Source organism: Chelon labrosus (genome assembly GCF_963514085.1).
Source record: "Chelon labrosus genome assembly, chromosome: 19".
NCBI classification, from domain to species: Eukaryota; Metazoa; Chordata; class Actinopteri; order Mugiliformes; family Mugilidae; genus Chelon; species Chelon labrosus.
The window spans coordinates 17842518-17950277 of record NC_140352.1 but is presented as its reverse complement, the minus strand read 5'-3'; the positions used below and the strand labels follow the sequence as shown (position 1 = coordinate 17950277).

At 42.8% G+C, this 107760-nt stretch overlaps 3 protein-coding genes across 15 annotated transcripts; 1 reads left to right on the top strand and 2 right to left on the bottom strand.

The window, feature by feature from the left end:
* Positions 1-5212: 5212 nt before the first annotated feature.
* On the bottom strand, positions 5213-36583 carry arhgap17a (Rho GTPase activating protein 17a). Of its 3 annotated transcripts, XM_084567367.1 has the most exons (22): positions 36054-36583; positions 27577-27616; positions 22026-22130; positions 21799-21831; positions 21284-21360; positions 20483-20594; positions 19427-19503; positions 19160-19277; positions 18346-18414; positions 18064-18145; positions 16943-17070; positions 14541-14652; positions 14299-14380; positions 14057-14137; positions 13855-13968; positions 13608-13699; positions 12052-12199; positions 11459-11743; positions 10508-10656; positions 9755-10297; positions 9625-9646; positions 7377-7480 (listed from the first exon to the last, which is right to left on the bottom strand). In XM_084567367.1, exons 1-21 carry the CDS (start codon positions 36104-36106, stop codon positions 9642-9644), a joined length of 2505 nt encoding a protein of 834 aa, XP_084423493.1. In that variant the 5' UTR covers positions 36107-36583; the 3' UTR covers positions 7377-7480; positions 9625-9641. The 3 variants fall into 3 exon arrangements, with proteins under 3 accessions (XP_084423492.1, XP_084423494.1, XP_084423493.1); XM_084567366.1 differs by lacking the exon at positions 9625-9646 and having other exon boundaries at positions 5213-7480; XM_084567368.1 differs by lacking the exons at positions 9625-9646; positions 11459-11743 and having other exon boundaries at positions 5213-7480; positions 36054-36581.
* A 4344-nt stretch (positions 36584-40927) lies between these two features.
* Positions 40928-42582, bottom strand: LOC311504294 (SUN domain-containing protein 3-like; the record flags this gene model as incomplete). Its single annotated transcript, XM_084567313.1, has 6 exons — positions 40928-41378; positions 41569-41658; positions 41765-41938; positions 42057-42178; positions 42294-42416; positions 42540-42582. The coding sequence occupies 6 exons, from the start codon at positions 42580-42582 to the stop codon at positions 41256-41258; spliced, it is 675 nt and encodes a 224-aa protein (XP_084423439.1). The 3' UTR covers positions 40928-41255.
* A 3216-nt stretch (positions 42583-45798) lies between these two features.
* On the top strand, positions 45799-84483 carry mrtfab (myocardin related transcription factor Ab). 11 transcript variants are annotated; one of them, XM_084567483.1, is made up of 20 exons: positions 45799-45963; positions 46592-46653; positions 50064-50249; positions 69156-69221; positions 73631-73686; positions 74183-74258; positions 74799-74960; positions 75866-76029; positions 76182-76325; positions 76538-76606; positions 77138-77322; positions 77845-78016; positions 78728-79123; positions 79224-80255; positions 80367-80573; positions 80661-80753; positions 81089-81229; positions 81363-81455; positions 82290-82350; positions 82923-84483. In XM_084567483.1, the coding sequence occupies exons 3-20, from the start codon at positions 50078-50080 to the stop codon at positions 83501-83503; spliced, it is 3870 nt and encodes a 1289-aa protein (XP_084423609.1). In that variant the 5' UTR covers positions 45799-45963; positions 46592-46653; positions 50064-50077; the 3' UTR covers positions 83504-84483. The 11 variants fall into 11 exon arrangements, with proteins under 11 accessions (XP_084423609.1, XP_084423606.1, XP_084423614.1 ...); XM_084567480.1 differs by having other exon boundaries at positions 82287-82350; XM_084567488.1 differs by lacking the exon at positions 81363-81455.
* Positions 84484-107760: the final 23277 nt, after the last annotated feature.

Below are 107760 nucleotides of genomic sequence, written 5' to 3'. Positions count from 1 at the left end.
CACATTCAAGATGCCATCCAAAAAAAAAAAAATAAATAAAAAAATAAACTCATTGCTCCCGTCCATCCTGATGCTGCATTGAGGTGAGCTTTAAGCGGTGACAACAACTGGTCTGGATACTTACAGAGTACTTAATATGTTTATTACATGACTATATAAAGTTTATATTTTGTATCAGATCATATTTGACAAATGTAAAGATTAAGTGTAGATGTAGACAGCTATCCGGGATCAGAATGATTCACGAGGGTAGTTTAGCTTAGTGTTCGATGGTGCGTTCACTGCCTCCCATACAGCAGGAAACATGTAGGAATAGCAGATAGTGGAGTTTTTACAACAACATGTGCCCCCGTTTCTCTCTTATCTAGCTTAGTGTGAATTTAAAGGACACCTCTTAAAGTTTCTTCTCATCATAGAAGGAGCAAAAATCATCCACGTCCAGCGATGGCTCACTTTGGTTCTGCATACTGCATTGCTAGATTGCTAATGAGGAACAGTCAGTCGTTGCTATGAAAGTAAAGCAACATCGGTGTTTGAATTTTATAAACAGCTAAAAACCCAAATGTGTTAATTCCCAATATTAAAATGGACGTTTATAGCATTAAAATACTGTATATCGATGTGAATTCAAACAGTCTTTCCAGATGTTTTTTGGTAAGCATTTTCATTTAATGCAGTTGCTCAAATTAGAAATTCAAAATTTAGACATTGTGATTTAAGATTGATCTATTTTAACCTGAGCCAAAGAGCTTGAATGGAACCGTTCAGCCTTTACCTACTGTATGTACAGCTGTGTAATGCGTTCACTTGAGAATTTTTGTTTCAAATTTCTGAGAAAAATGTTCATGAAAGTAGAAAAGTCAGTTCTGTTTTTCAAAATTAACCACATCCCAGAGAAACATCTCAATATCCAGCAGATGGGCAACATAGAACTGGAAGAACTGGATTATTTTTAACAGGTGGGACATTTGTTTGCTCTCAGAAATACAACTGAATGAGTAATTCTCTTGGGTTTTTTGGGTTAATTCCTTGAAAGAAAATGTTTTGCCGTGAAAACTTTCCTTAAAATTCTGAGATGACAGTTTTTTAACAGATAAAATATTATTTTTTCTGAAGTGAATTCATCACGCTTCTGCAGTTAGGTTGTCCAAGAAATAAAAGTAAATAGAAGCACGGCCAGATCTTTTGAATCCGATTTGTGAATGTAAAAATCTACACAAAATACAATCAAGTACAATAATTACAATATTCAATCAGGTATTCAGTGCAAAAACATCAAATAGTTTTTAGGCTTCCCCCCAACATTTTAAACACAGTTAGCTTTTAGACACATTAGCCACAGAGCTGCTAATAAATCCACCAGGGTTTATGGTGTCTTCACACTATCAGTGATGTTTACTAAAGATGTTGACACAAAGTTAGTTTGAGTGGCTAAGACATGTGGCTCCACACCTTTCCTTGTCTCAACCATCACATCCTAACTGAACTCAGCCCCCGTCCAGCTCAGTTACTGGTCTCTGTCCACTCAGTTGGCAGCAGCACATGAGCTGAATGCTCCGAACAGCAGCCATTTCTCGTCATCCATTCAGCAGCTCTATTTATTCTCTCTGTAAATCAGCTCTGAATTCATTAGCGGCGAGCTAACGCTGCAGACATCAGCGCACTGTGGCTCATAAATGATCAAACTGAGGACGTGTGGGTGGAATAGTAAATCTTTTTTTCAGTAATTATTGTCATTTCTTTTTGGCAGCGCAGAAAGATAAACTGCAGCTTTTAATGTGAGGAGACTGAGCTGTGTGCTGCCGGCCGGTAGATCTGCACTTTCCTGCTTAAGTAAGTGGGCGGCTGCTGAATGAATGAACGTCAAGCTCGGGAGAAAAAAACATGTTCATCTAAATGGCTGTTTCCTGCTTCTCCGGTTGCCATGGTGACCTCATGACTCATCCACAGTACAGTGCACCTGTAGCTGTGTTGTATTTATGTCGAGGAACTATTGTTGAGGTTGTTTTTGCTATGCACTGCTCGTCATTGTCATTTGTACTGTATGCCTGTGCGTCCTTCAGGTCCCGGTTTATTTCCCTATTCAAAAGTCCCATCAGAAAATCACTGTTTTATTTATTTATGCACAGCTTCAGTCGAGCTAACGGGGCGAACTTGTAAAAAAAAAAAAAGAGAAAAAAAAAAGGCAATCCTAGCTGCTACGAGTGTAGTAACAGTGTTTCTCGTCTCAGTCAGTTGCATGTTGGTGCAGTTACTGTATTAAGATGTGCAGCTGGTAGCATTTCCCCTCCCCCGGATATATTTAGGTTGAAAATAAAATACACTTCTGTTAGTCTGGTTAGGCTGATTTATCGCCTCCTTTTTTTGTAACTGTTTTGTATGTTTTCATGGACGTATGCTCATGTTTTGTGATCATTTGACTCTTTGCTTTCAAATGACGGATATGTTTTTGATCTATAAAAATATCGTGCTTGAAAAGAGAACTGTCTGATTTATCTGTGCCTAAAAATGCAGAACTACGTCCAATACTCCTGGTAGAAGTGGGCTCTCCCCTGTGCAACATCGACAAAATGTCAAATAATTCCAACCTATATCAAATAAAGTATTTCTTCGTATGAACAATCACAAACAAAGACAATAGAAAGACTATATTGAAAATAAAGGCCCAGCAACAATGAATACACATTAAGTTATTGTATATACTATACGAATTTAAATGGTTTGAATTTCTTTTGTTTGATGCTCTGAATTGCTTTGTGTATTTTATTTTGTGTGTGCGTACTTGTATAGCTGTCTTTGTGAGAACCAGTTTCAGAGGACGATTTGGCTGGTCCTCACTTTCTAACATCCTCAGGTTTAGACTTGGTTTAGACTTTATCGTTAAGCTTAGAATTAGGTTAGGGTCAGGGTTAGGCACTTGATGGTTGAGGTAAGAGTCAGGGGTTCAATGTCCTCACAAAGAACGCAAACGTGTGTGTATGTGTTTGTGTGTGTGTGTGTCCTTTTACAGGTATCTTTCTGAGGACCAGTTTTAGTTCATCGGAGTGAGGACATTTGTCCAAAGTGAGGACATTTTGGTTGGTCCCCATTTCTTCACAAGGCTGTTTAGTCCTATTGGTTTCCTATTGGGAACCAGAGGGTTGTCGGTTCCATCCCTGGCACATGAACCATATTCCTTGAGCAAGACACTGAACCTCAAGTTGCTCCCATTGCTTGACACTGTAAAAGACGCCTTGAGTACCAATAGGTAGAAAAGCGTTAAGGCCATTTACCTTTCAAGTAATGTTGCTGGTTATGTACGGAAGCGTAATACCATTTTTTAAGGGAAAAAAACTACCTGAACATATGAACTTTCTCAGTGTCTGATCATTGGACAGTGTCTATCGGCATCAGTGTTCCACAAGGAGATAAGATAGGTGACCACTGGTGTGGTATTAGTAGCAGCTATGTGTGCTAACTCTGCTAAAGAACGCAAAAAGTAACCCTGATGAATCTTGTGAGCACATGCTTTCATCTAATGATGCCAAGATACATTTGCTTGGCTCGGATGGGGTCCGGGATGTTTGCCATGTACCTAGCCAGGACTACCGCAGTGAAAGCAAAGTCCTGCAATGAAGCATGGAGGTGGGAGTGTGGTGATATGGGGCTGTATGAGTGTGAAAGGTGTTGGAGATGATCTGTACAGATGGCACCATGAATGGCTGTGGATAAATCAAAATAAAATACTGGCTGACAACATGACTCCCTGTCTCCAGAAGGTTGGCCGAAGAGGAATTAGCCTCAGATGACTCACAGCTCTCCTACAGTAAAACTCCTTCTGGGTATTTTAAAGAGAAAGGTAGAGCAACGCAAACCCTCCGGCAAGACGCAGGTAAAAACAAATATCCCTGAACAACCGGAGACAATCAATCCAGAAATGAGAAGAACATGTGTATCCTTCACGTTGAAGATTTTTCGGTATGTCCTGAAAAATTAAGCTAAAACAAACGATTCGAATCCAAAAGTGAAATTCGACTTTGTTGCCTCGTCTTCTTAGTATGATGACTGTATTTTTAATACAGTATCTCTAAAATGTTTAATTTTACATAAGAGCAAATACCCTCTTGTTTAGTTTAAGGGTGATGTGAAGTGATTCTGAATCATCTGACATTTAAATGATGTTGCTCAGCGGTGCACTCACTTATAATTCATGTTACTTGAGTTACAGTTACAGACATCAGTGAACGTGGCTTTTTATTGCTCTGCTGAGGATAATCCTAAATATTCCCTTTATAATGAATATATCAGACTAGTCTGGGATCTGACAGCTTCAAGTTCAGTTTTTTTTTTCCCTTCCATCAAACGCTAAATCATTTATACGCGTGTAGCAACGTTTTCTCCGGCTCTTTATAAATCAGTCCGATGATATTTGTTATGATTTAAACAGATATCCGCTGTCAGAAATGGGTCGCCGGCTTGAGAAACCCCGGGGGCGTCTTTAATCTGGTTCAGAAATAAATAATAACACCACATCAAAATTGCAGTCTCCCATCAGCTTTTACAAACCTTTTTCATCTGAAATGTCTCTGTATTTTTTTTATTTTTTTATTTTTTTTATATCAACAGGGCTTGGATGCATTTCTCCTAAGAAAAACACTCCCTTTTAACAGGAAGAACCCTTGAGGCCAGCCAGGTAGAGACAGAGAAAAGAGAGAGGAGAGTGGAGGAGGACAGAGCAGCAGTAGGAGCAAGAGCACCACCAATCAGACAAAACATTATGACCACCTTCCTAATATTGTGTAGATCTCCTTTGTGCCTCCAAAACAGTCATCAGAGAATGGACATGGCCTTCTGATGGTGTCCTGTGGTGTTTGGCAACAGGATATTGTTAATGGGGGCCTTTGGGTCCTATGGATTAAGGGGAGGGGCCTCTGTGGATCATCCCACAGATACTTGATCAGTTTGGGATCTAGTGAATTTGGAGGCCAGGTCGACACCTTGTGCTGTTTTTCATGTTTTTTGAGTATGGGGTGGGGGTGCCTGGTCTGGTCTAGGTGGGTGGTACATGTCTAAGTAACATCCACACGAATGCCAGGTCCAAAAGTTTCCCAGCAGAACATTGTAGTGTCACAAGATGATCATTTACTTCTCCTGTCCCTGAATGAGTATTTTGACTTTTTACCAGTTTTAATAATCAGAGGCGTGAGTTAATAAATCAGACTTGAGACTTGAATAGTTTCTTCATATACTTTATTTTCTTTGGAAATGGGGTATAACCAAGCATTCATATTACATGTTCCATATTTAAGCACACCGGACAGCATACATACAAAACTGTGGAGCTCAAAAAAAAAAATGCAGCATTATCATGTCTAGTTTAATGGCATTTGTTTGTCTGGAAGAGACACCACGTTCTCTTGTTGCGCAGGGATAAGGCAGCGAGGTACAGGAGCAAAGAGAGAAAGGAGGGGATTAGACCTGCTTCGATTGTCTCTGAAAAACACAACTAGACTGGTTTTCAGGGCAACCCACAGCATTCGAGACTTTCTCCACTGGTACCATGTAAGGTCAGTTCTCTAGAAACAAACATCTGAGGCCAAAAAAACAAAGCTAAAAGAAAGAATACCTATTTTTTTTTTTTTATCTAACTCCACATCACTACTGAGATGTCACAGCGCCGTGTGGCTCTCAGCTCAGTGGGAAAGATCGAAAACCTCAAAAACCAGCTCACCAAGACACCCCTCACTGAGCCCTGGCCTGCGCTCAAGTGCAACGTCAGCCGTTTCCGCGCCGTTCTGTTCGGGATGACGAGGCTTCACTACATTCACTCGCGCAGGAAACACAGAGGCAGGTTCAGAAACAGAAAGACAAAATACTGACTGTGTGTTTGGGCTCGGGGTGGGGGGTGGGGGACGGGGGCCAGGGCCAGGGCAGGGAGGGGGGTGGTTAACCCTGCTACTTCCGCTTATAAAACCCAAAAACATCAACCGGAACACGTTTAAATACACAGCTTTAGCGGAACAACACAGAACCATACGCGACTTCTATTGGATCGAACCGCCTTCCTCACGTCCCTGAAGCGTCTCTGAAACACCGTAACACTAGGAGCAGAGTATATCCTCCGTACAGTAAATAAGGCATGAATTACATTTAAAGACTGCATTAATTATGTCAAGCCACAGGGAATGTGTTTTTATTAAACTGGTAAATAAATACAAGAGTGGGGGGGAAGGGGGCGAGGGAAAGGAGGGTGGTTACCATACCAAAAAAAAAAAAAACAAGTGTCGAGACGACTGGAAACCTGCAGTCACCAGCTACACTTTGAGCAACTGTTTTGGTTTCTACTTCACCTGCTGACTTTTTCCCTTCCCCACCTGTGCTGCAGAAATAGCTTTATTTCTTGTTCTAAGGCCATTTTTCAACAATAAAAAAAAAAAAAAGAAAAGAAAGAAAATCACAATAATAATACAAAACACCTCACACCAAATTTCAAAGAGTCTCACCAGTCCGTGTATTTGGCAAACCCCTCACGCTTTGACCGCTCTGTTCTGTTCGTATTGCCGTGACAACACGGTCCGTCCTCGGTCCCTCCTCTCCCGCTCTTTGCTGTTGATTGTCTGGAGCTTCTTCTGCAGGGGCCGCAGTGTAAAGACAGAGGTGGCGGTGGGTGTGTGGGTGTGTGGGTGTGTGGGTGTGTGGCGTTGCAGCGTCAAGGCTTTGCGTCTCTTCGCAGAGCACGTCTGGCAGCATCGTGGAGGTCAAGGAGACTCTGTCGGGATGCCGTTTGTGGAAATGAGACCTGAAGAGGGACGACTTATGTGTCAACTGACATCAGGTGCTGAACCTCATGAATATTTTCATAGTCCGGAGTCTAAAATAGTGAAAAATGTCCGTCACATACTGAGGTTGAAATGAGCTAAAATCCAAAACCTGCATTTGAGAAGCTGGAAAAGTAGAAATGTGTTGCTTTAATTCCTCACTGACCAATGAATTGAATTTAAAGTCTAATATGATGTGTTTTAAGGTATAAAACGTATTTATTATACAGCTTAAGCCGTGAATTTCTAATTTAGATGCTAAAATCAAACTGGGTCAGAACTTAGCCAGAGAGGCAAGGAGATAAATTGCAGCCGATCAGATATCTTGATCGACCTCCAGGACGGCTGCCAGAGGGCGCACTGCGTCACATTATTGTCCTCCGTGCAAGGAGAAGAAGAGGGCTGCAGACATGGGCTGAGGTGAAACAAGAGGAGGATAAAAGAGGCGCGCGTATGATGAGAGGAGGAGGAGGAGGTGCGTCCGGACCGGAGCGGGTCACCGTCTCCTCCTTATAGGACGGTGCTCTCGGTGTCCAGGTCACAGTCTCTGGGAGGAGGCAGGTAGGAGGAGGAGGTGGAGGTGGAGGTGGAGGTGGAAGTGGAGGTGGAAGAGGAAGGCTGCTGGTCTACAGCAAGCTCAGGGACCAAAGCTCGACCCAGGCCCTTGAAAGACATCGGCAGGTCTAGACGGCGAGAGAGACACCAGTCACAGTGAGTTTTTTTTTTCTTTGTAAATAAAGCTGCAACAAAACACAACCTTTGAATAAAAAGACACAAATATGATGAAAGAAAAATATTTCTGAGTTAGCAGGGAACTGGAAAAATGTTCAACAGAAAACACCACATAAACATCCCAAAAAGATCCCATGCCCACATTACATGAACAATGGCCATAATCAGAAACATGTGCAGCTACATCCTGTCCTGCTGTATGTACACAGTTCCAGCTGTTATACCAGCCACAGTCACACTGTGTAATATTTTCCAAACAGCAGCAGAGGTTTAGCAGTGAGGGAGGGAGGGGGTTGTAAGGCTGCGTCTGACCAGCAGGTGGCGGTGTTCAGTCAGAGACCGACCGTGAGCAGCGAGCGGTGAAAGCAGATGGAAAATGTGAAGTGGGGTTAGGGTGAAGTATCAGTTCTTGATTGAGAAAGCAGGTTTAGACTAGAATGTGGTTTAAAATAAATAAATAAAAGGGTTTAAACTCTGATCATGTCCTCATGTACTACTATTAGATGGTGCCAACGGGCTGATTGCACGTTCTGACTAAGTCCATCAGCGACCAGACGGGAACATACAAGTTATAATGTATATAACAAATGTGCTTGTCATGCTTGATGAAGGCTTTGAAACTCCATAATAATACGTCGGGAACAATACACTTCACATTTCAGAAAACCAGAACAAAGTCCAAGAGACAGTGAAGGGTTTGAAAACGTTTAAATGCAGTTGCTGACTTGGTAAGAAAGAAATCAATGCATTTCAAACGCTTCCACTGCCGACTGATGATATTACAGTCCGGTGAAGATGAATGACTCATGAAAAATGATAGCTGTGATGCTAGACTGCCGTATAATCACCTTCAGTGCGGTGACGTTTTGTGACTGAAACAACCATTTCTGGAGTTTAATACACCCACAGCTCCTGCACTGGACGACTGCACCAAATTTCCTAAACTCAATTAGAACCCATTTGATTACAGATTCCATCTTAACCGTTTCCATGGACACTAAATAAAGTGATCTGATAAGATATACGCTTTTGCATGCCCTCAAACCTCAATCAGATTAAGATATATCCAGAGTGGTTCCGCATCTAACACTGAATTCATTCTTTATTCTTCTTTTTCTGTCCGAGCGCTCGTTTGAACAAACCCGTTCTTCTGCCACCGCCACGGCCCTGTCTCTCCCTGAAACGCGTCACCTGATGTTTTTCCACCGCCGCGGGCAAACAGTTCACGGAAAGACTGGATTCTTTCCAGCCAGAGGGAAACAAATAGATCAAGCGTATACACGGGTATTAGGTGTAAACCATTTCCCACAGAACGGATTATCAAGGATTTACAAACCTCTCATCTCGATTGTCTGTGAATTTGAGTCGGTTCCAATTGAGGCGTTCACACGAGGCGTTTATTTAGTGGAATACTAGTGTCTGTGTAAACGAAGCCACTGTTGGAAATACAGACTAATTTATGTCAATGGTATGTAAAGCAACAATATGAATTACAATAAAGAAATCAATTTCATTAGACTCAATCTGTCTGTGTATAAATGGGGGTTTGACTATAAATATAGCCCCAAAAAAAGTTGTGCTTATTGTTTTTGTGCTTGGCTGAGTTAGAAAAATTGCTCTGATCTGTGTGGACTGATTAAAAGACTATAATCTTCCTCAGATTACTACAAGATATTAATGGAGATGCCCCGGTTCCCTCATGTCCTCTACAGCGAGTAACCTGCTCTCTGCGTTTCAGGAAACGCAGTGATTTTAATGGTTTACGGGCACGGGACTGGAAAATTAGCCTCACCAGCCGTTTATAAACTGGAAGAATCTGTTGAACTGGTTGCGCACTTGTTTATTCGGTTATTTTTCTTCCTTTGTCACCTGCCTGAGATATTAATGAGATGATAAATTCCTTGCTCCCTGACCGAGTGCAGAGGGTGTATTAAATATCAGAAATGGCTCCCAAGACATACAGCGTGACAGTCCAGCATCAGGGCTCAAATAAGAAGGCAGCAGGCAAACAAAATGACTGTGGTGATGAATAAGATTCCCAGAGGCAAACAAAAAGTGCAGGTGCTCCTAGTAAAGGTGTCAATTATCAACAAACCTCTCACAAGTGCCTCTTTAACCTGTGGAGGTATTACAATGCAGGACTGTTAGAAATAGTAGGTATTAGTGTTCTGTAGTTAATAAATGGTGACGTACAGCGTTATGCATTCAGGAGAAATTGAGCTCACCTATCATCTTATAAGTGGTGGAGCAGATCCCGTTGGTCTCACTGGCCAGCGTGGTGGGTTGCGGTGGTGGAGGGATGTTGGGTCTGTTCCGGGGTTTGGGGACGGGACGGGGCCGGGGAAGGGAGCCTGTCTGGTAGGGGGACGGGGACTGAGGAGCGGCCACGTCCTGGCCGGAGGTGGAGGGAGGAGGCGTGTCCGGAGGGGTCGGTGTGCTCGGAGGCGAGTTGTCCGCGCTCTGCTGCTGCTGCTCCCCGCCGGGATGGGCGGACTGCGGCGGCGGGGGGCTTGCCTGCGTCGGAGGCTCTGGAGGTGGATGGCTGGGCGCCTGGATTGGGGTCTGGTTGCTGGAGTGGCGTCTGGGCGTGGCGCACGGCTGCGGGGAGGGAGAGGTGGGCGAGGTGGGGGAGTGGCTGGACAGGGGTCTGGGCGTGGGGCTGAGGGACTGGGAGGAGCCGGAGGAGGAGGCGTGGTTCACTGAGTTACAGGGCTGGCTGGGGGGAGGGTTCGTTGGTTTGGGAGGAGCAGGAGCCTGCTTTTTGGTACCTGGATGAGAAAAGGTAAATCTTATGATTATTGGTGGGGAAAGAAATATTACAAAGACAAGTAATCCCTAGTTTTGCAGCTTTGTCAACTATCAAAAGCTACAAGTGTGTCTATAATACATTTGAAATATTTTGTTTTTGAGATATTATAACCTAAGGCGGCTTGAAACCTTTATGAAGCTGTTTGGACCCCATTAGAACAGAGTCTTACCTCTTCGCATCATATGTGGACTCGGCCCCATGGATCCAGCACCGGAGGATCCAGTAGCCAGCTGCCCTGCAGCCTGGCCGCCTCCTCCAGAACCATTCCTCTGGAGCACAGGGGTAGGGGCGGGTGTAGAATCCCGCAGCTTCGGGTTGCTTTAAAGAAGATAAAGAAAACAAACTGATATCCTGGGTCATGTTCAGGCTGCAGCATCCAGCACTGAGTGTTTTTAAAGAGGGTTAAAGCTATTAAAGTAGATACCGAATTATTTTCAACAACAAACTCCTCGGCAACATCATGCGCTGCAAAAACAGACGTCACAGATCCGCGTCCCTCGTCTAAATTTACCTTCCAAGCGGAGTCTGTAGGACCGAAAGAATGCTGAGCTGAATAGTGTTATCTGTCTGAAAATGAATGTTGTCCTTTCAGCAACTTAATCAAAGACACCCTTCAGTCTCTGCATAACAGGCACCAATGTTCAGGCTTTTCAGAGCAGTTTGAGCCAGTTAGTGTGAAGTTCCTGCTGATTCCAGTGATTTGGGGAGGAAGGCAGAGGGATGGGAAGTCGAGAGGCCCTGAGAACGACTGTTAGCAGAATGACAGGGGCCATTGTTGTGCTGTTTCTGTAGGCTTAGTTCAGACAAGTCTGCATAGCTGCAACTGGTGGTGGCGTAAAGCAAACTTGCGGTTTAGCTGGAGAAACAACAAGCCGAACCAAAGTGACCAAGAGGAAAAACTGTCTGAGAGTTGGCAGTGAGTCATGCATTAATAATCCACTGAACCTGAAACTAATCAGACTGACGTCATGTGTTTACAGAGAAGGCACTAATGTCTTCCCACAATACCAAGACTGAAAACATAAAAGCATGCAGGTCTGTCTGTCTGTCTGTCTGTCTGTCTGTTGGACATGCTGTGTCATCCCCACCAGCAGCAGGGATGCTGGGAAGCAGCTCTTACCTGAGCTCCTCTGTGTGCTGGGCTAGAAGCTGCTGAGCTGCAGCGAGAGCAGCCAGACCCTGTGCCAAGCTATGCTGGGAGGAGTCAGACCCTGAACCCCCTGACTGAGCTTGTGGCTGGGGCTGGGGCTCAGCCGAGGGCTGGGGGACCTGCCCGGCCCCATGTCCCTGCCCCTGAGCTTCCACAGGGGGTAAAGGAGGCTGGAAGGCAGGTGAAGTGTGCTGCTTTCTACCTAAGGTGTTACTGCCTCTACGAAGGGTGTGGTCCGAGTGCTTGTTAGGGGTGCTACACAGGGAAAGCAGGGAGACGGTGAAGGAGAAAAAAAACAAAAAAAACAGAGAACAACAAAGCTTTGATCAAAAAGTCAATGATTAGACCCGAATCACCAAACCCCAGAGACACAGGAGAGAAGTAAGCAGACAGTGAATCACATCATAATGATGATTAAGGCCAACATTTACTAGAAGCAAAAGATAGGGATCAGAAAAAGCAACTGGATTAAAGGCTAAATTAGGCTGTGAACGTTGTGGTCCTGGGAACTTCAGAAAGTAAGAACTTTCCAAGAAGGTACTAAGCAATCTCTGGTTGATTACTTGTCTTTGCGCGTTGTGTCGTTCTCTGGTCCCACCATGCTGCCAGGCCTCTTCCTCTCAATGGTGCTGCAGTCATAGTCTAGGTGATTGTTGTGGTTGGATGCAGGCGTGGGCATCACAAACATGCCGGACACATTGAACTCCACATCTGTAGGAGGAAAGAGTAGAGCATTAGAGCACACCTCTGTTCCTGCAATGGGTATCTCTCACAGAAACTGGGGAAGGGGGTGGTTATATGGTGGTTATATTGCTTTTTTAAATGAAACAGCATATCAATAATCCTTGACGGCAGCAGCCATCCCCAGCAGGATGCAGCCTGCCGGGAATGGGTGGCTTAGGAACAACTAAAAAAAACATGAAGAACAGCACAAGGTGTTGACCTGGCCTCCAAATCCACTAGATCCCAAACTGATCAAGTATCTGTGGGATGATCCACAGAGGCCCCTCCCCTCAACCCACAGGACCCAAAGGCCCCCAGTAACAACATTATGTTACCAGACACCACAGGACACCCTCAGAAGGCCCATGTCCATTCTCTGATGAGTCACAACTGCTCATCTATTTGTTTTCCCTTCACATTTCCTAAGTTGCCTGGCCTTAACTGTAGATGCCAACAAATGCCTCGCAGCAGTGTTCTCACAAGTTACAGCTGATGTTACCACTTGAAAAGCAGTTCTTTTGTACACAGATCTTCCAGCGACGTAGCTTGGAGACAAGCTTGGACAGTGGAGACACCTGACTGGCCATGACCACATGGGCCCTGGTCTCCATCCAAGTGAGCCATGGTGCTTCTTGTTAGGCTATTTATAATTCAAACCAAATACAGGAAACAATGTTGAAACACGAGGTTTTATAGGTCAAAGGCAGCAGACCTCAAACTCTGCAACCCATCGCAGAACAGATGCTTAGATTCACCCCAGTGGGCAATTTAGAGTCGCAAATATGCCTGAAAATGTGTGTCTAGAGACCATGAGAGGAGTTTCCCTCAGAAACAGTCAGCAATTAACCAAGGTCCTAATTACTGTGAGGCAGTTCTCATTGTCCCATCATCTCTACAGCAACAATCTAGTGAGTCTGTCATCATCTTTGCCTAAGCTACTGGGATTTTAGGGAGACAAAAGGAGAGCTGCTCTGACTAACCCGACTGACAAATGCGTTTTTGCATTTTGAAGCCCAAGATACAAGTACGAGAAGTTATGAACACAGTAAAGTACAAAGACTTTGGTTTAAGCATTATAACAACCTGTTTCCTCTAACACCGGTTACAAACAAATTTAATTTGTGGGAGATATCTGTCGTGGGAAACAGCTAAGTACCGTGTTTTTCTGTCCTAGCCTTCAAGCCGACCTTAAAAGCACAGTTTGACCCTGGAAAGCCGCGGTGATATTTATCTTGACCAGAGGAAGCTTTATTACTGTTGATTTTCTGTCTTTTTAGGCGGCTATTATCAGTTGCCTCCACCGCGCGTCCCTCGTGTACGATAGGGCCGTTGGCAACAAAGAGGGGAGAGAAGGTCAAACTGAAAACAGCAGCTGTGGAGGAAGCCCAGGACCTACCCTCAGGAAAGAACCAGTCAGCATGCTGGATGATGGGCTCCACGATGGCCACCACGTGCACAGAGGTAGCTGCAGCCATCTCAGCCAGACTCCTGAGGGGGCAAATGTATCAGAGCAAAGATTAGGTGCTTACCGTCCCAATGAGGGACGGACTGAAATAAGCATCTGTGGACATTCACGTCACAAGGATGTGAGATTCTCCCTTGTTTTAAACATGACATGTAAGCCGTCGATACATTCTTCATACCCTTCAGTCTTGGCCCAGAGCAGATTGGGTCCCAGGACGATGGCGATGTTGCTCGGAGTCATTTTGTTCACTTCGCTGTCTTGAGCCAGTTTGGCTAAAAACTTCACCAGATACCTGCACGGAAACAAGAAGAGCTGTAGGAACACTCTCATCTGATGGAAACTACAACAAGAACTTTCTCTTTTACGTCTGAGCGTCTAACCTCAGGTTGGTTTTGTTGTTCTTTGGTAGTTGATCGCATACGACCCAGAGTGCCTGCAGCCTTTTGTCTGGGTCCGACACACTAGAATGATAAAAAAAAACAATAGATAATTGAAAGCAGAGCAGATTGTTAGCTTCCAGATGGTGAAACTGCCTAAATGTGTTATCCGGTCATTTTTCAGCGCCGTACAGTGATAGATTCATTTAGTGTTTAATTTCCAGCGATAATATTATGAGTCTTGCCTGGAGGCCTGGATCCATTCATCATAAAGCTGGTAGCTCATTAGAGGTTCAGGTAGCTCCCTCAGGTAGGACTTCAGTGCCCCTGAAATCACACAGATATCTGTTATTCAAGACACTTTATAGGCAAAAATGAAGCAGTAGTTTTAAAGTAGATTTCAAACTGACAACTAACTCACGTTAAGAAGGACAGCTACAATCTAAGTTTTACACCAAAAAACACATTATTCTCGTTTGGGACATACCAGCGACGGCATGGGGGTCAGAGTAGAACTCCTCCAGTTGTGAGGTGGAACAGTCCAGCGCTGCCTTCAGCTTCTTTAGCTTCGACGCCCCCGCTGCGATCCTGAACAGACCCTGACGAGCACAAAGACAAATAAACCACGTTAACGAAGACTCTCTACTGCGTAAACTCTCTCTGCCAGCTGCACATAATGAAACCTTAAAGCAGGCACACAAACCACCAGTCACAGCACGAAGAGCTATTTACTCTGACACGTAAACAAAGGCCGTCTTCACGCCGCAATGACACGGAATGGACGCACCAGGGGATGAATGGGGGCGACAAATAATGTGATTTGCTGTCAACACTCCCTCTTCCTCTTTTTCTCACACAAACATGGAGGCGCACAAAGAGATCTGATTTATGAACAGGAGACGCTTTCTATTGTATTCTAAATTTGTTTCAGGGAGGAGACATCGCAAACGTTTCATAAATCATCGCTGTGCTGTAATGGCTGAAGATTTCCCTGCAACAGCATTACGTAAGATTGGAAGTTTTCCTGTTTACTCTTCGTCTATCTGCCCATCTCGGTGAATCTCAAGATGTTTACAGCTTGGTTTCAATTATGTCAATGGTGAGACGAGCTGCTAATTGCGGCTCCAGCTCCATGCGACTTCTAGTAAGACACGTCAGTGCTGCTTCTACTGAAATGGTTAAGATAAGGAAAACGAAAGTGCAGTGAGATCAAACAACAGAGGAAACGAGATGAGAAGAGATCTCCAAAGCACATCCTGATAAGGATTTGAAGCTGGATGTCAGCTTTTAGATCCTCAAGCTTACAGTAAATATTCATATGTAAAGCTACATTTGTCAGGTTTTGGCTACTAGGGGCCAAAAAAAAAATAAATAAATAATAAAAGACACAAAGCACTGACTTAAAATATGCTGTGTTATAGCAGTCACTGGTCTAGTGCTGGATTGTCTGTTTCTCAGTTTGTACAGTTTGCTTTGTAACAGTCTCAACAGTCTTTTGGCCCGGCCAGGCAATTTTCAGGATTAAAGTGTAAAAATACTCCTGTGAATTCAGGTGTTGTCGGAATTCACAGGAGTAACACCTCTTCCTGTTAACAGGTTGATGTGTGTTAGTGGGACTGCCAGCGTTACCTCCCTCTACAGATCAAACACCATCAGCTCCGGTGGTGAGTGGGTGGAATAAAGTAACGCAGAATCTGTACCGCTCACGACTATGGCGGACTGTAAACCCGACGCCAGGAGGGCCGGCCGTGCTACCAATGGTCTGTGCACTTCAGTGCGTGGCACTCCCCACCATGTTCCTTTTAAAACCCATTCAGTCCTGCGTCAGGAGTGTGAGTGCGTAGGGCGGGCGCATCCTTTTAGTGCCGTCGCTGTAGTGCTGAATCCAAAACTCACTTTGATGTGAGCTTGGTTTGGTCTCCACTACCCACTAGAGTTCCTATTCCTTCAGTTTCCTCTCATCTTAAATTTTGGTAGTGGCCACAAAATGTACAGTGGGTTTAAAATACTTGGGTGTATCAAAATGTCATAAAACTGATAATGCTAGTCACATTGTTCCACTTTTGTCTGATAACTTCTGAAAGTTGAATGTTTTTTATGAGAAAAAAAAATAATAAGTACAATGGAAACTGTAGATATCTGTGGTAAAAAAAAATAGAATGACAGAATAAATAGAATAACTGATCTGTAAGCATAAAAAGACTGGATATAAATACAACCTTATCTCGAAAGATCCGCTATCAATTCATAAAATCCTCAGTGCGTTTCTTTAAATACGCGGCGCTTCCCGCATCTTCTCGTCAGAAATCTCGCTGCAATCTTGTGAGAACAAGATTAGTCCACGTGTGACTGAGATCCAAAACACCGTGGAAACACCACAGATCTCTTGACCCAGTGACAACACTAGATTTGTGAAAATCTCTTTCGTAACTAAGTAGCATTGTTTCAAAACTGAAACATCTCAAAATGAATTGAATCGAACTGAACTGGGACCATTCAAGAAATCAGTCGAAATACCCCCCCCCCCCCCAGAATAATTTATATTAAGTCAACAGAGTTACTCTTAAAAGATCTATTTGTGCGAAAGAATCAAAGGCAGCCCTTAGAAGTCATGCTGCTCTCAGCAGCCATGTGACAGCAACGTGAAGCAACCCAAGCCCTTTTAGATTCCATTGTTTTCTTTCATTTGGTTTGCGCTTCTGCATCACAGCTATGCAGAGCCTTGCAGCACACATCTTATCTGTGATCCATGCCAATTCAGTTTCCCTGAAGTAATTCAGCGCTCCCACTCTTCTATCAGTGCTTCAGAATATTACGTGGGATGCTGCCATCGGGGCGCGTATCCCGATGTGTCTGGTTTCTTTATCTCTCCCGTCTTAACTTGCTCACCTCTTCCTTCATGCCAGTCTCTAGGAGCATCATGACACAGGCCTCTATCGGCAGGGCGATCTCCCTTCCACTCCTTTTCAGGTGTTCATCCAGACCGGTGCCAAACGCAGGCTTTTCCATCCATGAATCTAAATGCAAAGGGGAAATTCATTGAGAACAGAACGGAGGAGAAAGTGTAAACCAGGAGCGCAGTTTCATTCGCACTGTGTCAAACCTGAAGAGACGTAAAACAAGCCATGTAGCGGAGCTGTTGAAGATCATTTTCTAAGACCTGTCTGTCACAGTGGTATGCAATAAAAAAGGACTCAGTGCGATCGAGGCCTGTTGCTCGTTTGGATGGCAGATTTCTGGGTCAACAACTCTCCCTCGGGGGAGTTTTTTTTCTTTCCCCCCTGTAGGGTGCTGCCAAATAATAACCACATGCTCGCAAGCCAGAAGAAGAGACTGTTTTGGCCATCTCTCTGAGTTTACGAGTACGTGTGTGTGTGCGTGTGCGTAGGGAAGAGGGAGCCAGAGAAGTGTGGGGAAAAGGCAGAGGGGGGGGCTGCAAAACCCAGGTGGGTGTGATGTGAGAGAGGGTAGGGGAGCGTGTGGAGCTGGTGAGTCATCGCCACATGCTGGGAGACCAGGCTCGGTCTGGTTTAGACCACATGTGTTTAGCGCAGAAAAAAACAAGCTCCTTCGAGAAGGCTGCAAAAGAGTGCGAAGCCAGACAAAGACCTCGAGGAGCTGGTGTGTTTGTGAAACTAGAAAGATCGATTATTTTTAGAGAGCAAAGCGGTGAAAACAAAAGACTTTTTTTTTTTTTTTTTAATATCTGGGCCCCAATTTTGGCTTTTAACTGTGGTAAGTGTAGTCCAAAAATAAGAAAAATAAACCAGAGGAAAGCACAGCAGTTGGTTTCTTAAGCCAGATGGTGAAGTGTATATAAAACTGCTTCCCCTCTTAGCAACTACGTGTCAGGACACCTTGAGAAAACTTCTCCGGGGTGTAAAATGCTTCTTTTAAAGGGACGCTCAAAAAACACAGACACCAGAGCAAAACAGAGGCTGTCACGTGTTCTCCAGGAAAAACACGACGAGATGTTCAACCGGTGTGTGGCATGTTTGCATGCATTGTACCTTGCTGAGACTGGATGGTCGGCAGGACACTCTCCAGGACAGTGAGAGACTTCCTGTGGTAATCAGCCTGAGCTTCTAAGAGCTACAGAGACGGAGAGACAAGAGATGAAAATAAAGAAACGAGACGAGCCGTAAAGAACACGAGAGCAAAGTAAATAGAACGGACGGCCAAGTCTCTGTTCCCCAGTTACTGCTGCAGCTGTGATCATTCCCACAGAAACTCGTGCAAAAACATTATTTATTTATTTTTTTCCCCCCAACCTGCGGACACGCAGCACTCACCATTATGAAGTAGTGGGCATAGTCGCCTTCTTTAGAGAAAAAACTGTACATGTCTGCGGCGAGTTGATCCTGGTAGAGAAAGACAGGAAATTAACTGAAAGGTAATCTTTCCCGTAACTTAGCCGTAGTCATAATGTACCTTACAGAGCAGTCCATAAAAAACAAGAGGAATGGTAGATTTACTGGTATAACATCCTCATTAAAAGTCTCCATCTTTACCACAGTGTCTCTGAACAAATCAAAGGATATTTCAGGTGGCATGAGGAAAGGTAGTTAATGGTCAGCTTAGGTTTAGGTGAGTCACAAATCCTCCTGCTGTTGGCGGGACTGAAGGAGAACTTGTGAAAAGGAAGCATGAGGCTGGCTGTGCGCTTCCTGCAAGGAAGAATCTATCAAACTAAAGCAGCAGTGACTCAGTTCGGGGAGATGCAATCAGACGCGCAGGGCTGACAGGGCAGATTCAGCCACTTGTGTGCGTCAGCAAACTTGGCTCAGACGACCCAGGGGTCTTGGAATGTCCAGTCACTGCTGCGTTCCCAGTTTACTGGTCTGGTCTATTTCCAGGTTGTTTTGCCAAGATCACAGAGGTCATAAATTATCTTTAGCCTGCCCATCCGCTGACAGGCCATGAGCCCAGATCTGAGCATAAAATGGATTAAACGATGTCTTCACTTATTCAGAACTGGTCATCTGCATGTAACGGCGGCTTTTATTAGCCCTGGCCTCAGAAAGGTTCTTCTATGAAACTGCTGTAATATAATCCTGGCGTGTGTTTCCATGTAAAGTGTGTATTAGTTGTAGTGATGCTAGTTACCTTGCAGAGCTCCACTTTGTTCATAGCCTCATCCATCTCCTCCTTGAGTAGGTCAGCCTTGGCCGTCAGTGCTTGGGTATTTGTTCCTGAGATTATTGACTTGGTTGCCTGCAACCATCTGAATTCAGGGAAAACACGAGAAATGGCACAAAATGTCACAAAAACACACTTTGGAAAATCAGGAGCGAGTCGCCCAAAGAGAATTACTACTGCATCCGGTGGTTTCGGGGTCCGAGCAGGACAAATTCAACCGAGCTGCGGACAAACCTTGCTCTGGCAGAATCATAGTCCAGCACCAGTTTGGCCAGCTGTTTCCTCTGCTTCAGGATGTTGGGGATGTCCACCTACAAGCATGATCAAAAAAAAGGTGAGCAGACCTATGAGGGTAATATCAATGCAACAGACCAGACAGGAATTACTACTGCCTCCCTGAATGACTATCAAAGGCTCTTTCCATTGATTAGTCTTTTATTCCCACATGTTAAATAAACTCATACTGGAGTAATTTAACAGCACAAAATGTAAATAGAGATTGAGGTCTCTTCTAAACCATGCTAATTGACAGGAAGCAACTCAACATGCAGGATTTATAAATGAAATAAAAGGATCATTGTGCCTGAACGTAGTGACTGTAATATAATGAATATATAAAAGTCCATCATGCTTAGCGATGTTATGAAAACTCCCTCAGGTTCATCTGCAACTGGGCGACATAAACCCAGATCTCGAATCTCATTTCTAATCTGTTAAATTAGTTGTCTATCGCCAAATGAGGTAACCATGATGACCGAGCCCGAGCGCTGATGAAAAATACCGTAACATTCATGTATTTTCATTATTATGAACTCATTGTCTGTGGTGACATAATTAAGTTACTGCTAATGTAATCTCTATAAACGTATATCTGGATGCAGAACGCTAGACCGTCACCAGAGGAGAGGAGACAAACTGGCATTTATTATGAGGTAGCCTCAGAAAATGCAATGTGTTTTGTCAGTGAGCTTAGCCCATTCATCAAAATGAGTCTGCAAAACAAGACAATGGTAAGGGTTAGGGTTAAGGAGCAGCCACGGTGGGCTATTACATGAAGAGGTGCAGGCGACAGGCTGGCAGAATAAAATCTGATCACAGCTGCTCACGGAACGATAGAAATGCCCAGAATTCAGTGATTTGTTGTATTCAACTACATCTGAAGTTATCACCAGCAAATACAGATGAGTATGACTGATATTTTAAACATGCAAACAGCTGTATATATATATACAGTATATATAGCTGTTGTTCAGCTGCTAGGCCCTGGACAGAGGGTGTGAGGTTGCTGACCTCTGCTAACTGGCTGAGAGGATCCAGGACCTCCTTCTCTATCTGCAACTCATGCTGCATCAGTTCTGATGCCAGGCGGTTCTCTGCCTCCCCGCACACTTCCATCATCTTCCTGTTGACACACACATCAGCACAAAGAGAGAGAGAGCACGGTGTTAAAATCAAAACACAGTCAGGCGTAAGCCTCATTAACGCGTCGGCACAACTATATGAGGATGTGAAGTCTTCTGGAACCAGTGTAATCACACCTATTCTTGGCAAAATATCATTTACATAACAACACAGAAGGACGTCAATCTGTGCTACCAGCTCTGTATCTGTCCCCGATAAATAGCTGAATGTATGACAGGGTCAATGTAATGTCATCTTCTCTAGCTGCCCATATCTAGGGCCAAACACTGGCCCGGTGTTTCCAGGAATAAAACCACTATGCTTTGAAACACAAACACAACATGTTTACGTGAATGCAAGCTGGCCAACTGCCGTACTTTCCCTTCCTTATAATTTCCAGACAGACACGTGGCTGCAGTGTCATTCTGGAGACATTCACTTTCTAGATCCTCAACTGAAAACCGACAAGTCCTGTTTTGTGTGTTTCTCTCGGTCAGAATGGATGATGTGATGCTCATGAAAGGGAATTGCTCCCTGACACACAGAAAAAAAAAAAATACCGCGCAGACTGCTTGCCCTAAATGCATGGCCTCATATTTCACACTCTCTGGGGTGCATCTGCTCCAGATAGCAACAGTTGTCAAGGACGAGCCATTGGACGTCTGGTGTGTCAATCAATCACAAACTCACCCAATCAAGGAGTCCTCTCCCAACTGGTTTCCGCCTTCCACCATCGCCTGGGACAGTGCTGTGAGCGGAAGCTTTTTCTGTGGTGCGAATGTGGCGGGGGAACAGATGCAGACAGTGATTAGACTTAAAATACTTTGATCAAAGCAGGAGAACAACAAGTACTCATATTGATACAGAAACTTCAAGCCAATGGAAAATTCATCAAGGACTTTCCATTGAACAGTCTAAAGAGGAAGAGAGCCTTCGCAGCAAAGGAGGAAAATACAGATGTTAAATGGGACTTAAGATGCGAACAAGGGAAGTGAGACATCTATCAACTGACAATGCTGGAAGTTATTTTTACAGCTACATGGTTTACATTTACAAAAACACTGATGTGCGCTGAACATCCTGTTTTCACCCCGAGACTCCCAAAGGCGCAAGTGTCATGCATAGTGAATAAAGATGACAGATGATGGAATGGGAAATGGAGCAAGTGGTGCTGAGGACCAGAGAGGCGGAATAAGGGTTTTTACCTGACCATTTCCTGTATAGAGTCGTGGTACGGACTGTGGTGCAATTTTGTGGGTGGTGTGGGGTAGAAAAAAAAACAAACAAAAGAGAAATCATGGAGTGTACTTTCTACCGTGGATATTTTTCAGCCGTACATACTGAGAACTCTTTGGGGGATGATTCCAAAGATGAAGTTATTACACATCATTTGTTTTAAAGATAAATTCTTGTAGCAAACTTGATGCCTCACATGTCTCTTCTCCGCGTCTGCGCCGATGTGCCCCTGTAGACAGGACACCATCCTTTTGTGTGTGTTGTGGGACACGACACGCACCAACTCCATGCGCCGCTCAATCTGTGTGCCAGACAAGACATCAAGAAAAGATTTTTAGCAAGTGTTAAGAATATGTTCATTCTGTTAAAAGTCTTGAATTTGGTTGTAGAGATGCAGCATAAATGAAAAACGTTCACTTGAGGATACAAGAAAACAAACCCCATTACATGTTATCACAATTATATAATGAGCTTCTCATCAAAAACAAACCAACTCGACAGTGTGTCTGCACTGCTGATGTCTAACATGGTCCGGTTTTCATGCCGACATTTGATTTGTAGCGCCCTTCTGGGAGTCTGTGGTCAAAGTTCAAGCATGATTGATAAGACGTGTCCCTGCGGAACAACGCTGGTATGTTATCTTTGAAACACATGACTCATCGGAAGTGTCTTCATAGCAACGGCCTCTGAGCTGTGACCAAAGGCGAGGGTGTCTTTGGCTTTAAAAAAGGCCTTTTTGATTACACAGGCTTTCTCCTGTCTACGAGCCCGAGTGCACAGATCCACTCTGTGCTTTTAGGCTGACAAGATATAATACAGTCATTGACTGAAGTCACAGCTATTCAGGCTTAAAAACAAGAGGCCAACTGAAGCTCTGCGGGGCGACTATTCACCGGCCTCGTCATGCCAGGTGTCTCCCCGGGACAGTCAGTGTCAACATTAAGCCGACCGTCACTAACCCGTGAATAGAACTGATGATTGCAAGTCACTGTTCAAACCTTCTCAAAAGTTCGTCCTGCATGACATGATGATGCAACGAACTGGTTAAACTTGGCAACGCTTGTGGGAAAGTGAAAAGCAAGAGTGCCTGTAATGTTTTGTACCATTTCCAAACAGAACAATTAAGTTTTCTGTTTAAAAAAAAAAAAATAATGCAACCGAAGTAAAGTTAGAGTCTCTCAAGGTCTCCGATGTATCAACATGTACTTATGAGTTGGGACAAACAATGTTCCAATTATAAATAGGAACACTGAGGTCTGGAGGGAAACTTGAGCAAAAATACATGGAGACAAATGCAGAGGGAGGATCAACCAAATACCAGGCAATTGTGTTCCAAAAACAGAACGGAGTCGCTCGGAACTCAGGAATTCCACAGCAGATATCCGCCTCCCCTCGCAGCCGCCCCCCGCTATCCTTTCCCTCACTCTGTTCTCGCGCTCTTACGTCATTCCCGACCCATGCTGCACCCCGGCATTCCCAAAACAGCTGGGTTAAATACAAAGTTACCAGAACACACTTTTGCACATGTATACACACACACTACATCCCTAGGCTTGGGAGTGCTGCTTAGACTCAGCCCACTGAGTACCTGGCACAAAACCATTCAGGGGATTCCCGTCCGCCCCCCCCCAACCCCTCCCCCTGTGCTCGGAGAAGGACCGGAGACTGCATGGGAAATGTTTGGATTACATGGCAGTATTCGTCTTCCTTCCATTGTCACAAAGTTGGATCTGACACACAACACTAATAAGCAGAGGAGCGTGCAAATCAAAAAGAACTGAAAGGCAGCAGGGTGTGTTTTTCCTCCTGCTATGTGATGAGGTCAATACTTGGTCAATCCCGTGACGTGTCAGGCCAGGGAATCCCAATAACAAGTAGGACAGACGGGGTGAAAAAAAAGACAAGGGGGTGGCTGTGTTTGTTTATTGGTTCCTAAGAGAGAGGATGTTAACATGTCTGGACTAGTCCTGAGAGAACTAAAATAACACAACGTGACGCATTAAGGGTAAAATTATTCAATGAGCCACGGATGGCAAACAAGATATTCTTTGTCAGAATTAGGAAAATATGGGAGAAGTGTCCAAACACATGGCTGCCAAATGCCTTCAGTTATTACACTCAACTATAAGCGAGTGTGCAAGTAGACAATATGTTATTTCTGACTGTTTCTGTGGTACCCCTTATAGACAGGCTGCTACTGTATGCAGAGGAGCAGTCAGGAATGGACAGCTGGCACAGGAATGCCGGGTGGGTCGTCCCCGCCCTTGAAGACGATGCACAAAAAGGTCTTCAGATGAACGGGCTAAGAATAAACCAAATACAGGCCGCATGTAAACTAAAGACATAGTGACAAGACAACCAATAAACATAGACATATATACATAGATGCCTCATTGAGCTCGTTGGCCCGTTGTTGCGATACGTCAACGTCGCCGCCATATTGGAGGAGGCAACTCTTCTACAAAGTACTATAAGTTAATGCCTGTCATTTACACATTCACACACGAACGTATATATTCAGGAAACCGATATGAACCAAAAACAACGTCTGTAATGTTCTGAGTAGTAAATATTACAGACATTGTTTTTGGTTCCTTTCGGTTTCCTGAATATATACATTTGTGTGTGAATGTGTAAATGACAGGCATTAACTTATAGTACTTTGTAGAAGACGGTTAATGAAGTTCACTCCATTGCCTCGTATTGGTTCGCTGGACAGAGCTGCCTCCTCCAATATGGCGGCGACGTTGACGTATGGTCCAGCGCTCAATGAAGCGTCTATGTATATATGTCTATGCCAATAAAGACCCACTGGTTGACTTTGATCAAAATCTAAATTTACAGAATAACTAACAGAGTTGTAAAACTCATTCTGAAGCTCCCAACTGGAGTGACATGCATCACCATGCCTGGTTTGAAATCTGGGCACCACTAGCTGACCAGTCCCCGTGGAGACCTACCAGGTTTAGCACTGGACAAACATATCTCGGATACATTTTGGTCCCAGACCGCTGAGTGAATTGGAGTTCATGTGAGGAAACCCACCACCATCTTACAACTGAAGCGGTTCTGTGCTGAAGAACAGGCTAAAATCCCTCCAAGCCGCTGCAGACGAAGTTACTGGAGACGTTTAGTTGCTGGTCACACCCAGCACTGAAAACAAGGGTTCACATCGTTTTGCAACTCACAGATAAGTAAAAAAAAATAATTTTCTCGAATAAATGAACGCAGAAGTATAATTTGATTTAGTTTGAATGGGTTGTGAGAAAAACAGATGATCTTTTGAGCAAATTTAGGGTTCAAAAACTTTTAACCTAGAGATTCACTATCGTTGAAGGATGTTTTGTTGCATCCAGTTGCTTCCAGATCCCTTCCCAATTCTAATACTTGATATTTTTGATGGAAAAATGTGTAAAATCCTTACCTGTATTATCTGACAGGAAGGATAATAAGGCATAAGTGTTATTAATATGTCCATCAATGAGAAATGGAAGTGCACTGCTCCGTCAAAACTAAAGCAACAGTTGTAGCACAAGTTATAAAACCTGATAAAACCTGACGCCGAACCAAAGTATGTACAATACAAATTAAGTTGAAAGTCTTAAAAATAGCTCTTACGTCATCGCTGCGCAAATGTTTCTCCTTATGAAGGGGCAAACTGAGAACTGGAGGAGAAGAAGGAAAGCAGCCATCTTGGGAATCGGGAGGTCGAGGGAGTTCAAGCTCCCTGTGACTCACTCCCTTTTCCTCCATCAGAGAGTGAGAAACGGAGCATGAGAGGGAAACAACGGCTGAACAGAGTCAGAACAATTGTGTCTTTGAGGAACGGTCAAAGTCAACTGTCAGTGAAAATAAGACATCCTCTCTTCAGTGAAAAGCACCCGGAGCGCTTAGTCACCACTGTCCACTTGGATTACGATAAAGACAGCCGACTCTGAATCTAACCCTCATGCTCTAGCCGTCACTCAAATGTCCATATAAAGGCTTATTTTCATTTTTACACCTTTCATCTCAGAGGGGAATGTACCAGGAGCTCTGTCAGATCTGTTTATTTAAGAACTGACTGCAAAAATGGGCGTGGAGCAGAATTATAAGAATAGAGGGCGTCTGACATTGTGTCTGTTCTGAAGGAGCAACGCGGCGGCAACCGAGTTCGTCTGAACATTTATGACGCCTCCCTTTCATACAGATAGACTATCTTTATTGCTGGAATGTCTTTGTTGAGCAGCCAGAATTTTGCCCCAATCCCACCTGCTATCTGAATCAGAAGGAGGATTGGAGATAATTTTCACCAGGGAAATCCCGACATGAGCAGCTTTCACATATAAAGACGGAGTTATTTAGAGGAGATGCATCCACGCCTATGCTGATCTCTGCACAGCTACAGAATAGCTTCGGAACTGTTTGTCAGCAACTGCACCATGAGCTAGCAGTCATCTCAATCGAGGACTATTCCGACTGAACGCACAGATTAACAATCTTCCGTCAGAGAGGAGGATCCAATAAGTGAGCTTGCTTAATTGGCATGAAAACACACACACACAAACACACACTCTTTCTGGCTCTATCTCTCCACAGTAGCTGCTGTTTATAAGTCGGCACTGCTTCGGTTTGTTCTGCATCCAGCGCTGGCCTGTCTCACTGTAGCACTCAGACAAATCAATGGAGAGGAGCAGCCGATGAGTTTCTTCACAGAGCAGCAGTAAACTAAGTAAAAGGCTTTCATGCGTGTAGGTGGAATAGTTACTGCAAAAACAAGTAAGAGAGGAGTCATTTAATAAGGACAATAATGTGCAGAGGCTGCAGAATGAAAGCGCGATTACTACAAGTGAAAGGGCTGACTATGAAGTGAAACACCTGATTTTGCTGTCATTTTGGAACTTGAATGCATGTATACACTGATCAGCCACAACATTAAAACCACTGACAGGAGAAGTAAATAACACTGATCAATCATCTTGTGACAATTCAAAGTTCTGAACTGAAGGTGCTGACCTGGCCTCCAAATTCACTAGATCTCAAACTGATCAAGTATCTGTGGGATGATTCACAGAGGCCCCTCCCCTCAACCCATAGGACCCAAAGGCCCCCACTAATAACATTGTGTTGCCAGACACCACGGAACCATGTTCCAACTGGTTTGGAGGCACAAGGGAGACCTGTACAATATTAGGAATAATGTTATGCACAACCAGTGCATTAGTTTTACCTAATGATGCATCACAAAAGTTAAGATTCACTTACATTACTGCATCACTGCAGCCCTGTATTTGTACTTACAACGAAATATAAAATGATTTCACTCAGGAGAGGTGTCATTACAGACATTGACCAATATCGATCTATTCCACTTCGCACGCGCTTCTGTGATACTGGATCAATACATTTCTGCAAGCACAACATACTGCCAGCCAATAATCTGAGGTTTAGCTAAAGCATACACAGGACTGAAATCTAGGGCACTGATTATCAAATCATGTCTGTCTTAAACTGTAAAAGTTGAATAACACAGTTCCCATGCACTACCTCTTTTACTGTGTTTGTGGTGTTTTCTATCCATGTGCAAATGTTCCACCAGGCCAGAGCTCCCCCCCTCCTCCCACCCACACCATCCCTCAATGATGAGTGCAACCAGACCATTATCCAGTGCTGACACAGCACTGTGGAGTTAGGCCTCCCAACGCGAGACTACTGCCTGACAGATGCAGCCATGTTGAGAGCCGCTCACGGTCTGATCAATGATTTACCTGCAGGAGGTCATCGCTGAGGACTTCTGTTTTCTCCGCTCTGTGGGTGAGAAAAGACAACAGAGATTAGCACTGACATACATCAGATAAGAAGTTCAACACGCTGTGCAGTCACTGTAAAAATACCTGCCCCAACAAATGACAATACTCCTGAAAGACTGGTTTCCGAGCTTAGAAACCATCTTGGGCGTCCGTGGGAATGCTTAGGGAGAGGGTGGATCTCTATAGTGTGTAGCCAAGGACCGGCGGGTGTGCTAAAGCAAAAACATGTTTCCATTCACAACTGTATCTGCATGAAACCCTATATGTCATGTTCTTTTAAAGAGCGATGAACTGTAAAAAGCTTGCGTTACACAGGTGTGTCACAAGCTACAGCTAGCTGGGCTCATGGTGTCTCGCACAGACTAGCCATACAGCCCTGCTACGCGCGAGCCTATTAATAGTAAGCTAATGGCTGGACTTGAAGAGGTCAGACAGATTAGATTCACTTAAAGGGAGAAGGCTGGGAAACGGAGTCTGGGCTCAGGCCGCTTATCAACACCTACACAAATGCTGGTGGCATCTGTCGGAGGGTCAATGGCTGAAGTCACGCTGAGTCCTGAGATTTTACTGGGGGGTCATTTGGCACATTACCAATGCCTTCGTGCAGGTTGCTGGTGTTATGTTATCGAGGACATCCAACCATACTACACCAATATTATGGTTCTCTACTTTAGCGAGCTGTTAATCAGAGAATGTCTAGGGATCAATGCTACATTGCTCTGTAACACATTATGCGATATAATACAGTATTATTACGTTCCAAAGTAATGAGCAGTGTAAGAGATCACAATTTCCAAAACAGACCGTTATTAGTCTAAATGACGCTGCGGTACTAGACAGCAATTGGTCTTTTGCCAAGTAAGATATCTTACATGTATATGCGCCAAGTCATGATGGCTACTAAAGAAGGATGTACCAAGGATGGCAAGAAGTATATACAACAATTCCGAGTGTGTCTCAGTCAAACATGCAGAAATCTTTCATTGTAAACTTTCTGTCAGTCCTTTAGAGCCCCAGTTACCCAAAAGGCAGGGAAGCAACCGTCTACTGGTCCCTTCAGTTAGAGGAATGACTTGGAAAGGTTTGCACTTTGTGGAGACACAACAACACCTGCACAGTCTTCATTCTGTGTAGCTGCAGAGAGACAGAAAATTGGCGTGACAGTGGAGCAAGAGGAGAGAAAGGAGGAAATCGAGGACTGTTCGCAAGCTGAATTCACCAAGACGGCACTGTGCAGTTCCCGTTCGACCAGTTGGGTGCCGTGCCAACTTGAAAATCGTGTATTGGTGCATCCCATGCGGTGTTTGACAGGTTATTACAAGTTGAGATTAGATTTGACTTTACTGTCATTGTGCAGTTTACAGGTATTGAGTCAATGGATATAACCAGACGTCAAAGGAGGTATTGTTTACAGAAAGCGCAGGTATATACAGACGTGACAGTAGTGGAGGTAAATGGTGCTTTGTCCTACAGTATCTACGCCGTATCAACAGTGTCAAATGTAAAAGGACGTTGAGTAGAAATAATTTGAAGGAGTTCAGTGCTGGGTATATTGTAGAGGAGCTGATTCACTCTCTAGAATTGGCTCACATCATTGGTGCATTAGAGAGAAAATGCCCATGCATAGCAAAGTCAAGCTGCCTCAGAGAAAGACATTTTCTGAGTAGCTTGGAGGACTTAGAGAGGTAGACTTTGTTTCTGTCTGCAGTCATCTTGTGGAGTCATCTCTTTTGTTGCCCCTTCCCTGATGCAGTGACCTTAATGAACTCTACATCCCACCACTAATTTACTCAGCCACCATTTATAAAACGTATACACTGCTCTCTGCAATCAACAATGTACATACTGTTCATAATCTGGGTATTACACATAACCTATTCCAATGTCAATGATGCGCAGGCATAACATTACGACATCACCTTCCTAATATTGTGTAGGTCTCCCTTGTGCCTCCAAAACAGTTGTGACTCATCAGAAAATGGACATGGGCCTTCTGAGGGTGTCCTGTGCTGTCTGGCAACAGAATGTTGTTAGTTGGGTCTTATGGGTTGAGGGGAAGGGCCTCTGTGGATAACATGTCAAACCCTGCATGGGATGCATCAACACGACTGCCGTGTAGGCATGATGCCCAACTGGTCGGACAGGAACTGCACAGTACCATCTTGGAAATACAGCCAATTAACAGTGCTTCTTTCCCTCTAAGTGCCCCACTGTCACATTACACTTTCTGTCTCTGTACAGCTACACAGAATGAAGACTGTGCAGGTATCGCTGTGCCTCCATAATGTGCAACCTTTTCCAAGTCATTCCTCTAATTGAAGGGACCAGCAGACAGTCGCTTGCCTGCATTTTGGGTAACTGGAGCTCTAAATGAATGCTGGGCCCTCCTCCAAAGACTGCTCTCCATGAACTATAGTTACCTCCTCACAGCTGCTTTCAATTACAACACAGAGGCAGGGAGCAGGGAGAAACAGAGAAGGAACCATAGTTTGGGGGTCAGGAGGAAAGAAATACAAATAGTGAGATATGAGGGGGGGCTTGGGGGGTTTAAAGACTCCAAAAAGTGGCAAACCAGAATAATCTAGAGGCTCGACATGAATGGAAAGATTTTCTCTGGAGGAGGGCCATAACCAAGTTGGTGAGGTCACACATCTTATAGGCCACAAGAACCTACAGACAAGACTTCCAAATAGCTGCGGGGGAAAAAAACGTGAACCACACACACATTATGATGCACACACACACATATACGAGCGAATCCTAAAGCCACAGCATGGAATCCATGTTCTGGTGTAGCTTACAAGCTGCACAGCTCTTGGTGTGGTCTTAAAAACCAGCGTATTCATCAAGTGCACTTATCCTTTCACGAATACACACTTATAAATCATACACTTTGATCATTCTGTATACGTATGCACACAGATACCCTTTTCCAGTCGACTGAATGGCTAGAGGGATTGTAATACGATAAATGCAATTGGGAACACTGCAAAGAACATAGAAAATGGAGGTAATAATGTGCAAAACTGATAATTTAGCACAGGACCTCAACAAACCGCTGTCAATCCAAAAAAAAAAAAAAAAAACACTTGTACCCATGTCTTTGAACACACCACTTTGCGTCTGTTCTACTTAATGACCTCTGCAGCTCATGAGATGAATCAAATCAAAACAACCAAAGGAAACCAGACTAAACTGCAGCTGAGCCAAGAGTAATAGAAAAGCTTGACTCGTAGCCCGGCCTTAATTGAGCCCTGCTCACGAATGTTAACGTGAACGAGGAAACCTGCTGAGGTGTTTAAACGGCACGTGCAAATATTGCCCTAACCTGTTCGCAACCGAACTGAATGATCACGCGCAGGCCGTCGCACTTGTGCAACCAACCTTAAAAAAAGCACCGTGTTACAGAGGCAAAAAAAAAAAAAAAAGGCCGTGAACTGCCTAGTCAGAGGACAAACAACAAACAAAACAACAATTGTTTTGCCGGCATCAGCTGACCCGGGGCGAAAAGAGCTGACCCCATCGCGCCTCACTGAAGCAGCACCCTTTGGAGAAAGTGTGTCACTGTGCGCTGCATGTGACTTCTTAACAACAAGAGATCCTCGCTGCACAGCCGTGGCTACTAGTTCAGAATGGTAACCATGGCGATCCACTATGAGAGCGGGAAGGGAGTAAGTGAATACTGAGGCCGGGAGCAACAATAGAGCCGCTGTTACCAGCCACTCAACACAATCAAGCGAGCCGAGGGCTAGGGAGGGTCTGCCTCTTACGGCTGCAACAGTTGGCAGCTTAAGGCGCAAGGTAATGGATACTGGACCTGGATGAAAGGAGCTGGGAGAATAATTGAGTGACTCAGTCCATACAACCTACCTAATGTGGCTGATTACGTGAGCGGTTAAGCTAACACTAGATCTGGGCGAGAGACATCACAACACTTGGATGGATCAAGATTAAGCTAACCTGTGCATCATGACAACACAGGATGCTTTCCTCTTGGTACTCACACACACACACAAGCTGTGACCACTTTTTACCTGAGCATAATTTGGTTTAGAACTAATTTATGTCAAACAAGTTAAGATGACCCTTCAGTATATTATTTGAGACAAATCAGGATGCAGAAATCCCCATGCTGTCGTGCCACTTCCTTATTATAGGTCACAACCTATAATTTGAAACAACCTTACAGTTCATCACAGGCACAAAGGCCGCCCAGCTGACACACCTCATTGTTCCTGCAGCACTGGCCTAGTGAGAATCAGGGGGAACGCCCGGAGTCACCTATCCCTGTTAATTCAACAGTGACATTTTGTTGATCCCCGCGGGGGGAAGTGTCTTTTCAATTCGAGCCCCTCTCGAGCCAATCGGGGACTTTCAAATACAATGGATCTGCATGAAATTGCATAACGCTCCGCCGTGTTGTTACGGCATCAAAGGGGATTAAACAATACGGCGGTTTATAATCCCAGTGAATTATTAACAATGAGGGACGGGAAAAAGCTCAGATGAAAACGGTATACATTGTGCCGCTGAAGCGCAGCGTGTGAGATCGAAAGCATCTGCGGTTGTGTTGACTCACACAAGCATTTGTGATAAGCTCATCGCTCGGGTGAGGCAAACCACCAACCTCAGCAGCCCAGACAATGTACTTTTAGGAACAGGAAATTTTTCATAGTTACTATAACTCTACTATTACGCACTTTTTTATAAAAAGGAACTGAGAATAATTCATGTTTACAGTACTTAGTTTTTAGGGTATTTTTTTAGCTCCTACGTCAGGCTAACTGGCTTTGATTACACAACAAGCTACTATACATTTTCAAAAGAAGCCAGTGATATGAAGCGCCAGGCTGCCTGACACTTCAAGAAGACTGTACACATCAAAGTTGAGAGGACTTTTTTCGATGCTCCAATGACAAGCTGGCGAGTCAACCAATTTTATAAGTTGGTTTCACTAGTTGAGGCCACCAACAATGTCAAGAAGCACTTGGGAAGTGTCTAGATGGTCGACGGCAGACCCCTACCCTAGCCACGTTAACATAGTTAGAGTTTTGTGCAGATCATAGCTCTTAATGTTAGCTATAAGTATATTACACAGACCTGTCTGACGCGGCCATACCAACCACCAGCCGGCTAATACCGGAAATCAGCTTCGCAAACAAATAATAAAGCTTTACAGCTCTTGGAAGAACTCTCCAGTGGTTGTTTAGTTTTTTTGGTGTGAAAGTGGCCACTGCTCAGCTGAGGTCTGGGACGGTTGTGTCTACTCCCTTGAAGCTGAAAAACTCCAACCATAAGTGAGCTCACGTGCGCCCTGAGATACGCGCTTTATTGGCTGATCTGCGTACGTCCCAGGCCTAGGGAAGATGAGGTCTTGTTCTGGAATTTGCCTTTGAACTGCACCTTATAGGAAGCATGCACGCCCCTCGAGCGGTGCATACCATGCGAGTTGATAATCAAATTCCTTCCTCGGCCGCTGAAAAGCTTATCTAAAAGCGATAGCCCGACAATCACAATTGATGTCATTATCTCAAAAATAACAGAGAAAACCACTGAAACACCAACAGGGTAAAATTCGGATTTCGTTGCAAGTCTGTGGAGTCTGATAGTTTATTTTAGTTTAAAACCACGTTCGTATGTTATCTATTTAAAGGTGTTACAATCTGACCACATTAACGTGCTGCAAACGTGGGTACAGTGTCAGAGGGTTCACAGACATCAAACCAGAGTAGCCTTCCACGGAGAGATAAATATCCTTGCCGTGTTCCCCGGCGTGGATCACATGCTGTTTTTCCACGCACTTCAGTTTCACTCTCGATCTACATCAATTTTCCCAGCCCGCTCTCCCTCTGTCCTGTCCTCTAGAAAGCACTAGCATGTCTCTGGGAGGCAGTTTCCTGTTTGTAGAAGAAGAAGGAGAGATTTCCTCGGAGCGGCTGCTTGCCGGACACAGTGTTCTGCCTTCGCACAATCACAGGAACCCAGGGGGCAGCGGAGAGGGCCTTTTGGACTCCAAAAACTTTTTGCAGATACGCAAGCAGCCGCAAGCTTAATGCACAAAGCAGAGTATGCTTGTTTGTCCTAAATCCAACCGCTGACAGATCCTTCATTCAAGAAGTGCATGTATATGATGGCACGGGGATTAACCCTACTTGTGCATGCAAAAGAGCGAGCAACTGGTGCACACACACACACACACACATACATATATAAACGTCTGTTTTGTGCATTACGCTCTCTCCACTTCTAATTTACTGCTGGTACAGTGCAGAGAGGAAATTATGAGTATTCCAGCTGCCCTGTTTCTCCTGCTCTCAAGTTTTTGGCTGTAACGAACATTACTGAAGCGGATTCTCTCTGTAAACCTCGACGATAGCGTTTCCATCAGATAAACACCGAACGGACAGCAACACGGCAATTACTCCGTCTAGTCAGTGCACGCTGCCAACCACCTACTTTCTATCGGCCTAGTAACAACTACCAACGCCGTGTCTGCTGCTTATGTGTGATTATTTTCATTTTCAGGTTACTTACGCCTGATTAATTAGCCATTTTATTATGTGGTTAATAACAGATTTAATAACTAACCCTCTGCACTTAAAGAATAAAAACAGTTAATTCCTCTCAAAATGACGTGACATGGCCAAAGCACTATTTTAATAAAAAAAATTGTGGACAGACTTTATTGTATTTTTCACTTAATTTTAAATCCTGTGTTTCTTCTGGGTGATATAAAGGGCAGGAAACATTTGTGCATTAGAATACAATAGCTAATTATTTAATGAATTATTAAAATAGTAAATATTTCTAACCCAAGTAACATGTTTGATACTGATCTGTTAGCCTAGATGTAAAGATCATCTTTGTATAAAACTTGAGAGAAATGACAGAAATTAAAATAGTTTGGGTTTTTGGATTGTTGGTTGTGGAGCTGTTGCATCCCCAGACTTGATCTTTACCTGTACACTCCCATTTAAAACGATACATATTCCATGATCTTTACACAAGGAGAATAAACCTGTGCAAGTCAATTCTCCTTCTGCGTATTTGCAGATAAACAATAAAGAATCGTTGGCCCCCGTCAGTGTGTTTGTCCGGTGCCATCCATTACTAGATGCGTCAGACATCCTCCTGTGACTCCAAACACTGCTGACCACCATATAAGCCACGTATAATGCCATGAGTCACGAGGACAACCATGATGAAAAGGACCTGCCATCCTGACTCCATCACTACATTAGATATCAGATTACACAGTGTGTCATCACATAATAGCACTAGCTGACATGTCTATACCTAGAAAAATACCCTCACTTGCCAGTTGCTTTTTCGCACTAGTGAAAAAAAATGCATTCTAATAAAACAGCCCTGCCTTAAATCTTAGCGCGTGAAGGTTATGTTAATTGGCATTGTTTAAAATTGTTTATTTTGACAGCCCTGTTTTAGAAATAATAGAAACACTTTAGTGTTGTATTCGATTCAGTTTAACGGCACCACAAACTACATCCCCCACAATGACCACACACTTAAATCACCACCTTTCTAACATAAACTGAACATTATATCACTAAATCCACATCCATGACATAACAGTCTGTCAGTGAGTGTATATGTTCTCCATTCGCTTATCAGCTCACCGCTGTGTGATTCAAGTTGAGAGGGAGATGATTGTAAAACTAGACGTCCATCACTGTAACACACTGATCTAGTTCATAAGCTGGGTGTTTGGTTGAAGCTGCATGTCTAATGTTTCATAAATGGACAGTCTCTTACTGCTACTAAAATCTGAACCTTGTTACAGTATAGAACAGCTCATTCACCGCTTCGGGACATTAGTCCTGTCTCACTGTCATCTTGTACCATCTTGATGCCTGACCTCATCCTGCACAGGTAAGATCAGAAACGGACCAGGCAGCGGAGGTTTGACCCCTGACCAGGCAGGGACGCACTGACAGGTATCACTTACTCGCCTTGAAGCTGACTTGTTGTCATTTCTTCCTCTATATACCCGAAAATCACTGTCAGATTTGGACATTTCAGATTGAACACTCTGTTACCACACAGCAGACATGTCTGAAACCACTTTCTGCATCAGTTTTTACAACAAGACTCCTGCAAATCTGTCCATTCAGCTCTCACTACGTGTCTTCACAGCCTCCTGTCCTACAGCTCGGTTGTCAGCCATTAAAGGCAAATGATTCATTCATGAAAGACTTGTCCTCCTTGACAACACAGCCTCCACTGATTAGATTTTCTTTTGCTTTAGCTCATGTGATTCCTTGTTTCAACTCCCAGTCCGCTGCTAGACAGCGAGTTAACGGAGCTTAACGGTGGCTGGGATGGTTTAAAAGTTAAACTACATCCACGAGCATTGAACCGTGTGCTGGATTGCCTCAGATCAGTAAACAGAGCAGACTTTTAATTTTAATACTTGCCTGCCAACTGTTTGATTGGCGAGCTGTTTCATCCGATTGAACTGCTTCTTCATTGTCGCTCCTTTGCCAGTCTTCCGAAGTCGGGCTTCAAAACCTTTGGTTTGTCATGAAGTTTCTCAGGGCCTCTTCCAATTTCCCAAGCTGTCGCTATGACAGGGAGAAACAAGCGAGAGCCATTGAGCCCAAAGCCAATTAAAAATAGTTTGTAGCCTCGCTAGCCTCTGAAAGCTAGCCTTTCCCAAGTGGAAATCCTAGAGAAAAGTTTCCACTGGGGGCGACGGCATGACCCGCGAACCTCCTTTTCTGTGTATCTGCGTGCATTAAAGTCCCGAAGTGAGCCGTGACTAACTTTCACTGCGGCTTTTCATGGCTCTCCCGGGTTGCTGTGTTGACCGTTAGCCGACGAGCTAATGTTACCGAGCTGGATAATCCGTCGGCCGCTTGTTCCCAGAGCGGAGCGGGTAGTGCTCTCAGCAGCGGGAGCAGATCACCTCTGACTGCACTGGCAGCAAACACAGGGCTGCAGGAAGTAACGTTAGTGCTGCTGAGCAACATCTGGCAGGCAGCACCACCTCCTCCTGGACACTGACAGGACAAAACAGACTTACTTTTTCATATAGTCTATGGGACAGTCCCACTCACATACTGAAATCATCAAAACCTTATTAAAATAATGCTCAGTGAAGCCATTCTTTTACTTCACACAGAAGGGATCACTTTCAGAGTAACCTTTTAGTGCACAAACCACCAATTTATATGATGCAGATCCTCTAAATTGGCTATGCCAGCTGTGGTAAAGTATATAAAACCTACTATAAGCTCTTATTTTGAAAATCGCCCACCATATAACCTGGGTGCTTACGTCGTGGCATTTGCACAGTGTCTGCTGAATAATAATGATATGTATAAATATTAATTTTGGTCAACTTTTAATGTGACAACAGCCCTCCAAGCGTATTAAAGATGACTGCTTGTGATTTATACACCGATCAGGCATAACATTATGACCACCTGCCTAATTTTGTGTAGTTCTTCCTTGTGCCCTTGTGCCCTTGTGTCAGAGAATGGACATGGGTCTTCTGAGGGTGTCCTGTTATGTCTGGCAACACCGTGTTGTTAGTGGGTTAAGTTGTCCCTTAACCATTTTTGTGTGTGTCTGTGTCAGGCTGCATCCTGCCGGGGATGGCTGCTGCCATCAAGGAGTGTCATTGCTATGGGGTGGGGGTGCCTGGTCTGGTCTAGGTGGGTGCTACATGTGTAAGTAACATCCACATGAATGCCAGGTCCAAAAGTTTCCCAAAAGAACATTGTATTGTCACCAGATGGTCAATGTTATTCACTTCACTTGTCAGTGGTCATAATGTTATGCCTGACTGGCATATAAAATCTACACTAAGCTCTTTTTTTTTTGAAAATCAACCACCATATAATAACTTGGGTGCTTATGTTGTGGCATTTGCACAGTGTTTGCTGCATAATGACATGTATAAATACATGATAGAGAGGAGATGCACAAGTGTATTAATGATGGCTGCATTTGATTTAAAAGTCCTGCACTAAATCCCCTTCATGACTGTTATAATGTTCAGTTTATGTTGAATCATGTTAGAAAGGTGGTAATTGAAATGTATGATCATTTCGGAGGATGTAGTTTGTGGTGCTGTTAAACTGGATTGAATTAAATACAAAAGTGGTTCTGTTGTTTAGCCTAGCCCACAAAATAAAATGTGTTGGTACAACGCAATACAGATTTCTTTAGATTAGATTAATATAATTTGCTTTTTGTAGAGTTTGCTTTATATGAATAAAATAATCAGATTTCCATTTGAATTATGCCTGATTTTCATAATGAAATGTTTGAAATGCATTTAAAATTACAAAGATAATAAATAAAAAGTATTTGAGGGGTTGTTATTGCTTGGATTAGATGAATGTGATTGCAGTACTCAGGAAGATGGACATTTTACTGGAAGTTTTAGCCACTTCACATCTGGTAATGAAACCCACATCCTTTTAGCTATAAACAATAGTAGTGACTATGCATTCACCCTTAATGGCATCCAAGTCAAGCAACTGACACCAGTAAAATGGATGAGAAAGGTTTTGGTCGTGATCCAAATGCATTACGGTTCTGGAAGATCGAAGCTATAGATCTGAAGTAAAGACATGCAGTTCAGTTGGATCGCTTGGAAAGTAGGCAAGTTTGATGAAAAAGCCACACCACATTTTTTCCTTTGCATGCTCTCCAAAGTGTAAATCTAGGTCATTGAAAAAATAAATTCTCAGTCCTTGCAGCCATACATCTTGTCGAGAAAAACATGTTCCTGAAGGTACTTTTTCTGTGATAAATTAACATTTATTAGATTATCAGAGCTTCTCTGAGCTGAGACCTTATTTTTTACAACAGAGTGATTAGTCTCCCATGTTGACCCATGTGACCTCCTGTTCTTTTCAACAGTTATTAAAAGTATTTCTTTTAAAAATGTAATTTTCTAATAATGGTCAATTTTTGGAAGACTTCAGATAACTTAATAGATTCACAGACGAAGTGAAGTGTCCTCAGCTAGGCTGACTTTGCAGGAATGATGAATTGCACAGAAATATGCCAGAGTGGTTTTGAATTCTTTATTTCAAGTGGCCCTCTTCCTCCTTCTAAAATAAGCAGAAAGGGTTGATTTAATTTAGATGATCCTAATGAGAACTAGATGGTAAAGACACACACACCAGCAACACACTAAGACTGTGTTGCGCCTCGCATTTGACTGAAGGTTTGGTTTGTTTACGTGTAAACTAAGAACATCTTTGATACTTTTAATCTGAAAGTCACATGATCCGGAAGTAATTTCTTTGAGTTTCCGGTCAGTGGTGTCCATCTGTCCCCGGCTCCGTGGAGTTTCTTTTTATCCAGCGTAATATTATTCCTTGGTTATGTAGTCATCTTTGGCATGTGATTCGTACTGTGTTAGAATTCAGACTTCACAAGCAACTCGACTAAGCTTTCAGTTTTAGTGTTCCGTTATTTTGTCGAAATAAAGCCATCTGTCACGGTAGCCAGCTAATTAGCTTGTGTTAGCTAACCAAAGTAAAGCAGCTAAACAGATAGAAACTGACATTTAAACACATTAATGGATATTTTGGGTCTGTTTATTATACTCTCGGGATATAGACTCACAAGACACTGATGCTCCACTAAAGTAAAGTTATAATATCGTTTATCATGTGTCATCTGACGTCAGGTAGAAATACAAGTCAATTACACCCAATTAATAGTACATTTAATCCCACTTATCAAATGGCCAGTTTCTCTGTTCTGTACTCCTTGGAATACCCATTCTGCAAGAAATACATTGTAAGGTATTAGAGAAAAGAACACAAAGTACATCATCCAAACTGTGCAAGAATAGTTAATATCACTTCACAGAACAGCCTACTTCTTTGTTGTCTCAGATCATATTCCTGGGAGAGCAGACTGTGGTGTAGAATAAGACTGATCAAGAAGCATGTAGTTCCTAGCCTGGCATGTTTAATTTATTTCCAACTGCACATCCCGTACAACATGTAAATCAGCTTAACTGACCAAGTATACATGCACATACAAGGAGTTTGTCCTCTGTTCTCTTAACCCATCCATTTGTACGGAGAGGAGTGAGTTCACTTGGAGCAGTGGGCAGCCATACAGGGCGTCTGGGGTCATCCAAGTTAATCCATTCCAACTTCACAGGATGCCATATACATCCACAGTTATATTCTCAGTTTATGACTACTAAAATTGCCAAAGTTACCACTGCTATTTATGACATTAAGTAGCACAAGTGGCTCTTGTTTTGACTGGCTTTGTTATTGTGATGTAGGGCAGAGATCTGTAGGGGGAGCCAGAGCCTCTTGTGAAACAACTTTTCAGCTTTTACAGCTGTTGAACTGGAGCAACATTGTCAGTATAGTGTTTTATATTATGTTGTCTCTATGCTCTATGAATGTAACGGTTTACATATGATACATAATTATAGATCTGATCAAATGTCCTTATTGTAGCATGAAGTATTTGTTAAAGAATGAGTCATCTAAAAATTCGTTATCCTGTACCTCCTTCATATGTTGCATCTTTTCATACTTAACCATAAATAATCTGCATGGACATCAGAAGTGCACTTTGTGATATAAAACTAAACCTTGTGTTCTGAACATGAAATGATGAACAGATAATAGTTTCTAATCACTCCATACTGTAGAGATAGTCGCTGGATTGTCACGAGACTAGTATGTGCATTTGTGAGATGGATGGATACACTCAGTAGTAAAAAGAAAAGAGAGCAAATAGTTCCAGTTTTATATTATTTTTTTATTTACTCAGTTAATGTAGCAAAGTTATTGTTATTATAGATTAAAGGATACCTCCTGGGCCTTATTTATAATTTGATTCAGCTATGTACATTTAAGTTAAATTCAGTTATTTACATTAAAGTTAAATACAGTTAAGTACAGTTAAGTTAAATATAGTTAAGTTAAATACAGTTAAGTACATTAGAGTTAAATACAGTTATTTACATTAAAGTTAAATACAGTTAAGTACAGTTAAGGTGAATACAGTTAAAGTTAAATACAGTTAAGTACATTAAAGTTAAATGCAGTTATTTACATTAAAGATGCAGTTAAGTACAGTTAAATTGAATACAGTTAAATACAGTTAAGTACAGTAAAGTTACATACAGCTAAGTACAGTTAAGTTAAATACAGCTAAGTACAGTTAAGTTAAATACAGTTAAGTGAAATTCAATTGGGTTCAGTTAATTTCAGTTAAAATCTTAATGTAAAATTACATTAAGATCAGTTAAATTAATTTTAGTTCAGTTAAATTAAATTTAGTTGAAGTTAAATTAAGTTCCATCCAATATACTATATTGCCTAAAATGCATCTTAACTGTCTGAAGACACTTTAAAGAGCCTGAAACCCCCAGAGCAAGCACTAAGGCGACGGTGGCAAGGAAAAACTCCCTTTTAACAGGAAGAAACCTTGAGCAGAACCAGGCTCATTTGGGGGGAGCCATCTGCTTGAGGCCGGCCCTAGACAGACAGAAATAAGATGCATTGGGAATAGACAACTGCCTATGTACTTGAGCGTTAATTATTAATCAATAATTGTTCCAAGAGTTTTATCCCTATCAATTGTTTGCACTCAAATACATGAAAGGAAAAGGCCCAGGCTTAACAGTGAAAGTTAGGAAGTTTTCCATGAACCCTGAAGCTGTAGAGGCAGGTGTAGTCCATGTTTCCCCAGTTGTTCTCAGTCTGTAGCTTCACATATCTGAAAACACTGTTGTCTGGATTCTGGAGAAAGAGAGAAGCAGACATCAGAGATGTGGCTGACATTGTGATGCACCTGGTATCTGTGTGGACTAATAGCAGCTCCACTTCCATGATGTAGTTAGTTCAATTAAAGAAGTTTGCAGTCATTCCAATGGCAAAATGAAAAATGCATTTTAACAAAGAAGTACTGTATCACTGACATCATACGTACAGAAAGATTAAATGTCTGAAACGTAGCTCCATCCAGATCATAGACCAGTGTTCCCAGATAGGTGCCTGCCTCTTCTTTGGTCCTCACTCCCTGAAAGTTAAGAGACAGAGAAGATCAGCTCAACGGCTCATTGTGCACGGCAGAATCAATACTAGTGAGATATCTTCAGGATAACAACGGACAAGGTGTGACTTACGTATATAGAAAACTCCCTCGGAGCACTTTCAATGTTTCCATGGGGGGACTGGCTTTTGGAAATGTGGCCCAGGGTCACATGAGTGACAGAGACCGGGTGAGACAGGCAGATGAATAAATGTCCCTGTTCACCTGCAAAGCACCAACACTGACCCGGTAGTAATGCTGAGTGACCCTGGAAGAGAAGATTACATACTTTAGTCTCCACAGATGCTAAACTACAACTTTGGTCCATGTTGTTTCAGTGGAACTATAATCTGCTGTAATAGTAATAGTGGCTGTGTAATCTCTACCTGAATCACTCTTCTCTGGGCTTTTGATGAGTACCACCAGTTGAACATCCATCTCCATATTAAGCCTGGATCTTCTCGAGGCCAATATGTGTGAGAGGATAAATGTTGAATCACTCTGGCACCTGCTCACACAATCAAGAGGACACACGAGAAGTTAGAAATCAACCTGTAAACAAGTTCCACAGTAAAACACGGAATGAATCATAGTGACTCAGATGAAGACTGTGGATCACCTACCTTGAGATTCCAACGCAAAGTTTGGTATGGTGTCTGCCAGAGGAACAAACATGTCCATCGACTGTCTGAGGGACAGCAGCTCCTGGTGGACCGCTCTTAAGTTTACATGTATTAATATAAATCCTGAGGAAGACAACAAATGAAACTTTTACTAACAAGGAACATCTCAAAGACCTGACTCATGAACTAATATCAAACCATGCATTAGAAATGATTGTTAATAGCAGGAAGAGTAGAGTCACTCACCAAAAGCCAGTAGAAACATGAGGAGGAGGAAGCTGATGTTCATTTTTGGAACTGCAGAGAGACACAAACAGGATGTTTAGAACATGTTGAGAAAATACAAATACATCTGAAACTGATCTTTCTCTCATGAAGAGTCCTTACCTCTGGTTCTCTTGACCCCAGTCCTCTGTGTCCCATTTGTTGTTGGTTGATGGCTCCAGTTATAAGGGACACATGGCTGGGAGACCTGAGCCCCAACAGTCAAACAATCAGCTGTGTGACTGTTAATGTCCACATTGTCCTCCACATCCTGATAGTCCTCTAAAACATTTTCATTGTATGGACCATGATGTGTCCTCCTGTAAAATATCCTGAAAAACACAACAGAGGTTAAAAAAGGCAAAGTGTTGGTGTAGATTGTAGTGAGGAAATGACACAGCATGTGCACACAAACACTGCACATCATCTTACCTGTTTAATCTCTCCTTGTAGGAGATAACTGGAGTTCCGTCTCCAGTGTAATACCCTGCTTCTTGCAGGCGGAGACTTCTTTGTGACATGACTGGAAAATGGTAGAAAGAGAGAGGAGGCGATCATCAGTGACACATGTGGATACAATCGAATGCTTTTTACAGACGCTGTTGCAGACAAACGTCAGAAATAGAAACTGTTGTGCTGCGTTCACTTGACTGAACTATTACAAGTAAAAAACACAAACACAGCGCACAACTAGAGGATACACAATCTCAGAAATACTGACCTAGTGAGTTAGACTGTGTCAAATCTGAACACATGAACTTATTGCAGGTGCAAGGTGTGTTGCAGACACTACTGCTGCCACTTACCTCTTAATTTGATGGTGCAGGTGTGAATTAGTCACAAAGAATTAGTGGAAAACCTGAAAAGTCAAAGAGGTTAATTACCTGAAACCCTGAAAAAGAAAAGAGGTTAATGAAATGTCCTGGAACACCTGAAAAACGAAAGCAGAAGAGATTATTTCCCTGAAAACCTGGAAAACAAAAGCTAAACTCTGAGGTTATTGCTCGTGGCTGGATCCGAGGTCCTTCTGAACTGATGAAAGCTGCAAACAAAGTGACGTTAAGGCTGAAATGTGACTCTCTGAGGTGTAGCTGTGCATCTGTGACCAAAGATTCTAATCACGTCACAGAAGCTTCAAAGAACCTCTTAACATTCTATATGGAAATGAGGGAACACAGCTGATTTCTACCACCTGACACGAACAAGTCTGTTATTCTCATGTAATCATTTATGAGATTACTATAAATTGTTCCATTATTATACTATAATGAAGCCATGTTAGACATCGTCAATCCTTATTTCGAAGAGAAATGTATTTCATCCAAATGACACAATGACATCTGATTCTACTTTTGTTCTTTGTGTTCAAAATAGTAACTTTGCAGTAATAACACGCAAATAAAATATTAGTCAGTAGACAAACATCAAACTGTTATCCTTTTACATGCTTTTACGTGGTTCTTCTTTTACTGAAATCAACGACAGTACAGAGGTTGGAAGTGTTCATATACTGTACTTTACCCAAGCAACATCAACACAAATCTCACATTTTAAAGGTTACTGCAGCTAACTGGTTCATGCAGGAAGTAAGGAAATTATTGATCAGTGTCACTATGCATCCATTTTACTCTTTCCACCAGTATTTCATTTATAGCTTTATCTGTAAAATAAGTTTCACTTTAATCTCTACATGGTCTGTGTAAAAATGTTAGGCTTCTAAGGTGGAGGGTGGAGCAGATGTCTAAAGCATGAAATGGAAACCCTCGAGTGAGATAGGCTACTATCAGTTCATAGGTAATGAAACTGAACTGGGAACACATAAAATTTGTCTATCACAGAGCAGTAATAAAAAGGTATTGCATTACTTATTAACAAGTTACATTGGTACTGCAGAGTGATATTACAAATGATGTTGAAAATATATATGCAAGTGATACAGAGGAAAAGAAAAAAATAATGTTTACAGTCATTGTTGTTAGATTCAGCTCTTGTGCCCGCTGAAAGGGAAGGAGTTATATACTGTAACACAGATCAATAGGAAAGATCTCTGGTGTTCTGCGGTGATCCAATGCAGTCTCAGCGTGATGGGCAGGGGGTGAGACGCATCCATGTACCCAAAAGACTCCCGCTCCACTCCCAGGACAGAGCCAGCTTTCTGTATGAAACTGTATTTAGCTTGTTGAGTCTGTTGGCGTCGGCTGTCTTCACCCTGCTGCCCCGGCACACTGTAGTGAAGGAGATGACAGAAATTCTGCAGACACTGAAGGCTTTAAGTCTCCTGAGAATATGTCTCCTTTCTTATACAGAGTGTCAGTGTATTTAGTCCAGCCAAGTTTAATATATCAATCAGTCAATACCTTAACACTGAAAAGCACAAAACCACTGGCCACAATGCAGAATATTGTCCATACCAGTGGAGTATGCAGGCACCTATTTGGAATCAATCTATCTACCTATCTATCTATTTGTATGGAACTTTTAAAACACAACAAAATTTGCCAAAGTAGCATAGCATCAGTCAAATTAAACCATTGGGGAAAAAAAATAATAAAAACAAGAAGACTCTGCAGTCCACCTGAAGGACAAGGGACACTCTTTCCAGGACAACAACATCCACATTTTAGGCCGAGAAGACAGACGGTTTGACAGAGGTGTCAAGGGAAGCATCCATGCAGCCTCTTACGACGTAATATTTAACATCTGTCCTGCAATAGTTGTCATTTGGTGGGGGAAAACAAGATCCTCCTCCAATTTCAGGTGAATATCTGGTTGTTAACAGACCCTATGTGAGTTTCAGGTCTGCACCATCCACAGATGTTCCCAAATGAAAACCCAAACTCTGTCTTCAAGGAAACTCAAACAGTTGCATCTGGTGCAGTCGCTTTGTTTTTTATTTTACCACAATATTTATTATTATTATCTATTTTTTTTTATTTAAATACTGAGTGACCAACTTCTTAGATTGTGCAGGAATCATATTCCTCGTTTTATTTTATGGCTGAATGAATATACGCAGTGATCATCACAAACCTGTAGCTCCCATTGACTCCTGCAGTACATGCAGTTAGACACTAGAGGGAGACAGAGACTATGCGGGGAGATGTGGCTCCAATTTTAAGAAGTGCGTACCATTAAATTCACTTTCTGTGTTTCATCGAGTTAAATTTTATTTTATTGATGTTTGTTTGACGGTGTTTGTGTGTGACTTTTTACTAAAAGGCTCCGTCGAGCTCCCTGAAGAGTAGTAGCAAACCTGTGGGAACGGCGCTGTGAAGGAAGTGGGTCTCTGCGTCCCACGCTGAGGAGGGTTTTCCGGTTAAAGTTTCCTTTGTGATTCGGAAGTGGTGGTGTGATGCCAAAGCCGTTTATCCTCACAGACACAACACACAAGTGGCGAACATGATAAGTAAGCGATGATATATGAATCAGCCGAGCGGTGATGGCTTCCTTTCTAGTGAGCGACAGCGGCAGCGTGACAGACAGTCGCAACATTTAGCTCGCCGTTAGCGCGTCCGACTGTAGTAGACAGTAGTGATATGCTAACGGTTGCTAAGCTAACTTGGGGTGTCTGACTCTGTGCAGTTAGCAGGGGGGGGGGGGGGGGGCAGGAAAGGTTTTAGACGTAGCCGGCGCTGGCAGTGAGTTATGTTATTATTGTAGTTGTTATCTTCTCACGTTTAATGTGTCGTACGTGTGTGTGTGTCCATGTAGTAGCTTTACTTTGGCTAGCGTTGAGAATGTTATGTCAACTCCCACCCAGACAAGCTAACAATAGCTTAGCATGTCTGTCTGTTTTGGACAGTGACAGCTGTAGGCTGCGGCCCCATGACATCTGTGGAGAGGCCTCTGAAATTAGTCCAGCTCATATTATCAGTTGTCATTTTTCTTTTTTTAGTCTATTTCGATGCACATGGGTGCTTTAGCGCATCCACTGATTACACATATTCAGATTCTCAACATCATAAAGCGCAGAGAATAGGAGCGTGGATTCGGCTGGTAAAGAGATAACATTACTTTGTTGTTTTCTTCAACAGAACTGCTCAGAGCTCTGTCCTGCTGAAATGGGAAAACGCCCCTTCAGGATTTAGTAACACAGGTAAGCAAGGAGCCTGGTTTCCATCTGGCCTTGTTTATGACAGCTCAGGTAGGAACCACATCCTTTACCTGGCTGCTAGGAACTGAAAGGCAGCAGTAATTCTTCGTAGTGGTTTTCCTGTGCCTGCTCACGAAACAACTATTGCTGACAAGACGTGTGTGTGCACCACTGCAATTGATTCATATCTGAATGACTAGTGTGGACGTGTAGAGAGGAATTCTGAGCACCCAGTAAATGTCTTCAGTGCATTGCACCAGAACAGCACACCCTGCGTGTTCGAACAGCAAAGCTCGGATGATGAGGCAACCCATATTGCAGTGAGCATCTCTGGCCTTGCGAATGAAATAGGTCGTTTAAATGTGTAACAACAGGTAGGTCTAGTCCTTAGTTGTGCTAGGTTGATAAAAGTGATGCCTTGCCCTAAACTTCAGAGATATAAAGATAAACACATGTTCTCACTTCTCTTTGAGAGGAGATACAGATCTGTACTGAGATCACATGTTGTCCTGAGAAAACACACCACACACATTATCTCAGTGGCTTATCGTGGTGGCTTACCGTTCTTGCACATACACTGTGTCGCAGATGGTGGCCACATATTCAGCGAGGTGCTGAAGAATATCGTCGGAGAAATACGATTTACTTTCGCTGCCAGGTTGTTTCATTGCAGTTATAAAACTGTTTCCTTGTTTGTTTTACCTCAGTCTGAGCGGAGAGGCTGGCGCGTGACTAGTTGGACTAGTTTTGCCGTCTATAACATGCGATTTTAAATACTTTTCCAAAATGAACGTGCAAAACTCACACATGTTGAGTTGGAGCTCTTGTTGGCAGCACATTAGTTTGATTAGCAGATACTCAAGGAGTGGTAGCTCCATGCTGTAATGATAAGGGAGTAATAAAGTCTTTCACTGCAAGATATCACACAGCCTGATATGTCAACATGATGATGAGAGAATGCTTATAAAGTGGCTGATAGTTTAATTCATTTCATCATATCTGCGCAATCTGTCAAGACTCTCTTTGTCCCATTCAAAACTCCATATGACACCTCTGTGATTAGAGCTTTCAGGGTGATTTAGCTGAGATTTGAATTGTGGCACTTTTTCTATTATTTTTTTTTCAATTCGGTTTTATTTATACAGCATCAATAACAATCCAAATTGTCTCAAGGCGCTTTACAAAACCCAGAGCCTGAAACCCCCACAGTCAAAACTCCCTTTTGACAGGAAGAAACCTTGAGAGGATTCAAGCTTATATGATGAAGCGACAGAAAAAAGGGTGAAAGTGTGATAGACGAGAAGAATGGTGCAGACACAACAGCAAAACAAATGGCTGAAGTCATACACACATCTAAATAAAGCATACATGCAGCAAATGTGTATGTTACTGTACATGAGCACAGACCTTTTAGATGATGTTGTACGGGAGGTTGATACTGGAGGAAGTGTAAAGATAGAGCAAGCGTTCGCATGTATTCGTTGTAGAAAAGCTACAGGATGAGGACTGAGCTCTTAAAGTGAGAATAAATAAGAGCACAGGCAGAAAACTATATTAGTGACAATAGCAGTTCTGTTACATGTGAGTTGGCTGGCACAATTTACAAATATATAAAATATCACAAGCTGGATCAGAGATTTTGCCCGGCCAGCAAGACAGAGTGAAAATGGAGTGTTTTACATGGTTAGTGTGTTACGGTTTAGTGCGCGCAGCAGCATTTGGTTGTGACAGAGAGGAGTGACATCTCAGACAACACTGCCTCATTGTTTTGAGGCTCGCTGTGCAGTAACGACAGAATCCCCATCAGAACCCCACAGCCACAAAACACATATTTGCAGAGCGAGATCAACGCACAACACAGCACAACACAGCACAACACAGCACAACACAGCACAGCAGCCGCTCCTGCCTTTGTAAACAACCATTTCTTATGATTAGCCGACTGAGTTACTGGACCTGTTCAGTCCAGAGGAGTGTTTCATAAAGGAACATAACCCGATACGCCGAATTTACTCCAGTAAATCAGGAGAACTGGTTTCTATAAGTGGCGTATCGATGACAAAAACTCTCATCTCAGGCTACAGCCATTCAGGCTGCATCTCAAGCTGGACCAGTTAGTCTTACAAATGTGCCTGCCACTCTGAAACACAATGTTTTTTTTTTTTTGTCAGCACTGCTCTACTGTGAACGTGAGTGTGAGTCACACTGACTTCGTGTCTGAGTTTTCTTTTTGTTTATTTATTTATTTTTTTGACACAGTAGCGCATGCTGACACACTGCCACGGTTCACATGGACACCTTTTTTAAACGGATCAGTGACACCTCTGCTTTTCCCACAATGATACATCTCCGATTTGCATGTACGGGACCTAACTTGAACAAGCTATCATGTAAAACTAATAAAACCGATCATTTAAATTTTAGGGCGGCGCGGTGGTGCAAGGATTAGCGCTGTCGCCGCAGTGCAAGACTATGCAGGGTTAAAACTTTCCCGCTTGGGTCTTATTCCCACAGTCCAGTGACATGCATGTTAGTTTAATTGGTGATTCTAAATGGGCTGCAGCTATGCATGTGAGTGCTTATGTTTGTTTGTCTCTGTTTGTTAGCCCTGTGATGGACAGGCTCGGCTCCAGTTAGTCTGAATTGACTGTATGCAACCATTTAACTCAAGCTTTTTACTGTAAGCTTCCCCTTTCAGCTTGCAGCTAGATGCAACACGGAACACACACACACACGCACACTTTTTATCGCTTCCTTTATGAGATACCTCTGGCTCTGTCTGTGAATTATTAGATGTGTTAAGTGCATGAAAATCGCACTGAGGCTGTTAAGAAGTCGAGAAAAAAAACAAAAACAATCCCTAACTGGCCTTTCCAAAAACAGCGGCCACAGCAACAGTTGTAAAAGCTCAAACATGCAAATTGTACCCTTATGGCTGATTTAATCCCTAGCCTACAGCCCTTGCATTCTTCCTCTCTGCCCAGGTCCTCCCTCTTTGTGTGTGAGGGAGACAGGGAGTGCAAGAAAGGTGCTCAGTTACTAGCTTTTTTGACTTGTTAGAGCCTGTAAATGTTCTTTGGGCACCGTTTGTTATTTTTTCTTTTTTTTATAACACAGTGGTGATAGTAGTAAAAGCTCTCTTTCATTCCTTTATCAGTTTATCTAATTACTGTGACCTGCCAAGTGGCTATAAAGACACTACAAAATAGGAAAAAAATGATGAAGATGTTATTAAATGTTATTATGTTGGCACCGAAAACCAGTACTGAAGTTTTCCCACTTGTATTTCCTGCGCTGAGGTTTAAATGTAACATGTTTTATTTGAAAAATAACCAGTAGTATCACTGACTGCACCTGTAAATGCAAAACTTCTTCAAACACTAAACTTTTTATTTCATATTTTCTTATTGTAGGTCTCTCCGTCACCATGGCAACAATAGACTCACACAAAGGGGAGGAGACAGGTCCAGGCAGCATTGAAGTCGCCGGTGCACCAGGCTTGGTCCTGAGCCCTCAGAGCGAGGCAGTGACCACCGAGCTTCAGGAGCTGTCTCTACAGCCGGCTCCCAATCTGCTGCCTCTGCAGGAGCGCAAGAACGGTGAGACAGCGATGCATGCAGGCCGTTTGTTTTTTTCAGTCACAGGTAGCTGTGCAACACATTCGGCTGTTTGGTTTTCCAAGGATGTCGAAATGTCTGTGAAGGTTCTCAGTTGCCCAAGTCACAGCCTGTCCAAATAACCTAGTTGAAACAAAGGCAATGGACTTGTTGGAGTTTTCATGAAGACATTTCACCACATTTCCAAGTAGATTCTTCAGTTGTAAATGACTGGTGGGAAGTTTTTCTCAGGAACGTCTGTGGGAGGGACCTGTCTCACCCCCACAGACAGCAAAAAAAAAAAAAAAAAAAAAAAAGACTGCAGAACACAGTCCAGCCTCATGTGACATAAATTGTAATGTCCTTAGATCTACTGTATGTACAAGCACGCCTTGTAAAATGTCAGTGCTACAGTTAACATCACAAGGGAGACAAATTATTTCTGGGATGAGTTGTATCAAAGGCTTTACGGCCTTATGGATTTCAGAATGACCTCTTTGCATGTTTTGAATGCAAAGCTATTTTTGACTTGAACACGGCCTTAGGCAGAGGATTATGGAAAATATGAAAACGGCACATCCACAGTAGTGTTTGCAGGTCATTTTTCATCAAGTTTTGACTGTGATATTGTGCAGCGTCCGACTAAGGACTCTGCCTGGTTACTCTGCTTCTCGGTATCATCTAGCCTTTGTTTTGATTTGGTTCAGTGGTAGTCTCTGCACAGTATCCCCTGCAGCATTACTCGCCTGGAGCTCCCCAATGTGACTTTTCATGTGTATACGTTCTGCTCAAAGGATTTGTAATCAGGTGGTGTGCTAATGCACTTTTGTAGGCATGTGGGGCCCATTGTGCATATGTTGACATGTTGCTGTTTGCCTTGTTGCCTGACTCTTGCCTCCCACCACAACGGATTTTGAAAGCAAATCCCGTCAAAATATACGCACTCCCTATCACCCTCTTGCAACTACACACTGTTCTCTGTAGAATGTCTAAAAAGAAAAGACTGAGCCTCTGTCAACCTACACACTATGATGTATACTATTTCTCAACATAGTGAGGATGATTAATCCAGTGTTTACAGATTTACATTCTGGCTTTAGGGACATGTTTTTTGTCTGAGCCGCTAGATAAATGTACAGACCAACATTCTTGCTTCTCCCATAAGCGAATAGTTTGGCTCATCCTTCACAGAAGCTGCGTATTTCCAACATAAATTCCTGCACGCTGAAAACGGGTGCTCAGAGAATATGTTACATAAGTTGAGGCTAAGTAGAATCTGGCAATAAACACTCATCTCAGAGGCCGAAGTTAAATGTCAGATGTGCCTGAACATCTTGTTCATTGTCAGTAGAGAGATTGCCTCACCACAGAGGATGTCTGAAGGCAAGAGAGACCGATAGGTTTAAGCGCTGAGGTGAAACTGTGTCTGTGTGCATAAAAGATCTTCAGAAAGAAGGGAGTGAAGCTTCTGAACCTATTTGGCTTGCTCCTAAGGGTTAGTCCTAATACTACAGTAGCTAAGAGCTTGGAGTACTTGTGTAGATATGTACAGCAACTACAACAGAATGTTGTTAGTGGGGCCTTTGGGTGCTATGGGTTGAGGGGAGGATCCTCTGTCATCATCCCACAGATACTTGATCAGTTTGGGAATTCGGAGGCCAGGTCAACACCTTGTGCTGTTTTTCATGTTTCCTGCTGCCATCAAGGAGTGTCATTGCTATGGGATGGAGGTGCCTGGTCTGGTCTAGGTCGGTGCTACATGTCTAAATGCCAGGTCCAAAAGTTTCCCAGCAGAACATTGTGTTGTCATAAGATGGTCAATGTTATTTACTTCTTCTGTCAGTGGTCATAATATTGTGCCTGATCGGTTTATCTTTGTTTTGGTGAAGCTATTCGTTGCTACTCCACATAACATGACATCTTTGTCAGCAAGTTCATTTGTGTCATAAATGCAACTCTCCATTTAAATGTTAGTTATGCCAAAAATAATGCACTCTCATGTGGGTGCACTTTGGCATGACATTGGAAACTCAGTGTCTTCACTACAACACAGCTTCTGAAAGCCTTGGCCACAACAACACAATCAGGCACCGTCCAGGAGATAAGCAGAGATATCAGACAGGTTAGTCAGACCTGGGGTAGTGCTGCTGTTAATCAAACATACTCACACACATATTTTGCCTTATCGGAAGAATCCGTCTTAGTGGTCATTGTTTCTAACTGGGTGTTGGCTGCCCGCCTTGGCAAGGTTGAAGCAGTAAATGATTTACCGTCTGCGGGGTGGTAAATCAACACAGGAAATAATGCCCATACAATAACAAAAAACAAATAGACATTAGTAAAAGAAGTTGAGAAACAGTTCAGCTAACTTTAAGAGTAATAATACAGAAGAAATAATGCTTCTGTTACGTGAACAATATTTCAAGTGATGTTTAGATAATGCTTCTCGTCATTTGACCATGTTTACCTCAGAAAAAGACACACATACTCTGTCACAGCCTCAGGCTACCACTCCCAAATTTAAACAACCCCTGCTCTTGTTGGCCTATTCCTTACACTTCATTCTGCTAGCTAGAAGTAGACATGTAGCTGCAGGCACTCCTGCACCTAATCTAGCATGAAGATACTTTCAGAGCTCTGGAGAAATGCATTCCATGTGACTGCATGTGCATTTCTGTATGCATGCATGTGTGGCAGCACAACAGAACAGAGCACCCGCATAGTAAAAGGTTATCGAAGCTTTATCTCTGGCAGCAGCTTATGCAATGTGTTTACAGCACAAGGTTCCTTCCTCCATAAGGAATGAGTGCAGGGAGATTTATTACTAAACACACGTGCGTGTATATATAGAGAGAGGTGACATGTTTTTCAGGATGAAGATTAGAGACAGATGTTTAGGTCCGTGTGCATGTAAAGAGAGAGAGAGAGAGACGGCTTTAGTCCAAGCCGTTAAGGCTGATAGAGACAGAAACAGAAATTTACATTTCTTGTCTCCCCAGTCAAAACGTTGCCACTCAAGTGTTTCTTTTAGCAAACAAATGCCGTCACATCACTGTAGTGCGCTTGAGACTAATCCAAAACTTTGTGCCGGAGAAGCTAGTTTGAGTGTGGTTGAGTGGGCTGTAGCTGCAGCAGCAGAAGAAGGAGGATGGGGAAGTAGAGAGGAGGGGGAGGTCTCGTCTGAAATGGCAGTATTGCATAACTTGTCAGAGAAGGAACAGAAGGAAAGCGAGGGAAAATGGAAAGCAAGAATAGAGGAGGTGTGTTACTTGTTCTTGAGAGGAGGTGAGGCTTGGCACCAGAGTTTTTTGTTGTTTTTTGTTTTTTTTTTCTAAACTGGCCAAGAGTGCAGAGGAGTGACCAAAAGTTTTCGTCTTTTTTTTTTTTTCTTTAAGAAGAGCTTAAAAAAAAAAAAAGTACATTGGAGCAGGAAAGAACAAACTGTAACTGGAACCAATGGGTGGACCTTATTGGAGCAATAAGACACAGACACACAGACCTGCGAACGCCCTTTCTGTCGGGGCATGCACACACTTGTAGACAGACAGACCAAAGAAAGGGAATGTGAGGTGTGCTGCTACCTGTGGAGTACTAGCTGCCGGTGAGAGGAAAACGTCTTTAACGTAGCTTTTCTGTTGCTGGACTTTTCTTCAACCTTCTTCGGCTGTTGTGTTTTGTCACCCTGTTTGCTGTGCTTGTGTCTGGAGTATGAATTGCTAATCTTGCCAGGAAGGTGAAGCTTCCCTTCAGCATGGTACAGAGGGATATGACTATCCAGTCAGGTAAAGTCCGTTTCAGTGCGCTGTCCACTGCTTTCTTGTCTTTGTTTTGTCTTTGAAAAAAATAAAGGAAATGATTGACACAGCTGAAGGTGAACTTTGCAAAGTTCAGGTGTGTGAGCGCAAGTATTGGTAAATGTTAGGTATATTGACACTGCTGACTTAAGTTGTTGAACTTGTTGACGGAGGAGTAATACTGTAAACCGCAAACTTACAGCTGTTACAAAATTGCTTCATTATGGGAACATTCTAGTTCTTTCAGGAGTCTAAGTCAGTTTTCAGGGTCTCCACAGGGCCCCCGAGGCAAACAAAACAGGCAGGGCTGTCAAGACAGGTTTGCATGGTCTCTGTGGAGCAGGACTGGGCAGATGAGGGTAGGTTGATAGCTGTAGCTAGGAGGAGGAGGTGGAATTGGACTTTTTTTTGTCAGAAAGCTTCCCTTCCCTCACAGCAGCTGTCAACTGTCCAGTCAAGGCACCGCTACTCCTTCAGGATTGACTGTCATTCGGGCAGGATCCACGAGGAGCTGGAGAGTTGGAGGTTAACTGAGAGCGGAGGCATAGAGATGTAGCCCGGGCTCACTGACGAAGCGCTGGGGGGAAACTAGGTTAGAGACGTCACAGGCTCTGCTCCAGATTTAAGTTGAAATGACCCACTCATTTCAGTCAGAACAGATTGTCCCAGTTCATGACATCTAATATCGCTGAAACTAGAAAGTAGGTTTTAAATGATAAATGCAATGAGACACTGTGGCAGATTCGTGCTGAAATTCCATCTGTGAGCATTTGGATGTGGGAATCTACATGATCCAGACTTGTAAACAAAAACAGATAAAGATCACACATCCCTCCGTCCCCACCCTTGTATAATGACAAATGATGGGCTATAACTAACTCTGTTATGTTGAGTCATTAGTGCTGGGTCTAGTCTGCAGGAGACAGAAGTGATCAGTTAGCTTTCAGAAATTAAAAATGCTATTGTAATCTGAACCCACACAGTCAGACACTCTTGCTCTTGGGCAGCATTTAAGATGCCGTAGCTAGATATGTAGCCTGGTCGTGGCTAGCCTGTCCCAGCAGTGATTCAGGGAGGCTGATGGTACTGTTATGTAACACGTTGGATGGCTGCCAGCACCAGAGGCCCCAGAGCGGAGAGTAGGAGGGAGGAGGAGAGAAAAGAAAGAGATAGAAAGCCTAATGGATGGCAAGAAAGAAGAAGAACAAGCATGCAGAGAAAGAACGACAATGAAGAAATGTAGAAAGAATTGAAAATAATAAATTGACCAATAAATGGTCAAAAAACTACTTTAAAGACTGACGCAGGGAAAGAAGGAAGGAAGGAAGGAAGGAAGGAAGGAAGGAAGGAAGGACTGACTTGTTTAAATCTTATCCAAGCAAACAGCTGGAGCAGACATAGTCCAGCTGCATGTCTCCTTTATTTTGCGCCAGCGGCCTTTTCATGACATTAGATCATCTCTATATTCCTAAAAAGCCCCAAAACACATGAAGACACACACAAAGAATAGGACATTATGCATTAAATTTAGAGGCCGCCTCGTGTTAACTGTAGTTGGAGTACGTAAAATATCTTGTATTTACTTGCATCATATTTGTCTTCATGTATTCATGCTGGAGCATTTAAAGCAGCAGCACTAATGTCAGCTTTCCAGCAAAAACAAGACCAAAAAAATGAGACCAAATGTCACAATTTGTGGTGCATGTAAACAGTTTGCAGTCTAGCAAACATTAGGGCTGAAACATATGCATTTAGGCTACTGAGGCAAGTTCAGCAAGACGCTGAAATGTGTCCAGCACACACCCACAAACTGCGCACGACTCACCAGTACACATGCGCGCACTCAGGCACACACATGCACACATTTCACAAGTTGCGTCGCTGTCAGGACCTGGACATGCACTTACAGGACTTGGTAGCCGTCCATTTTTCGCAGTGTACCCTGACAGCACCTCTGCAAGCACTAACACACTCACATCTTTGATTTGTGATCCAGTAAATTCCTGTTAGATAATGAGAAGTCTACCTCACTCTGATACGTTGCCTAAAGCCAAAGAAAAGCGCTTTATCAGCTCCGTAGGTCTTCTCGTAGCAACAGGAACATGATGCCTGCACACCCACAGGTACAAGCCCACTCACGCGGCTTGGCCCTCTTTAAAGACACACAAGCGAATACACCGACTGCATCTTAAACGGCATTTGAAGACTGTGCAGTGCTTGGCAGTTGAGTGTGGACACACGTTCGCCTCGGTAGACGTCTGTACGCACCATACACAGGACTGCATTAACATCAGCATTAACCGATATACTAAAAACAGAATAAGGTCTATAAACATGTCGACACTCATTTTACCACTTACAATGTGTGTGTGGGGCGCACACCACATTATGCACATTTATATTATATGCACATTTATATTAAGTGTTGTGGGTTGCATAACTGAAAGATGCACAAAACGTGCCCGGTAGTAACAAAACTGGCATACCGTTTTGAAAAATCACTGCAGTAGTCATACGTTGTAGTCTGCGGCTTATACCCTGCTAGGTAACTAAACGTTCTTAACCCCACATTATCTTCTTCAAACCCTTTACTTTCAGAATGTGTCAATGAGGCTTTCATGAGCACACGCGCAGTCTTAAGTTCCCACAGTGTAAACCCGCCGCTACAGGAAGACAGCCACACAAGCAGAAGACGGGGAGCGTCGACTTGATTGTCTCCAACTCTACATGCTCTGCTGTTTCTGAATAATAGAACAGCCATTAGCCTGTGACTCACCTGCTAACAGCAAATGTGGCACACTTAGCGTTAGCAGATTAATGTAGCAGACTCTGAACTGACGGGACTCTTGTTTCGTCGGGATGACTCAGACACAAGCTGTGAGATTCTGTGTGGATGACTTCAACAGTAAAAGTGAAGGCTGTAGGCTATGCTTTGCCAAACGTACAATGTTTGGTCTGTATGTGAAACTTATATGTGTGTAGTAGAAGCAAGTAGTAGGGAGTCTTATCTCCCTAACATGTCTAACAAGTTTTTTGAATTTGACCCAGAAAGGCCTCGAAATTGATTGTGAAGTGGTTGCATTTAAAAGCTTATAGAACTTTCGTCTTGTCTTTAGACCAGTGTCTCACTAGGGTGTGCCTGCTAGTGCTGCATGGATAAATTCTGAAGCCATTCAAAATAATAAAAACATGTGTTGGTATAGCACAACACAATTCAATAGTACTACAAACCACAGCCTCTAAAAAGAAACATTGTTATTTTTTTGTAAAATAAAAATGGGAACAGACATTTGTCACATTTTTAAGAACTGAATTAGGTGTTATTATCCTTATTAATAATCTTTATTTCACCCACCTGCAGTATTAATCACATTGTTCATTTTTATGACTAAACCGCACATACAGCTGCTGTCCTTGCATTACTAGTACAGGGTGTTAGACGATACTAACAAAAACAACTTTGTGCTACGCTGATGTGATCACTGGTCTCCTCTGGGTTGCCCCATTTACCTACTTTTTCCCTTGAGGTTTTGAATGGTTCTTTTTTTGGTCTCTGTGTTTTTAGCTTCACTATCGCGGTAGCTTGAATATGAATATGAGCATCAACAAGAAAAGACAGGTTATGAGTCGGCACATGAAAGATCTTTAACCAATAAACCAGATCTGCAAACACTTTGCTGGACTGATAAGAATTTTCTTGGAAGCAGAGTGAGAGAACAAAAGTACGTACAGTACCTTGGAAAAGGTCAAACTGGCCTGACATTGAAGTTTTGTGAATATAGCAAAGAAACGGTCATAATGGTCATAAAAACAAAAAATGCATTCCACAGTGTTGACCATTTTGCACCTGCATGTCACTTAAACTCCGGTAAAGAAATAGAAACCTGTGTCCCCGTTAAAGGTCTGTCTAATAAAAACCCTGACGCTGAAGCAAATTAGCAGCCAGGCTTTTATTAGAAGTTATATACAGTAACAGAAAGATGAGAGGAGAGGAGGAAGAAGAAGAGGCTCATAAAACCCCAAAGAGCAGCTTGAAGGAAAACACTTGCAAGACCACAGACTACTAGTATCGTTAGGCTTTCTCACATACAGGCCAGAAACATTTCCTCTGACAGATAGTCGTATGCTGTAACGTTATTTCTGTCTGACTGTGACTGTATTTCTTTGCTGCTGCTGTTGGGTCTAAAGTGAAACCAGTCAGAAAGAAGAAAAGAAAGCGGTTTTTACCATTCAAGTCAGGCAGGAGGTTAGGGGGTTCGTTACAATAAAAATTATTTTCAGATGTTATAAGTTATGTAACAGTCTGTTACAAAGCCGTCATCGCTGCACAGGGAACACCCCTCTCCAGCTCTGGTTGTCTGTTTTTTTCCCCCTTTCTGAAAAACCTCGTTTGCCCGAGCACAGCCTCGACTTCGCCTCCTCCATCAGTCCTTTCTGTTTCACATCATCGGTTCATAGTACCATATGCTAACCGCTGCCGGCTGGCCTGAGGTTGTACTTTTCATTCAGCACTTGTTTTCCTATAGACGCTTCTCTCCATCAACAGTATACAATTAGACCTCTGTTGAACTGCTTTTTACTGACATGATGTGACATAAAGAAGGGTGCCACTGCAGGTGGTCAACAAAGAACCCTTTGCTACGTTTAACAAGAGACTTTCAGTGAACACTTAATTACTGCACCATCTAAGGGCACATATTGGCTTTAATTTGGAGTGAGTTGCTCTGTTCATTAAATCACTTGTTGTTAACATGTCAGACAATATGAAGTAAATAATGTTATCAATAATAGTAAAATAAAATCTGTTGAGAACATAATTAACATTTCAGCTTATTTGGAAAATGTGGAAGGTGAAAGTATACCTAGGTTGTGACTTTGTGTACTAGCTAAGGCCAGTGTTATCTGTGCATTGTAGGTAAGAGTGCTTTAACTTTCATGTCCAAATAGGGTGACATTCAGTCTGGTTTTCCTCTTATTTTTCACATTCAGAGATTACCAGTTACTCTGGTGTAAATCTTGACTGACAAAAAGTTGTAATAAACTGTAGTTTTCGTTGAACGCTACCATAAGTCTCCATAACCCTAGATTAGTCATGTGTGGACTGCAGTTAGGTCCACATAATGAGTAATGGTGTAGGTGGGTGGAATAATAGCCGTCATCCTTAATAAGGAAAATATGAGCTAATTGCATTCTTCTAAATGTGTTCTGAAAAAAATGGGCTGTTGGAGGATGTACCCAAAGTTGTGTTTAAAGACTGACTCAAAGGGTACTTAAAAGCAGCGTGGAAGCAAAGTAATGTATAACACAGCAGGGGAAGGGTATATAAATCTGGAACAGCAAAGCACGGGGGTCCGTGCTAGGCTTGAAACAAACCCTAGCTAGTCGACTCTCCTCTCCATAATGCTCTTCAACAGTTTCTTGCAGAATGCTTTAGCAATCATTGCGGTTACTGTTTCATTCTTTAACTACTTTTCCCTCAACATGACTGAAGTGCTCTCTTCATGTTGCCTGAGGGTGGGCTTCCTTTCTCTATCCTGTCTTGTTGTATTAAATGGTAACAGTATTACAAGATATTAACTTAAGTAGACATCCTGTCAGATTTTACAAATCCCTCATATTTCCTTCATCTGTGTTGTTTTTGTGAAAGCTCTTGCAGGCTTCTAAGTTTTGTTACCCGTGGTACCTGAAGACCAAAACTTTATTCCTATTGGGAACAAAGCTGAAGTTCATCATTAGGTCAACTATGCATCTGGCATCCCAGAAAGATTTGTTTATCAGCTTCTTTTGCAAACACATGAGGGTTGAGCTTGCAAAACTATGTCGGTGAGTTTAACTCTTTTAGGACAAACAGTGACTGCTGTAAGTGATTAGGTGGAGCCTTGCTACAGAACCGTTTACATTTGGGTTTTGTGCCAAATTCCACATCCTTACCTTGTGATTACTCACATGGATGCCATTGAACTAGATTGCAGGTTTCCTCAGTGAGATCACCTTGGTCCGTATATCATTGGCTGCGTTCCTCAGATTGTGCCTCCAAATGTGTTGAACTCTTTGCAGTTCAAAAATGCCAGTGGATTGATTTGATGCTACTAAATCCCAGGCCTGATGTCAGTATTGAAACAAAATGCTGGTAAATTCCACAGCAGAGCGGTGGGGGGAGGGGGGGGGGGCAGGAAGTAAAACAGGATAAAAACACCTTCTGTTTTTCCTTCCTGGAATGTTAATGGCTGGTCCGACCTGTGGTAGATTGACGCTGGGCCTGGTAAGTTTCTTGGCAGGTCTGTCTTTGTCTCGTGGGTAAACAACTATTTCTAAACCCAAGACATGATTGGGAAATAACATATTGGTTAAGTGCCAATATGTTACCCATGTTTAGTGCATATAACACAACTGTATGTTTATCATACTTTAGAATTGGTACAGTGAACTTAAACCCTTTTGAACATAACACATTAAGTTTGATGCTGTAGAGAACGTGTTCTCTTAACAAAATAATAAAGTTATAGTTAGCCTGGTCTAAATTCCAACCAGTTATTTGATGCAACTTATTCACACTTGGCACTAGTACGACCGTTGTTATGTGCTGCTTGCATATTGTGAGGGAGGGAGGTTTCCCAAGTATGCACTGACTCAATCAAATAGATGTCACTCGATAGATTTGTTAAGTCAAAACATTCTGACCATGAGACAGAAATCTAATCCAGTAATATAATAAAGGTAATTTTCTTGCACTTCCCTTGCAATGAAGACAAATCTTATGAGATCTTACTTCTAACTGAAAAGTGACAGGCAAAAGTTTCCTGATATAAAAATCTGAGCAGAATTATGCAGGATGGTGCCACAGACCTAATCGCAGACATTCACTGTTGTACATAAACATGTAGGCCTCAGTTTTTGTCAACTAAGTCCAAGATGGAGATGGATGGCGTTCCAGTACCAACATACTTATCTGATCTTGTTTTTTTAGAAATGATTTGGGCAAAGTTAGTGGAAACAAATGACTGTTATGGGAACGTTCGTGCCAAAAGGTCAAGTTGTCCCACAGCCAGGAGGAAAAATTATAAATATTAGTTAAGGCTGCAGTACCTTGCAGTCAGGAAGACCTTCATACTGTAATATATCCTGCGCGGTTGCACAAAAGTTGTTGTGTTTAATTCACAGAGATGTTTTTCAGACGTCCAAGGCCAAACATTAATGGGATGTTCCTAAAGTTATGACTGTAACACCCAGTTTCTCCTGCTAAAGGTTTGTTTCACCACTCAGTCAAATAGTGGAGAAACTTTCTATAGTAGTACTGTTACACATTTTAAACAGCAGTATCTTTTTTGGCGTTAGACCTGTTGTAGTTCATAGTTATCAGGTTAGTGCTGGTTGTCAGTATCAGCAAGTTGTTCCATCACTTGGGAAATATCTCACCAATAATTTTATGGATTAGCACAGCAGTTAAATAAATAAATCTCTTGACTAGATGGATTGTCGTAAAACTCGCTACCTGCCCAGGATAAATCGCTTTAATCGTCATTAAGCTGTTTGCCCAGCTGTACGGATGGTAGAGAAGATCTGGTCTTCTTATCCTAGCTTTCCATTTCTATAAACAAATGTGTGTTACTATTCAAGCTTTTACAGTAGTATTCTATTAACCTTCTAACTATGCCCCTGTTTGAACTTGGTCAGACATGTGGGTTGGGTTTTACTGTTTAACCCAAAGTATATTCTTTATTGCTAATTCAAGGTGAGTCCAGTGATGAGAAACACTAAACTGTACTTCCTACACTCTATGGCCATTAAGCCATAAAACCATAAAGATTCCCCTTCAGATTGCCGCATGACTGTTTTGATCAAGGTAACAATGGCAGTTATCAAACAAAACAAGCTGTGATTTCAAGTAAACCGTGTAAATGTCAAAGGGGTTGTCATTTTGTGCCGTGGGGATTAAAATAAACAGACATGTTTGGCATGCGGTGTGCCAGTGTGTGTCCGCTGCCTAGATTGGTTGAGACCACACAGCGACGTCCCACCGTAATCCCAGCGTGTGTTGTCATTTCTGTGTTTCCTGCCCAGACTGTGAATCATAACAGTGGCTGGTCTTTAATCTCTCACTCATAACAGTAATTGTAGTCACCAGACACCGTTTGTCCAAGGTGTTTTCAGGTGCAGTGCTGTCGCGTGTGTCACCATTCCAGTCCGACTGTAAAGTCCAGTGTTTCCATGTCTGATATTTATACTCAGGTTACTGTTTTATTAATAACTCCGCTCCTCTCTGTGCTGTATATATGATGAAATATATAAAAAGGCAGGAAAGCCATTTGTTTTCTTTTGTTTCACATTTCGTAAATCATTGATACAGTCTAAGGAAACGGGCCTTAACGTTTTCTTGTGTGTGTATGCGTGATATGTGTTCCTCAAAGTAACCTTACCCTGCGAGTGCACAGGTGATACCAAGCTCAATATAGCTCCCTTATGGCCAGCTGGCCTTGCTATTTAAAACAGAGTGGAGGGGGTGGGGGGGGTTGCGGCCTTGAACGGCGTTTACCATCAGCATTCTGCAGGATCTACAGTTTGGTGGTAGGACTGAACTGCAAAACAATCAGATTTTTTTTTAGACAGGATTAAGATTCATCATATTTTTTAATCTCGTCGCATCAGTCAAATAAGATTTAAATCCTTTCCTAAAAAAATGCACTCGTAAGCTACCTTTCCTCAAGACCAGGCTTTTAAAAAAAAACATTTCAGTATTTATTTCATGATTGGGTATCAATCAATTGCTAAAAGTCAGGGTGTGTGATTCATCTCCGTATCATATTTACCCAGGCATGTTTGACAAAGGTCGATTATGTTGGATGAGGTCATCGCTGAAAACCGCTACCGCCGTTTCCACTTGTCCAATAAAAACTGCTCATAGGTTGGCTGAGTCACCAGTTTTAGAGCAAGCCTGTGTGGCCAGAGAAAGTGTTTAGATGCAGTTTGTTTCATCGGTGTTGAAGTGATTTTGTACTGTATGCTGTGTTTGAGTGCATGTGTTTAACAGGGAGGAGGTTTGCATGTGGCAGCCCCCCGTGCTTGTAACTGTGAATGAATGGCAACAGCTGAGCAGGAGAACTTTATCGGCAGCACTCCTCGCTGCTTGTGTGTGTGTGTGTGGTGTGTGTGTGCGCGCGCTTGTGTGAGATTCAGGAGGAGCTGCAACCAGAGCGGTCTCAGTGGGGACTCTCTCTGCCGAGCTCACTGCTGTCCTCTCTTGCTCAGCCACTGGCCTCTTTTCAGTTTTACTCTCCCCTCAGCTCCCTCATTCTTTTCGTCCACGACTCGCCCTGCGGGTTTCTTTAGCCCGGCTCTCTCGGATACTGCGGAACAGCACTGTCGTGACTCGCCGGTCGCCACTGCAAGGAAAGGAGTGAGCCAGGAGGCAGGAGGGAACGAGAGAGAGAAGCTGAGACAGACCAATCGATTACTCTGATACAGAGGAGAGTCACCGGGAGAGCAGAGGCAGTTGCAGTATTTTTCCTTGCCGTTGTGGTTTAATAGGAGATATTCTTTGACTTGTATTGGAGTGTACGGAAGCATTTGTTTCATATTTTTTCCTTGGAAACAAAGGACCGCTGTTAGTAGGAACAAATTTTGACGAATCGAGGACTCTTCTTCTCTTTCTTCTTCATATCAAGACTCTGGAAGAGGACCCCTTTTAAACGAGAAGTTCAATGTTAGCCGAATAGTTGATCTCCATTCTGAATGATAATGCTGGACACCAACCATTGCCTGTCCTTTGAACCCTCCCCCATGGGCTCTCCTCCAATGCCAGATGACATTGATAAGGAGGAACTGAAGATGGATCATGACAGGCTTGTCTATCACAGCCTGAAAGAAGGTGGGCGATCTCGAGTCGCACACACACAGTAGAGACACAAGATACCTGATATGATTTGATTGATTTTATGTGCCTCAGTCTCAGCACTTTATGGCTTCATATGAATAGTTAATGGGGCATCGCTAAAGATAAGCGTTTGAATTCGCTGGCTCGTCTAAGACGGAAGGAAGTCAAAGTGGTTAAATGTTTTCTCTGATAAAGTCTTTCAAAAGAGCGACTTGCAAGTGTTAGCGGTTTCAGTTGTAAATGACTCTTAGTTAAAACTATCAGGTTACTCTCCAAATTGCATTGCACATACCTTAAAGTTCACCAAATGTGTTGAATTAATGTATTTCTTCACAACACATTTGCAAAGACAGTTTATTTTTTTGAATATCATACTTCCTCAGTGTTTCTCTTACTTCATTTCTGCATTTCTTGGTGCATTATCACCATCGGTGGATTAGTGGAATTGAACGAAACTCATTAGTGGGTTTATCATGTCACCTACCTGTACACGTGTGTGTCAGAAACAAAACAGTGACCCAGTCATAAAAACGCTACTCCTTAGCACTACTAGTGGACGAAGTCTCCACAGAGGACCTTTAAGTAATAATTCAAACAGAGCTACCGGCAAACATTTAATACTAATAAAATTTAATTGTCAGGCACATTGGACGTTTCTGCTTTTAACTTTATCTTGTTTTTTTTTATAGTGTTGTCTTGCACTGAGTGTTTCAGGATGTATTAAATTCGACTTACTGACACTGTACAGCTCACAAAAACACTGTCCCACAAAATGAAGGCAGCCAACAGCGACATTATATCATAAATTGGGGTTGCACCCTTATTTGGTGTGGTCTGTGGTCAGCGCAGCAGTAAAATAAGCTTTGGTTTGTTTATAACCAGCGTTAAAAGCATGGGCCAGAGTCACAGATGACTAAGTACTGATGAAACAAAACATTCCTGTGAGGTTAGAATGACTGAAGATGGAGGGGGTCCAAGTAAAGGGAAAGAACTTCATAAAAAGGGAGCAGGCGTTTCTACTCTACCATAACAACAGCAGACATGTTTGACTGTTAACGTACATGTATGAGCTATAGCTGTCCAATAAACCGCATTATTATCGTTGCTAAATGCCGCAATCTAGGCACACATCACATCTAGAGAGAGAGTGTGTGTGAGTGTGAGTGGCAAGAACTGCATAAAGCCATTAGCTGTGGGAATTTGACTCATGCCCATTGAACTTTAAGATAATTAGTATTCACTACACCTCTTCTTGTCGTCATCTGGCTTCTCGGCACATTGCGGCAGTGCGAAGGCAGTGGGAGTGATTCCGAGGAGTGAATGGCCTTAACCTTGTATTGTTCCTGCCCTCTAGCTTCTTTGCATTCTCACTGATGTGTGAAACACTTGCTGTGGTCTCTGTGTTCAACAGATGCAATCAAACTGTGCTACTGTGCGAATGATGAGCTCATGCAGGAGAACATTTCCAATGCCGATGCCAAACCGTTTGCTCAAAGGCTTTTGTTAGGTGGGCATGTGGCAGGTGTCATGTACGCTTCTGTCTTCGTGTGCCCACTTCCATACCTCACTGTGGACATTAATTTATATTTCTATGGTTGGTCAGTGTAGGCTTAGCTGTGGGGTCTTTGGGGACAGTGACGAACTCAGACATGTTTAATCAGATCTTCTGACACATGAGCGCAGCAGGATTAGCCCAGTTGGCCACCAGCATCTTGGCTCTACTTCACCTACCTCCTCCTTTACCCCTCTCTAACCCTGCACCTTAATCTTTGGTTCCTTCTTTCCTTTCTTTAAACTTTTTCTGATTTTCTGTAGAAATTCAGTCTTCCAGTTTGTTACTGTGAGATGCTAAGCTTGTCTGGAATGATTAGCTTCATCATTTAAACAAATGAAGCTTTAGAAGTTGCAGTTGAAGATCTGATCATTGTGCTTTTGTTTTATTCATCAAGCTTCAAGTACATCCAAGGTTTAAAGAAAGTTTTTGTTGCTGGGCAGACAAATAAACTAGTTAATGTTCACATTACTTGACTATTAAAGTCATTTCAAGATCTACATCCAGAAAAAAAAAAAATAAATTGGTTGCCGGTCTCTGACATAAGAAATTTAGGTTTTAGAAGAAGATGTGATTTTAAACCTGAAGCCGCATTAGAACCATGTCTTTTTCCTCCCATGCTGTCCTTTATATTCTTCATAACTTCATAATCATACTGTGATTTTCTCTGTGACTCTCAGGTCGACATAGTGGTGAAAAGGGGCGATCTTATAACCAAGAGACCACAGGTTTGACTGACTGAACAAATTGTCCTTGAGCAAGCCAGCCGCCTGTGGTGTACTGTTGTCTCCTCTGCTTTGTTTAAACTCTGTAAACATAGTCAACCCTGCTTTCCTTTCTCGCTTTGTGTTCCTCCTCTCTAACTTTTCATTACTGCAGAGGCAAGCTTTGGCTGTGGCCTAGTATCCCAATAAAATTGCCCTGGCGCTTCATCCTTTTCTTAGATTAACCAAAATGGCCTTAAAACCTGATTTAAGTCCCAGAGTGAGTCCTAGTCTCCAAAGGACAAAGGCACACTCCTCTTTTTTTCCCAAACACTAATCCCCTAACAATAAAAATGATCAGTAGCTCTACTGACTTGGCTTAAATCCACCAATGATGCCATGACTCTGTTGTGACTGCATCTGTTTGTTCTTGTGCTAGTCTGACCTTAGCTGTATTGTCTTGTATGCTGACAGATTCATGTTGTCATCACCATCTTGGAAAACGGTGTGAAACTGTGATTAATAAAATAGAAAATAAATAGAATGATGTAAGATTTCAAATGTTACACACTAACTTAAAGATAACCATATCCAAGTTACTGAAGTGTGTAATTATCATTGCAAAAGCTGTCACTTGCACATAACGCTTCTTCAGAGTTTACTTTATAGTATTTCCCACATGCATTTTGTCTTTCACTCCTATTCTTTCTATTTTACTGTTTATTGAAAGCTTAGTTGTTATTTCTGCAGTATCCCCGCATGAACCTGTGATTTCAACAGCACTGCAGTTTTTCACACTGGGCAACATCGCTAGAATGTAGGTGTCACTGTCAGACTTCTGCAATCTTTTTCAAGTCGATGAAAAAGTGTGTTTTTTATTAGTTGACACTTTACCGTCATAGGGAGCCATGACAACCGAAAATTGCAGCTGCAGTAAAGAACCCTGTCACTGTTTTGATGTTGAGAAATAAAGACAGCAATGAGATCAGAGAATGCAGGAGAGAATAGATAAGTGAACTTGAGTGTCCTGGCTGTGTGGTAGAAGATGAGGAGGGGGGCACGGGGATGTGAGGCTAGGGCAGGGAGAAAGTGTAAGATTCTCTTTCCCAGAATAAACCTCTTCCCTGGAAAAGCCAAGTGGCGTTGCATCTTATCCTGCATGGCACGATCTGTGTGTGTGTGTGCGCGCGCGCGTTCAGGCAACACATGAATGTTTGCTTGTGCATTTGGCACCGAGGGGATATTAATCTCTGCTATCTGCTGCACGGGTCAAACATATACATGAGCTCATCTGGTTGTGTTTAGGTCTCTGTGTTTATGCCGCTGAAGGTGAATTGACATGTTATTGCTTCCAGAGAGCAGTCTCTATGTTAAGTGCAGAGCATATGCACTTGTGAAAATAACAGAGGGGAGCTGGGATCGCCAGCAAGGATTCAGAGCCAAAGAATGACATTTAGTAGCGCAGGCTCTGACAATAATTCACGGGACTTGCAGTGTTGCTGTCCAGGCCTGGATTGTTTGTCATAACAGAGGGGTCGGCGCAGCGGCAGCTAACTGGTTAGCTAGCCTGTGAGCACCAATGATGTCACTTTGTTAGTGGGAAGGAACAGGTGCTGCTTGTCCTCAAAGTAGCAGACACAGCCCAGCCAGAAATGCTTGGGAGTCTTCAGTGGTGTGTTCCACTTCATGCACACAAACATACACACCCATACATACACACACCTTCAGCGGGGACAGCTGGCACATATGAAACAAGAGGCTCATCTATGTGGAGCTGAACTGAATGTTTATGTCAGTGAAATTAGTGTTCGGTGTAACAACATACTTGTTCCTCTTCTGATTTTATTTAATCCCGTGAACTGGAAACCAAGATGAACACTAAGTATATGTCACATCTATATCACATCTATCTAAAATGGAAACAGGCCGCTGCCAAGAAATACAGTGGAAGTATAAAGCCGTATCGGTTACCTAACAGCTTTGACAAAACTGTCATACCACAAGCAAGAGTGTGAGATGAAACCCCGTAGCCTCTCCGTTCGTTTCTGTCACTGTCGCTGATGTGTTTGTCGTCTGCACGGCTGATTGAAGAGTCCAGATCACTTCCTTAAAGTAATGTGTTGCAATGAAACTCATGCTGTAGCTAATGAAGAAGTACACTGCGCTTGGATTACCATGCAGATAGTTACTCTACAAAATTACTTTCTTGGTTCAACTGCTTTTGATTCATTGCTAAATGATTTCTCATTTAACACAATTTTATTTGTGTCGCAGAGGCCAGAATTAAAACTAATAAGCTCACAGGTTTGATTTGTTAGGTTAGTTTGACTTTTACAGGCACCACAGTGAGAATGAGAGGCCTAGACAGTACTGAACAAATGAAAGTTTATATGTGCAGAAAGGTCAGACATGGTCCAACTTCTTTTGTCCAGCGCTGTGTTCCTTAAAACACTTGTTATGTAACATGCGCTTCCTGTTTTGAACTGACGCCGCAATCGGCCCATATTTTTTTCTCATAGAACCGAAGCGGGTTCTTGTTTCGGTCTGTGTCGTTTGTTCCGTGGCGTTTTCAATCTTGATGGCTGCATTTGCTTTATCTGTCTCTCTGACTCTTTGATTAATGATTCCTTTTTTCACATCTGTTCTCGCAGAAATGAAAAAAAAAAAAAAACACCCAGAAACAGGAAGTGTGTAGTAGTTTGTGCACACCCTTCTTGTACCCGCCTCTTGTACCTTAAAAAAAAAAGACCGAAAGAAGGGGGAAACGGGAGGATGAACTGGTTTCCAGTGAGTGAAGTTCTTCTTCATGTTAGTCTAAACCCATCTGTGTTCCTTCGGGTGCTTATTTACCTCAATCGGGTGGATGGAATTCTGATCACAAGGCTTTAATAGCTCAAAGCTCCATCGCTGCAGTTTCGTATTCTCACCGGCCGCCACTGACTCTGTCTTCTCTTCTTTCTTCCCCTCACCTCCTCTGCCTCCATGCAGTCCTCCAACTCAAGCTTCAGCAGAGACGCACACGAGAGGAGCTGGTCAGCCAAGGGATCATGCCACGTAAGTCTCTAATTTAAATCTGAAGCCGAGTAGATGTTTTTATTTCTGAATTCCAATGTGTTCCATTCTGCACACTTGGACAGTGTATTGTCAGAACAATAGTTTTACAGGCACACACACAGATAGTGTATTGCTACATCTACTGCCAGTGATGCAGATATTATAGTACACTACAGAAAAGGCTCAACTGACTCATTCCCATCTGAAGATGGAAGAGTCTGTGGGAAGATTTTAGTATTATGGCAGCCACGAAGACAACCGTCTGTCCCTTTGAGCTGAGGTCAGAGTGTTAACCATTTCCTGCCTCAGCATTAGACGGCACATTGAACCTGCTCACCGATTGATCGGGTTGTCGGGAACATAATACTAGCGCTGATCTTCATGTGCATGCTCGTATGATTCACGTACTAAGTGGGCCTGCAGGATGACAGGAATTCGAGACATTTGGGTTAAACGTATCTGTGTTTCAAATTTATTGTATCATACGATGCAGTATGGTGAAGCTTGAGGTTAGTTTTTTTCCATTTAGTTCTCTGCTGAAAGCGTCAGCACTTATCTGTATTATCGATATGACTGTGAATTCTGCATGTGTCATATTTAGTCCCTGCACCAGTTTGCACTATCAAACACAGCAGCTTCCTCTTCTTCAAAATCGACTTCCTCTTTCAGAGTTCCGCACATCACAAGAGTCAAAGATATATATATATATATAAATATATATATATATATCTACACGTGTGTGTGTGTGTGTGTGTGTGTGTGTGTGTATATATATATATAATTATTTTTCCTGCATGTTGGAGAAGAAAAGTGGCCAAGTGGTTATAGAATAGAAACACATCTCCACATTGAATAGACATACCTGGATTCATACGATACTAGTTGCATCTCAAGGAAGTGAAGTAAGTAGGTATGTGGGCAGGTTTGTCCCGGAAAACGGAACAACCTGCAACTTGCTGCTTGTCTTTTAAGTATGTGACAAAAGCAGCATCCCAGTAAAAGTTTGTTTTTTCCACCACACTCTGTGCTGTTGGGTAGCCCAAGTTTCCAACCATGAGTGAATTAGTTAGTCCACTAAAAATGCCCCTGGTGTCACTAAGCTGGTTCAGTTTGCATAACAGTTAGTGGTAAACTACAGTTATGTATAAAAGAATACTCCCCTGGGAGAATACCTAGGGCAGCATGATGTGTCTCATTCATTTAATAGCTACACTACATTTTTATGTGTCCTTCTCCTGCAGCGGTCTTAATGCCAGACCGTAGCTGCTTTGGGATAGTATGTTTCACTGTCAAGAAACTTCTTAAAAAATAAATAATAGTAAATAAATAATAAACTTCACAGAAGGCATGGGTTTAAATGCGATTCTCAGAAAATTGCTCTAAAGGTGACAAATGCAGGATTGCACAAAATCCACTGTAGGACTCATCACTCACATCATCTTTTATTGACTTTCAGATGAATTGTGCCATGATGGCATAAATGAACAAAAATAGCTGTCGTCCAAATGAATTCTTTTAAATAAATCTTAACTGAAAACGAACAGTGAGATTTATTGATTTGTTGAGGCTTTTGTTTTACACTTCGGAGTTAATTTTTATGCAGTGGCTATCATATCTGTACGGCTGCGATATTGTTATCGTTTCATCTCCGGATTATATTTCTGTGTTTATATTCATTTAGTTTATAAAACCAAAAATGCTCCTTCACAGTGCCACCACACGGCTCATTTTGCCTGAAAAACATTCAACTCAATCAGCAGTTTATCATATTTGAGAAGGTAGAACAATCATATATTTGTCTTTTGTTCTAAAAATGGCCTGTTTTAATGAGTCATTTTATATCCTATCGACTGACTGATCATTGAAACTCACACATTCTTAAAAACATGACGTGTCTTCAAGCATGCTGACCAGCAGTAGAGAAAACAGTTAACTAACATAAGGTCAGTTCCTGTTGTGGTATCCAGTCCTCACATTGGTTTTACAACTGTAGGTGGTGTGAATGGGTGAAGTTTCCACCCCTCCTCAGTAAACACTGTCTAAGTGCTCTTGAGAAAGTTGCTTTACCTTCCACCTGCTGCAGTGAAGCTCCTAAGTTGCCACTGGTAACCTGATAGAAAAAAAATGTATAGCTTTGCTGGATTGAGAGCAAGCAACAGAAGTACAAAAACATCACTGTGTGCTTTCGCTGCTGGCTGATGAACCTGAACAAGAATGAGATCAACTGTAAAGATCATAGAGTCAGTGTCACAGTAGAAGGAGTTAAAGTTCTTAGTATTCTTAGTATTAGTTCATACTAATGAAAATAGATTTGAAAATGCTGTGTAGGTTACCGAATGTTTTCAGTTCCCCTTTATATGTTAAGATAATTGGCAGGGGTTTTTCTTTCCTATTTGTTTAATTTGTTTGAAGTTGTCTCTAATTTAGAGAAACTTGGTGTGTTGGCTGCTTTACAGCCAGATGTGTGTTGCAGGTCAAAAAGGCCAATTGACACGGTCAATAATAGAGACATTATTAGACGGATTGAAATAATAAACCAGCCACAGTAGAAAGTGGCATCAAACCATTGTTGTGAAAATTCAAAATTCTGAGAGACATAAAGATGATAGTGGTAGGATCAGTGTGTGGTGTTTTGTTCAGTTGTATAGCGATCTTGACCGTCGGTTATATCCAAACTGGTATGTAGGTCCTCTTTGGACGTCAGGGGCTGTGACATGAAGAATGCCTCCGACCCCCACCCAGTCATCTGTGGGACATACAGCTGACACCCTGCCGTGGCCAGAATGTCCACACTTGCACACAGGCTTGGCAGGGATTTCGCCAGCGCTTGACCAATCAGACAATTGTTCTGTTACATCATCGCAACTGCCACTGTCCTCCCAATATCCTTCCCCAAATATAGAGGGGACATTTTTGTTTGTGCTCTTGGTGTGACAATGACGGGATTATGGGATGAGATTAGAATAAAGTTTGTTAATTTCTATTAACTTCTCCCGCACTGCAAATCTTTTGGTACTGCTCTGTCCCTTGAGACGAGTAAAGACCAGTGATTGTATATAAAGATATGCAAGCACTCCATGACGTCACCAGTCAGTTCCTGAAAAGTGGTTTTGATTCCCCTGTGTACAGTTGTTGTGAATGGTAAATTAACTAAAGAGGCTTAAACAGTTTTTGCAGCGTGCTTATTAGCATTTTTTCGTCTGGTAACGCATTGTTGGGATTTCTTTATGTGGCATGTTTTATCTGATACGGGAAAAAGAGATCCTCTGCATCCAATTGGGACATGTTGCACATACAGCCCATCCAAATGGTTTGACTGGCCCAGCTCATCTTCTTACGTTCGACCCCGCACCAATATCTGGGAAGTTAGAGCTGGCTTCCAGATGTTAGCTTTTTGTTTTGTCCTCAGAGGTTTCTGCTTGGTCCAGCCAGATAGAGGATCTGAGCTGGCTTGTGAAAATGGCATAAATGTCACCCTTCTCTCACACACGCAACATTGAGACATTCACACCCACACACTGGGTGCATTACAGGCCGTCATGGCTAAGCGCAGTGATGAATGCGGGTCTTCTTTGCGTATGCAGCAGTCCATCCATCACTCCGCACTCTCCTCTGTCTTTCCTGGACTACTGTTCATCAAGAATGGATGTCCCTCCATGTCTGGGCCACAATCCATTTATCTGACTTAATGCAGAGAATTGGCATCTGAATTAGATTTTAGTTTTAGTCTGCAGTACGCTTATCACAGTATCTCACTAAGAAGCTCACACATTTTAAGCCACATCTGTAGCACTTCTATTTATAATAACTATCATGAAGCAGGGTTTTCATGCTCATTTAGAAAAAAGTATGTTAAAGTTTAATGTGTGCTAAAAATGTCCAACTGTAGACATTTACCAACTTCTAACCTCACTTCAAACTAAGAGAAAGAATACACAGTGTGGAAAGTGTGTCGAATAACATGTGTAGGTTATGGTCTCAGTCATGTGGTCCCATCTCTGAATATTTTCTCCTTCGAAACCATATTAATCTAAGCCAACACTGAGGCCAATTCGTGACATGGACAGAACCCACAATGACACCGATAGTTATGACACGACTGTGATGTGAACAACCTATTACCTATTGACAGGAACTAATTTCTCAGTGACATCCACTGCAGAAACTATGCTTTATTTTTGTGCACACCACAGACACGCATCAGCCTACTAAGCTGTCATAAGTGTGTGTGGTTTAGAAAAGCACTCCTGACGTTCTCTCTCAGCAGCCACTTCTGCTTTGCGCCTGTCTTCGATTATAGTTGTATCTGCTGTCACATTGTTTCTAGCTGAAAAGAGCATCACGACTCCATCAGTCCTGCATTCACTGCTCTCACTTTTTATTTTCCTTCCCTCCCTCTCTCCATGCAGCACTGAAGAGCCCGGCAGCCTTTCACGAACAACGGAGGAGCCTGGAGCGAGCAAGGGTGAGTGTTAGAAGTTCAGTGAGTTTCCTGCTGTCTCGGTGGATTTTCTTAAGCGAGGGAAAATGGCAATGCTTAAAAATGACACTTGGGCAAGAATTGCAACAAATGGATACCTTGGGTGCCGTGCCGATAGTGAGGTGACTGTCTTTAAGTATGAAGCCGTGTATACCAGTTGGATTCCTAAGCACTATTTATATTTATCTGCCACTATCGATAGCAGCTAATACAGCCTAATAATAATCTGCATTTTGTGTTACATTCTAGTTGATTTTGTGCAATACTGATGCAACCATGTCCTGGTTTGTAGAAGATCACGTAATCTAGCATGAACTGCAAAAGTTCCAGCTGCAGAAACTTAGAAAGTAATGAAAATGAGCAATAGTGATGTTCCTGCGCTTCGCTTTCATCGTTTTTGTTGCCTTTTCTTCCATTTTTATTTTCTTTCTTTTATTTTGTAACCTTTCCTCATGTGTTCGCCTCCTCTTTTCCTCCGCAGACCGAGGACTACCTGAAGAGGAAGATCCGGTGTCGTCCTGAACGCTCTGAGCTGGTCAGGATGCACATTCTGGAGGGTGAGTTTTGGCCATCTAATTCCCGTACTGTTATCAAAAATTAGCGTTGGAACAGTAGAACAGAAGAAACCTCCTTCAAAAGGAAATATGCTGTAAACGAAGCGCAACAAATTCTCTGTAGTGTTCCCACTTCACATTTATGTTTGATCTGTATTAAAGAGTCATTTTGTATGATTTAATGGGTCTGCAAGATCTGCATGTTTTTCTTTTTCCAATTGAAGGTCTTCTCTCGATGACATGTTTGCTTTTGCTTGGCATTTTTATTATGTTATAGACAACTGGTAAAAATGTTGCTCTCGTCATTCAAGTGTGTTATCAGTGTCATGCATCTGGTTTGTTTTTGGTTTGGTTTTTAAACTGAGGTTGAATTCAGTATGAGGAAGTGCTAAAAACTCAGTATCTGCAGCCCCCAGAAGCCGAATTCTTAACACAGGCAAATAAACATATGTGAATCCACTTCTTGTATGTGGCATCTGGTTTCTGCATCCCTCGATAAATAAATTTGCATGTATGCTTTGTGTCCTGCTGTGCCCTCCACAGAGACGTCAGCAGAGCCGTCTCTGCAGGCCAAGCAGCTGCAGCTGAAGCGAGCACGACTGGCTGACGACCTCAATGACAAGATCTCTCACAGGCCGGGTCCCATCGAACTGGTCCACAAGAACATCCTGTCTGTCACTTGCCCTGTGCAGCACTCACTGCTGGGTAACTACACACACCTCACACACACCTTGCTACGGGGACAGGCAACCGTTAGCAGTGACTTTGCATTATGTTAATAAAGTACTCTGCTGCTGAACACATGCAAAACTTTGATAAACATACAGTACAGACAAACACACATCATTATCCATAGTTAAAAATACATTCAAACATGATATGAACACGGGAGAGCATCTGGAATAGAATCGGGTATAGATACAAACTCTTGCACATCTACAACTTTCATTAAGCAAGAATGCTGGTGCAAGGATGCACACACACACACACACTTGCACAACATTTACCAACACTCATAAGCACACCCTCAGGGCTTAACTAGACAACTAGACAAAACCCTGCACAGGTAAGAGTACATTCTGAACATCAATTACGTTCAAGTTAAAACATGTTCAGGTTTTGTGTGCAGTTGCGCCACCTTTAAAACATGATTTCCGCTCAGTCTGAACACACGTCACTTGAGAAATTACCACATCCAGGTTTTTACCCATAGGTGAGTGTTTAAACTCTGACAGTACATAGTAGTGGCTATAGGATGTGTCATCGTGGTGGAAGCCATACCATTAAAAGCAAATCATTACAGAAGTGACACAGCAGCTTTGTTTGGACATAGTCCTGTTTTGAAACAGAACGCAGAGTGTTGTATAACTTCTCCAAAGTCACTCATTACTGATTGCTAAAGAGCAATGACTTTGATGGACTGTTACACATAGTGGTGAAAGCACAAACTGAGCCGTTGCATTCTTTGGCGCCAGCGGCTGGAAAATTCACAATTTCAGCAACTATTTTTACTCTTTTACTGAACACAGATTTTCATAACAGACCACCAAAAGAGGCCACGGTCAATTTATTTTGTCACTGAGTCTGTAAACATTTCTGCTCTGCAACAGATTCTCCAAAGGGAGCTGGGGGAGAGAGCTCATCTTTAGATGAAGACAGCAGTGATGCTCTGTCACCCGACCAGCTAACCAATCACGACTCTCCCCTGAGTGCTGTCCCTCAGATGTCACCCTCCGAAGTGCTCACCCCGAATGGAGACCTTTCTCCCACACAGGTATTATTGAAGCTTTTAATCTTTTCATTAAATCAAGTAAATAGTGAATAATTCAAACTGAAGAAAACTAACTTCAAATGTATTTCACCTCCATGAATCGAATGGCTGTAAATATGATGAAACAATTAACTGGAGTTATATCTTCACATCAGTTTCTTACACAACCGCCACCTCCTCCACCTCCTCCGCCTCCTCCTCCTCTGGTGAATGGGTCAGACTCTTCCCCTCTCCCCAAAATCATGAATGGGACGACAATTATGTCAACATCCTCCCGCTCTTCTTCCGGACAGGTCAAGGTGAGCCGGTCCTCCTCACAGACAATCAACCTTTGCTTGGAGCTTGTTTTTTTGCTGTTGTTTTTAAACATACTGTAGGTTTCGTTTCTTGTGATTATCTTATGACGTTGATCTTTATTTGAAGAGCAGCGATAACTGGCTAACACTTCACACATTCATCTCTTCATTTCCTTTCTTCCTCTTCCCCATTTCTCACGGTTTTCTGCGTACAGTCTCAGGCCAAGTCAAGTTCAGACCGTCCTCCGCAGAGGCCTAAGAAACCAAAGGACAGCAAGCCCAAGGTCAGCAAACTCTTTAGTGTTGGCAAAAACTGACACAGGATTTACAGCTCTGAGGGTTCACTAAGAAAGTATCATAGTCACCAAAGTTGGCACATCAGTTTTAGGCTATTTTATGATGTAGTTCCACTTTTAAGAATATATTTTGGTTTGTCATCATGTTGCTTCCAAAACAGGGTGAGACATATTGAAAGTGAAACCCTTAGATTTGGAAGAGACATTTTAAATGCTTTTTGTGGTTTTAGTCTCTGTTCCTTTAGAGTCATAGATCAGGGACTTCTCTGTAGCCTTAACATTTTGAAATGACATCCAACAATCATATAAGGAGAAAGCTATGGCAGAAGTGGAAGAGGTACCAACAACCGCAGTGTACTTGCTTCTTCACTGTAGAAACATTCTTGGTATTAATTCTTCCACCTACATGTGCTAAATGCACACACAAAAAACAGGCAACTTACATTCACCAATACATCTTTACACTCATGGCATGTAACGCTGTGGTGTCTCATAACTTTTTTTATTTTTCTGGTGAAGGTGAAGAAGCTGAAGTACCATCAATACATCCCTCCAGACCAGAAGGCAGACAAGGAACGTCCGCCTCAGATGGATTCGTCCTACGCGAAGCTCCTCCACCAGCAGCAGCTCTTCCTGCAGCTGCAGATTCTCAGTCAGCAACAGCAGCACTACAACTACCACACCATCCTGCCCGCCCCTCCCAAGTGAGTGTCAAGCATGGCAGGATGCGACAATGTTGGTATGGTGTGGAAGTGAGGATGACTAATTGCAGTGGTTTTTTACGTAGAGTCAACAAACTGACACCCGTTTTTTTTTTTTTCTATCTCGTGAAGCCAGTATTTACAGTCTTAAGAAGTACATTTGTGCAGCACAGCCAGCAGGCAGTTATTATTATGACTTCCTGTCTTCTCCAGGCCTTTTCTGCTGTGGCTTGTTCTTTTCACATTAGTGGTTTTTGGGTGAGTCGGGTGCTCAAAGCAGAAGTCAAGTCTAAAAATGACTGTTGGTCCCTACTCAGTGGTACAATTTAACACACAAATGCCAGCAATGACAACTACAGTATATTTTGTAGCATGTTAAAAAAGAGTTTAAATTTCCCAGTTTTACATCTGTGTTCACTGATGATCTGGTTTCTGTCACAGCGTTCTCTGTACTATCAGTGAAGACAGAGAGATCAAGTCTAATCTTTCTTTTACATGACTTTAATGTGTTCTGTCTCCCCTCAGGCCACAAACTGAGCAGCCTCCTACAACCAACTCTGGCCCCTCTCCCTCCCGCAGCGCTCACACGACGACCACCACGGCCACCTCCAGTCAGACCGGGACTGCCCGCCAGAGCCAAACTGCAGTAGGAGGAGCCAAACCAGCCACGCTGCCGGCCAACCTGGACGAGTTCAAAGTAATTTGAACAGAAAACTTTTTACACAATGCGAGAAATATAACTTGGCTTTCATGTCCTGACAAGAAAAATATAAATCTTAAAGTTATTTTTATTGAGGTAAACGACTAACGCAAATTAAAGACTTCTTTATGGTAGAGTCCTAATCCTGGTCCTGCCTGAAAGGGAACTCTTTGAATGTCGTTAGCAGTTCACTGATTTCTAACAATCAGTGAATTTTGCTTTGAGGAAGGGCGCATTATCCTGCTGAAAGAGGCCACTGCCATCAAGAAATATCATTTCTATGCTAGAGTGAACATGGTGTGTAACAATGCTTTTGTAGATGGTATATGTCAAAGTAACATCAATATGAATGGCAGGATCCTAGGTCTCCTAGCAGAACATTTCCCTAAACCACCCAGACATAAACTTTTAGGACAAAACATTGACTTGCTGTGTATATTACACAGACTGACAAGTGCCATGATAATGAGATAATCATTGTCATGGCACCAGTCAGTTATTTTCTATTTGTCAGTGATCATAATGTTGTTGTGTATATATTTAGACTGTTGCATGATCTTTTTACCTCCAAGAAAAAAAGTCACCCCTGACATATATACCGAGAGACCTTTTAAAATTTCAGTTAACTGTACTATTGTTGTTTGTGTCTGTTCTCACGTTGAGTCAGACGCTGCTATATGAGTACTCTTCTGCTTTCCCATCCTCTAGGTCGCTGAGTTGAAACAAGAACTGAAATTGCGGGGTTTGACCGTCTCAGGCACCAAGAATGACCTCATCGAGAGGCTCCGCAACTACCAAGAACAAAATGGCGGCACCATAACTGTTTTGAAGAACAGCATATCGTCGCCAGGCCTGAAGGGCACAACCGCAGCCGTTAGCACCAACGCATCTTCTCCAACCACAACTTCCACCCCTGACCACCATTCAGCAGAGGGCGGGTTCAAGTTGGATTTGGCCTCATTGTGTCATGCAGTTCCGGGGCGGGTCATGCGATTTGGCAGCACCAGCTCCAGCCCACCAGTTTCACCTACGCCGTCTGAAAGGTCGTTGGCTGGGATGAGTCCAGATGAGACGAGCTGTAACGGAGACATGTTTGGAGAGATGGTGAGATCTACATCCTTAAATTTGTCATTGGTAGGAGAAATACTTATTATTTGTCTTCCTCCAGATGTTTTCCTAACATCCTCTTTTTGTTGTCCTCCAGGTGAGCTCTCCCCTGACCCAGCTCACCCTCCACCCATCTCCTCAGCACCCATCAAACGTCTCGCCACTCTCCCAGCCTCTCTCCATAGTCAAAGAGGAGATCCAGAGCTCATGCTGCCTGTCCAGGACTTCGCCTTCATCTGTCCAGCCTTCTGAGCCTCTACACGGAATAGCCATGGACACATCATCTATGGACAAAGACCAGATGCTCCAGGAGAAAGACAAACAGATTGAGGAGCTAACAAGGATGCTGAGGCAGAAGCAAAGACTGGTGGAGAATCTCAGGTCCCAGCTGGAGCAGGGCAAGATGGCAGGTGGGATAGTGGTGAAGAAGGAAGGAGGTGAGAAGAGCAGAACATCCTCAGAGGTCAAGCTTCAAACTTTAATAAAGGCCTCAGCCATTCAACCCCCTACACTCCCTAATGGCATCGTGTTGAAGGTGAAGAAGGAGGTGGAGCTTGAGGAAGGAATGGAGGGAGTAACAGAGGAGGCTCAAGCAAAGAAGCCAACCCAGCCCATGCAGTGCTCTCAAGAGACTCTGCTCAGGCTGCAGCAGATCCATCGGCTGCAGGTCCAACAAGCCGAGCTACAGAAACAGCAGCCACAAATTAATCAGCAGCTAAGTCAGGTGCAACTGCAGAAAGTGCCAGAGGCTAAACTGAACCCTCAAAAACAGCAGCAGCAAAAGATAGAGGCTCAAATCCTGCTCCATCAGCAGCAGCAACTGCAGCAGCTTATCATAAAACAAACCCAACAGAAAGTCCAGGCCCAGCAGAGGTTAGCACAGCAGAAACTTGCCCAGCAGAAACTCGCACAACAGAAGCTGGTGCAGCAGAACCAGCTTAAACAAAGCCAAGGGCAGGTGCAAGCTCAGCAGAAGAACCAGGTTCAGCTGAAGCAGGTCCAGGTGCAGATCCAGAACCCAACAGTGACGAGCCAGAAACCTGCACTGACCCAGAGCCAGCAGAGGAAGCAGCAGAGGGCTCAGCAAAGGCAGCAGAAACAGCAGACGGCAGCAGCAACTACACAACAGGTAATACAGTTTGATATATATGTAAACACTAAAGAAGAAATCATACATTCTTCTAATGGTGTTATTAAGACAACATTTTCTTTAAACTTACTGTTGGGTTTCTGTTTTCAGGTGACTCCAGTCATCATCAACCAACAGAACGGCACTCCACTCCACACCCCGGCCATTTCCTTAGACCTCCTAAAGGCTAATGGAACACCCACACTGGTCACAGACAGCAACGGCAATCACTACCTGATCGCTCTCACCAGTCATGCCACTGAAGGACAGAATGGAGTGTCCTCATTGGCCAAAACCAACGGACGTATCACACTGCAGGTACAGGAAATGTGGTCTTTTGTCACGAACTGCACTAGGTTAATGAGGAAAAATGATTTGTAACTTTGCGTACATGGCGTCTTTCAGAGATTGCAGTCGACTCCAAGTAAACTCCCCAGCACTGACAGCCAATCAAAAGAGAAACCAGAGGCCGAACCTGTGAGCCAACCAATCAAAAAGGTACAACACAAATTCTTTCTCTATGGAACAGGCTTCTTAAGGACTTTTTTAAATATTAAATATATCCCAACCTTTTACCTAGTTTTTTATTTTAGATGTTGTTGTTGTTGTAAATTTATAAAATCTAGTTAAGCTGTGAAAATAAATTTAATGTTGGTAAAATGCAGCAGGACTGTTAGCAACTTCCAAGCAGTATCATCATTGTGCCACAAGGTGTCGCCACTGACCCAGTTTAAAATGATCAAAATCAACTGTGGACGGATGAAATGTTAGCAGCTTGCTGTTCGAGACTCTAAATGTACTCTAAACGTCTCTTTGCCTCTGTTTTCCCTCAGGGACAGAAGCCAGGGCTGCACTTGGACACCAATGGCGCTCCGCAGCCCAGCCTCGCGGCCACTGCACCACCCAACCTGCAGCCGTTCTTCGACGACATGTCGGACAACGAAAGCCAAAGCAACTTAATGTCATCTCTCAAGGTAACGCCGCCTCCTCTGGTCCTCGGCGTTCACACCAGCCTACCATCTCTGCTGCTCAGTCTCCCACTCTTTTTGTTCATTAAATTATTTTTCTCCTTGTTTCCTCTCCCATTTCATCCCACCATCCTGGCAGAGAGAGGAGGTGTGTCCGCCTTACGACCGGCACACACTGTTCACCCCTCCCTCTCCCAAACCCAACACCACCCTTCCTCCTCAACGCTCCAAAGTATGTCCTCCAGCATGTCTTTTCTTTCCACCCCTCTTGCAGTATTGATCTTTCTCTTCTGTCTTTCTGTCTCCATTTTTCTATCTCCTCACACTGAGCCGTGTGTTCATGTTACTAAACATAGAGAACAGTTATAGTGGTGTGTTGGGTTACTGTGGTCTTGTTTTTTGTGTGTCAGCCTCGCGTCTTGAACTTAATCCAATAGTCTGTGATGGTATGCCACAATTGTTGTGTACGTTTATAGCCCACTATTTTCACCCCGTCTGATTTACTTCCGCTTAGTTTACATATTGTGTGCTTGTCAGCGTGTTTCATTTGGACGTGAAACATTTGCAGGAAGAAAATAGTAACTTGGTGGCCAGTCAAGTGTTTCCAGTCATGAGAAAGTGAAAACGGCTCTTTTTGCTCCAGCCACAACACCACATATTCCTGTCCGTTAAGACTTGAGAAAGTCTGTCTTCTTACCCTAGTTTCAGACGCTAAGTGACTCATACTGAAACCTGTTTTTGTTTTATTTGCATAAAGCCTATTCAGCAGCACAGCAGCAGACGGCAGAATGAAAGGGGATGTTCTGTGTTTGATCATTTAGATCCCAGATTCAAGATAAAACACCCCTTAAACTGCTTGTACATCACTTTAAAACATGAAAACATTCAAGATGGATAAACCCATCATTATCATCAGAGACTTTATGTTAAAAATCCATTTTAAACACATGACTGAAATACAAAAATACCAGGCAGAGTTTATTACTGTGTTTTAAGATGGCGTTTGTGTTTTAGTTGAGCAAGCAGTGCTGTGGCTCATGAATAATTTGTTCTTCTCTCTTAGCAGGAGAATGGCGTGAACAGCCAGCAGATGGACGACCTGTTTGACATCCTGCTCAAGAGTGGAGGTAAAAAGCTCCAAAGTTGATGAGAGATAGACATTGTGAGAAAGGATACAGCTTTTGTCAGAACATGTAAAAGTGCTGCAGCTCGGCACATTCTGTAAATGTTTTCGCCTGTTTCTTTTCTGTCTCACTTTATTGAGCCTCCTCTACTACATGCTGCTAGTGGGAGAATGGTATCGAGGCTGGTGCAGCATTTATATAATGACCGGATCAGATTGAGCATGTAGCCAAGTGTGATCGTTTGGTTTTGTTTTCACCTGCCATGAAACAATGTGACTAAACATACTTACTGTCTGGAGGTTCTTCACAGAACAGAGAAGAGATTTCTGTTGTATAGTTTTATAATCCTGCTTAGTATTTAACGTGACTATGTAAATGTCAAGTCAAGCTGTACCCCACAGTCCTGATCTGTAATTCTTATTATTATTATTTTGCACATGTGATCTAAAATACAAGTAAGATAAAAAAAAAAAATCTTTATGGACAGGTTGAGTCCCACTTTCTTGTTGTTTTGGAGCTGTTAATAAGTCTGTTTTCTATACTGATGGTATTTTTCCCCCTTTGTCCTCCCTCAGAGATCCCGGGCTTCAAGTCTAACCCGGACCCTTCCCTCGCCCCTCTGCACTCCGACCCACCTTCCCCGTCCACTGCCCCGTCCCCCCTCCACCTCTCCCCTCCCTCCCCCACAGAGCCCCTCATCTCCCCTCAGTCCTCCGTGGGAGAGCCCTGCAACAGCACCGGACGCCTGGAGGACTTCCTGGAGAGCACCACGGGCACCCCCCTGCTGGGCATGGAGCCCGGCGGCGGCCTGACGCTGATCGACGACCTCCACAGCCAGATGCTGAGCACGCCCAGCATCTTGGACCATCCTCCCTCCCCCATGGACACGTCTGACCTGGGCTTCTCCTCTCATCCTTCGGGGCTGGACTTTGGCGACCCCACTCTGGACAGCATGGACTGGCTGGATATCTCCATGGTGGGGAGCGCAAGTGGCGGGAGCGAGGGCAACGGAGGGGGGCGAGGAGAAGGAGGGGGAGGTGAAGGAGACGGGGGTACGAGTTTAGCCCCGCTGGCTCCGCACACTCCACAGAGCGTCTTCTCGGCCGATTTTCTGGACAGCACAGACCTGCAGCTGCACTGGGAGTCGTGTCTGTAGCCCGTCGTACGGACGCACACAGATGGACATGCAGTCGCTCACACTGTGTACAGGCTCCGTCTTTATTTCATGCACATACACATGCCTTCTCTATGCTGTCTCAACCACTGCAGGAGTCACTGGCACATGCAAACACACGCATTTACACAGTTTTCCCTGTCTTTCACTGGCTGTTACTGAATGCAAGGTGAGGTGAAACAAGCAAGAAACATAGAAGTTAAATTCATAGAAAGGACTTGAACTTGGTGGAACTGAAGTGGACTTTTTGAATTTTAATTCTATGGGGATCCTTGAAGCAGATGGCTACAGCCAGGCTGATGGAATCCCACTTCCTGTGCCCTGACCAGCATTATAACCAGGTTAAATTAAACCAGCTGTAGGTCACTTCAACACATTTCAACCCCTCTGTAAACCGTCTGACAGATCAGACCCGGGGAGGGACTCTCTGCGACGTTTACTCTGGCTTCTAGAGATAACGGTGTGTGTCAGTGCCTCCTAAACTTTGCACTTATGCTGAATCTGGTTGGTTTAAAGGGGGTGTTCAGGTCAACGGCCCAATCTTAGCACTGTTCGGCGAGGCTGACTGAAAGCCAACACGTGTTATGTTGATGGTGTGTAAAGAAAGGCAGCTGTCGGTGGCCCCGTCGGCCCCCTGAGCCCCACCACACTAGTCAAAAACAAACGACCATCATTGGTTGACAGTTGCTGTTGAAATGAACCATATCAGTGGCAACAGTTTGAATTGAAGCCTCATTGGAGGTTGTGTATTATTGATAACATTGTAGACCACTATGTATTGCTGTATATGGGGTGTATATTATCAATTGTCCATATGACTATTTTTCTTTGCTGGTTGCTTTAGAGTCGAGCTGGCCGGCTGGGGAACATAGGGTGAGGGCGGGGCTTCCAAAATACTTGGACCTTGTCATTTTTTTAAAGAAAAAAAAGTTTAAAAAAAAATAAATATAAAAACTCAAAAAGATGCGTCTGTTTTTCTTTTGCATTTTCACAACACATGATCCCATTGGTTTTTCCTGAAACTTTTCTAATTAAAACCATAAAAGTGCCACGTAGCAACAAGTCTACCTGTTGTATTACCTGATTAATGTGATGATCATTACAGGATCACTAGGAACACCTCAAGTTTGAGGAATCCTGGTCATAAAAGAGAAATCCACAAGGGGGAGCTATTGTAAAGAAATTAGTCTCTGATCATTGCGCACGACCACCTGAATCCAAAGTGATTGTTTTCAAATTTTAGTTTTACTTCACCTGGGCACTGAACAGTACTCACATCAGTGCATTTACCAGTGTATCTATTGTTATTTATTGTTATTTAATGGTGGTGAAATGTCAAAGGTGGATTTCACTGTAATTGTTCAGCCATGAAGGAATTATGTAGTTCCTCTACACATAGCTTTGATGATTATTTGAAACTACACTTTTGTTCCTGCAGCAGTGTGTCCTCACTTTACAGTTTTGTTTATGTGTGTTTCAGTCATTGGGAATCTCGAGTTTGATCCCTTCAGCCCCTTCACGCTCTGTCACAATCAAAACCTGGCACTCGCTCTCATTGTGGAAATTGCACAGGCAAAGAGCTCAAACACCCGAAAAGTTAAAATGCAATCATTTCTCAGACATTTTATTTTGAAGGTATGGTGTCTCGTCCTCCCGCCCGTAACTGATGGAGTAAAGCTTATCTGATGGATGTTGTTTTGTTACATTTCTCAGTATCATTTACATCTTTGAGCATAATTCATCACAACACCACAGCTCCAGTTATTACAGCATCAACAACTTAAAGTTAGGAGTTTGGTTTGTGTAGCGTTTTATGTAAAAACTTTGCAGAACAAATCTGATTTTATTTTTGACTTTCCATTCCTTGTCGAGGCCTCCTTGTCTATTGTCATAAAATATACAGATTTAAGTGTGACATATATTTAAGCGTGGCACTCTTTTATAGGAAAATATATCGTGCACCTATGGTTTCCTCACCCTTTGGTGCTGTGTTGCATCTGTTAAGTCTTTTACACCTGCACTCTTCAGCTGTTCTCACTTATTCTCTGACACTTTGTGTTGCACGTGAAAAGCACTCCTCCCACTGAAACGCGTTGAAGACGTGGCTTTAGGGTGAGTATATCATTAGTTTCATTAGAGATTGTGTAAAGATGATTGTGATGTGGAGGGAAGAGGACCCCTTTATTTTGAACTCACTACAATGCCACCTCCCAATAATGTGAAAATGCAGCGGGTCTATTTTTAACAGCAGCTGTGAAAGAAAAGGTTATTGCATTCGCCAAACAAGTGAATCAGGAACAGGCTGATTGTATATTGTATAAAGGCCTTTGAGGCCCCAGAGGGAGCTGCTGCGTGGGGTCTGATAAAATGCCTCTTGTGATGGGGTCCATGAATCCAGCAGTGTAGCAGGTGTGCGGTGCAATCAGCAGAATACTGTTTCAGCGAATTTTAACCCATAATACTTTAGTCTTTGAAAGAGTTACAGGTGACACAACGATAAAAGTGTGTTTCACCATTACCTAGCAGTTTTGTGTAATGGGCAGTTTCTCTGGGTGATGGCAAAAGGCGCAGACGCCAAATCGACTTCCAGGGACTACCCGCCTGTGATCAAATAATTGCACTTGAACACACCTCTACAGCCAACAGCCATCTGAGCCTGCTTGAATGGAAATAATTCTCCATACCAGCAGGTGGCAGTAATGTGCATTTGCCATTCAAATGGGCAATCAGAAACCCTTTGATTCCAGTCGACCCAAAGAACCGGCAAAGGTGCTGGCCCCAAAACGGACCAGGTCAACCCTTCTAACTTCCGCTGCTGCAGTGGATTTTATATGGTTACTGATGTTTCTTTCATTGGGGAACCCAGTTAGGTAGCGATCAAGACATTGCAGGAAAATGCAATGGGTCAGCATCCAAAGCTGCCTGGACTGATGCTGATTACTGGTGGTATTGCTACCTGAGCTTGACAACAAAAACTAATCATCAGTCACCTCTGACCACAGGTCGCATTGTCCAACACTGTCCAACACTGCCAGCAACGCCCTCCATGAGAGATTTGGTAACTGGTATTTGCAGACTGTTTAGAGGGAGTGGCCACTGCTGTCAGGTATGCATTCCTTAGCTATGCTTCCGTGTTCCTTTGTTTCCATTCACTCTTTGATCACTCTTGTTTGACGATATCTGCCCAAACACCGCCCAGGTGTTATTTCCTATCAGAGCATTTAATAGTTTAATAGTGTAAAAGGTTTCGACTGAATCAAAAATCAGGGTGACTTTGCAAGAACATTTTAACGGCCATTTTTCTCTGGCTCGGTAGCTCACAACAGGGAGAAATTCCGTAATAAAAAAAAAAAAAGGATAATTTCGGCATCCACTGAAAATAGACCGGAATTAAGTGGAGAAACCATTTAAATGACTGGTAATTAGAGAGCTCTTCTCTCGAACAGTGAGGGTAAAGTGACCTCTTCATCATCTCCTCCTCGTCCTTTTCTTTGCAATGGCGGCCTGAATTGAGCGCTAATGCCCAGTTTGACTCGAACACTTCCTCCTTTGAGCCTTTCAAGTCGCACTCAGGCAGCCCTTCATCTTCTCTCAAAGACCCTGATGAGCCCATGGTAGCCCTCCAACACACGCGCGCACACACGGAAAGGCTGCAACACATGCAGATATCTGATGCACAGCACGCAAACATGCAACCAGCTCAGTGCATCCTTATAAATTCATTTCACACACACACAGGTCACCTAGGCTCCCTTAGAGCATCTCTCTCTCTCTCTCTCTCTCTCTCTCTCTTGCCCGTACACAGAGCAGATAAAAGTCCCGAGGCCATGCCACTAATTAACTACTGAGCTCCAAAGGGCTGCAGCACCACGAGGGCTAAAGATCTCCTCTGTATTCCACATCCCACCGACAGGAGCCTGCCACCCTGCAGCCGGCAGCCATGCATGGTTTTTAATCACAAGTTCTCGGAAAACATTTTATCACCGAAATGTAAATGCATGAAGAATGAAAGGGAACTCCATCTGGCTTAAAAAAAGAAGACCACCGTTTTTGTTTGTATGGAGGAAATCAAATGTAGGGCGTTGTGGATGTATTTAATTGAGTTTTAGTTTGTGCGTGTGAGTGTGTGTGTGTTTATTTTTAGCTTTAGCATAGCTCTACTCAGCTATTTTCTTCTAGGCTACTTTCCATAAAGGAACAGATTTATATCTTGGCAAATACGTTCATTTGCTTTCTTGCCCAGAGTCTTTTAAAAAGATCCATATCAGTCTGATGTGTGTATGTTTTTAGCATAGTAAACTATGCATTAATATGCATCTTTGTTTTCAATGCATACAGCAGCAGAAAAGTAACACTTTTCAAGTCTGTGTTTCCACTGGCTCTAAGGCAAATTGCCCCCCAGCGAAAATAAATCTAAGTTAAACATCATGAGCAACAGCTTGTACTTGCAGCAGACAGACTGCAAATCCAGATCAGTGTGTGAGAGACTGACTCTTTGTCCGTTTTATAAGTAAGGCTCCAAAAATGCTTTTCCTAAATGCATCTCTATATTCCGTTCATTTCAGTTTGTGTCCATGGCCTATCAAACTAACTCATCAGGGACACCTTCTGAGACTTTAATCCGTTAACTGGATTAAATTCAGAGGGAATGGTTAAGTGAATGAAGCGTTCCATTTATGTACGACACTGACCTTGATGGGAGTTGGTCGGGGTGGATGGAGGCCGCACAAAGCGTAGCATGGTGACACCAGAGCTGGAAGAAAACATGTGCAAATACCCTGTTAATTGAAGGTTTTATTTCGTGATTTTTCGTTCTGTGTTATAAAAAACTAATTTCAAGACATTCTCCTGTTAGGGTGTGTTATCACACCGAAGTACCATCAGGATAAGATGATTTCGATCATTTTGATCATTTTCACCGATGATGTTGGTGACGTCAGCCGCGTGTTTTCATATGTGTTTGTTCAACCGAAACCGCTCCCTGTATCAGGGAAAGCAAATGTTTCACACCGCTCTGCCGTCTCCTTTTTTTTGTGTGTGAAGCTGTATGATGTGAGAGGAGCAGTCAGGTTTGGGTGGATCCTGCTGCGACCAAGGAGCCTTTGATAGCAGAGGATGTGAAGGCTGACATTTGCAGGGGCAGGGGGAGACGGGGAGGGAATCTGGGAGGGAGGCACTGTGAGCAATAGCGCGAGTGTTTTGTTCTACACCTGCTTGTTTGGGGAAAAAAAAAAAAATAGTATGTGGGCAAAAAGAGAGATAGTTGCAGAAAAAGCTGTGCATAATAATTAAGTGTAAAAAACATAGAATTAATGGCAGTACCAACTGTCAATCGATGTTGCACAAAGCAATATTTTTACACTGACATTGGATTTAATGACTATATGTAACAGGAAAGAGATCAATAACAGTGACAAATCCACAGAAAAATCTGCCAGCTGTGACATTTTAGCGCCTTTATGGTCATTGTTTTGGTTTTGTGTCCTGCAGCTTCACTGATTTGGTTTCGGTCTCATGGCCAGCTGGTTTCACCAAAGCTTGATGAACTTGTTGGATGGTACCACAGAAAAGACAAAGCATAGTGAAACATTTATTGGCCAAGTTGAAAGAGTTGGTGAGGGGCAAAAAGGAAAGTGAACATAGTGAACAACTTATATTTGCCAACAGGCCAGAAACAAGGCTCAAATGAAAGTTGATGTTGATCCGTGTCTGTTGGATGTGAAAAAACAAAAGCAGTTAAATAACAAATCAGACAAAACAACTTCAAATTTAACTAAACGTTGGACATATCAAACATAAGGTTCCACCTATACGCTTGGTAATAGCTGGGCATTCAATTGGTTGTAATCTGCAACCTCACCACTAGATGTCACTAAATTCTACATGATGGTCCTTTAACTTAAGTATATATGCGAAGGTTCTCAAACACCCATGTCATGGTATATCCAAAACCATTAAAGAAAGGCAACTGGACTTGTAGAGATTCTTGAAGACGTTTCACCACTCATCTGAGAAGCTTCTTCAGTTCTAAAGGGCGGGTATTGAGCCGTTAACAGACACCAGTAGTGCTAGTTTCTGACCGTTAACAGACACTTGTCAAGCAAGTTTCTGATGGGTTACACCCACATATGTTCCTATATATAGTCAACTATCCACCAGTCCTTTACAACTGAAGAAGCTACTCGGATGAGTGGCGAAACATCTTCAAGAATCTCTACAAGTACAAGGATACGTTTTTGGGTATCCTTTAAATTAACGTCTTTCTTTTAACACTTTAGTTCTAACATATTAAACACATGTACACACTGCTACAGGCCGTGTCAAAACTTGGCTGGGATCTGAATTCCTTTGCTGTCATTAAGTTGCAACCATTAATGATGTCAATCAGACGATAGAAACTTTCTCATGCATCACACATGCTGCTTATTTGTTATAAAAAAGTTAGCACAGAAGGATTTTCCTCTAAGTGTGTTGGTCTGGAAGAAGCTGCTGTAACACTAGAAACAACAACAGCACTAAGAATTGAACATCAACTTAAAGTTTTTTATTTAATTATTGTTATTATAAAGCTGGATTCATGTGACATGAGAGACATGTTTGAGACCTGACTGGGTTTTAGAAGCGGCAGCTGCACTCACGGTTGACTACTCATTATATAATCAAGGCCTCTGTCTATTAACATAACCTTAGAGTTACACAATGCACCCATGTTGGCCTGGTTTAGATGTTTTTCCTTTGAACTCCACAGATGTTGGTTCACCAGTTAAAAATAAAAACTGCGGCATTCTAGTTGTGGTGACTTGGGAGCTGCTGAAGGAATGTTGGTGTTTTATTATGAACGCTGAAGCACGAATATCAAGTTAGGCGCAATCACTCGTTGTGAGTCAGTTCCGCTCTACATCAGTGGTTAATTATTAGAATGCAAGGGGTGTCAGACTGTTCGACATGTGATCTATCTACAGAGGTGTGATCAGATTGTCATGAGAAGCACATAAAAAAAAAAATACAGAATCCATTTTTCTGCTCATCTGTTTTTAGCTCATGTCAATAAACTGGCTTTTCATTCCGAGACTGTGTCAGTGACCTGATATGTGACCGGTGCATAATGCTGGAAAGTAGGTTCATCACAATGGACGCATCAACTAATTGACTGGTTCAGCCCAAACAGCCCTGAGCTCTCAGTTTAATTGGAAGGAAGAGCTAGTTCAGACGCTTGATAAGAGCGAGCACAGACAGGTAATCAGACCGATTGTACTGGGAGTCAGTTACATTAATTAATACACACTGATACTAGTGGGATATTGGGTACAGCAGAGAGTATCTTGAAGGGATATTTGTGTGTCTTGTATTAATGTGAATGTAGAACGAGTGAAAGATGATCCATCTGTCAAACTGGGGATTCTGAGGAACTGACCACACACTGACACATAAAAAATATGTGTTTTGGTTTATTTACTTTCTCTTTGTATCACCTTTAGCTGAAAATAAAGATGTATCTTTAAAAAAAGCATATACTTAAAGATATAGATAGCCGACAACCTTTGCTGACTAAAGCATGGTGTACAGCACGTTATGGATCATGTATTCAGTGTGCAGCATCATTCCTGTATTCATTTACTGTATATGTACCTTTTTTTTTATCCCTTTCTGGCAGTGAGAGTAATGTGCACATGCATACACTTGTTTTCAGTCCTGGCCTCTGACCTCCAGGAGCGCTCTCTTTCTATTCACAAATAAAGGTGGAAGGCAGATTTAAATTATTGAGTGGTAAAGTAGGATTAGTTGTCTGACCATGCCAGAAATGTAACCCATGTTCCACCACAGAGAAGTGTGTTTGGTTGTTATATATCTCTGAAGCAAACAGTTAATGCAGGTTGTCGTAAAATGCATCATAAGTTAAGTTAAGTTAAGTTAAGTGCAAAATACTGGGAGATTTACAGCACGCTGACAGGCTTAATCAGCACTGTGCGAACAATGAACGATGAAGCATGAATACCAACTTAGCCAGCATCGGCTGCGGTGTCAATTCCACTCTACGTCGATGGATAATTCCCAGCATTCAAGGCGTTGGTGTGTCAGCTGCACTGGGACTACGGGTTTGATCAGCACACTTTGAACTTGTTTTGTCCTGTAGGCTATTCTACCTGAGAAAACATTGCCAACATTTTTAGCCAGTAACAGCAAAACAGGCAAAACTGTAAGGCCAACATGAACAACTTTAGGGTCAATGGAAAAGAGACGAAATTTGAAGTTTGAAACCTATCGCTTTGCACTGTGAGTGAGCTCTATTACAGGGTAAATAGCAGCCTTATAACAACCAGTCAGTGTCACTGATAGTGAGTGACCATATGCAAAGAATTCATGTTGCGTTCAGGGGTGCAGAAAATGTGAAACATAACAAATGCTACATCAGTTTCTTTCACAGTGGAACTACACAGCCTCCTCTGTGAATGTGCCGTGCTAAATATCCATGGTAGTTTTATATGTGTGGCATCTGGGTTGGAAAGGGTGAATGAATGCCTGAGATCTCATGATAGGTAGATGCCTCCCCAGCACACCACAGCGTAGAAGAAAAAAATATTCTAGACACTGTTCTTCACAAATATTCGAACTCTATTCATGTCATATTTGCTGCAGCATTCCTATGAAATAAGACACTATTACAAACATTGCAGGTGCACTCACATCCAGGGCTACCTCCAAATAAATGATTTAGAGGCTAAATGATGATCTTGTTGGTTTGTTTACAGTCAGCAATGCAATGTAATATCATTAGCACTAAAATTATTTAGTAAAACTGATGAGCAGTTTTGATCGGCGTGAAACCATGAGGAAGACAGCTCTTCAAAAGGACACTGAAAGCCTGGAAGTGATGACGCGTAATGGGTATTAAGCACGTGCAGCCAGTATAATCACATCCAAACTCAACATCCCAGAGAGACTGGGAGTGATTAACTGAGAAAAGTGGAAAACGCAGCAGACAGTAGCGAGCGACTTCAAGGAGATGAGAGGAAGCCGATGCAGGTGTAGATATAAATAAAAGCAAGGAGCAGCGGTGAGAGTGAAGGAAGAAGAGTGCGAAGCCAGAAAAAATAAAAAATAAAAAAATAAAGGGAGAGTCAGTGAAGACCCAAGAGAGTAGAGGGGAGCTGTTGTATGTTGTTCAGAGTGATTAACTCCAGAGAAAGAAGCTTGCTGGAGGACTCACTGAAATAGCTGCTCCCTATTAAAATCAGCTACAGTGACTGCCACTCACCTGGCTCCTGTTTAGCATTGCAAATTTACATGATAATACGGTACATTACTGTGGCCAGAGGAAGCCTCATCCACAGGAGGAATTTGTACCAGATGGCGACTAGAAAGACGATCATATAAAGTCTTTGGTTTAAAACATTTACAACGTAACACTGAACTGTCTCTAGGTTATTTCATTCACGTTCCATCGCTGAGAAAAATCGTCCAATTGCTTCACGGCTCTTAACAGACCCAGTTCTCAGAGAGCAGAGGTGACAGCATAGAGTTTAAAGTGTGAATGCAACAAAAGAGCACAGCAGTAAAGAGACGTCCAACATATTTGGACTACAAAAACATTTTCCCATGTGGAAAGCCTAAAGGCTCTTTTAGAGTACTGCAGGACATGGATGGCGTGACCTATGTACGTAGCCTACGCCGGTGCGAGCCATTTATACTTGTGAACTCGTCAGTCTGGCTCGCTCTGTAAAAACACCACCCAAACACTAGTCGGCGCTGTGTCTTTTTTGCCAGTCGGGTTCATTTTTGTTTCTATTTCCTGCTTCACTTTCCACTGCTTGCTTCACTTGCTAGCGACTGAAACTTTACCTAAAATTTCGCTGGAATTTCACCAAAGTCAAGTCACACAAATGTCTGTATCTCCGAACCTCCTCAGTTAACCTTTGTGTTCCATCTTTATTGATCCAAAACAATCAATTCAAAAATACTAAAGCGGAAACATGCTACTACCAAGCAGACCAATCACAGCTCTTGTGGTTACATTTCTGGGGAGGTGCACATCAGTTACGGCGTTAGGGTCTACGTATGCTCTGCGATGTCACTGTAGCTACAGCGTCAAATTGACGCAGAAGCCTAAACCGCCTATAAGGCAGGAAGAGCAGCAGCCAGGAGCCACCTGGATCCACAGCTGAGCGGGCTCCCGTGACACAGGAATGACACTGATTAAGACCAAACCACCGTAAAGGGGGGGCCTGGGGTGGAGGTGGGTCACAAAGCGGCTTGCAGAGGAAACAGCAAAGGTAGGCAATCAAAAGCAGCTTAAATAAAGCGCCCTGAATGAGATCTGCCAAAGCTGAGCTGTCAGCTGGTCTATCAGCCCATGAGGGGCTGGCTTTTAGATTAACTATCAGCTGATGTAGCTGGGATTGACTTCCTGGCCTGACTGGACTAACACTACGCTTCATTTCTTGGAACTCGCGTTTAGTAAGTGAACACATCAATGTGGCACCAGAAATCATGGTTTAAAAAAAAAACAACAACAACAAAAAAAACAGGTAAACATTGGTCAAATGTTAGCCTGCAAACAAAAGGCCTTAAAGGGGAACTACTGTTTTTTTACAACCTGGACCTTATTTCTGGCATAAAATTGTTTACTCACCCATATAACTTTAGTGTCAATTGGAGTCGTTCGGAAGATATTTAGGTCCAGTGGAGCACCGCGTATATCCATATAATGGAAGTGACTGGGGCACCGAAGCGCAGCCTCTAAATAACGTATTATCTGCCACGAAATTCGTTCATTTCACCAATATTTTGTTATGACAACAGTCCGGAGCTAGCTGTTATCTAATCGCGGATGTGCTGTTCCTCTCTCTGCCTCCAAATCCTCCTTTCAACGAGCTCCTCATCCGTATACTCTGGCTCAACGTCCATCATAAACAAAGTCGTCGTCCACAACCTCAGAATCGGAAAAATATTCAGCCATGTTGCAAAAAACTAGCAGTAGCAAATTACAGGTAAACAAGCCGACCATCGTGAATGCGCGCAGCGCTCAGAGATGACATCATTCAGGTCAGAGGTTAGTAGGTCAATCTACAGACCCCGGATGATGATAACAGGTAACTCCGAACTCAACGGGAAATAGCACTAGCGTATCATAACAAAATATTGGTGAAATGAACGAGTTTTGAGGCAGATAATGCGTTATTTAGAGGCTGAGTCTCTGTTCCCAAATGCAAACAGAAAAGAATACAGCTGTGTAGGTATGTACAGTTGTTGCTTTGTTCCCCTGTCGGTTTAATGCACCTGTTTCCACAGAAGTTGGAAGTTATTATCAACACGTACATGAACATTATATCCTAAAACAGAACACACATAAGCAGCATGTCTGTGCTGTGCACCACTGTGATTGTGAAAGAGTGCACACGACCCTCTCTCCACCTGCTATGAAGATCTGCTGAAGGCGGGTCTTCACCTCTCTATAATAGCTATTCTTAGCTGACAAATGTGGTGTTACACCTGTGTTCTTGGAGTTAAACTGTTGGGGCGGGAGAAGCTACAGGAAATGCATTATATGTCCCTGCAGCAGCATAATAACTGACTCAGTTTTGGTTCCTGTCTATGTCTTTCTTTCCAGTGTGGAACAAGTCAGTGCAGTCAGTTAAATCTACTAACCAGCCTCTACTGATCATTCAAATGTAATTAACTCTGAGAAGCTCTGAAACTGTCACACACACACACACACATGCAGGCACGAGAATATTTTTTCCCAGGTTTTGTTTCTGACACAGAAGCAGCAAATCTCTGCTGGAGTTTCTGAAGGTTTTAAGGTTCCTGCTTCTTCGCTTTTTTTCCCTCTCCTTGTCACAATGTGCTCTGTCACAGATGTCAAAGCTTTGCACTCATCCACTAAGCCATCCCTCTTTCTGCCGCTACGTATTCTCTCATCCACCGAGTTTATCTTCCTCCCGCTTCCATTCTTGCGAGGACCAGGTTTAACTTCAGATTGGTTTGGATGAGGCAACTCTCGTCACGTTTACCACACGGAAGCGTCTGAACGCTCCGCATGCTGCGGTTCCCCGTTTGAATGTTGCACCAGTTCAAATCGGTTCAAACGGCTGCAGCATCACATGACGGAAAAACTGTGTCACCTCCAACATATACTGCCTCCCCACCCCCAGAAAAGCATCTCTGCTCTGTGATTGGCTGATGTGATGGGAAGTGTTGACACCTTGACCTTTTGCAGCTACAGGTCAGAAAAGTCTCCGGCTGAGTAGAAATCGATAGTTTGACTTCATCAATGGATTTTATGTCTCCTGTTGTTACATTGAGTTGTTCAACATTTTCCCTCTGACATTCATTATGAAACTTCCCTTGATCCATGTGGGGGAACTCAGCTGTTTAAAGTGTGAGGAATATATTTTATAATTGTTCCTTGGGCGCTGAGAAAACATCTCCTCCCTTCCTGTTACCTGTTCATCCCCTGATGTCTTCATCCAGCCGTGCTTTGTCTTCATTCCTGCATCTATTTTTTTTTCCATGCACCCGTGATCTGTTCCTCTATATGTTGTCTGTCCATCCACCCTTATAGCTACCTGCTCATGACTATTTGTCTGATAACTGTTTACACCTGTATCCCTCACCTGGATGTCTTTGGCTGCAGGGCTTTTAAAAGCTTCCTCACACCTCCAGAGCACCCATAGGACACCAGGGGGAACCAGATAATATGAGGGAGTCAGCTCATCCTGTCCTGCTCAACCTTTTGTTCTCTATTTCTTCTGCGCTCAACATGAGTTCTTCTATAGATGTGTACAGGTTTAGATTTATTCTAACACTAGAATCACCTATTCCCCAGATCTCCCTTTAATTATGCTCTTCACAACCGAATAAAGTCCCAGACACCCAGAAGTGATTCTCCCCTTTGAGGGGGTCTGTGGCTATCATCAGCCAGACCAGCTCACCTCTTTACTTTTGGCTTGAGTGAATGAGAAATACTCGAGGCTTCTCAAACAGAGAAGAGCAGAAGTAGCTTTCCGGGTTTCAGCAGAAGTAGAAGACTTTTCACATACGCACAGTTTCATCTCTCTCTGCTCACGGTGGCGGTGGTGATCCTAGACTCAGGAGGGCCCGGGGCAAATAAGCTGCCCTGTGCCACATCTCTCTAAAAAAAATAAAGAATAGTATAGAAGCAACACGTACACCGATCAGACATAACATTATGACCACCTTCCTAATATTGTCTAGGTCTCCCTTGTGCCTCCAAAACAGTTCTAATTCATCAGAGAATGGACATGGGCCTTCTGAGGGGGTCCTGTGGTGTCTGGCAACATTAATGTTGTTAAAGGGGGCCAACCCTATGATCTGAGGGGAGGGACCTCTGTGGATCATCCCACAGATACTAGATCTAGATTAATTTGGGATCTAGTGAATTTGGAGGTCAACACCTTGTACTGTTTTTCATGTTTTATGAGTTGTTCCTAAACCATTTTTGTGTGGATGCCTGCTGCCATCAAGGAGTGTCATTGCTATGGGGTGGGGGTGCCCGGTCTGGTCTAGGTGGGTGGTACATGTCTAAGTAACATCCACATGAATGCCAGGTCCAAAAGTTTCCCAGCAGAACATTGAGTTGTCACAAGATGGTCAATGGTATTTTTCTTCTCCTGTCATAATGTTGTGGCTGATCGGTGTAAATATGAAATGTCAAACATCAACTCATAATCTTTAACACACTGACACTTTCTGAAACAGCTGCTGTTTTTGCACACACCCTGAGGTTAGGTTTTTTTATAGCTACTGAAAGGACCTGACTTAGGGGGTTTAGTGGGCAGCAGTGGTGCACTGGACTGTGCCTTGAAGGAAGGTTTCGGGGTGGTTATAGTTTCCATTGCAAAATATGAGTAGCCATGGGGTGCCTGTTTTTTTGGAGGGGCATTAACATTTGCCAGGTTTGACTCTCCTGACAGCACACGTCCGAGCAAGCGGTACAATGGACTTATGAAGCTTAAAGTTAAACTTATGACTTAATTTTGCCAGACTACTCTGAGACAGTAATCAAGCATGTTATTCAGGGTTTGAAAGTCAAAACTGTACACCGTCACTAAAAACAGGCCGCTGGTGTGAACGCTGAGAGGACAGAGACGAAGTCCCGGGAGACACAGAGAGTGTAGGGAAATGAGACTCATTACAATTCTCTCCAGAAATGACGCCAGTAATGGACGAGGCAGCGTCAGGGCTGATTTGTATCTGTTGAGGAGAGTCGGGGGCCGGGGGCCAGGGCCCTTCAAATTGCTAATCAAGGCTGGCCGTGAAGACTGACAGCTATTCTCTCTGGGTGTCTGCGCAGAGCTCATTCACTCCTATGAGTCGCTGTGCGTGGAGTTGTAATAGGCCCAAATGAAGCTGGATATTTGCATCTCCTTTGATTTGGTAAAGGTCACTGCTGACAGGAAGGTCCAGGGGGGACTGAGTAAAGAGACACACACACAGACGGTACCCTGACTAGAAACAATACTCTTACACTCTCTGCTGTCCCTGCTTTGTGTCTAAGTCAACCAAACTGAGACATGTCTATTTTTCCTTATTCTTTTGCACTGTATGTGCTTTCAGTCTCCAAGTAGCAGACACTGCCTTTAGACGGCACGCACCCGTCCATATATTATTCCTTTTTTAGTCTTTATTTACCCCAGAGTCTGCCTTTTACTTTTGTGAATGTTCCATTGTGTGGCCACTGTTCTCTGTATCATGGTGGCTCATCTAAAAAGTTTTTGACATCTCAGTCGCTCTTCCTCCCACCCCTACATAATCCTAAAAAATACATAAGCACATCAAGTGGGCCGTCAGTTAAACACAATGAATCTTTAACTGCATTAATGATTGAAAACCTTGATTTGATTGTTGTCTTTCAATCACATTTTCACTCCGTCTGATGGAGGGAGAAACATAAAACAGGTTTATAACGTGTCTACAATACGTGTGTGTGTGTGTGTGTCAGGGCATGCAGTGGATGATGGCAGTCGTGTGCTCTGATTCAGGCCCTCCGGGCTCTGCTGCCCTGTTTCTCTTTGTTTTTCTAATTGGCCGACTGAGTGCAGCCCCACAGTCGGAGGAACATCTCTAATTATTCACCTGACTGATTCTAATACTGTACCTCTGCTGTCCCTCTCCGTCACTGCCCCTCATTTGACACCTCTGTGTGTCCGTTCTGTCTGTCTGAGCAATGCCTTCCATGTTGGGGAACCTGACATCGAGACATGTGCATTTCTTGAGGATTAAAAGGGCCTCTGGCTAGTATCTGATTGTGCACAAACAAGAAGTCTGTAGTGTTATCTTAGGGGTTTAGAGTGCAACAACTGCCCCTCATAAATATGCATTTTTCTAACTAAAGTTTGAGTTAGTGGAACCTGGGAGTTTTAGGACAGGGGGATCTAACTATGTGAAACTAGCTCATGGGTAACTGGCCTTTAACTCTGCACTCCACAGAATTTGCATAGAAATTTTAAAATAAACTTGCTATATTGACCTTTTTCTGGAATAATAATACATTCACAATGGAAAAATACTGACAAGCTTTAGCTGAAAAGCATCTCTGCTTTACCTTGTCAATGCACATGTTAAATGTAAAGCTTGACATGAAGTATGCTCTATTCAATAATTTGAATTTCTTTCATCTCATAAAAGAGTTAGTAGAGAGTTATTTTATTCCACGCATTAACAGTAACAAGTATTTAGACAGTTGTGCATTTGTTTTTTCAGGAAAATTAGCCAGTATTACTTCAAGGCCAAATTAAAGTATTTCAGTCAGTGTAATGGGACTCAGGTGTCATTCAGTGTCCAGTTTTGTTAATGAATTAATGTTTTGACCCTGACCTTAATCCAAAAGGAATGTTGAGGAAGGTCCTGAAGCAGTTAATGAAATGAAAACCACCAACAAAGCAGAACTGAAGCGGTTTTGTACTGAGAAATGTAAAATTCCTCCAAGCCACTGACTGACGATGACTGACCAGCAGTTACCGAAAACGTTTAGTTGCAGCCGTTGCTACACTAGGGGGTCACACCAGATTCTGAACACAAGGGTTTCGCATACTTTTGCAACTCACAGAAAAGTAAATGATTATTCTTCTTTAATATATAAATAAATGCACAAATATAATATAACATGTCTGTTTCATTTGTTTGATTGGGTTTTCTTTGTCTCAAAGACTCTTTCTCTCTTTCATGACTCTTTCAGGTGTGAAAATCTGCTAAAGTCTTGAGACGCTTTTATGCAGAAATGTAGAAAATTTCCGAGAGGCACAAATACTCATAGGCGGCACTGTAGGTGCTTTCTTTAAAAATAGGAATCAAGGGAAGCAACTACCCTCACTGAAAAGCATTGCCCATACACGTTGGAGCCGAGAGTCAAAATCCGCATCGATGGTGATGAAGGAGGGAAATTTTATTGGACGCAAAATTAGTTCACGCCCCTAAGTCCAGGATGAGTGATCAATATTTTTAAATAATTTTCAAGGCAATGACAAACTATGGAATATAGGATCCCTACAAAAACAACTTTATTGACAATGTTGAGTCAGATGCTGTTGTATATGTGCCATATTGTATCTGACATATTGTAGAAAACCCGTTCAGATTTTACTTTATTCGAACTTTAATTTCAAAGGCTGAGTTTACTGCTTTAAAAGCAAATTCATGGGTTTTCCTTTGGCTATTGATGGATAACTGTACGGATGTGTGTGCTCGTCCATGCGTGAACATTTTAAAACTGAGTTCTTTTCCCCCATTGCAACTCTTGCAAAATGAATCCTACGCACAGTTGCATAAATTAGATTCCTGCTGTTTATGCTGACTCACTGTGACAAAAGCTGCTAGAACAGCCACCCCTAATGTTTGTTAGTAACACTTGTGCTTTTCCTACTATGATAAGTTATAGTTTCTGCTGTGAAAAAGGCCTAATGAGTTCACAACTATCTTTGTGCACTTCTGGAAAGTAGAAATTCTGGAATTTAATGTGAAATCTCATTGTCCACTCCTGTTTCCAAGATCTCAGCTGAGCTTCAGGAGACTTTCTTTTGAAACGTCATTCAACACGGAAATCAGAATGCAATCTTTGCACACATAGACTACAATACCATGTGTTTTAAGCGCTAGCTCACCGCTGACTTAAGTGTCATTCACATGGGGAAAGGCCAGGCTGGCACAGCAGCTGCAACTTTCACATATTCCAGCTATCATTTTCAGGTTTGTGAAAACATGTCATTAGCTCATCTCAGCCTTTGCAAACGGGCTACAGTACACATGCAACAACCTTTATTTCGATATCGGGCTAAATGCACTCAGCAAATAAAGAATCAATGTCAATGTTGTGTTATGGATTGTGTACAGCCTCTCTGCTTGTTACGTTATGAACCAACGGCTGGACAGCTGGTGAAGTGACAGATATACAAGCCAGTCAGTGATAAAGTGGGTTATCCTAAACTTAAAGGGAACCAAACCCTTCATGAAATCTGACATACAATGAGAACAGACTTTTGCACCAGTTCTGCACCATGGCAGGCAAAATAAATGTATTGATTAATTAGAAAATTGATGTAGTGAGGCTTGTTTGAGCACCTTATCCTGTTTTTATTCATTGCTAAAGTACTATTGTTAATAGTCCTAACCCTTTCCAAGTCTCTCTTAATAAGTGAGTGATTATATGATAAACTTTGCTTCGTGTGACAGCATTTTCCATTCATCCATTTTTGTTTGCATATCCAAAGTTGAGTTGCAGTAGCAAGAAATACTTGGCTAGTCTGTAGCAACATTTCCTAGTTCCTCACAGAGGCTGCTGCGGTGTCTCCCAGACAGATGAGATTCGCAATCCCCTCTCTTGAATGCTGGGTCTACCCTGGGGGCTGATCCTAACTTGACTGTGCTCGGTAAACCTCCAAGGAGAGATGTCCGGGAGCCACCCTCAATGGATGCCAAACCACCTCAGCTGGTCCTTTGATGGAGCAGTGGTGCTCGCCCAAGCTCTCTTCAGACGTCCAGCTCTCTAAGGCTGAGCCCAGCCACCACACGGAGGAACCTCATTTCAGCCGCTGGTATCCACGAGGGCATTCTTTTGGACAGTCCCCAAAATTCACGATCATAAGTAAGGGTTGGAATGTAGATCTTTTGGTAAAACAAAAGCTTTGTCCTAAGGCTCCTCCAAGGAGCATAACAAGGCTTTACTCTGAATTAACCCTTTTCCAATTAAGACATGTGGGGTATGTTGATATTATTCTGTGTTTTACAGAAACCAGCCAGTTGACAATTTACAAGGCTACCATACAGCTGGATATCAACAATATTCTGGATATGTGCAAATATTGCAATGGCAATCTTTTCCAGAATGTGGGTGAAGGAATGAAAGCGAGAGATCAAACAGGGAGATCAAACCACCAATGCATTACCTGAAGACTGTGTGCACGTAAACATAGCCAGTGACCTGGCTTTTGGTTCATAACAACACGAACATGCAACAGTGCGTCACCACACCCTTAGTAAAGCAGCAGACGACGCACGACCTTATATGTTCTGTGCTGTGTTACTGTATGAGGGGACAGGCGGCAGTGGGAGAGATGTAAATTAGTCTCCAGGCAAAATGGCAAATATTTTCCTCATGTCACTTCTCATATAAACAAATCAAAGCCCACCAGCCCAAGGAGAGCTGTGAATTCAGCGACATTAACTCCGGTCAAAACATGCAGAGCGTTAAAAGTCTTTGACTCTCGACGCTCCACCAGGGTTCCACCGCTGTGGGTTTTTTGTTCTGCGGCTGTGGAGCCAAGCGGGTTCAGTCCTGCAGCACCGGAAACATCAGACTCACTCATTAGCTTTGTACTCGCAGCGTGGGCTGTCAGGGTGGAAAACACAGACACACATATGCAAAGGCAGACCGTGTAAGCAGATCAGAGAAGAGGGACTGACAGCTGACACCTCAAAATCAAGCGTTTATGCCAAAGTCAGAGAGATGAAAGAGTCAGCTGTACACATAAACACCACTACGGTGCAGCATCTCCAGAACAGTGCAAATAACACGTTTGTTTCTCTTTGTATGTTTGCGCATGCATGCAGAGACATACTGTACTTACACTACAACATGGGAAAATAATAAGCACCACACACACACACACACACACACACACATTTACTGCCCTCACAAGACAATTTTCATTTGTAATTACCTTTTCCAGCTCCCTGGAGCATAAAGGCTTTACACAAGAACGTGGTCATGTGAGACCTGAACTAATGAACACACACACACACACTGCGACCCTCTAGGAACACACGGACGGCAGTGTATGTTCATGACCATATAAATGCAGATAAAGGGTTGCCTGAATTAACATATGTAATTGTTATTCATTAAAAGGCCTGTGCATGAGCAAAACCTTTATCAAACTGGGTCCAATAGAATACTAAAACTGAAAGTGTAGTTTTACCAAGCAGTGATCTGAACTATTATGTGACATGTAGCCTTAAACAAGTGCCAGGTGTACCACCACATATTACGTTTACTGAGGCCCCTTTTGTTCTTAATTATTTCCATAGTGTGAAGCCCACCGTTCAGTGCACTAACGCTTTACGCAGGGCAGTCACATAAGCGCTGGTCCGTGAATACATTAGTCGACAGTATATATAGGGTACACACGAAAGTTGCATGACATTACCCTCTGTAAGCAGCGATCAATGGGCTGATGTTTGAGATCAATCAGCTTCCTGTTTGAAGTGTGCGCCCAGTCTGTCTGTCCTAAAGGAGCTGACCTTATAATCGTCTGACCTAACCCCCTGCACCCCGTCAGAGCAGCTGACAGACACATCTGTCTGCAGGCACTAATTCATCTCTCTTCTTTAATGGCTTTTGTCTGTGCATACAGAGGCTGCATGTCATTAGGATATTGATCGGTTTGTTGGTGTTGATTTTTTCCAACACAGACTTATTAGCCGACATAATTACAGTATTTTAGGGATCCTAAGTTATTCAGAGAGTTTAATTGTGTTAATTAATATTGTGGGAAAGACCGAAATGTATCATGACCAGCCTTTTATGCTCATTCAGATTATGCAGAGTCGTGTCACTGCCTGACTGCGGCTTTTCTGCAGAGACAGCATGTTAAACTGGCAGCAGAGGGAGTCGATCAGGGAGATGTGTCAGGTCAGAAAACTAGTGAGCAGAGAGAAAAAACAGAAATGGCAAAATTACAAAATGACAAAGTTTAAACTGGCACACTGAAGGCTCTTCTCATTTTTCAGGTCATGGTATGTCCAGAAAACTAGACTTATTGTGTTTCTTGAAGGTGTTTCACCAATCATCCAAGGGGCTCCTTCAGCTCTAAATGACTGAGAGTTTAGGTTTTTATTCGAGTCCGTGGGTGACGCGCACTGGAAACTCATCTGAGTAGGAAGTGCAACAACCAGATTCTCAAATGACCTGTAATTGGACGACTTTATTTTGACGAAGATGGAAAGCAGGTGAGTTCAATCAACCAGGGGAGAGGGGCGGAGAGAGGGAGCCGCTGCCAGAGGACACAGGAGGGGGAGCAGAATACGGAACACTGACAGAGTGTGTCATAAACTGATGCCAGTCCACCTCCCCTGTTCAGAGAAGGGGTTTTCATCTAGAAAGAATAAACTGGTCCAGTTGGTGAGCATGATTCAGGAGTTCAGCTCTCTATGTTTTTCTGGCTTCCCAGCTAACAGTAGCTCCCCTTGTTTCCTCTTTTAAATGACAAATACAGACTACTGCCAGCAGTTATTTCCTTTCATGTAGGCGCAAAAAACATCTGCCATCTGACGCAGGCAACGCGAGGTGCATCACAGTGGGCCTTCTTGTCAGTATCTTCTTGTCAGACGCGTTCACCCGGCCACCGATAAACATCGGGATGCACAGTCATCTCTCATGCACAGAAGATGAAATGGCGGGAACATCAACTACCAGAGTGACACACACACTTTGGACTGAACTGTACCCTGCAACAGAACACAGCACAATACAACAGAGGAACTCTGAGCCTTTGATATGGGCACACAGGAGCTACATTGACTGAAACGATGCTGCGACTGCAGCTGAGCGCCACTGACCTATTCTGTTGTGTCCACTTTTTACGTAACTCACTGTATTAGCAGCATGTTACAGAAAGATCTAATCGCCAGCGCCAACTCAGCTGGAATCTGTGCCCTACTCTTCATTCACTGTGTTTGTTTTTCCAAAACTTTGACTTAGATAACATAAAATGATCACAAATATCAAATCAATCCAACCCATCAGTGAACTGAAAACAAAGTGCAGCTGAGGTACACTGGGATATTCATTCATAAGCAAAAGTATTGGACACTGACTGTCACTGTTGTTACAGCTAGTCTTATCTAGTATTGTCATTCAATAGCTGCTGAGCTATTTTAGTCAGGCCCAAAGTGTTGGAACGACCCGCTAAGTGCTGTTGCCATCCCCAGAGCTGTGACACTAGTGAGGCTAAAACTAAATACATTTGGAAGTGACACAGCGTATATTTCTCAATGGCCTCAATGGCAAAATTTCAGGAGGCTCTTCAAATGAACTTCTCCTTCTTGGATTTCTCAAGCATACTGCGGTAATTTCTTGATATATATATATTTATTGTGGCCCTGCAGAGTGAGTTCATCTACCGATCGTGATAGTTTAAAGTTCAGTCAGCCATCCTACCTCCTCTCTTTCATTTCCCGAGGTCCCCTGAGCAGAGCAGCATCAAAGCCTGGCCTGGATCAACTCATTAAGGGGCTTTCCTCTGATCATAGCCACGCACGGCTCTTTGGCTTCAACTGGAGTATTCAATCTCTTTCTTGCACGCAGCACAAAAACATTTACTTACACACACATGCACATCACTGTATAAGCAGATATACCATTTTAGCAAAAGATGTCCTCTGCTTTATGTATGCTCAGCTCTTGTTTACTGCACGTACTGTAAATGATACCAGTTATCTACACCATCTCCTCAACATTAAAAACAAGCATGATGATGATATTTTGAAAGAAATTGTTCACTGTTTTTGAGGACTGAAGCTCTCACACTGGCAACAAAAAAATGTCACAGTGACAGTTTCTGTTTTCTGAAGCTCTGTGTCATTTGTTTTTGGATGTTTACATTGACTGTAAATGGTTAAAACAAACGCATTTGATTGGCCGACGCATCACATTTAATGTTGCACATCTCACCAAACACTCACTTTCTCACTTCATATCATCAGCTTCTACTGAAAATATGTTGTTGCTTGTCGCTCACACTGCTAGTGTGAATGGATCATAAAGCTTATTACATACCTTGCAAGAAGCGAGAACAAGAAAAAAAGTTCGTTTTGGCCAGATAATTTATACTTCTCGACAAACTCAAGTGCCAAATTCCTTGGAAGTCCTCACAGGGCCCTCTCACCGCAGCATCCGTCACGCGCGCTAAGCATTGTGGGAGATGTGAGACAAATCAACAATTTTGGCTACACTGGCTACACTATCCCATCGTACAACAAGCTGTGGAGTGCTATTAAATGCTATCGATGGTGCTGAGTTGCAGCTTGTTTTTATATAGGCTATACATATCTGCAGCGCACAGTAGGGTTTGAATGACTTCAGATTTTTTAAAGTCTGAAGTCACAGCAGAAAGTAATGCTTTGCAACAATGAAATCTATATTCCTGACCAGAATACGTACTGTAGAGTTTCACACAAGGAAGCTACGGAGGCTTTTCAGCAAGTTTATTGAAGCTTGAACACTGGCTACACCATCAGTCTGACACTTCTAATATGCGGCTCTCGCTCGGCAATCTCTCAACGCTACCATAACTTTCACCTCTCACATGGTGCATTCACTGACATCAAGGACAAAAAACACGCTCTGCAACCACAGCAACAATGTCAACTAATAGAACACAACAGAACTGAACATAAACACATGAGCTTATCAATACTATGTATATTAATACAGATATGTATAGCCTACTGCTTCCGTCAGTAGCATTTAGACCCACTGGACTTCTTACCTGTCTTCTTGGAGGCGTCCGTGTTGTTAATGTCACATGATCAGCGACTAGTCGACTTGATGCTTAAAGCGTCATGGCACAGCAGTGTCGACTAATCGACTAGTTGAGTAGTCTGTACAAGCCCTAGTTCACAGTATGTAGCGCATGAGCCCTCTGTTCTCATCATATGTATTCAGGTCAAGAATATAGATTTCATTGTTGCAAAGCTTTACTTTCCACTGTGTTTTGTGATGTCATCACTAATCTGTGTCAATTTGACTTTTATCACATAACAGTCGACTTTAAAAAATATGAAGTCATTCAACCCCTAGAGGGCAGCCATACAAACATGTTTATTTCTGCTGCAGAGTTTGGCATTTTAACATGGAGGTCCACAGGGAATGATTCACTTTTGGAGCCAGCTTCAAAGAGGCTGCAGGTTGTCGCTTGGTTACCAATACGTTAACTGCATAGACATTGACTGCTCGCTTGGTTTCAAAGCTGGGTTTTCTCTTTGGTGCTTTTCAACTACATACTGTTCGATGATCTGATCGTTTGGAGTTACCTTAAGATTGACAGACGGATCATTAAATCACCTAATTTTTATTTAGAATGTTTTGGCTATTGCCTACTGTTTCCAAGCAGTTTTCATGGGTGATCTTCATCTGGAGAAGATTACCATGAGATGTAGTTGACAGCTCTTGAAATACAACATGACTGACAATTTAGACTTTTGTTTGGTGAAACCACATCTGTCATTGTACTGTGCTTTTTGGGGAACCACTATCTGTCTCCATGATTTAAATCACTCTCTCTGTTTTCAACATGAATGAGAAATGTTCAACAGAAATAGACCCCCAAACTACAAAGTGCAGCACAAGTAGTTGAAACACTTGTAAAACATGTTTTAGGATTTACATTTTTTTCATGAACACTTATTAGTGCAGGCACACAAAGCCAAAACATGAATATTCAACAAGGATGTGAAATCATCCAATGAAATATTCAGCACATTTGGGATATTTAAAGTGCCGCCTAATGATGGGGGCAACGTTGCTCGAGTAAAAGACCTGCAGCCACTTTTGTGAATCTAGTTCAAAATGAACATTAATTCATCAGGATTATTTGGAATTCATGTGGTGATAGCGCAACAGTCCCACTCTCTTTAAACCGTGCCGACATTCACACACAAACATGCATAAACACACACACAGCATTTTCCGTTTTCTATTCCCATTCAGTGCTACACAAAAGCCT

Bases quoted from the DNA above. Each gene is read 5' to 3' on its own strand.
- arhgap17a (XM_084567366.1), bottom strand. From the start codon at position 36,106: ATGAAGAAGCAGTTCAATCGGATGAAACAGCTCGCCAATCAAACAGTT. The intron at 19,278-19,426 runs GTTTGTCCGCAG...CCCTGAATTCAG, and splicing joins TATGATTCTGCCAGAGCAAG to ATGGTTGCAGGCAACCAAGT. The intron at 18,146-18,345 runs GTGAGTGCTGCG...CCGTCTCTGTAG, and splicing joins ATGCCCACTACTTCATAATG to CTCTTAGAAGCTCAGGCTGA.
- mrtfab (XM_084567480.1), top strand. From the start codon at position 50,078: ATGGCAACAATAGACTCACACAAAGGGGAGGAGACAGGTCCAGGCAGC. The intron at 74,961-75,865 runs GTAACTACACAC...GCTCTGCAACAG, and splicing joins TGTGCAGCACTCACTGCTGG to ATTCTCCAAAGGGAGCTGGG. The intron at 79,124-79,223 runs GTGAGATCTACA...GTTGTCCTCCAG, and splicing joins GAGACATGTTTGGAGAGATG to GTGAGCTCTCCCCTGACCCA.